This window comes from Amaranthus tricolor, chromosome 4, assembly GCF_026212465.1.
Source record: "Amaranthus tricolor cultivar Red isolate AtriRed21 chromosome 4, ASM2621246v1, whole genome shotgun sequence".
NCBI classification, from domain to species: domain Eukaryota; kingdom Viridiplantae; phylum Streptophyta; class Magnoliopsida; order Caryophyllales; family Amaranthaceae; genus Amaranthus; species Amaranthus tricolor.
In genome coordinates, this window is record NC_080050.1 from 29502830 (window position 1) to 29647008 (window position 144179).

A 144179-nucleotide genomic window follows, 5' to 3' on the forward strand; every position below is an offset into this window, starting at 1 on the left:
GTCTTATAAGTCATAAGTAGTGTTACAAAGAAAGATATTATTACTCAATTACATAAACAAAAGACATACAACACCAAGTGTACAAAAAGTTAACAAATATTACTTGCTACTACACTAGCATAACAACACGATTCACTTCACGATAAGCGGAAATTATTCATTCACTACTTAATCTAAGTTCGTAACAAACCCAAAAAGACGACAAGAGTAGATATCAATTTCTTAAAATTGAGCCGAACTTCCTGGTTGATTACCTTGTTCATCAACGATAGACCACAAGTCGACCTTGTTGGTGTTCCTAGCAGAACAATTTGCACGAATCTCACCTTGGTTACTCGTCAAGACACCAAGTTGTCCCATTTTCAACATCGCAACAACAAACTTGTCGAAAAACAAGGATTGATTAACAGCAAAACTCTTAACAATCTCCTTAGTTTTTGAATTAGTGTACAAATCTTGATCCGAGGTAAACAAGCCTTGTCGATTCATAAGATCGACGTAGTATTTGTTGTCGAAAACATTAGGAGAACGGATGTCTAAAACTGTAGTGTTGTCTGTGTCTTTTTTAGGGCATGTTACTTTGAGATTCTTAGCGAAGGTTTGATCCATGGTCGAGTCTTGTGTAGGGTAAAGCCTATCACCAAAGGACGCACAATGGCTGATCCCAATGGTGTGGCCCCCAGAAAGGGCTACTACATCTGTAGGATCAAGTTTCTTCTTGGAAAGTGAGTCTAGAATGGTATCAGCATTGCTTTTTGGAGATGGTAGATTAGCTAAGGTTTCATTTTGTGTTGCAAAATTTAGACTGTCCCTTCTTCCTAATGGGATGTAGTAGTTTGGCCCACCTGACTGCAATACCAAATCACCAAAATCATTGTGAGATAATAGTAATTAGTGAGAGACTAATAATATTTTATTACCCCAATGTTATTAAGTGGCTTACGCCACATATAGAGTGCCGTTTAGGATGTTGGATGTAGGCATCCTTTTATAGAGATTGTTTCTGATTATCCTTTATTAGCAAATATTATCTAAAACTTCACGTAAAGACACATATATCAAAAATAATCAAGTTGGGAGGCATGCATGTATCAAAAAGTATGATATATGATAGAAGGAAAATACAACATATCATGAGGGTAAAACCATCAACTACTTAAACTCGAATTTTATGTATAAGGAGATGTATGTTAGATTCATACCTCTAATTTAAAAGGCTTTTGTGTTAAGAGGCGTGATAAAGCATATAACATGACAAGAACATGACGATGTTTGACAATTGGTTTTGGTTTGTTTAATAAGTTTGTTTGACCAATTAGTAGTATTGATTGTTAAGCTAATTTTTAAGTCGATTGCTGATAAAGATGTCTGGTAAAGATAGTTATTATTAAATTGGCTTTTATTAAAGAAAATGTGGGTTAATAAGCAAAAAGCTAATAATTTTTAATTGAAAAGCCAAATTTTCAACCTCAAGCTACAACGCTTTTTACTAAACACATTTATATTGTTTTACTAACCAACAAACCAATCATCAGCCAATAAACCAACCAAAATGACAATATATAACTAATCAAGATCATATTATATCATGAGATTCTAACTATCAGTTTAAATGTTTGCGCTTTTTTACTCTAGTATGTACTTTAAACTTTTTATTGAGTTAAATATCAACAATAAATTATAAGCAATTGTATTGTTTGAAAAAGATGAATGAAAAAATTACCAAAACAACGGAATCACGAGCAGCAAGAGCAGTGATATCAGCACAAGAAACTACTCGGCCGCAAGCATTGTGCACAAGAGCGCGGAGATCATTTATAATTTTGAATGCTTGTTTTCTCAGACTCAAATTTGGTGGCGCATTTTGCTCACTTGGTCCACTTGCTGACCCATCCAACAGTACTGATGCATCACATCCCTAATTGATAATTTTATGGAAAAAAAAAATCAATAAGAAAAAATGAATAAGATAAAAATTCAATGATATTATTTAAGTATTATAAATTGATTTAAAATGAAACTTATCAAATTTGTATGTATATATATGTAGCACATGGACTTGTATATGCAGCTCAATGACGTATATTTATCATTGAATCTTTTGCTATTGATAAATTTTTAACTTGTTTATATGATTTGTTTCTTTGAATTTGTTATACAAAAATAGTGTAACAAATTAAAAATAATAAATATGAAAGAAGTTAAGAAATTAATTCCCTACAAATGTCTTTTTGTACCATATAATTGACATATACTTATTTCCTTGTCTTAGATAGGTACTCACGTTATTGTCATTATCTTAACAAGTAATATTAACTTGATTAATGATTTTATTATTTGATTTTAATTTAACACATAATTACACTATAAAATAAGAAAAAGGTTTGCTCTCTTAATATTTTCAGAACCATGTAAGAAAAATTTATATATATAATTTAACATCGGTTTTAAATCGGTTATAATGCGGTTTTAAATCGGGTCTTAAAGTCCACATTGATTTTACATAATTTTAAATACATTTTAAAGTCTGGTCAAGTTGGATTTGTGTTAAATATCGGATTATCCGATCTTTATAAAACAATAGTTATTCCAATTTTTTTAAGTTGCTACAGTTCCAGTAGCAACTAATGTTCGTCAACTGATCTTATTTGGTATATATTTTTCCATGTATAATGTGAAACATAGTCAAGTGAGATTATGTTTGATTTGTATTAATACATATTTTCATAATATTAACATTTTAGAATATTTATCATATAAATTAAAAATATTAAAAATTAAAATCGTACATTGGATAGCGGAAAAACAGGTAGCTATTAAAATAAGAGGAAATAGTAGTTCATATTTCTATTTGTAGTGAATAGTGATTCTCTATCCTACTGAATAAAAAAAAAAAAAAAAGGACATAGAAATAAATACCAAAACGAAGCAATCGTGAAAATGAAGACGCAGCAAACCAGCAGCTTGAGTGATATCTGTTTGAAAGACTTGTATAAGATGATTTCTAACAATGAATTCCAAATTTGGGCAACTTGAAGCATAAAAATTGTAAGACAGGCCAGGAGCAACTGGTACACTTATCTTACTATCTCCTTTACTAAATCCTGATAATAATGAACACCATATTACAATTAACAATAACACTAATTTTGAACCCATTTTTTGATATTAATTATCTTTCTTTTATGTTTTACTTGTGTTATTGCACTCTTCAGACTTCTGTGCCCGGGGAGGGCTTTTATAACCACCAAAAGGCATTCTCTTTTTTGTTGTATTCACACTAACAATTTTAAAAAATTAAAAAATTTTACGTCCTTTTTTTAAATTTTACATGGTAATCTTAAATTTTTAACTTTTCTGATAGAAAAAATGTTAAGTTTTTAGTTAAATTAATGATTAATTTTAGACTGAATTTCGAATTATGTGGTCAATTAGGGTAATTACGATTTTTTTTTTTCGAAAAAAAAATGTTATTAAGTAGCGTAAAAATAGCATAAAGTAAAAAAAAAAATATTCTTTTTGTTTATCATATTGAAAAATTATAAGGTTAAGATCGTCATGTGGATTAAAAAAAAATTATCTACTATATAAAAAAGTCAAAAATTCAAAGTTTTCATACAAAATTTTTAAAAAAATAATGAAATGAAATGAAATTGTGGAGCATATGAATTCAAAGTGTGGTAATTTTTTAAGAATAAAGGGAGAATTACCTTATTGTTATTTTATTTGTCTTAAATTTAAATCCGACATCAAATGTCTTATTTATTTTTTAGGTCAGTTTCCAGTTGTTATATTTTAAGTAATGATTTTTGGTCTCCTTAATTTATACATTTAGTCACTTTTTTTTATGGTTCTCTTCTTAATTTGTACATGTGAAATTTTTTTCAATATGCTCACCTCTTAATATATAGATGAAGATACCTTCATCTTAATATTTGTGGAAATTTCAAAAAAAATATTTACTCTGAATTAAAAAATGTATTTTTTATCGTCTCAAATTAATTACTGCGTTTCTTTATCATAAATTTTACAGACTAACTGAACTTAAAAGAAAGTTGGTATATTTAATCAATATCGAAACCTAACTCCAAAAAATAATAAATTATCATTTAAAATAGAGATGGACGTGATACTTCTATATTATTACTATTACTTTTCAATATAAACGAATATTACTTTACTTTTTTTAGAGACTATTTATTTCCTATCCTATGTAATACAAGTTCCCTCTGTCTTTTTATTTAATATTATTTTTTATTTTGAATTGTTATTTTATTTTTCAATATTTATTTTTAAATAATAACTTATTTTTTATTATCTTATTTATATATTTTTTAATTTTTTATTTTATTTACATACTTTATTCTCTTTCCATATATTATCAAATATTCAAAATTGTTATAAAAAAAAACGCTACTTTTTTATTTGCTATTATCCTAAAGAAAAGAGTAGTGTTTTAGTTGCAAATTGCCATGGTCTGTCAAGGATTAGGTGAGAATTCTAGATGTATTATTTTATAAACATTGAATTCTTAATAGCCGGCTTCTACTTTTTTTTTGAATTTTTAGATTTCCAACACATCAAGATATTAATGGGTTGTTTAATAATTCATATGAGTATTAAATAGTTAAAATAATAATCATAACAACAAATTTGTGTATGAGACAGTCTCACCGTGAGATGTGCCCTAACACTTATACTTTGATTAAATAGCCTAATATTAGAAATTTTTAGCATAATGAAACTTTTGTTTGAACTCATCTTACGGTGAAACAATCTCATACAAGAGGAGAAATTAGGTGTAATTTTGATGAGAAAATCTTTTAACAAGTTCAATGGTCAAGTTTGTACTACTTGAATAATTTTATTGTTTTACAAAATTTATTTCACCACATTATCATTAAAAAATGAAGATTAGACATTTAAGTGGTTATGACATATTGTGAAAAAAAAATTGTATGATCAAAGTTTTATTACTGCATGAAAATAATATTGTACATTTGTAAAAAATTTACAATATAAATTATTCTAATTACCACTGTTTTGTACCAAAAATCAAAGAGGTCATTTATATTATATCTTTGTTTGTCTCTTTGAATTTGTATCCTACTATAACTCAAATATATGAGAGATTGTCGAGTCATATGATTGTTGCTTGAATAAACAACTAAAATTTTTAATTGAATTGATTTCTTAATATGTAATAGAGTATTATCATATTCTATCAGAAAATACATATATGCATGACAGCATGATAATTTATTTTTTTGAAAAATATTATTAATTTCTATGTTTATGTTCAACAGAATAATGTTAGGCCAATTTAGAATTTATGAAGTTAAGGACAAATTTTAAACTTTAGAGTATAGATTCTTAACAAAATTAAGGTCGGTATTTTAAAAAATGTTTGTTTTTTTATTATTCGAAATTGAACATTGAACACATTGTTTTTGAAATAAAATTCTAAAATTTTTTGGATAAGATAAAATTGTAATTTTTTAAGCTTGACAATACATTTTCTATAATAGATTAATTATAAAATTGTCAGGATATTTTAGTTTAGATAAAGTTGTAATTTTTTCTGTTATATACTTTATTATGTCAAGGAACCAACTTACTAAAAGCTTATGTTGATTGTCAAAATCTTAGGATATGTTATATATTTTATTATACCTCCTCATACGAGAGCTAGCTCTTATGGCTAAAAGTGTGGATATAATATTGGCCCTGCTTATACCTAATGTTAAATATTACACTTGAAATGAGGGGTATATGTGTGTTAATGGACCAATTTAACCAAATGTACTAACGCTTCTTATTCATCTAGAAAATTTACCGTGAATAATACAATCTTTTAACTTTTTTCTTACAATAATAGCAACTTTTGATTAATCATGAATAAAACAAACTTTGATAGGTGTTTTTTTTCAAGCATCCAAACAGATAATTTTCACACTATTTTTGTTTTAAATTACCTACAATTGTAAGTTATTTTACATGTTTGAATGCTCTAGAAAACCAATCATTTAAAGTTAATATGATTTCATAAATCATAATAGTTTCTCATATTATATTTTCACCTATATTTATGTAGTATATAACGGTTGTAATAATTGGGGTAAGGGGATAAATTATAAATACACAAGGGTCTTCCATATTAAAAAGTCAATTATTAAGATCTCTTATTAATATACATACTAAATTGAAAGGGGAAAAAAGTGGTGGCGGCTTGACCATGAACAAATAAACAAATAGGCAAATAGCAAAAAAAATATATTCATTTTCAAAAAATATTTTAATAAATAACGCTGATTTATGAAGTTAATAAATCATCTTAATATGATAGAATTTAATAAGATAAAAGTTTTAAAATTTTAGACGAAATTTTTACATTTACAAAACTTACGAGTAAATTAATGAGCTGATTTTTAGCGTGTGGTGGGCACAACTTTCAGCCTTTCAGGAATGTCCTTTTCTCTTTTCTCATGTGTCTATTTTGATCTACTTTTGTGATGCATCCCCTGTATCCATGTGCTTACTCTCCTAATCTCGTTCCTACTCTATCTCTTTGATTTAAAATCAAATAAAATAATACCTTTGAAAAAATATAGATATTTGATATAATAAATTACAAAGATAGATTAACCGGTGTGGATGAAATTAGGAATGTTTATGGGTTGGGTCCAATCAGACTCGGATTCGGATTCAAATCTATTATTTTTTGGCGGATGCCCATATTCAGATCCATACTTAGACCTGCCGAATCTAATGGTCATCCTAAATAGGTCTTTATTTCAATTATTTATACAATTTTTTTTGTATTTTAAAGATCTCATTAGTATTAAAATGCGTTTATGAGTTGTACATAGAAATAGGTTTAGAACAAAATTATTAATTTGGGTTGTATAAGGTGGGGTCTGGAGCAGTTTTGTAAAGGATTTAGCAGATCTAGGTTTTAAATGGGTCCAAAGAAATGGACACGATCGGGTTTGGGTCTAAAAATCCTAAACCCAGACCCATTCATATTTTTTAGACGAAATCAAACTCAAATTCACTAGGTCTCAAAAAATTAGACCCAGACCTTAAAAATAGGGGTAAGTCCAATAGAATCTTAGACCCATAACTATACTAAATGAGATAAAAAGAGAGTGATGGCTTCATTTAATTAAAAAAAATGATAAAAATTGAAAAAGACATCCCTTAATAAAAAATGATAGTTGAATGAAAATACTAGATGAAATATACATTTACTAGTAAAGTAATAAGAGTAGCTACGTGGTGACTGGTGACCAACAAGACTTACATCACTCAATTAAATTCGACAGATTTTAGGGTTCGTCTTTAAGTATTATAGACATGGAGAAGAATTCATGTAATTTAGTAATTTTATTAGTAATCTACAATTACGTATAATGTGACGTTATATGATGAAGACCAGTTCCTCTTAACAATTTTTAAAGTCATTGGGAGAACGAATATTAAGGAGATCTATGGACTATGATTACTCCCTCCCGTCACAAAAAATTATTATAGATATATATTACATAAAGATTAAAAAATAAAAAAATTATTTAAATTATGTGGATGATGTTAAAGTAATTTTAATATATGTGGATGAGAATAAAATAAAATGGAGGAAACATCTACGCGAAAGGAAATTATAGCAAAGTTAAGGATAACGAACTATAAAAAAAGTGTGACAATCTCTTAGAGACAAATTAAGTATTTAATAACAAATTTTAATTAAAATTAATTAATTTTCAATTGCATACTAGAATTAAGTTAAACATAAAATGGTTTCTAACTAATACCTTTTAAGCTTTTTTAAAATTATCTCACACATTTAATTATCTTTTCTAAAATAATTAAATGATATCCCTAAATATGAGATGCTCGTTTAAGATTTAAGGTTCTTAAACCAAGATACAAAATAAAAGCAAGTATGCTCTAGGAGACGAGTGCTCAAGCATAAGGCCACTCGTTCGAGCACTTCTTGGTGCTTGCACTTGAGGTTTTTGTGAGACAAACTTTTGGAGCTCGGTTCAATTGGGGTAGGGCGCTGGTTTGAACACAATGCAAGGTCGCTCGTTTGAGTGCTCCTTGGTACTCATTCAAGCGGTTGAGGTTTTTGCAAGTCTTAAAATTTTGGACGGAGTTTGTTCAGGTTGTGCGCTCGTTCGAACTCTTAAATGTGCGCGTTTGTTCATGAAGATTTATCTTTAACAGTAATTGTACATCTAATGGGAATGAAAGGATGGAATGAAAACACGTGATTTATCTATATTATACATATGTAATGTGCATTAACGACGCTGAAATTTACTTTAATTTCTAATATCTCATATACATTTATAACCATAGAAAACTTGCAGTTTCTTGTTTTGTTTTCCGATTTCTCAATTCATATAAATACAAGAACATTTAAGGGGTGTTGGCAAATGATTGATTGTTGATAACTAATAGGTGGTAACTGATTTGAACAACTGATTTGATCAACTGATTTGATCAACTGACTTGACCATCTGATTTTTTAATTCACTGATATAAGCTGGTTATTCAAAAACAATTTACATATACCATAAGTTTTTTCTATCAGTTAATTTATCAAACCCTAACATTAGATGGTTTAACCCTTTGACTCTCTACTTGAGTCAAAATAAATTAAAATTGTTCAATAAACTATTTTGCTAAACACCCCATTATAATTGTATCTCTTTATATATTTCATTATTTTTATTCCCTAATACAATAGCGGGAAAAATAACACAAAATAAAAATTCTAAAAGCATTCAATAGTGGCTACAATTATATATTTTTTTTTTTCAATTGTAGCATTATTAATTTGTATTAGATACACCATTGACTCACTAATGACCCATTTTAATATTATCCAATAAGAATCCACCCATAATTTAACCAAGTCCAACAAGGTGCTCCACTACTTCTAGTTAAAGGTTTTTCCTTTCAATCACCTACAAGCTGATCAATTTCTCCACCCCTTTTCCCTCTCACTTTTGTGTACGCATCGTCCTTAACGCATAATTAAAAAAATAACAACTATTACTATACTAATTTGTTTGTTATGGTCGTGCATTAGCAAGGGTAGGAGTGGAGTAGATTTCGTCTAGAGTCATAAATTTTTTAGGGCCTAAAAATTATTTTCATGTAAAAGAATGATATTAAATTGAACTAAAAATTTAGATTTAATTTACAGTTTAATTCTTTTTATAATATGAGTTATTAGTGTTATTTTATAAAGTAATTAACAAAAAAAATATATATTTGTTACTTGGCCCGTTGTGACCCCTTATGTATATAAATATAAAATAGTTCGAATGGAAAGTATTATAGGTTTAATAAATATACATTGAAAAGTAATCTAATGTCGTTTTATGATTATATATTACCACTCTCCAAATTCAATGTGATTCAACCAAATTTGTCTCAAATAACAACCACAATATATAATTAATAATTAATATCTAAAACTCAAAATCATACTATGAAGAAATGAGCCAAGTTATACAAATACATGGCTCCAATACAATTCTTATTATGATGGACATGACTAAAATCAAAATTCCATCTTAAATGCAATTCACATCACACTTTATTCCGAACATAACCATATAAGTTTCTCCTTCAAACACGAGAATATAATATATATATATATATATATATATATATATATATATATATATATATATATATATATATATATATATAAAAATCATCCTATATATATTCGAATAATTTTATAGTAATTGGCTTAGATTAGTATTGGGATAACTTTCCATGCTCTTGATGATCGCCCACAAAAGGCCTAATGTTTATGTTATTACCATTCCTAGCCAAACAATTTGTACGAATCTCACCTTGTGACCCCGTCAATACGTTAAGTTGTCCCATTTTTATCATCGCATCAACAAACTTCTCAAAGAAAAGGGTTTGATTTATGGCGAAATCTTTGTTGGGCATGTGAGCTTAAGGTTTTTAGCAAAGATTTGATCCATAGTCGAGTCTTGTGTCGGGTAGAGTCGGCCAACGAAGGCAGCACAATGTGCGCGTCCAATGTTGTGGCCACCCGAGAGGGCGACGAGATCAACGGTGCTTAAGTTTTTTTTGCCAAAGGCATTGAGAAGACTTGTTGTGTTGAAAAATGGTGGGGGTAGATTTGCTAGTGTATCATTTGTTGTGGCAAAGTTTAAAATGTCCCTTCTTCCTAAGGGAATTGAGTAGTATGGTCCATTTGGCTGCAAAATCACATAAAATATTATTAAAGATTGGCACACGAACAGGTCTTATAGACATGAGCAAAGTGAACAGTTTTTTTAAAACACTGAATTTTAAGTAGAGTTATCAACTAATTAGTTAAACTTTCCTATCAAATGTGCCCTTGCTAAAACATAATATTAATAATAAAAGTAATTTTTCTATCAAATTTCACTTTGTTTGTCAAAGTATATATATGGTTGTGGATTTATTTTATAACTAAACAAAGGTATTTATATGATTGTGATTTTGTTTTATAAGATGGTAAAGTTATTTTTATGGGTCTGTATACAACCTATAAATATACAAGATGATTATAAGTTTTAGACGGTTTTAAAAGCATCTTGAAAAAAATTTTGACACAAAAAAGCATCTAAATGCTCTGTCCAATTTTGTCTAAAAACCATGTTTTTACAACTGGTCCACAAGCGTTATGTACAAGTGCACAAAGATCATCAGTAATTGTAAATGCTTCCGCTCGCAAGGTCAAGTTCGGAAGTACTTCCTGCTCACCTGGATCGCTAGCGGATCCGTCCAGAAGTAGGGATGTGATCACATCCCTACCAATAACAAACATGCATGTATAAGGTTAGTAGGATGCTTCATGCGTATCCTACATATCATTTTTTACTTTTTATGAGCTTCAAATTGAATAGCAGATAAATAGCCTTCACAAATTCTTATGAGAAACAGTTTTTTTGAGAGATCATCTCTAATTGAATTGGTCCATAAAGAAAAATGTTAAGTAAGAGTCACTAGTGGAAAAAACCTCATTTGCTACCGTTTTTTACGGTTTTTTGGTCATTATATGCTGCAGTTTTGGCCCCAAGTATTAGTGATAGCAGCAGATGGCCTATTATCAATGATGCGGTTTAAAACCGCAGCAGAAAGACGTCTAACAGAAAGAAAGAGTAGCGAATGGAGATGTTTAAAACAAATATGATAATCTAATGTTTGCCTGATTTTATAATTCACCTCGATTTAACTCGACTTGAAAAATAGATTAATAATTATGAAGAAAACCAACATAGATATAAGAACTGATTTTGAATCGATATAAATTTAAGTTGTTCAAAACTTACTCGACGACTTTGTAACCAAACTCGACTTGACCCGATTTCAAAATGCATTTCAAATTATGTAAAATCAATGTGGACACAAGACCCGATTTTAAACCGATTTAAAACATGTGACCCAAAATTGACCCGATGATCCGAATAAACACCTTTATAATTATCGACTGAAAATATTTAATCCAAAATTGATTTGATAACCTGAATGAATACTTATAGGCATATACCAACGAGAATCCAACTTAAATTTTTCCGAGGAAAATTGTATGATGTGACCAAGGTTTTTAAATTATTAATTTTAATAATCTTGCTCTAGTCAGCTCTCATCTAAAAGTCCAAAGGAGTTGTTATTAGATCCCTTCTCCATCGTAATATTGTCTTCCTATTAGTGTGATTAACTGCTACATCTAGTTGGCACATTTTTAAATTGATAAATAGTGAGAAATTGTTATTATAGTCTTAAAGGATAATAATGTATAAGTAGACTCGGATTCAAAATTCTTAAAAAATTTAAAAAAATAGAATTACAGGTTTACTTATTGATTAATTAATTAATGACTTTTATTACCTTCGTATTATAAAGGTTTGATTCTCATCATCTATTGATGGATTTGTTCATCTTTTCTATTTTACATGTAGTGTTATGAAAAATCCTAATTTCAACTATGAAGGGTCCTTAAAATTGCTTATTATAACTAAATGAAATAAAATTAAAAAAAATAAATTAAGGGCTTATTACAATTTTTCTTAAAATACTCAACATTTTTACAATTAATTTTCAAAAATTTAATACTATTTACATTTTATAATGAGATATGTCCTTGATCCTTATAGGCGTTCTCAACCTCCTACACAAGTACGCTACTCAATTTATAGTATTTAAATTTTAATGTTTAATAATAACTTCCTCCACTCAAAAATAAATAAATAAATAAATAAATAAATAACACCTTCCTAATATTTACGAGAGGAACTAATGAAAATCATTATTATCATGATGAAAACCTTAAAAATCAATTTTCATAGTTAAAGTTTAGAAGGCATGTGTAAGAGGGTACGAGTGAGTCATGTTTTTAGTAAAAAAATTTTAAATTATCTATAAAATCTTGCGTTATTAATAATATGTACCTCTAAATACTTAATATGTATTTCCATTAAATTGACACTAAAATGTATATATAACTCAAAAGTCAAAATACGTCTTTTTAGTTTTCACTAGTATAGTTTTCACATAATTGATCCTTTTTATCTTTTTAATTTTAGTATATATTATAATATTATTTTAACTCTATTATAATAATATTTTATTGGAGATGACTTGTTTAATAGTATGAAATGTTTTTTAAGGATAGTGATATTAATATATACATTATACAAGGAGATGTATTATTCTAGACTTTTAGTCATGAAATTAATAATTAATCGGTTTAAATATTGTTTGGTCAGCAAAATTTGCGCGTATGGCTGACACAACCGTACCATTAGAAATTTCCTTGTCGTATTAATATTCTTATCCATCAATTAATGGTGAGGAGACTAACATAGTTATAGAATATTTTGTACGATATTATCTTATCGATTCTGTTGAATATCTTACATGATAATTAATTAATACTATTATATGTCCCGTATAATATACATATAATTAATTTATGATTTATATAAATTCAATTGAAAAGTTGGCAATTATACTAATCTTTGATGTATCACATTATAAATTACATAAAAAATAAAAATTACAATATAGTCATTTACGAATATGTTGTATTATCAAATCAATATATCTAAGCAATATATAATAATGTCAAAATCCTTTCTTTTTAAATGCTTATATTAGAAAATTTTAACAATATGAGTTTATATATCTAATTCATGTTTCATGCACAATGCCTTAGTTTTCAATCATTAATTTTTATTTAAGTACACATGTAATATACAAATAAGTTAGTTTTATCAAAGTAAAAATATTAAATAATAAATAATTATAAATAGTTATTAACTAAACATATAATAAAGTATGCATTTGAACTTTTCACATAATTCATTTTGATAAAAATTAATTCAATTAAATATTCATTTATTTAAAAGTGCGTATCAAATAATTTATGTTATAGTTACCTAATTTGGTTTCAAATAGTATGTGTAAGATTTTTTTAATTGATAATGTTAATAAGATACTTATTTCTTTCGCCGTAATTATATCAAACAAAAATCCAAAATAATAATGCTTTGAGATAAATAGCACAAAGATAGTATATATAATTGGCATCAAAATATTAATCTCATTTTAAAATAAAATTACATATAAAATTAGGTGTTATATGTTCAATTGTTAATACTTTAGATTTTTTTTTATTATATTATATATCAATCATTGATTTTATTTTATATTTCTTGATAAAAGTCTCAATATAAAAATCATACTAATCTTATTTTTTAAATTTCTTAAATTAAATTTTTTGATTGCTAATATTTATTTTTAATATGCTAACATTTGTCATAATTAGACTAAAAATTTAAATATCAAAATCATAATTTTAATTATCTACTTATTGATATTAATTTAATCAATATCATAAGAATTGTTCATTGTTTCGATTTTCAATTATTAATTAACTTTTAAAAATAAAATACCTATCTCAACTTCGTTTATTATTATATCAAATCGATTATAAATTCAAACAAAAATGGATGATTGATTTTCTTATTTAATTCAGATTTTCATTTAGATTAATTTGTATTATATAATATTCAAATAATATGAACTTATGATAATCTTTATATTATGTTCTCTCAAAAGTAGTTAGAGTCAATTAAATTAAAATATTTGTGTACATAATCTTCTGATCTTATTTCCCATCTTAATAAAAAAAGATTAAGTCAAAATATTTACTATATTTATTTCTTAATTATCGTTATATGTTTTAATTTTAGTCATTTACCATTTTTAATCATACTATTACCAATAAAAATTACTCTAATCAATATGTCATTTAGTTAATTCTAATCCAATGAAAATTTTCCATTTGTCATGCCTCCTTAGAGGATGACATTTGAAATTTTTCAACATTTTTATAGTATTGTATGATAATTATGAGATGATTTATTTCATATTTTATACTCTTTCCGTTTCTTTTTGTTTGTCTATTTTACTTTTTCACGTATTTCAACGCAAATTTTGAGCCTCGATATCTCATAGTACGCATAATAAAAATTTGCAAAAATTATGTGTTGAAATTCTTTGCATCAAGACGAATCTAACAAGATCTCACATAAATATGTTTTATCTTGAATATATGCTTCAAAAATCAAATTTAAATTTCTCTGTCATAAAATGAAAAAACTTAAAGTGGACAAATAAAAAGGAACGAAGGGATTATTGAAATTAGAAATTAAAATAAATTAACTTTGGTATGAAGTTTATTGATTTCTGTTTTTGATATTTGGGTAAGCAATAATTAAGGTAATTTTGAAATTCTTGTTATTTTCATTAAATTGATTGACCAATGAAATTGTTTAATTTGTTTTTTTAATCAAATGGAAAAAATTTTTAAAAATACTCTAAAAGATTTAAATGTAACAAAAAAAAAACACTCAAAACAAAATACATAATCAATGTTGTAAATAGTGTCAAATTAAAAATAAAATAAAATATAAATTAAAAATAATTGGTAAATACTAAAGAGTATCAAAACTAAATATATCTTATTAAAATAGTACGGAGCAGTATTGATAACCCATCTAGAGTTTGGTGGAGTTTATATGTATTGAAGTTATTGATTTTATTTTCAAAGAGTACTTCAGGTCCTCCATTTTTGTGGTGTTTAATATTCCCTCTATTTTACCTATTTATTATATTTTGACTTTTTATATTTTCATGTATGATTTGAGATTTATCAATATATATATATATATATATATATATATATATATATATATATATATATATATATATTATAATATATATATATTATAAGAAACTATCTAATCTATATACTTTTTTTAAAAACTACCTTATCTAAATTTTTTTGTAAAAAACTACCTAATATAATACAAATATTTGCAAATAACTATCTGTTAACGATTATCATTTGTTGACTGTTACCTTAACCCTTTGACCAGCACGTGGGGTGTCACGTGACACTCCACGTGTTGGTCAAAGTGTAAAGTTAACGGTCAATATACGATAACCGTTAACTAGTAGTCATTTGCTAACTTTTGTGTTATATTAAGTAGTTTTTTGCAAAAAAATTTAGATAAGGTAGGTTTTTAAAAAAAGGCATATAGATTAGGTAGTTTCTTATAATTTTGCATATATATATATATATATATATATATATATATATATATATATATATATATATATATATGAAAGAAATTAAATCAAATAAAGATTTGACGAGATTCATCCAATTAGAGTTATGTCCTCGTTGATGATTTTTTCATTAGTTATTGATGAAGAAACTTAGAGTTCTTAAAATTTAGAATTATAAGAAAATTAAGCTTACTGATGTGTAACAAAAACGATCTAATTTAATTAGAAATTTCTTGTATAGGATTTTTTTTAAAAAAAATATTTAAGAAAACTTGTCATAAGCTACCTAATATATGATACATTATCTGAAAAAAAAAACTACCTATTAATGTTATTTTTTTCAAAAATTGTTAATCTAGTTCAAACCAACTCCATCACCCAATGACTTTGTCATCTATGCTTGGGAATGATATTGGGCTTGGATCACTTGAATCATTAGGGAAATAAATGTTCATTCGGGTTATTGGGTTGATTTCAGGTTAAATATTTCTGGTCCGTTTAAAATAGAATTTTTATGCCTATTGTTTTTTGCATAATTGTAAATCATTTTTAAAATCGGATCAAATAGAATACGGTTACAAAATTGGATAAATTTCGGGTCATCGAGTCTATTTGTACACCTCTAGTCATATACTTGCTTTGATACTGTATCAAAGCATCAAATTAAATGTAATTTGATGGTTGAAATTTTAAAGTCTAATCAGCTTTATACGCATTATAATCTTACATAAAAAAAAAAAAAAAAAAAAAAGAAAATACACTCAGATTTGTTTAATTGTCGAAATTAAATTATAAATCATCCTATTACCCCTATTTAGTATCTAACAATAACCAAATGTACCATTAAGGCATTAATGTTTATGATTTTCTTGCTCTTAGATGTACTTGGTTAGAAATTGAGTGCTTGTTGTCTAATGCTACCCATTGTATTGCTTAAATTTCGCATTTTTTTTGAAAAAATGGGGTAATTAGGTGAACATCACATGATATCTAGTGAAAGTCTGAAAATAAGGATTTGATTACGAAAAAGTAAAACTTGTATTGTAAGTTTGTAACACCATTTTTTATCATCATAAATTGATGGTTTAGGTAAGGATTTCATTTTCACTATTGAAATAAGTTATCAAAACCACTTTATGAAGGAGGTTTTTTAGATTAATTATTGACTACTCATATATATTATTTTATTGCCTTGTATTAAGTCCTATTTAATTCTGCTTAAATAACCAATTGTAATCGGTAAAAATTAATTTCAATCAGCAAAAATCAGTTACAATTAGTAAAAATCAGTTTTAATAATTTTTTTAAAACGATTTTAATTAGTACAATGCAATTATAATTTAAAACAAAAATTACAATCAGTAAAAATATATTTTGATCAATAAAAATCAATTTCAATTTGTAAAAATCAATCTCAATAAAAAAAATAATTTTATTCGATAAAAATAAATTTCAATCATTAAAAAATCAATTGAATAAATTAAAATTTACTAAGAATGTGGAGAAAAGGATGGGAGAATGGAGGAGTAACCTAAATTTTATTAATACTAAATAATAACAATTGGAGGAGTAACCTAAATAATAACAATTCATATCGAGCAATAATCAGCTTTACTGAAAATTGAATCTTGTATTAATTGGAGCAAGTATTATTTTTCCCAAATAAAACCCTAAATTTGATTTTTTTCCTCAGCTTACACTAAAATCAAAAAAAAATAATTTTTTCAGGTTAGATATCAAGCTCGATTTCCAGATCAACTTCCCCTAGCCCTCCCTTACTCAAAATATAAATTCATATGGTAGTGTATAAATTGGTATTACTTCTAACAATACCAAAGGGTTTTGACGGTTATTTTCTTTATAATTGGAAATATGATGCAAATACAAATAAAACAAATCGATTTGTATTTTCCTTGTGTGGATGACAATGGAACTCCTTGCTTTGTAAATCACCAAATGGACACCATGAAGATAAGGTTGCGACAATCAGAAAAGTCGCTCAGAAACTTGATATGAGTAGAAGGCGTTAATGCACTTTCCTATTGTGATATTTCTCCCACAAATATGCTTGGGATGATAAATGAAATTCACGATGAGATACAATCTACACAACAAAATCCTAACACAAGAAAATTACAATAGTAAATACAAGTGTTGTAGTGATTTATAAACTTTGATGATATTAAGAGTTAATTACTCTCTCAATTCTCTAAATCATTGGCCCAAAAAATAACGTCCAATGTTATAGAAAGCACGTAGAAGCAATAGAAAATCAAAACTTTACCCTCATGCATGACACACTCTCGTTGTAAATACACTTTTCCCCGTTGGTAGCACGGGCGGATGGCTATCCAATAGGACGATTGTAGACTTGTTAGAGGCTTAGAGCCAAGCAGTGACGGATCTAGTATCGGTTAGTGGCGGACTTAGTATTGTTGTAAGGGAGTGCATCGCACCCACAATCCAAAAGAAATGTGATGCTAACAGATTTTTTTATTAATGTAAAATAAGTAAATAAAAATAATTGGACACAAAAATGCTAGCGAATAACTAATAAAATACACAAAAACCAACTTAAATCAAGATTTCTTATAGGATATATCAACCTAGACAATGTAAAAGACATAAATTCCTGGGCAATGAAGATTTTTCATTGTAGTACACTCCACAAATGGTAGTAATACAGGCTCCAGTCCAAAACTGCAATCTATATCAAGACATACTTGACAAAAAAAACGTACCCATGAAAGCTCAAAATCTCTCAGCAAGCCGTGCAGTAACTGCTCGAAGTTTTGAATAAACTTTGCCAGCAGGTGAACCTAATATTAAGCTACATAGTGAATCCCTTGCTATCTTATTGTTTGTGAAAGACCCCAAAATGTGAATCTTAGAGTCTGCAATCACAATACGCGTCCTTGTAGCGTTTTCAATGGCAAACTTTGTTTTCCCTCCTTTACCAGAAAGTCTGCCAATAGCACGCGACAAATGGTCACCTCGAAGGGTCTTAACATCCTTGATCTCAAATGATTCAACAAAAAGCTCATCCACCCTTAAAAGGGCAATTGCATCAGTGATATCGAACCCAAGCATAAAGGCATGGACAAAATCAGCACATTTCTGAAGGTTGCTTACATCAGGGGTATCTGCCCTTGTTTTCAGCTCAACCTTGCGTGATTTAAGATTCATCCTTACGTCAATTTTCATCTGCTCATATATTGGGTTGTAGATTTCAAGCCATGCTTTTTTCAAAGGTGTGTACCGGTGCGGTGGCACGGCCACCTTTCTAAATTGAACCTGACCATCAGACATCTCATGAGCCTTCAATGCCTGAAACTTGGGCTTTGTTGGAAAAGAAGATGTTGGCTTTGACACTTCAACTTCCATGGTAGTCATTTTCTCTTAGCACCTTACGAGTCAGAAACTAAACACAGGACAGAAGGAAAATTGTCAATTTAAAAGAGGCAAATTGATGCCTAAAGACTACTGATATCATCATTGAAATAGTGCGAGATATGGAAAAATAATTTAGCATCCATGATCCAACATCATAGTCCTTTTAGAAGTTTTATAGTGAACTTAAAGCTTTCTTGTTTGTTTTAAATAACCTAAGCTGAGTGAACAATCAAAGGTACACTGCAGGGATTATACTAGTTCTTAAATCAGGACATGATATGCCAGAAAATTCAAATCACAAACACTGTTAAGCCTTAGCTATAGCTTCTACTGTGACAACAAGGCTGTCTTAGCTATATCTTCTAATCCACTCTACCATAAGAATGAAGCACATAGACATCGACTATCACTCTACTGTGAGGGCAATCAGGCATCACCACACTCAACTGTGACAACAAGGCGGCCTTAGATGTGGCTTCTAATCCAGTATAACATGAAAGAATGAAGCACATAGACATCCACTATCACTTCATCAGAGAACAAGTGAATGCTAAAACTGTCCAACCTACCTATATTCCCTCAACTTCTCAAGTTGCATATGTCTTCACTAAGATACTCACTACTACTCAACATGCTCATCTTTAACACAAGCTTGGAATTAGTTCTTCCTCCTCTTACCTTGAGAGGGGAGTGTTAAGCCCAAGATTATTTTTCTTAAGCCCAAGGTCTGTGCATCCTCTCTATTGCACAGATAAACCCTTTTAATTTTCTGCAAACATAAGAAATATCCAGCTATAGAAAAGCTGTAGCTGTATATTCCTGATTGCTTGACCGATGTACGTTCTCCTTTTTAGTTAGCATATGAATTAGTGATTAACGGCTCTTTTGCAAGCCTTTATGCTAGGTCATATTTCCCTATATATATATAGGAATGTAATCACTGTTGCAAAACAGGAATGAAAATACACAAAAAGTTCTCTTTCTTATTCATGAATATTTTGCTGTCTTTCTATGCATGAGGCTGTTTGGACATTAATCTTCAAACACAAAACAGAGCTACTCTTTCATGATAAGTAAGTTGCGGCATATGTCGTTTCAACATAAATTAGTTTTTAACATTTTGATAGATAGAAATTTTTTCCAATCAAACCTCAAAACATAGATTAATATAATTAGGAGAATAACCTAATATAATTAATCTAATCCTACCTTAATGTATATAGAACATGCAGTAAATTCAAATACTCCTATTTAAGTGCATCTGAAACTCCTACTCCTAACTTTCTTCTCCCAGCCCTAGAATCTTAAAAATAAATAAATAAACAGAAAAATAAAAAAAAACACTATACTGCAAGAATCTTGAGAGGATGGAAGTAAACGTTTAAAGTGCAGATCTTGCAAATAAAAGATGAACATGTTTTTGCAATGAAATTCAGAAATTAAAAAATCAATGAAAAATAAGAAAAAATACCTCAAGATTGGATCGAAATCTTTAATGTTGATTAGGTTCGTCGAAAATGTTTTGGAATCTTTTTGGAAGGAGAAGAGAATTAATGAAAGTTTTAGGGAGCGAAAATTGAGTTTGAGTTCTTCAGAGAAAGAAGAGAACAGAAGATACGGCTGAAGAAAACGAAGTAAGGTGTGTGTATGATTTTAGGGTTTTACGGATTTTCTCATTCCTTACTTTTCGGTTTTTTCTTCTATATCGTGCGCTGCATATAATGGGCCGCGAACCGCCCACTTGCTTTTTCTTTCAGCTCATCTTGTACGAGACTGACCTATGTAAATGATCAGACTATAGTCTCATCTTGTACCGAGTATAATGTAATTAATATATAGGTCCTAACTCCTAAAGTGTTTAAAACTAAATTCAAAACTAGTATTGTATGAAGGCCAATGAGTCACAACCAAATCTAGGTATATGGATGACTCATATGAAGAATCGGAACGAATAGCAAGCTGGGGCAAACGACGTAGGTGCCTGGGGTTTTACTTTTTTTTTTGCATTTTATATGTATCATTTTATCTCATGTTTTATCAACGTAATGCAAAAACTAAAATTTAATTTTATTGTGTTATAAAATACGCATTTTAAAATATTGCACAACTCTACTCCTAAAATTATGGGTTTGTCCATAATGGCAAGAGATGACTCATATTGTCTAGTAATATAAGTAGCATATTTATCGTCTTTAAAAATGGATAAGCAAAAAAATTATTAGGGATAAAATATCTTGTACATATACAATGTCGAAAATGCCCTTGGTCAAATACCAAGGTCAAAAGTTAGGGATAAAGTGAAGGCTCCCACTTTACCTCAATGTCTTTCTAAGCCCATTCTATTAAGCGCTAACCTATCCACTGTCATTACTAATTGACAGTCTGTCACTTTTTAAAATAACTGCTCACTACTCCCACTTTCATTAGCATAGTTATTATGAATTATCATTAATCAAGTAACTACCTTTACGGTCCTATGCTATAATTGATTGTTATGATACTCCCTCCATCCACAAAAACAGGTTATGCAATTTCTCTCTATATAAAAACTCTGCTCCAATATTCAGTTTATAGTTATTGCTTCCAATCATCGTTCCCGGTCCGACTTAAGCATCGGAGAGACTTTTCGAAAAACCAGCCTCAGGATTAGTCTTTCTTTGTGGTTGCAGGTACTTCGTTTGCATCTGTCAAATCATCTCACTCCCTCAAAAATGAAGATATTTCATACTTTAAGTTCACTTTTACATTTGACAATTTTTTTATCAGAAACAAGAATCAATATGTTAAATCATTTTGACAAAGAGATTTAAAACAAATATTGTTTATTTGTACTAGTCATAAATATATAGCTTAATTTAAGTTTATACGGTCAAAATAGTTCATTGATGGATTAATTAAGACATTCATTTAGTTTTCTTCTTATTATTATGACAAATTAGTATCGAATAAAGATGATTATAAATATATAAGTATATAAATTAATAGGGAAAATAGGAGAATAAAATGACTTGGACATTGGAACTCAAGTACAAATAAGAAATAACATCAAGAATTTGTTTTGGGTTATTTGGTAAATGGTCGTTGGTTGTTGATTGTTAACGTTTTAAGTTATATTTGTTTTACTAGCCGAATATGTTGCTATTTTTGTGTTAGGAAAATATTTGGTATAATTTGATGTCTTTTACATGAAATATGAGCCAACAAGCCCAAAGTGAAAAAGTCAACCAAATTATTTTTTTAATTATGGTTACAAAATTGGCTTAGTCACTCATTTACCGCTCATTTACTTTTTCACAAATTCTTGTATGAAACGGTCTCACCTTGAAATGTCACATACTTAGGTTAAATAGGCTAATAATAAAAACTTTTAACTTATAGATTCTTTTTTTAAGTTGTTTCATCATGAAACGATTTCATACAAAACGCATTATTTTTTTTTCTTTTTGCTTTTTAAACATATAAGTCAAAAAAATCAACTAAAAAAATTAACTAAAATCATTTATCAAACAACCCTATAAATAGGTTTCAAACTTCAAAACCTTAAATAAACTACCTAGAAAGTAGAAACACACTTCAAGGGTTCAAACTTTAAACCCTTAATCAAACCACTCCTAGTATTTTGCTTCCCGTACTATTGAACAGAATCTCCGGCTGGTCTTCTAAGCGCCGGCGCTGCAGTCGTCCCTTCGTGATAAAACTTCTACAAACCCTACTTCGACAAATTGGCGATATTTAGAAACATTTGATTTTACTGAGAATAATCAACTACAATTATTCAGCACGAATCCAAATATGCTGCAAAGCAAGTCCTTCTTCAAGAAGACCAAGGGAGGCAAAGTTCTCAAGGTTCCTTCAATTAAACCCTAATTTTCTATACATATTTTTTCGTTTTTCTTAATTATTATCTCAATCCATTATTCATGCTTAATTTAGGTAGTTCGAGAACATTATTTAAGAGATGATATTTATTGTGGAGCTTCTATTTGTAAAACTTGTGATTCTTCAGTTGCTCGGTTAAGTTCCGATGCTTCGACTATCCTTATTGTTGATACCAATGTTGTTCTAAATCAGGTATTGTGTTTTCTGATTTTGAGTTTTAATTTGGTTTATAAATGATGAATTTATCATTGATTGATTTTTTTATTTTTTAATATTTTTTTTTTGGAAGATTGATTTGCTTGAAAATCCTGCAATTAATGAAGTGGTGGTTTTGTCGGTGGTGCTGGATGAGGTTAAGAATAAGAATCTTTCTGTTTACAATAGGCTTAGAACTCTTTGCAGCAATTCTCAAAGAAAGTTCTTTGTTTTCTCTAATGAGCATCACAAGTAAGTTTCCTCCTCCTGTTTTTCTGCATTTTTTGATAATGGTAGAGGAAAAGTAAAACAACTACTTAAAAACTCAATGAAATTGAAGGCCAAATTCAGTTCTTACCGAACTAGTAGTATAGAATGTTTGTTTATGCTCGCCATTTATCTATGAATATTATTTTTTAAATTTATTGTTGTTGGGCCCACACGCCATGAATGATACGCATTCATGTGATATTGTCGGCTTTGGGCAGATCCCATACGAATTTATTTTTGTGTCACAAGTGGCCTTGAGCACCATGTCAAGATGACACTCGATAAAAGCCACCAAGACCAAATCTCCCCTCGCGAGGTCAACATTGCCGCCCACATATTTGTTCTATCAATTCCACATGCTACTTAAGGTGTTGCTCCATTGTATACGTATTTTTCCGGTGGAACTTTTGTCTCCAATACCAATAGTTGACCCACTAACCATGAATGATCGTTGCTCCATTGTGTACGTATTATCCCGGTGGAACTTTTGGGTCCAACCAATTGTTGACCCTCCGGCCATGAATGATCCACAATGGTATGATAATGTACGCTTTGAGCCAAACCCACACGAATTTGTTTTTGGGCACCTTTCCAAAAGACCTCATTCTAAATTGGAGTTGGATCATTTACATGCTTGTCAATACTTTCTTATTTTTCCGATATGTAACTTGGGATGTACACTCAACAATTGTAATCCAATAGTTCTATTTTTATATTATGAAGACTAACTATTCAATATCCAGAGTGTGTTCAATGAACTTTGCCTGTCACACATTCCTTCGGATTGTTTGGTAGTTTGGGTCTTTTAAGGGGAATTATGTTATCTACTGACCTATGAACGCCTTGTTTAGTTGTTCCATGGTTTCAAGCTTACTATAGGTATTTGCTTATTGCAGCTGTAAGTTTTAAATTTAAAAATGTACATGTGTTCTAGAACTTAACAATGAAATAGTTTTTTCTTTCTTCTATGTCTAATGCTAGACATATTTCTCGTTTTCTTGATATTTTTAAGATTTCAATACATATATCAATATATAGCAGTGGTTTTTGTTTGAGAAAGATTGTAAGGGTTTGAGAAATTGCCTTTAGATTGGATTATTTGATGTTTGTCTGATTAGGTTTTACGGTAGTGGAATCATAATTATGGCCCTAGTCATTGAAAGACATATCTTTTTGAATAATGGAAATTGTGCCACACATATGTTGATTTAGGTTTTTTTGCAATATCTTGTTGGGATTATTTTAAAAGGAAAAAGTGGAAAGAAACATATATGTTAGTTACAGTGTAATTAGGCTACCCATCTTTTTTTTGGTATTAATTTCTTGATCCCCTCTATGTTTTTCCTTCTTCAGGGAGACCTACGTCACAACTATGGTTGGTGAAAGTCCAAATGATCGAAATGATAGAGGTTTGTTACATTTTGTTCCTTGAATATCAACATTTTGATGCTTTTTCTTTCTTTTTTTTTTTTTCCATTATAGATATAGATGTTCAATACAATATAGACAATTGCTATAAATGGTTCAACGAGCGAATGTTTTTATTGGATTAATGAGTAGGTATTTCTTTGTATAACCATTCTTAAGTTCTATGTTCTAACGATGGAAGATATCTATGTGATTTGCTTTCGGTTAAATTTGTAGGTGTGGGGTAGAATGCCTTAAATATTAAGTTTTATTTGTATGCTAAGAGGAGGGAAAATGCATGTTTGGAGGCATCATTTCTTTACAAGTTACATTAAAGTAGTTTTGGCATTTTTCTCACTTATATTTTCTCAACGCTTATAAAATTTTTTGTCACTTATCTATCTTCATCATCGGTTATTTTCTAATAGTTGATATGTTGAAGCTATTGTTTGGATTTATCTTTGGTTTAGTTAAACTTTTAGTTGGTTTAGGACTTTGGGTTGACTTTGTGGTAGGTTATTTTAGGTTTGTGTTGACTTCAGGCTTGTTATATTATGATCGGGTTAAATTTGAGTTGGAAAAGATTGGGTTTTGGTTATTTTGGGTTCAAGTTGTTGTGCCCCCACGTCAAATAAATTTCGGCTCATGACATAAGATGCGACAATGTCAGTTTGTTGCTAAGCTACTACCCAAACCTTCTTTACTTAGGCTTGAGGCAAGAGTACAAACACATGTATAGGATATATTTAGGCACAATTACCTCGTTCAAGGCTCAATAAGCTACATAAAAGCACCTAAGACCCATCTTTCTCTTTAGCCAGCACGACATTACTGGTGAATGTGTTTGTGTATGATGCAATGATAGAAAAATGTGAGCTTACTATTCTTTCTCAATCATGTAGTTTGTAGTAATCATTGCAAATGCTCTTTTTTTTTTTGCTTTGAGTGATAATTGAGTGTAGGATTCATGTTAATGGATCACACACTGTAACATTTTATTTAGGATAATAGTAATCTTGTTGTGCTTATGCTTGCTATTTTAGTTGTATATTTAAATTGAATGTGGTTGCAATTTGAAATTGTTTTCTTTAAGGAGTTGTCTTTTAAATATGCTCTTTTTATCTCCTAATTGACGTTTTTAGAATATTACTGGTTGTGATTTTTTCACTTGTAATAATTGGGTCCGCAGCAATTCGTGTGGCAACTCAATGGTATCAAAGACATCTTGGCTCTGCTGTACGAGTCTTACTAATTACTAATGATAGGGAAAACAAAAGGAAGGCAAAGGAGGAAGGAATTTTGGCAGAAACAGGTTTTCTTGAAAGCATTTTTGGAATTTGTCTATTGATTTGGCACATTGAGTCGCATGAAATTTTTTGTTTTGTCTACTTTTGTTAAATCTAACTGTTATTCATGCTATACTTTAGTTGAGTCATATGTCAAATCATTGGATCAACCAGCATTGCTTGATCTGGTTGTTCAGCCTGCATCTGAGGATGTGGTGATGAATGATGTTGAAGACTTGAGACCTTCCAAGAGGAAAGTAATCTACAACGAGGTAATGTGCATCATGGTTTAGCTTGTACTAATGCTATTAACTACATTTGAGGGATTTAATTTGTGGATTGCCATTTGCTAATGATGTTCACTCCATTTTTAATTTCTCTTCTGTACAGCACAAACCTATGTCTGAGATCACTGCTGGTTTACATCATGGAATTTACCACCAAGGAAAACTCCGTGTTAATCGTTATAATCCATTTGAAGCTTATGTTGGAAGTGAGAGCATTGGAGATGAAATAGTGATACATGGGCGGACGAACATGAATAGGGCTTTTGATGGCGATATAGTGGTTGTGGAACTTTTGCCTCAAGATCAGTGGCATGCTGAGAAGTCTAGAATTGTGGATGAAGGTACATGGTCATGGAAGAAATAATTCTTGCTCTATCCTCGTGTTTGAGTTTGTTAGAGGCATTGGACTTATGTAGTATGCTGATATGGATGATTCCTTTTAACTCTGACTCTTTAAATTTTTGGTTTCCCTTAGGATAATAAATCCATTTCTCCTATCACGTAGATTTATTTTGCATTTAGGAAAGTGTTAATCAAAGGTTTAATCTTATGACTCACATGCTTTTGTTGAGAAGCTCACACCAATATCCTTCGCTCAAGTTCTAACGGAAATGTAACAGTACTTATGTTCAACTTTTAAGTGAATAAACCTATTTTGTAAATTTGAAAAGAAAGCTAAAATAATTTGTAACTTCCTATTCACTAATTTTTATCTTCTTCGTGGTGAATGGTTAAGCAGGATAGAAAATAGAAACTTAGAGGATTTAAGAAGAGTGCGAACAAGATTGAAGATGACGTGTAGGGCATGGAAACGGATATTAAGGATTTATGTATTCTCCTGCCTTCCTCCGAGCCCTCCCTTCTCCACCTTTTCCTCTTTACATTGCTCATTGTGTACTCGTGTGATGATTCAAATCTCTGAGGATAGTGTTATAAGTTCAAAAAGGCTTTGCTTCCAGTTGGTCCTAAAATTTCAAATATGTTGATGCTTAGGATTTGTGCTCATACTACAAAAATGTGGTTTCTGCTGCAATTGCGTTCATGGTCATAGTCATGTTCACGGTAATGTAGTTAGGTGTTCTTCTTACCTCCAAATATCAATTTAGAGTCTAGACTATGAGAGCCGTCTTGAAACACGGCTTTTTACACTTTTACGATGCGAGTAGTTTTTTGATTTAGTAGATTTAAAAACCTTTACTAATCGACCCATACAATACTATTCATCCTTGTTTTTGCACTATGCTTGTACTCCATACAAGCTCACAGTGAATCTATAAATCTGTGGACATCATCCACATACTAAGATTTTTTTTATTTGAATTATATACAATTTTTTTTTGATATAGGCCATAAGGTCAATATAAGGCTTTCATTATTATGCCGTTAATGTTTTTTGCACAGTTTGATTCTTCTTAAAAGCAACACAAGCATTTTCAGCAGCTTTTTTCACTATCTTCATTTTCTTCCTCCAATAATCGGTAAACTCATCATCCTCGTATATTTTAATTTGAATAGCTCCAAAGCAGCAGCGTTAGTAGGGAATTACATGTCATTATAAAATCCTCAACCTCATCTGCTCTTACTGTTGATCCCTTTTCTGGTTTGAAATATTGAATTTTTTTAGGCAAATCTGTTTTATTTTTTGGTTCTTTCGTGGGCATTGGATGGCAAAGTTTAGGCAAACTACACTAATTTAGGTGGAGCACAAACCCAAGAGAAAATAGGAAGGAGATGTGGGCTGAGTTTGGTATTGAGAGAAAAAAGGAGTTGGTTTAAGATATGAAATTCCTTGGATAAGTCTAGTTGCTTAGTGTTCATGTCACTGTTAAAGTGGGTTTGCAATAGGATTGAGGACCATAAGGCAGTGGGGAGGTACATTGAATAGAATTAAAACCCTGAAAATTTGTCGTAAAAGGTATAACTGGCAATCTTTGGCAGATTGGGAGAAGCAGTGGTTGGTGGTTACTATGGATAGGAAGATGGGGATTGGGTTAGGGATAGGAAGAACTTTTGGAATGGATCAGATTATATCACTAGAGGAGTCAATACAGGAGACTGGAGGGGCAAAAGAGGGAGGGTGGAGAGATGGGGTTATAAAATTTGTATGATTTTGCGGCTCTTTAAAATTTATAGTTTCTTCTGTTTTGCAAAAATTATGAGATATCCCTGGTTGGTGTTATCAAAGAAAAGGATGACAAGTTTACGGAGTTGTAAGCAGGTATTTAATTAAAAAAAATAAGGCAGACTGGGAAAAGAGGGAGCTCATTACATATCAGTATCAGCTCATCCACTTTTGAATAATAACACTTCATCTGTGCTTATATTTTCTGGAATACATGTTCCTTTTACTATTTAAACTTTAAATTGTCCTGGAAACTACAAGTACTTAAAGGTTCTTTCTGGATACATAAAGTTTTTTTGATATCATGTTCTCTCTTTTTTGCCTGACTTAATATGACATTGATTATTTCTCTCTTGCAGATGAGGAGGAGGATGACAAGGTACACCTTGTTCCAAGTAGTGCTGATGATGCTCCTAAAAGTACAAAATTTCACAACTCCACTGCAGATGCAACATCATCTAGCCGCCCATCTGGATGTGTTGTGGGTATTATAAAACGGAACTGGCACTCGTAAGTTCAATATTGTTTTGTATCTAACTGGATAGCTGATACTTAACATTTTGACCAAATTGTCCGCCTTTATATCAGAATTTTATGTTTCCTTTGTCTGTCAATGTTTGTATGTTATTCCTTTTGGGGTTGTCTGAAAAGTATGTATGCTTTTTGCACTCAGATTTAACAGAGTAAAACATGTACCCTGCTTTATGCACTTTTTGTTTGATAAAAGTAAAAAAGATTCTTCTCTGAAATAAATTATGTTATAATTTATAAAAACTCATCAAAGGTAGGGGAAAAAGTGTGCAATTTTTTTCAAATATTCTTATTATGCATGCTTTTCCAAGTATTCAATTAAGGATTACTATTAGATGTAAAAAGTTACGTCTCAAAGTAGTGAATGCTGATATTCCATCATGTTGATCCTTGTGGATAGGTAGTGAAATCTTGTGTTATCAATCAACAATGGTTGAAGAACTTTTTCATGGAAAATGTGTTGCCCTGTTGCACTTCTAAATTTTTGTGAAATTGCGTATTATGTTTGCTACCTAGGGTAAATCAGAAACGCATTTGTTATTACTTACAAGGTACGATAGTAACTTTCGATCTCCTGAACCTTGCATAAGTGAGAGCCATTAAATGGAATTGGGGTAATATATTGTATGCATGTGATGTTGCACAAACTTCCATCTTGTTATGATAGCTCCAACAAATACCCTGTGGTTTAATATGTCAAATTTGGGATAGAAACTAGATATCTTCCGAGGTACGTCAGAAATATATACTTGGTCTTTGAGAAACTTTTTCTTAGCTTGCGTTGTCGATGTAGTTTCTGATAAGGCTTTAAGTGTCTTTATAATCTGTGGTGTGTATTGAATGTGTAACATAGGTACTCAAGTGGACTGAATATAGTTGTAGGAATATTTGTTTGAACCTGATAAAGGTTATGTTGCGGGTTGATTCCTTCTTAGGATTTCTTCGTCAATAATAAGCTTCAGTTAATGAGCCACAAATGGGTCCTGGAGTACCTCTTGAACATGTAATATGATGCAATGTGCTGTTTGAAGTGAATCATGATAGTTATGCATTTACATATTTTTCTGCTTTTGTAGTTATTGTGGATCTCTAGAGCCAATGCCATTGCCTGCTGGTAGTGGTGGCATTGCCCATGCATTATTTGTTTCAAAAGATCGCAGAATACCAAAAATTCGCATCCAAACTCGGCAACTAGGAAACCTTATGGATAAGAGAATTATTGTGGCTGTTGACTCTTGGGATCGTTTATCTCGCTATCCCTCTGGCCACTATGTTCGAACCATTGGAGAAATTGGCGATAGGGATACTGAAAGTGAGGTATTGATTATCAGCTTACCCTCATACCTTATTTCCTCTAGCAATAATTGAAAATTTTTCTGATATTTTTTTTCGTTTATTATGTATGCAGGTCGTATTAATAGAGAATGATATAAACTCTCGACCATTTTCTTCACAAGTATTGGCTTGCTTGCCACCATTACCATGGTCTGTGTCTCCTGAGCATTTATCCGATCCCAATAGAGAGGACCTAAGACATTTGCGAATTTTTAGTGTTGATCCCCCAGGTACTCTGATTATCTGGGATTTATGTTTCTATTGAACCATTAAATTATTTCTTATTCTATTCTGGCACTTCTTTTGTAGGTTGTCGAGATATTGATGATGCACTTCATTGCACACCTCTTCCAAATGGAAACTATGAACTTGGAGTCCGTATCTTTTGGTCTTTTTTTTGTCACCAAAATATTTGGAGGCAATTGTCATATTTAGATTTGCGTTCAATAATAAACATTATAATAAGCTAAATTTAAGAAAGCCTTTATATATCTGTTTTTTGTTACTAAAATAATGATAACCGTAAGAATAAATTATTATCATAATCATAATCTAAAATAATCAATAAACTACTAAATTATTATGGCTCAAAAATATGTTCTCTTAGTTTTAGAGCCATTGTCCCATTTTTATTTTGAGCAATTCACTACAGCGCCTCGTTTCCTATTTATTAAGCTTTTTGTAATTCATACGTGTTTGAGCCTCACAAGATTTCCTAACTTTAGATTTTATCCATCAACTTATATATTTAAAAATTTATGCAAAAGTGAGGCACTTACTCAGAAACGAAAGGAGTAGTACTTTAACTAGTGTATGACACATTGACATGAGTATCTTTAAATTTTTTTTTCATTTTAATTTTAATGGTTTAAAGATTATTTCATTTCCAATCATGTAACAAAAGTTGTGCTTAATTTATTATTATATTTATCTTTGGTCGTTTGCTACCTCTAAAATATTTATTTATTGTCTTAAATAACTATGTGTGAGTAATATTATTAAGTTGAAACTCAATATTTATTTTTATAATAACACTCTTAATAATTTTGAAATTAATTTTTTTTGATGTGGTATGCTAGGTAGATGACAATGTATGTGGATGCTCATTGCAATTGGTTTTCCTAGTTTTAGATTATTACTTGTTAGGGGTGAGTAGAGTAGAGTATAATGATGTACATGATGTTGATTTGTTTTAGTTCATGTAGTCGACTCGATATTCTTGTGATTAAGGTGTTGGCATTGTTTTCTGGTCTCCCATTTGGCACAATTGTATGCTATTGGAATAAGCCTCCTTCACTACAAGTATTATTTGGGAGATCGATTACATGACAGTGTTCAGTTTGATAATCGAACAATGTACTTGGTGTTTTAATTGAATAGTATATTTATTGAGGTTTATGTGTTTCTTGATATTTGTCAATAATGAATTATAGTTTTGTGATTGCATCTGCAAACACCACTCATACTTGTTGGTCTTCCATAGTTGGCTTTAGCACTAAATTTGATCTGAGGATGCACTATTCTTCAAGTCTGTGTTTCTGAATGTTTGCCTTAAAGTAAAGCATCTGGTAAATGCATAAACTAGCTTTTTATGTTTCTTCTGGATCCACTTTTCTTGTTAACAGTTATGTTGAACTGGTTGTGTTGTATTTTGGTTACTGAACAATGAATCATTACTATTACTGTAATCTGGATATCCTTGACCTTAAAATTTTCAGATATAGCTGATGTGACTAATTTTGTCCACCCTGGAACTCCTCTTGATGACGAGGCTTCACAGAGAGGGACGTCAGTTTATCTTGTGGAGCGGCGTATTGACATGCTCCCAAAGCCTTTAACGGAAGGTTTAAATCTTTCAGCTTTTGTTACGACTATTATTTAAAATAAATTTTTTGATAGAAGTTCTAGAACTGAGAAGATGACATATTTTTTAGATATTTGCTCTCTCAGATCGGATGTTGAGAGGCTGGCATTCTCTGTTATTTGGGTAAGGCTTTCCTTTTTAACATAAGAATCTGATTGGTATCATCTCTGTTGATTGTTTCACTGAAATTCCATACTGTTCTTTTTTAATTTGCAAATATAAACCACACTGCTTGTATTTTCTAAATGTTTATATCATTTAAATTCCAGGAAATGACGCCGCAAGCAGACATTATATCTTCTAGGTTTACAAAAAGTGTCATCAAATCATGTGCAGCATTGTCTTATGTCGAGGCTCAAGCGAGGATGGATGATAGGTTCTTTCATTTTTGACATGATTTTTAAGTGCGAACGTTTTTTAATTGGATTCTGGAAAGATTCTTGGTCATCGCATGTTTGCGTGCTGTTTGAGGGTGTATCATTTATCGACTTATCTTTTACTTTATGACGGTGGATGCTCTCTTGTGATGCTAGAGAAATAAGTAAAATCTGAAGATATGCCCCTCCGCCCTTGAGCGGTATGCGAATGCTGCATAATAGTTCAATAGTTCATGTTACAATGATCTTTAATTGATAGTCAGAGTTGTTTTGCAAGTACTCTTTAGTTTGTTCAATTTAAGTCATCAATTATGAAATGTTTATTGAAGGATTTTTAGAAAAAAATATGAAGTTGCTAAAAAAGTAATGGTAAGGTGGTTGAGATTGGGGCAATTACTTTGCACTAGTGTAGAGTAAGATGTGCCTAAGGAACACTAACATCTCTTTAGTGGAGCTAAGTGAGGCTCATTCATAGTGGAAAAACAAGGTTGCGTCGTATAAGTTTTTGAATCTACTGAAACAATTTTTTATGGCCGCCTCATGAGATAAACTACAAGGAATTGGTGGTTTGTCTTCTAAATCTATAGAGAATTAGTTCGTCTAAAAAAATGTCGTGTAAGGTATCCTTAGAAGAAGGGATGTCTTGCACGTGTTGTGATGGAAAAAGTTTATGCTAGGAGCCTAGGAGTAATGTATCCTGCAGAACCTCCATGTGAGATATCTGTTCTCATCTGGTGGAAAGTTAAGCTTTTATATGTAAAGGGGCAGCTGTGAAAATCAATTTGTTGTTTTTTGAAAGGGAATTTGTGCTTATAAGACAATCATATATTTGTTTCTATTAGAGTGTAGATTGACTGTATAAATACTTTCTGGGAGAATGCACATACAGCCTGACTAATTCTACATTTCTACTTGCAGTCGACTTGTTGATCCATTAACAACCGATTTAAGAAATATGAATGCCTTAGCCAAGGTTTACTTACTCATCTTTTTCTTTAGAACATATTGCTTTTATGAGATTAGTTACTTCGCGATATTTGAGGATCTGATTACTGATATTCCTTCTGATACGTTTTTACAGATAATGCGACAAAGGCGTATTGATAGAGGAGCTTTAACTCTTGCTTCTGCTGAGGTCAAGTTCCAGATTGATACTGAAACCCATGATCCTCTTGATATTGGTATTTCTCTCTCGCTTAATGCTTTGAGTTCTAAACTTGAGAAAAAAGTATGGTTAAATCAAGTGGGAAGGATGGGGAGGGGGTCTTGAGGTCTTTTGTTGGATGTAATTTGAATATGTAATGCGTTAGGTGATGTTAGTGAGTTATATTGTATTCTTGATTGCAGTAGTCTAGTAATGGTGGTCAGCTTTGCGCTTTATATATTCATATTGTAGATCGATATTCTAAGCATAATTTTAATTTTAAAAATGTAGTTATTCTGTGCATGTTTTGGTATTCCTCTGCTGGGTACGTGAGTGTTTTTCAAAGGAAATGTTTGTATTTGAGAAAACAAAGGTATGCAAGCATATTGAAAAGTACATAAGCATAACATATGTGCTTTTAAACATAACGTATGTCCTTTTGAATTCAGGTTGTGTGCTTTTCTTTTTGTTACATATATGAGCATAATACCTACATTTACCTTTTGAAAAGCACTCTGATACCTTAACGCACTAAATAAATTTTACCCTTGTGGAGATGCGGATTGTCCTCCGTTTAATAGAATTTGTTTGAGGCTACAGTATAAACATTAGGCCAATGTCTTTTGAGAGGCCCTTGCTTGGAGCCTTTGGTGGCATGGAGGGATATTATGTCAGCATCATTAGCTTATGCTGTCTTAGAGGCAGTTTCAATTGCCCTTGATTGATTTGCAATGGCCTTTTTTCAAAGTGAAGAAAGTAAAAAGAAATGATGAAGTTGAGTTGTAGACTGATTATCTCTGAAGGTATCTATAGTAGTTAGCTTCAAAAATAAAAAACCTTAGCTGTATCAAAAATAAATATCTACAAAACCTGCTAAGTATGTGAGATAGCTGGAATTTGTAAAAGGCTTGTTTTGGGTGGGACGAAAATGTTCAGTTATAGATTCTGTGGATATGAATTGAGGAGTTAATAAAGGAACGGAGGGAAAAAAAGCTTTCCCCCATTTGGAATGGCAATCCTATATTGTGTCATCTTGTCTACCCAATTTTGGAGCGATTTATTATTTCTAACTGAATATGCAGAAAAATATGTCTCCATTCCCCATGGTTTCTCATCTCCCTTTTTCTAAGTTACCAAAGTAAAAAATATCCCTCCTTTTATCTCAATCTTATTTCCTCCAAACAAGCTGTTAATCATGGTTAGCACAAACAATTGTTTTGCTTCGTGCTGAGTGGTGTCTTAAGCTGGAAATTATCTAAGATGTTGGACTTAAGAAAACGTATTTCAACAAAAATGGAGTAGAAGTGTTCTTTCATGTGTCCAGCCGGGTATGATGTTTTGGGTCAGGTAGTTTCATGGGTTTTGGATGTGCTTAATTACTTGTCAGGTGTGGCGGATTCATTTTTGCTTATGATTGACAATATATTTCAGAATTATATTTCAATAAGTCCGATAATTTTATGTCTTAGTTCATTTTGAATGGCTGTCATTAGGAGGTTGATGAAATTTAAGAAAATAATCTGATGATTGGCAATAATAAATTGTCAGCAATAATGTCTCATTGAATTCATGTAAAATGAACAAAGTTGATTGAATATTTTGGCTTATAGACTGCTTGTTAATTATAAGCATACATTGTCTTGAGTTTGTGTTGTTTGTTTGGTGTCCTGAATTCAGAATTATATTCAAGTGAATTGACCACAAATTCTCATACTTCAATTCAGTTATTGTGAGTGCCGAAGGACCTGTTATCTATCCCTAACCTATATTGAGTGAAGTTTAGGATAAGTTCAGTTTTATTCAGGTTTTCGCGCTGATTATTCTCTCACTTCCATCGGTTACAAAATTTAGTTCAATTCCAATGAGTTGGGCAGAAGAGGTCCAGATGCAAGTTATTTCTTTTGAATGTTTGTATATCACATTTCTAGTATGCTAAGTAGATCAAATTGTAAGCTTTGGAAGTATTTTTACAGGAATGTATCAAATTCGAGAAGCTAACCAAATGGTTGAAGAGTTTATGCTTGCTGCAAATATTTCTGTTGCTGAAAAGATATTGAAACATTATCCCTTCTTTTCGTTATTAAGGTAGAACTATATGCCTTATTCGTACTTACATTTTCTTTAAATTACCTAAAAATTTTTTTTTGCTGTATGTTTCATTTCCCTGGGTCATATTATTGCAAACATACATAAATACATGAATAACAAGGACTGTCAAATGTCGAGTGCTTTAATAATGATTTGCCTGCTGGTTTGAAAAAAAAAATTAGCGTGGTTATTTTCTATTGTCTATTTTAGTTGTTTTTTATTGACTAAGATATCTTTGGACTTGCTAGCTACGATGCTCAGTAAGAAGCTGATGTTTGGTGGATGTAATTGATACTTATTAAACATTTTCTTTGAGGTTTTATTTGATTGATACTTATCATTGTTTTGGCTAAAATCCTTTTTTTTTAATGGATTAATGCTCATAGACGTCATCCTACTCCAACAAGAGAGATGCTTGAGCCTTTGCTACGCACTGCTGCAGCAATCGGGCTGGATTTGGATGTCTCATCGTCAAAGGCTCTTGCTGATTCACTTGATCGGGCAGTGGTAAGTATTTTACTTTATTTCTCTTCTTCCTTCATTCACCTCACCCTGGACCTAAAAGGAACTAACAAATAGAGAAGGGCACTAGTCAGGTGGTTCGAAACTTTTAAGCAATAATTCTTTAGTTACTCCAAACAATATGTGTCTGTCCAATATTTTTACTAATTAAATATTTGGCTACCAGGGGAGTGATCCTTATTTCAACAAATTGATCCGAATTTTGGCAACAAGATGTATGACACAGGTGAGATTTCTTGATAGATCGCGTAGCAAAGTTTTGTCTGGAAGTTGTAATTTAATTTGCTATCTTTTCACTTCTATTTGCTACTCTAGGCCGTGTATTTCTGTAGTGGAGATCTCAGCCCTCCAGAGTATGTTCATTATGGTCTTGCTGCACCTTTGTACACCCATTTTACTTCTCCTATTAGGAGATATGCAGGTTGGTAAATATTTTGAATTTCTTAAAATTTGTTATGAGCAGCTGAAGGTTGTTCTATTTGTATTATTGACGAAATCCTTTTTTCACAATTTCATTTTAGATGTGATAGTACACAGGTTACTAGCTGCTTCACTGGGAATATCCAAACTTCCAGCAGTATTCCAGGATAGGCCTCAACTTACTAGTATTGCTGACAGTAAGTTATACCTTGACCTTTGTCCCCTTGATCATGAAATTCTTTGGTGGAAACTAAATGTCTAGGGCATTAAGTAGTTGAGTGAAAGATTCACATAAGACTTAAAAGGAACAACTTGGAGGAAACTTGCAATCATAAGACTTGGAAAGGAAACCTTTGGTCCTTAGTTTATAAAAGCTCACTCAAGCATGAGGTCAAGCGTGTCCATGACAGAAGTTGGGGTGGGCAAGGCGCAATTGGAGGTCTGCTATGAACCGGTAAATTGAACTAAAACAGTAAATTGAGAATAAAATGAATAAAATGACAAAAGAGAAATATACTATTGATTGGATGATAAAAGAAAGATTACAACTCTAAAAGAATAACAAGAAACGATAGATCAAGCTATTCGAGACGTTTGAGATCTCCTAATGAGTACAAAACCCACCCACAATGTGTTTACTGATTTCTTGATGCCAATGAGCCTCTAATTCCCCTTATTTATAAGAAAACTATCACTTAAAACTAACTTATTTCTCAAGTTACTCCTAATATGACAATTATTATTTTGCCCTTTCGTGAATCCAAATGTCGATCATAGCAATACCGGCCGCCTAAAGTTCCACCTTGCCCTCAAGGTGGGTAAAAATTTAAGAAAATAATGGGGGGTAAAATTGAGAAATAAAGGGGTCAGAGTTTGAAAAAAAGAGTGAAAGTATTTAAAGTGGCTGAAATTCTTCCATTTTTCAAAAGCATTTCGGCTTGAATTGATTTGGTCTATTTTTAACATGAATTCCAAAAATTGCAACCGGGTTTCACTGCATATCAGAATTTACAATCATCAGTAACATTAAACCCTAAAATCCCTTCTTTCTTATTTTCCCACTCTTTCACTTTCAATCAAAAAACCCTTGACAATCTTTTTTTCCAGATCTGAATTCTTTTCATGCCTTCTCCAGCAGCTCCACCGTTTGCCATGCTTCTTACGCCAGCAGCCCCTACGATTAACTCTGCCTTGCTTCTCCAATTTCCGAAGACAGCGCCGCCCTTTTCTCTCTCTTTATTTCTTCTTTTCTCATGAACCCTAGAATTTTTACCTCCATGTCTGAATTCCTCCTTAAGCCGCCGTTGACAACTCCACACCCATTTCCGATGACCATGTCCACTGTCCAGCCGCCGCCTCCTTGCTTATCCTTTCTCTTCGATTTTTCTTTTCTCACAAGCTCTAACTCTTCCTCTCCCTTGCCACTTGTTTGTCAACTCTGTTTTCACCACACGCGGTCATCTTCCATGAACATCTGCATACGGCTTCGCCTGCTGTCCTATTTCCGATGATCTCATGAATGTTCTTTTCTTCTTTTCTTTTTTTTTTCTCGAAAATTCAGCTGATGTTCTCTTCCTCCTAGACCGCCGAAAACCTGGACCTCCTCCACTTCCCTCACCACAAACGTCCGCCGCCAACCATTTCTCTTGGCTCGCCGGAATCCGGCCAACCACCACGTGCTTCTCTTCTTTTCCTTTTCTTTCTTAAGTTTTTCTTGCTGCTGTTTTTCTCTAATGTTCCTCTTTTCTTCTTTATTGCCTTTTTTCTCCAATTTCTTCTACCTTTCTTTTTCTTTCTGTTTGTTTCTTCATCCTGCCTTATCTTAGACTTTTCTATTATGCTCTTTCTTTTCTTTTTCTTCCCCACAACTCTTGGGTGCTCTTCTTTGTTTTCAAATTCTACTGATGCTTCTTTTTCATTGAGATGTGTGTCCTCAAAATTAAGATTCTGCAAACCTGAATGATGAACCTCTTTTTCATTTTCTGCTTCAGTTGCTTCATGGTAAATAATTACCATTAGTTCATCCACCAAACCTTCATGAAGGTAGAGCACTGAAAATGCCTTGTGGCTACAATCATGTCCTGCAAGTTCGGATTTCTCTAATTGTTCATCACAAAACTCACAGATTCCTTATCCCCATTTATCATAAATCTCATTCATCGAGGTCGGTTTGAATGAGTGAATGACATTTTCTTGGACAGCCTTCTTGCAGATCTCTAAGGGTGAAAATTCAGCCCAAAGCGCCCAAAATATTCATCAAGATTAGTTATCTTTGTATTTCTGGACTTGTGACATCTCCGGCGGGTTTTCGATCACCGAAATTGTACCGCTCTGATACCATGTTTGCCATGAACCGGTAAATTGAAGTAAACAGTAAATTGAGAATAAAATAAATAAAATGACAAAAGAGAAATATACTATCGATTGGATGATAACAACTATAAAAAAAATAACAAGAAACGATAGATCAAGCTATTCTAGATGCTTGAGATCTCTTAATGGGTATAAAACCCACCCACAATGTGTTTACTGATTTCTTGATGCCAATGAGTCTCTAATTCCCCTTATTTATAAGAAAACTATCACTTAAAATTAACTTATTCCTCAAGTTACTCCTAATATTACAATTACTATTTTGCCCTCTGTGAATTCAAATGCCGATCATAGCAAGGTCCTCAAGGCAGTTGGGTGGGAGGCATGTCTAAGGAGAACTTATTTTGAAGAAAACACAAATTAATTTTTTTCCTTTGTGCCTTTTCCACGGAATGGCCCCAGCACCTAGTGCATCTTTAGTCAAGTTGGTGATTTGTCTTTGGGTTGCCTTATTAACTGATGTAGGGACTAATATTAACTGAGTTTCAACTTTCAGAAGGTTGCAAAATATTTTTCTTGGGTTGGTATTGTTGACTCTGCCTTCTCCATGAAGGATATTCTCAGTACCTTGGTGCATAAGCTTTCCAATGTCTTTGGTATTGACATTTTTGCCATTTGATATAGGGATCACTAGAGTCATTTGAATTCTCTTATGTAGTGTTTGGATCTCATTTCAAATTATGGATTTCAATTATGAAATCATAAATGAAGAATTTGAGAATGACAAGGTTTGGATAGTCATTCTCAAATTCTCAACTTTAACTACTTAAAAAATAATGGGGAAATTTGATCCAAATGCAAATTTGAAAAATTTTAATTTGCTAAACAATAAATTTTAGCTAATTTTAAATTTTCAAATTAAATTAGCGTTCCCAAACATGACATTATTGAAATGTACCATGCTTGAACTAAATGTTTTTAGTCACCTTTTCGTATGTGATCTGGACTCTTAGCAACTTATGTACACTGTCGGATACCTATCGATTATTTTGAGCCAAAAACATGGAATTTTTTATGACATAGCCATATCGAACTCTTGTATGTGTTAGTGTTTGGACCTCTACGCCGTGTATTTTATAAACTTGTATGAATACTTGAGTCCTGAGTCTATGTAACATCTAATCATGAATTGGTATGGTCAGTGGAGTAAGGTTTTATGTTGCCATCATAAATTGGGCTCTTAATATTTCTTACTATCTTCATGCTATTCTCATTAGTCACATTACTAATTGCCTTCCTACGGTGATTGCTTTCAGATCTTAATTATCGACATAGAAATGCTCAAATGGCTGGTCGGGCCTCAGTGGAACTCCATACACTTATTTACTTCAGGAAACGGTACACTGCTGCCTCATCTCTTCTCTCTTTATAAGCTGTGGCATGTGTAACTAATGTTTATTGAGATGTTAATATATTTTACCGCTCATTTTGCAGGCCCACTGATACAGAGGCTAGAATAGTGAAGATAAGATCCAACGGATTTATTGTCTTTGTGCCCAAGTATGCGTCATGTCTATTCATTTCCGATCTTTATTCTTGTCTTTAATGGTTGATTGAAGATCTACGTGAGAATTAATCTCCCTTGTAGATCTATATTCTCTTAATGATACTACCAATCAAGAACGAACTTAGAAAATGACTTGTCAAGTACATCATCTTCTTCTCTCAAATGTTTTTGTTTGGTTTTACAGATATGGTATTGAAGGCCCTGTTTATTTAACACAAAGAGGCGACAACGATAGCGGAGAATGGATAGTAGATGAGCAACATCAACAGGTTAAGAAGGCCGATGGTAGCAATTGTTACAGTGTTTTGCAGACAGTTAAGATTCATTTAGAGGTTGTTGAACCACAGCCAAACAGGCCTAAACTTCAACTCACTCTCACTGAATAATTGTCATTTGTCAATCCAGTTTTTTTTGTTAGTCAAAACTTGATGCATATAGATGTGTCTTTTTTTTTGGCCGAGAGTTTTTGTCCTGTAATGGCTCAATGTGACTTCAACCAATAGTTAGATTATTTTTTTTTCCTTTTTTCCTCTAGATATTCTATAAATGTAATTTATGTGTATTGTTGAGTTGAGTTTTGTCCAATTGATTACTATTATATCGCTTGGTCATTTTTGTGTTCTGAACAGTTCTTTCGTCTTCTATTTGCCGCAAAAACTAGGAGAATATTGTTAGAACTACTCACTCTGTCCCTCCGAACAATAAAACTTAAGATCATTTTCACAAGTTTCTTTCAATAAACTTTTGGTAGGTTCATTGTTTTACTTTTGTAATAGTCTCGACTTGAATACTAGTGAAAAAAAATCAATAACACAATTTTTTGTTTAAGACGCTCTTTAAACATATGCTAAATAGTGCTAACACAAGTATGGAAAAGTTACCGTAAAATTTAAACTTTCATTGATTGATTTTTACAGCATTGTTAACTTTTGATTAACCATGTAGCGTTTACCTAAAATAATACTAACTTTTGTTTAGAGAATATTTGATAAAAAAACAAAGGTAAATTCATAGTTAAACAAAATTTTGTACTTCTATTATTTTAGGCTAGCACCCTTCTAAGTTGATATTATTTATGTTTAATTAAAAATTGATATTATTGTTGGGAAATCATTGAAACTTTGTATTATTCATGATAATTTTTCTTACAATTATTAGCTCATAGACTTTTTTTGTCATTTCATCGAGAGACGGTCTCTCACAAGAGTACTCTTTTTAATAAACCCAAAAGTAGCTTTTTCATCGAGTGACGGCAAAGTGCGCTGAAAGGATTTGTGTTGGTTTATGGGGTCAATTTATAGTCTTCATGGATAGACACCGGCGGTCCAATTAGCCGAGATGTTATAGATACTGCAAAATGAGACATAAGTGTAGAATTTTGTCGCAAATAGTCTTACAAATGGTATTACATACCATTGTTTGTGATATATTCCTCCGTCTTTCAGTAGTAAATCTAGTGAGAGAAAAAGAGTCAGAGGTATGCAACCTTGAGATCTTAGCATTGGAGAATGCCATACAATTATTAAGCGTGGTTCCTGATGCCATTTTAGGATCATTTTCTCAATGCCATTTAGAGAATTCAGTATGAGTAATTTAAATAGCCATACATTTTTTGGTCAAAGAAATAAAGGGTTAATATGATAAATTAAGAAAAATAAGTAAAGGCATTGGTTTATAGAGAAATGAGATAAATACGCAAATGTAATGAAAATAAATGTTAAAAGTGTAGTTGAGATGAGGATTAATGGATTAACGTTGATGATGGCCAAAAATAAGAACTAGGCAAATTCAATAAAATTCAATAACATTGACTAAAAACAGGATAAATTCTTTATAATCGAGGAGTGTAAAATAAGCGACATTTTGCTTTTACATATACTTAATAGAGCTAACTTTTAAGAATATAAATAAATAGCCAACTTATAAGGTATATATATATATTTACCGAACGTATTCTATAATCATATATATATTTATAAAAATGTTGAAAAATGACAAATGTCATTTTTAAAAAGCCTTGACAATTTTAGTGGATAATATTTGATTAATGACAATATTTGTCTAATTTAGATTTTGATTTTTGTAAATACATGTTAATAAAAATATTGGAAAATGACAAATATCATTCTTGAGAAGCCTCCACAATTTTAGTGGATAATAAGAGTAGTTGATTAATGACAATATTAGTCTAATTTAGAATTTGATTTTTGTAAATTGAAGCTAAATTAGGAAAAATATTTATATAATTTTTTTATGGCAATTTTATATGCCTAACCTAGAATTTGATAGTTTTGAATGAAAAAATTATGTATTCTATAAATAATTTTTTAAACAATCAGTATTTAATTTTTGATTTAAAAATAATGTATTCGATAAACTTAATCACGATAATATGTTCTTGAATTATTCTTTGAAGTTACTTTCATATATAATATTTCATATAAATAAATTCGTCTATTGCACAAATTTCTATATTAGTTCAAAATAAAAGATAAAAAACAAAGGCATAAAAATAAAACAAAAATGAGAAACAAAAAGAATCCATAAATATGTCACTTCTTACGGCATCAGAGCCGTACAAGAAATATCACATCCAATCAAAGCGGCGCGCGGGAGGTTAAAATTGTCCATTCATACCCGCCTCCATTCCTTTTTTCTCATTTCTGGAGGCAGCGATTTCTTCCTTCCTGGAAAACCAAAAACCTAATTAGGGTTTTCTCTGTTTTCAGCTCCTCCACTACAGTTTTGCTGAAATGGGAGTTCCGGCGTTTTACCGCTGGTTAGCGGAGAAGTATCCTATGATTATTGTTGATGTTATTGAGGAAGAAGAAGTTGAGATTGATGGAGTTAAGATTCCTATTGATACCAGTAAACCTAATCCTAATAATATCGAGTATGATAATCTTTATCTTGATATGAATGGGATTATTCATCCTTGCTTTCATCCTGAAGACCGGGTATTCTATTTGTTATCTTTTCTAAAATTTGTTTGAAGTTTTTCCTTTTTCATTTGTTGTTGGTATTTTTCTTTTTGAGCGGATTGGATTGCTTTGCTTTTCGTTATTGATGATTTATTTTGCGTGTGCTAAATTTTCTGAACCAATTTTTAAGCCTAGCCGCCAAGGAGTATACTTGTTTATTTATAAGGATTTTTCGATTGTTTGTCAACAGTATTTTACAGGATTTGAACTTTGATTCACGCAGCCGATCCTCTCTGTTTGAGATAACTTTTTTGATACTGTTGTTATATGGGATTAAGTTTTTGATACTGTTGTTGCACTATATATGGCATCAGTAGCTTTTTTAGGAAGCTTTCTATTTTAAAATTACCGAGATCGAGGGTGTGGTAAGGAGATTAACTTGTTTTATTTGACTAGTTAAGGTTAGTGTGTGCCCGCTTCGAATGAGCTTCTTCAGAAGCTATGACCAAGAGGTGCTATGAGGTTGCTAGAAGACTCTTTGAGTAACCCATTTTTGAGGAATTGCTTCTCATAGCCCTATGAAGGCACCTAGTATGTTTCCCACTTTTTCATACTAAGAGACTAAACATTAGATGTTTGTGAGAGGCTAGGAGACTTGCTTAATCTTGGGTGAGATACAAACAACTTGGAATAGGATGGAGGGCTGTGGTAGGTTTTAACCCGTGAATGATAATTTAGGTAGGGATGAGATGCTCACCTAGGATGTTTGGGTATCTCTTCTAGCAAGCTTAGTCCATATTGATGAATGATGATTGTTCAGCTCAATTGGGATTTCGGTATTTCTTCTCAACTTGTATAGTCAGGCTGCTGTTATAAAGGCTTTTGTAGACGTGTATATTTTTTGGTTACTGTATTAAAAGAAGATCATAATCATGGACAGTTGGACATGATATGAAGGCGTACAAATAATAATGTTGACCGTCATATTCTTGGTCCGTTTTTGAAAAAATGTTTAGCCGTGATGAAAATTCTATTGGATTTATGAAAGCTCAAAGATTTTTCGTGATGATGTCTTAAAACTTTATGCAGCTCTTTTTTGTATGTCACCTGTTTTTTCTGTTTTCAATGTTTACATTCTTGTCCATTTTTTAAAGTGGGTATTTTTAATTGGGAAATCAGAAATAGATGATTTCACGCTTCTGACTTTCAATATAAATTTTGTAGAACTTACCTCTTGTTCTGTTGTGGTCTTGTAAATTTTAGTTGTGTATTGCCTCTGTTGGCACTACTCATTTTTTTACTTTATGCTAAATCCTTCATGTCATTTATGCAGCCTTCTCCAGCAACATTTGATGAGGTGTTTCAGAATGTGTTTGATTACATTGACAGGCTTTTTAATATGGTTCGTCCTAGAAAGCTTCTATACATGGCAATTGGTGGGTTTATTGGTTTTTCAAAAATAGTATTATTATTATTCCCATTATGCATCAGACTCACACTAAACACAAGAACTGGTTTCAGATGGTGTTGCTCCAAGAGCCAAGATGAATCAGCAGCGTTCTAGGCGTTTCAGGGCAGCCAAAGATGCAGAAGATGCTGTATGTAATTTGATATATGTGGTTTTTCAGGATTTTCACGTAAAATCCATCGTCTTCTCATTTTTTGGGTTTTATTTAGGCTGCTGAAGAAGAACGGTTACGTCAAGAATTCGAACTGGAGGGAAAAAAGCTTCCTCCAAAAGAGGTGTCACAAACTTTTGACTCCAATATTATTACTCCTGGAACAGAGTTCATGGCAGTATTGTCTATCGCGTTACAGTATTATGTACACATGAGAATTAATAATGACCCTGGGTGGAAATCTGTTAAGGTAATCTTCTAATTGGCAATGTTTTTTTCGTTTGATCATTGTGTATTTTTTTGGTAATTGGATTTTTATTCTTTTTATTGCTGATGATATAAAGGTTATATTATCTGATGCAAACGTACCTGGGGAAGGGGAACACAAGATTATGTCATATATACGTCTTCAAAGGAATCTTCCTGGTTATGATCCAAATACACGCCATTGTCTTTATGGACTGGTATTATCTCTTGCAGCGCATACTGTTGTCAGAAATCTGTTTCTAATATCCTTAATTACAATTGCTTTGTTAATCTTAATGTGGTGTGACAGGATGCAGATTTAATTATGTTGGCTCTTGCTACCCATGAAGTTCATTTCTCAATCCTCAGAGAGGTTTGTTTTGCATTCATACATTTAGTATTTGTTTCCCTCGTTTTTATTTATTTTGTGGTGATTGCTCTAAAAAAGATTATTTTATGATCAATGCAGGTTGTATTTGTCGCTGGACAGCAAGATAAGTGCTTTCTGTGTGGTCAAGTTGGCCATTTAGCAGCTGCTTGTGAAGGCAAGGCCAAGAGGAAAGCTGGTGAGTTTGATGAGAAAGGTGGTGACGATGCTGCTGTGCTCAAAAAGCCTTTTCAGGTTTGTCATCATCTATTGTATTATGATAAACTACTCTGCACTTCTAGTTTTTCCTTCCCACAAATTGGATGTGCGTGCTTACTTGCAAAGAGTGAGGCAAATATAGGGAAAGACGAATTAGTGTTTACTACAAGTAAGCAGTCAGCTCATTTTTGGTTTTTGATTTCTTGTTCTTCATAACTTGGAGCTTTTTTGTAGTTCCTGAATGTGTGGACGTTGAGGGAATATTTGGAACACGAGATGAGGATTCCTAACCCTCCTTGTAAGATTGATTTTGAGCGCATTGTTGATGACTTTATCTTCATTTGCTTTTTTGTGGGCAATGACTTCTTACCGCACATGCCCACATTGGAAATTCGCGAGGTGAGTATACAATCTTTCTCTTATTGTGCAATAGCATAGTCTGAATCCTGCAGATTTTCTGAGAGCAATCATAGTCATTATTTTGGTTGCGGTTTAAATATTTTATGATCTTCTGTTTAAATGTTGATCAAACAAGTTGGACCTTTAGTAAATTTTGATAGGAAGTAGGATCTAATTAACTTGATTTTTATTGCATAGAATTATGAGATCTTGTTTTTAAACCATATGAGTCTTCCAATCCTACAAGAAAGCTACCTTTTGCCGACAAATTTCTTTTCAAAGTAAAGGTTACTTTACACATACATACACATAAATTTTAAATTATTAATGAATACTTCTTTGATAACCTGGTATTCAAATTATCTTCTTTTTTGTTTATTCTAAGATAGAAAACATTTCTTGTCTGTGGGTGAAGTGTTCAAAATCTTTTGTTTCAAACTTTGCGATGTGATACAACTTTCTAACATTTTTTTTCGTCAAAGTACAAATTATATTTACTCCTTTGGAGTTCTTGTCATATTCTAGTGGCTATATGGTTTGACAAAAACCATTCTTCATAAACAGTTTTCCATGAATATAGGTTCTGATGGAAAATGCAATGAAAAATAGTTCTTTTTTTTGGGGTTTGGTTTGATCAAAAACTATCATGCTAAGAAGGGGACAATGGGGATAACAGAGGGAATGGAATAAAATTGGTTACCTCCCAAATCCCAATCCTATGTGTATTGACCAATCCAAATTAGGATCTTATACTTGATAATTGTGAACAAATAGTTTGTAAAATGTATGAGTTGACATAATTTTTATTTGTGGTTTATGGATTGATATGAGCGATGATGTTGGTTTAATACTAGAACATAATTGTGTATCTTATTTTGGGTCTCTAATTTTCAATTTATTTCTTCTGTAATTTAGGGTGCAATAAACTTGCTGATTGCTGTGTATAAGAAGGAGTTTCATGCATTAGGCGGGTATCTAACTGATGGGAGCAAGGTATCTTGTTGATTGAGTGCTTTTATTTGGGCCTGTCCGAAAATAAAATCGTGCATTGGTAGAATGTTTAATAAATTTTGTTCTCTATGTATGTGCAGCCTAACTTAAGCAAAGTTGAGTATTTCATTCAAGCTGTCGGATCATATGAAGACCAAATTTTTCAGAAAAGAGCTCGTTTACACCAAGTTAGTTTTCCCCTCTCTATAAACATATTTGTGGCTGATTGTTGATGCCGAATTGTTAGATTAAATCATTCTTTTATTTGTTCTTTCTGATGACTTACTCTGATTTTTGAAGGGAAGTGAAAAACATACATTATAGGGCATTTCTTCCATTTTCAATTTCCTGGAAAATGAGTCGTTTTTGTAAGCTAGCAATGCATTTTGATACGTTTCCTTTCAATTTTCATCGTTCCTTCTTACTAAACAATTTGTTCCTTTTGGATTAATCAAACAAGAGCCGTGGTTGTTATAAATTGAGTGTTGCTATAATTGCCAAAGCACTGTGATCTTGGTTGTTATGGGCAACTTGGTTATGATAATTGCACATGGTTGCTGATTGGAGGATCTATTATGATATTTCCAAAATTTTAGAATATGAGAGAAATACTTTTGGATTTTGATACAAGGATATGCCATATTAAACAATATCATTGAGGTGAGGTTTTCAAATAGACAGATGTTCCAAGATAAACTGTTTTGGTCCCAAGTTCAATTACTAAACTGAAGTCCTAAACGGCTACAAAAGCAACAACTTTTCATTATCCTTGTTAGTGATAATATTGACAAAAGTTGTTTCCGATTGATCTTTGATAGAAAATATCATTCAACTTCACATAAAAAAAGTGCACATGATATAATGATTGCCATTCTAATCTGAAATCAAAGAACTATAAATCTTTAGGCCTGACGAAATTAATTCGAAACTCTAGAAGGCTGCAATAGAAGGGATAAAACTAAAATAAATTGATTGAGTGGTGAAAAAGAAAAGAAGCAAAATTAAGGTAGGATGTGAGGGAGGGGACAATAGAAGAATTAGGAAAACAGATGTCAACACATATGTGAAAAACAGAGAAGATAGAAAAAAACGTAGAGAGGAGAGAAAGTACAAATAATTTCTCTGTCCTCCCTTCATTCTCCCTTCTTGACTGGCCGCTTGCATTTCTAATAATGTTCAGTGCATTTCATTCATGTTGAGTGCATTTCATTCATGTTGTCGTGTCATATGAGAAAGTTTTAGGTGGGATTGGGAAGCGTGTATTTAAGAGTTAATATGTTCTTATGTGTTTTTTGTTTATTTAAGCGACAAGCAGATAGGATAAAAAGAGAAAAGTCACAGGCCAAAAGAGGAGATGACGCGCAGCCTCTAGTTGAGCCTGAGTCCTTGGTTCCTGTTTCACGATTTCATGGTTCTCGCCTGGCTTCAGCCCCTTCACCTTCACCCTTTCAGAAGGGGCCTGGTGGGAGTTCAGAAAAAGCAACGTCAAAGCCTCATAAAGTCGCACGTGTGTCTACTGCAGCAAGTATCGGTGCTGCTATTGTTCAGGCTGAGAACGGTCTTGAAGATGACGTATGTTGATCTATATGGGATAAATGTTTACACTTTTTTTCAAGGGCATTCTTTTCTTGTACTCTTCACATTAAGAGCTGCACAGTTTGATTTAAACTATCTCTAGAATTGTTGAAATAAAAGCATTTTCCTTTTGTTTCTTCAGGAATATGAAAACAAAGAAGAGTTGAAAGCAAAGCTTAAGGAGTCCATTCGTGAAAAGTCAGACGCTTTTAACTCAGATAATAGGGAAGAGGATAAGGTTTCTACTGATTTTTTATCTACTTTTTTTCTTCCTAAAGGCTTCTTCCTATTAGTTTGTATCATGTATGATCTCAAATGGTGCACTCTCTATTCTCTCTTTGTATTTCTAAGCATAAAGCAAACTGTTCTCTATAGTATCTTTCATTGCCAATTTGAATCTTCTTTGTATTACATAATAATCCTTCAACCTTAATTGCTAATAAAACTCTCTTTTGTGCTTATACTAAATCTGTATATGTAATTTAATCCTCCTTTGTTGTTAGTCTTGATGTGACATGCCATGCTTAGTTACATGTATGCCCCTGATAATAATCCCTATTTATTATAATAATATTCCCCCTGATGATAATCCTTCAACCTCCAAGCAGGCCTATTTTGTAAGATAAGCTCTATAGACTAAATATGGTCAATGATCGTGCCTATCAAGCTATCGTTCACTTACAAATAGCAAAGTTTATTTGTTTCCATCGATGGAGAGAAAGATCATAGGGGGGAGTTTACTTGGTGATGTGAGTATTGTTTTGGCCGGAAACACGATTACACAAAAAACTCTACGGTTTCCTTGTGTGTTTCCAATATTTTCATTTCTGGAATGTCTCTTACCTTTTCGATGCATTTCAATGTGGTTGAAAACACTTGTCTTTCGCTTCTTAATGGTAAATGCTTTTAGTCGGAAAAACAGGCCTGAAAAGTTTTAGTTCAGTAGAAGAGTTAGGATAGTCATTCTAGATTAATTCTGTTTATATGAGGAAACTGTTTGGTAATGCCTTGTAGACACTGTCTGAAGCTGTTCTTTTTCTCAAACTATTAAAAGTATCTCATTGTTTCCATTTTGGTTCACTAGATTTTTCACTGTCACATAGAGTTCCTCTGAAATCTTTCTATTTTAGGGATATTGAATCTGTAATATCCAAGATAAATTGTCGTCAATTCAGACTACTGTATTTTGCCATGCTAGATAACAAAAAGTGATCAAAAGAGATTAGCCTATTGCTGATCCATTGTCCAGTTTGAGGACTTAAATGTTTCCATAATGAAGTGAATGTTCTATATTGCATTATCAGATTAAATTGGGGGAGCCTGGGTGGAAGGAGAGGTATTATGAAGAGAAGTTTTCTGTAAAATCTCTGGAGGAGATGGAAAGCATTCGCAAAGATGTTGTAAGTTGCTTATTTTGAAACATTTCTAGTATTTGAGATTTCTTGTTCGCTTACAGATATCATATAGCAATGCTTTCTTAATTATGTTCGGGGCTTATTTATTGTATGGTGTCATCTTTAGTATAATGATTCTTGGTAGAATTATTCTGCTTCTGGTTATTTTCTTGATCGAATTTCATTCTTTTCTTGTTCACTAATTCTCTATTGAGACCATCTCACCATGAGATGACTTTAATTGAATTAGCCTAAATTATTATAAAAAACGACTTCCTTTACTAGTGAGAATTCAGTTCTCATTGTTTTTTCCTTTTTTTCTATGTTTTTTACTAATGTGCCTTTTGTATGGACCCGTCTCACGGTGAGACGGTCTCATACAAGATGGTTTGTTTCTTTTTTTATTAGGGATGGTGGTTAGAGTTGTAGGAAAATTTAATTGTGCATTTAAGAATAGATCACTTTCTTTATCCAATGTTTTTTTGTTAATATAAATGTTTTTTTAGCCACGTGTTACCTTTGTGTTTACAGCCTGCTGAGGCAAATTGGTAGATGTATGTTTACTGCTTTTTGAATATCCAGTGCATGTTTTCAAGTAATGGAATTTAAGCTATAATACATAGATTGATTTTCTTGGAAACAGTAGGGTGCTGATTATTGTAAGTACCACGATTCGTAAAAGTTGCTCTTCAACAATCAGAATAATGCATATGTATTTTTCACAATAGAATGCCCTGAAATCTGAATCTTACTCATGCTTGTGGTACACAAAACAATTGTTACCACAAACACAATACGGTTCGGGACGTTGGGTAGCAATGGGTACACATAACACTACTTTAATTTACTCCGGAACGATGAGTACAATTAAATTTTAGTATTATATTTAAGTTTTGATTAAAATTATTGAGATTTGAAAGAAGGCAGAAGTGGAAAAAATCAAGAGAAAATAAGAGGAAGAAAAAAGTAGAGGAAAAAGAAAACAAAAGAAGAGGAATAAGAAAGGACAGCATGTAAATTTTGGTGGCAAAGTAGTAAAAGTAGGTTCACATCTCAGGCTTACAAAGTAAACATTTAACCTAAATAGTACCTACTCTGCACATACTCCAGAAAACCAGACAGTAAAGGTTAGGTTTTTTGCATGTTCAAAACAAATTAAAAAGTAAAAATGAGAAAGGACATGTTCTTCCCTCTTTTCATTTTCTCTTCTACCATGGAACAGACCTTTGAGCGTTTTAGTCGCCTTTGACCCCTGATCCAGGACGAGCAATCTGGCTCGTTGATTGTGTCTTTGTCCACAATCCGGGTAACTATGCTCCCGACTAATTTAAGTTAAGGTTGTGATCTTTACAGCTTGCATACTTATCTCACTTAAACGTTTGAGCTGATCTTATCTGTATTATCATTACTTAATAGAGTTCATTTGGAACTAATTGCCCCTTATCAACTCTTATTTGAATTTTCTTTTTCCTTTGATTTAAGTTCAAGATAGCCATTGGAGCATGAACAATGGGAATGTCCTACTGGATCTCCCAAAGGCTATATAAGGAGAGATAATTTGGAGATATATTTCTTGCCCAACAATGGTTCTTGAATCTTTTGTGTATTTCTGAGAGCTCTCTGTGGACTGTGGAGAGCCAAGAGCTGGCTCTCCAAAATAAGGAAACTGAATATGTGATATGGCCTAATGTTGCTCCTCCATATGTCTTAATATTGGTTTGTGCCTCTTCGTACATATCCTAGACTATGCTGATATACTTTTCTTTCTCATAATCCACCTAAGTACTTTTTTTTTAATACTTTGTCTTCAGTACTTTGTCATACACTTTCTACAAATCGATGCGAATCATGCATTTATCTTTTTTCTCTATATCAAGTTGGATATATAGATTCGCTTATGAAAGCTGGAGGGTGTAACTATTGTTGCATATGAAATTGTCCTTGCCCGTGAATCATTCAAATGCCTATTCCTTATTGTCTCTAAGTAGAAATCTAGGAAAGAACTTGGAAAAGTCAAGTATTCGACTTTGTATGAAAAGTGTAAAATTGTACCTTCTTACTTGGTAATTAAGAACAATGATTGTAAAAGAACATAAAGTTTTTTCGCAAGAGAGGAACAACTAGTATCTGCCTTCATCAAGAAATAGGCTTATCTATTGCTTATCCATTTTTGTTCCCGCTATAAATGGTTGTTGGTTGAGCCGATCCAATATTTTAGGACTAAAGCTTTGACATTGTTGTGGAGGTAAGCAATCGGTGAGAATGAATGATCCTGTCCTCAGACCATGGATCTCAGGTACACTTCAATTTCTGTTAGTTTCTCAATCTTCTGTTCTGCCTCCATCTAGCCATTTGAACTTTCTATAGCTCTTCATTTTTTTTGGAAGGTGTATATTTCTAATTGTTATCATCTAATGGAAACTTTTGGGAACTACAATTTTACCGAAGTTGGTTTTTTCAACTGATGCCATAGAATGATACAATCTGCTGATGGAATTGCCAAGACTAGTGGATATTTATGCATAGCTGGAGAGAAATGTCTAAGAGAAAGTGAGAGAGAAGATTAAGAGACCGGAGAGAGATTTCTTTAAGAGAGAGAGGGGTGAGGGAAGGGGTTAGAGAGAGAGAGAGTTGACACTTAGCTGGACTTTCTGGTAATTTTCAATTAAGGTACTGTATAGACAGTTAACTAGGGGGCAAGCTTATATGGGTAGGTAGTATGGGAAAGGAGAGGGAGTGGAGATGTGGATGCGCTGTGAATGGGTGAGTTAGAGACCAAGAGATACTTATTTTTCTGTGTTACAAGTGCGATGCTGTTGTTTTAATATGTTACTTTTACGTAATGAGTTAAGGATGCAGCTGTGTCCACAATGTCCAGAGCATAGACATTTACCAATCATCGGAGACCAGAATATTTATATACATTTAAGAATCCATTCTTACATGGATTAGACATAATTATTTTTTCATGGGATGTTTTATGGAAGTAATTCCTCTTTCTGTGTTGCTTAGTTCTTTTGAGTTTCTGAACTTCAAGATTGATGATGTTTCATTTCCAGGTCCTGAAGTACACCGAAGGCTTGTGCTGGGTTATGCATTATTATTATGAAGGTGTCTGCTCATGGCAGTGGTGAGTTTGTATGTTCCAAAGTTGTTTGGATTCTTGTCTAATTCAGCTCAGTGCTGTTAAACTTTAGTACAGCGATCCACTTCACTAGAAACCTGTCCTTAGTGTATTACTTAGTCTTATTTTGGCGTGTGAAAGTTTTTATTGGGATGTTCACCTCCTAGAAGTTTAGTGTTCAAGTTGTTTTTTAAAATATTGAAATTAATTTGTTTCATCCCATTCAACTTCTGTCTTGGCAAGTCCTGCTTGTATGAATACAGACAGAAATATCTTGTGTCAAGTCAATTTGATAATTAAGTAATGATTGAGGCTTCTATGGCACAGAGATCATGTTGATTTTTATCTGTGACTGCTTATTTCTCTATTTCTTTGATTATGCAATCGCATTTTTCTTGTCCTTATTATTGAGGTGGGTGTTCGCCTTATATTGAAATCTTAAGTTTTTTAAATAGTATAATTTTGCTTTGTTTTGATTGCAGATGTTTTCTTTAGTTTTCTTTTCTAACCCTTATTATATTTTTCCAGGTTTTATCCTTATCATTATGCTCCTTTTGCTTCTGATATCAAGGACATTGCAAGCTTAGATATCAATTTTGAGCTAGGTTCACCCTTCAAGCCATTTGATCAACTTATGGGTGTTTTTCCAGCTGCAAGGTTGTGCTTGCTACTATATGTTTCTTTTAATTACTAAATATAGGGCACTGAATGTCTAAAAATGATTACTTGCAGTTCCCATGCACTTCCAGAACATTACAGGAAGTTGATGTATGATCCTACTTCTCCAATTATTGATTTTTACCCCACAGGTATGCATATTTTGAAGGATGAGGATCCAATATTTGAGACATGAAAAAGTGTTTTTATTTGAAACTAGAAAAGGTTGGAGATTTAATTTCTGTGTTTGTAGACTTGTAGTATTCTAATACCTTTTGTTAATTATTAAATACAAATCTTGCTAATTTGTAAGTTTTCATGAGTGCAGTAAAAATTTCCTTTACTTGACAGCATAATATTTTGAATTTTAGTTGCATCATTCTAGCTTCCACATTCCCTTTGTGGTGTGGGTTGATCAGGCCTTTGTGGGCACCAAACAAATGAAGAGAATTAAGTGTATGCTCTGGGTATGGGGTGGCCTATGTAAACTGGAACTAAAGCATTGCGAGTCTTTTTGGAGACATGATCGTACGTAAGATAGGTCATAGGGATGTGTACTTTAACCCTCTCTTTGTCCAGTTAATGAAAAATGTGACGGGTATATTTTCTTTTACTGGCCTGAGATAAAAAAATCTGCTGTTTTTTTGAGAAAGTATTTACTAGGGTTTGATGCTATTGATGGGTGGTAAATGACACAAGTTAAGAAAGAAATCAATTTAGACTGTTTTTAGTCAGCTTTGTAATAGCAAACAAAATTAGGCTGTTGACGATCAGTTTTGTGTTCTTTCAGACTTTGAAGTTGACATGAATGGGAAGCGTTACTCTTGGCAGGTTTTCCTTTTTGAGTTGGAACCCTTTTTATTTGCACTACATGTATATATGCTTTTACTGTATTAACTTTGCATGGCACGTTACAGGGTATTGCAAAGTTGCCTTTTATTGATGAAACCCGCCTGCTTGCTGAGATTGCAAAAGTGGAACATACTTTAACGGTATCTGCTAAAAGTGACTTTGATGACCTGGTGGGGTTTTACAGTCTTGTCAATATTGACTAACAACAATCTGTTATGTTCTTTTAGGCAGAAGAAAAGGGAAGGAATAGTATCATGTCTGACATGCTGTTTATAGCAGTATCTCATCCACTGTCCCCTTACATTTTTTCTCTTGATGATCGTTGTAAACAAATGAATGAGGCAGAACGGTTACAAGTCAAAGAAAAACTTGATCCCAAGGCCAGGTTTGTGAGGATTATTTGAGACAGAATTCCAGAAAGGTGTTTGTGTATTTTGTGCTAGATTATAAATTCTTTGGCCCTTCTAAATACTGAATGTCAAACTCAGTAATTTGGAAGCACTAGTCATATTGATTATGCATGCCATTCGTATTTGATTTTATAAATCATGTTGTCTTCTCATGGAAGAAAAATCTTCTGTTATGTTACGTAGTTCCCGTTATGCAACTTATTTGAGATTTGTCGTGACATTAAAGCCCATTGTATAACGGTGCATGAATTTTAACAGTCAAAACGCTGCGTTGACTGTGTAATGTCCGGTCTTCCACTCGTTAAAATTTTATTAATTATCTTTGATTATTAAGATCACTTAAATTATAGTTATTCACAATTTTATTTAGAACAAAATAATTAACTAAAAAGTTAATCTTCCACTATTATTACCTCATATAGTGCAATTATAATAGCTATGAAGTGACTATGAACATATTATTGCATTATAATAGTAGACAACTAAAATGCAATTATAAGTTAAAAACTCCCTATGTGTTTTATTTTCAAAAATTTACACTGCATCGGTTGCTATGCGTGTCATTACTCCATTATAGCCGTTTTCCGCAAAATCACGACCAATTCTGCAAACGCATCTGCGACCGCGGTTTTTTCCATGGTCTTTCCTGGTGGCTGTTGCTGAGCATGTATGTTGCAGATGATCATCACTTCTATAGTTATTGTACTTGGAGATCTTGACTAAGAACTTTATGTGCCTATGAATTTTCGCTTGCAACTAAATTGTTGATTGGTGAAGTGCATAGTAGTTGATGTTAACCATGTGTTCGAGGCTAATGTGAAGTGTTCTGTACCTCTGTAATATCCATCGTATAATGTAGACCTGTAGAAGCTAGATGTATCTGGTTGGGCATTATGTCTGTCTTTAATTCTATGGCAAAAAGTGCAAATTAGAGTAATTGTGCTTTTTGTGGGCCTTTGCTCCTGGTGTATCATCCTCTTTTTCTTTGAGCATCAGTAAGGTATAATTTATCAGGTTATTATTGCTTGGGTTTGGCTTCAGTGTCTAGGTCTACATCGGGCTGTTCAGCTTGAGACATTTCTTTCTTGTGCCTTGTATCATGCTTCAAACTTCCATTAAATCTTGCTTTTATCTGTGCTTAATAAGTTTTGAGATAAATTTGCACATTTTCTGATATGATTTAGGTCTACTTGCAGTGGGGGAATGAATGGTTACATTTGCCTTTGTGCTGGAGACCCTTGCCCTCCTATTTTCAAGTCTCCGATTGGTGGAATGGAAGATATTGTTGACAATCAAGTCATGTGAGATAAATCGTCCAATTCTGTAGTGAGAAGTCTGGTGATGTGACCATACTGTTTTAATGTTCATGTTTGTGGTTTCCATGCAGATGCGCAATATACAAACTCCCAGATTATCACAAACATATTTCACGACCACCTCCTGGGGTGAAATTTCCAGCGAAGGTAACATTTGCAATTTCCCCTTGCATTTTGGTTAGTCTTTGTTGCTGCTTCCATGTTTTGCTTCAGTTTTTATGCTTGGAATATGTATTCTTGCTGCATAAACTACTGTAATATCAAAAGCTGTTGGAGTAATGTTGTAGTGTGTTTTATCTTATTTTGTTGAGAAGAGTAAAATCAAATACTCTATGTCTCCGTCCATCTCATAATCATTTTTATACAAATGATCGAACTTAGCCACCATAATTGCCATCCTTCGTGAGAAGAAGCAGCCGGGATTTCCGTTTCCTTGTTCACATGACTTGTACATGTTAGGATGATCCCAGAATAAAACATTCCTGTCCCGTAGTCATCTTTTATATTCTCACAAATCTTCTTCTATGATAACAAAGGAGGCAAAAGAGATTTTTTCATCTGTACTAAACATAAGTGTTATGTGGTGGAAGGAATTTTGTGATTTTATTATCAAATTTGATTAATTGAAAGAGGTCGCCAAAGATTTCCTTGTATATAGATAACTTGGTGCTAGAATTTTGAACAATGCTTTCCATTAGGCGAAAAATTGGGGAATGCAACACAATGTTGGTGAAAACTAAAAGAACTCGGATGATACTTGTTCTGTTCAAATCACAAAACCTAAAATCTCTTGTTCGATGCAGAAAAACAGCTTTTTCCTTGGTTTGCATTGGATGAATTTCTTTTACATAAATGGCTTGTGAATTTTGTTGCAGATTGTCTCGATGGGAGATTTGAAAGAGCCAGTCCTATGGCATGAGGATAATCGAGGAAGATATAATGATAATGGAAGGCGACATAATGGCAATGGTAGACGGCATGATGATAATGGAAGACGACATAATGATGATGGAAAACAACATAATTATAATGGAAGACGTATGGATAATGGAAGGTATACTTCACAATTTTTTGTAGGAGTTTGATCTTTGATATGAAAAATTGGACTTGTGGTGTTAGCAATGAAGCTTTCATATTCTTATTTCTGTGTGATTTATCCAGGCCACCCCCCCCTGGAACCATATCTGGTCGTCAGCTCGGAGAGGCAGCCCATCGGCTGGTTATTAATAGCTTACAAATGAGACCAGATCAGAAGGGATACGGGCAATATGGCAGATCTTCATCTTATGATCCGGATCACTATGGTCAAGATTATGGAAGGATGACGCCGCCTACTGGGTCTTATCCGGTTGGTGGATATCAGCGTCCTCCAGCTGTGGAACAAATCCATCCGAGTCGGCCATACACGGCACCTGTTTCCCACCAACCGTATGGAAGGCCCAACTATCAAAATCAAAGAAGTCATATGTCAGCACCTCCTCAAGGATACTATCAGCACAATGGGCCTCCGCGCCACCCACCCGCTGGACCGGCAGCTCCTGTTGCACCTCAAGCATACCATCAACCAAGTGGTTATAGTGGGCATCAGGGTGGTCAAAGTTACGGAGTAGGTGGTTATAATCAGTGGGGTGGACGTCCACAATCCCAAAATGCTGGTAGAGGATATGGTAATAATTCCCAACAAGGAGGCAACCGTTTCTCCACATTCAATAGAGGACAAAATCATAGGCCACCGTCAAATAACCGTGGCCGATAGTAAAATCGCTTGATCCTGAGAAGGTGACTCAGGTAATGATCTGTAAATTATGCAGTTTCAGATGGTAGAGCTCTAGCATTCTTTCAGCTGCTTATTTATGTAATGTTTTTATATAGGCCCATTTTTCCTATAGAAGTTGTATTGTAATATGCTTGTAGTTGTGCCACTCCTGGCAATAGAAATAGTAACTTTTTACCATTCATCCAGTTTTTCCCAAATTTCCAACAATTATTGCAATTGAACTATCTTTCTTCGAAGATCTGTTCCAAAATCATTATGTGCATGATGGTCGGGCTACGACAAAGACAGGGCTGGCCCGTATAATAGTTTTTTGAGTGGTTATCCGAATACTTTGATTGTAGGCATTCATAGGACATTGTACTTAGTGAGTGCGAACTGGTAAATATCAGGCCATCATATTATGGCTTCAACTCAACTTGAATCCTACGAAAATTTGAAACAAATAGCAAAAAAATATAAAAAAGTCGAATAATAAACAATTTTTGAAAATATTTTCCAGAGTAAGTACTCTTTTTCTATAGCACAGGTTTGGGGTTATTTGCTATTACTAATAGCGAACAAAAAAAACTTGGTCAAAAAAGTCAAGGTATTTGTCCGCTATTAGTAACAGCGAATAAAGATTTTAACCAAGTTTCTTTGTTTGCTATTATTAACGGTAAACAATTATAATTCTAATTTCACTTGCTATTTTTTTGGGTCATGTTAATTTTACAAAGCTAATTTATAGACTTTTAATTATTAACTTTCCTATTTTATGGTTATCAACTTTCTATAATTGAATAAAATCACCTTTAATCCCATTATTATCAAATTTTTCAATATTTTAGGAAATAAAATAGGGAAATTAATTTTAGGTTTTAATTAAAAAATACGTAGCAATTAAAAATTTAAAATTTTTATGCTTTTAATTATTAAAAAGCTATGGTTATCAACTTTCTATAATTGAATAAAATCACCCTTAATCCACTATTATCAACTTTCACAATTTTTTAGGAAATAAAATAGGGAAATTAATTTTAGGTTTTAATTAATATAACTGGGCACTTTAAATCACCCCAAATTTTTAGGAAATAAAATAGAGAAGTTAGTAATTAAAAGTCTACAAATTAGCTTTGACCCAAAAAAAATAGCAATTAAAATTTTATTGTTGTAATTATTCGTTGTAACAGCGATTAAAGAAGCTTGGTCAAAATGTAACGGCGAACAAAGACCTTAACTTTTTTGACCAAGCTTCTTTGTTCGCCTGAACCTGTGTTATGGAAAAAAAGTACTTATTTTAAAATATATTTTCAAAAGTTGCCTATTATGTGACTTTTTATATATTTTTTTACTTATTTGTTTTAATTTTTCGAATCCTACTGTATAAAGGAGAATTACAAGTTCAATTTAATGGGGAAAGATGAGTGATGGTGATGCAGTGCAGTATAAACGAAGTGAAGAGTTCAATTATGATTAGTTTCTTAAAACATAAATTCTTGTGAGAGACGGATATTTTTAAAGATCATTTCTAATTGGCCGGCCTATTATATATTTTTTAAAATATCGTAAGTAGGCATTAAGAATGATGTAAGTATACATTTAAGATATTGAAAGTAGGCATTAAAAAAATGATAAGTAAGCATTAAGAATAATATAAATCGACATGAAGAATACGGTAAGAAAGCATTAATCTTTAATTGGCTGGACTTGAGATACGTCTCTCAAAGATACGGTCTCTCAAAAGACTAAGTGCTCTTAAAAATATAACTTTTATCATGCTTCATTCCATTAGTTTAATAGGAATATATTCTTCAAGAAAATGGTTCAAGTTTTTCAATTTTATTTTAAAGTCAATACTAAATTAATCAGTAATATTATATTTATACTTTTCACTCAACTCAAGAAATACAATCGTTCATTCAGTAAAATTTAATGCCTACTTACATTATTTTTAATGCCTTCTTACCGTATTCTTAATACCTATTTATAATATCTTAAATGCCTATTTATATTATTTTTAATGCATACTTACAATATTTCAAAAAATATATATTGGGCCGAATAGTCTTTCACAAGAATGTGTGATATTTGAATTAATTTTAACTTTCAAATCCATCCATTATAAAAAGTTTTACCAATATATGTGCTTAACTATAACCCAAATTTTCCATAATTTGAATTTTGAATTTAATAAAGTAATGAAAAAAAACCACTTCCAAACATGGATGTTGTTAGGCCTTTATTAAAAACATCAATTCTCTATTGGTGAAGGAGGGCAAAAGTGTGGAATTTCCATATAGGATGAAAATAAGAAAATTCTGTATTTGATGAATTTTCACTGAGAAGAAAAGAATTTCCAATTTCCAATTTCTAATTTTTTAGTTTCAATTTGCAATTTGCAGAAGCAGTAATCTCTACCCACAAACCCAAACCCTTTACTTTGATTTTCCCTTTTTCAAACTGCCATTTTCAGATCATACCCACATCTGTTCTTCCTCCTTTTTCTCTCCGATCGTTTTTCTCCCGAGTATTTTTCAAAGATTGGTGAAATGGAGAGGAGATTATGGGATGTTTAAAATGTGTGATTTCAACTTCCAAGTTTTTGATTCTATACCTGCATAGCAGAGAATTTGTTCACAATTTCTTAATTTCTCATGGAAAAGGAAAAGCGTGTTTATCAAGTTTGGAAGGGTAGTAATGTGAGAATTTCTTACTTTTCGTTGGTTTTTAGCGCTTTTATTTTGTGTTTACACTGCTCTTTCATTAGCGTTTTCTGTTGGTATATTGAATTTAAGGCGTTTTATGGCATGCTATAGTGAAAACTTACTGATTCTTATGTTCTTTTGTTACTACTGAGGTGGGTTTTTCCTTATTCCTCTCTGCATATTTTTCATGAATATTTGGGTAACGCTACGGTTTTGATTTGGAACTAGGATTCTAGGGTTTCTAAATTTGGACTAGTAGTGTTACTAGATCTTTCTATTTTTGCATGAAATTGTGAGAACAACTATTGTTTAGGTGAAGGATTCCATTATATGGGGCAATTAAGGGTATTTAATGGGAGAATTTTGCGGAAATTTTAGGATTTTGGGATGATTTGGTAATGTTGGTTAGGAATAGCCTGAAGATTGAACTTGCAAAAGTGTTAGAATCAAGGGTGTTGGTCAGACGGTTAGTTAGAATTTTGATATGGTGTTGCAGTGAAGATTTAAATCCATGATTTTAACTAATGAAGGGAAAATGCATTATGGCCAAGTTATTGATGGCGCTAAGCTGCCGAGGCTACAAGTTAACATGTTCTACTTTTTGTTTCTGTTTCATCATTATCCTTTTCCACAGCTTAATGGTGTGACTAATAAGTTTATTTCCCCCAATAGTTAGACCAATCTTGAGCATGACTTTGGTTTTGTAGATGTATATCATAGTGTTTGTGTTCGAGTCTTTTGGCATCTTATTTGTTCTCTATGTTTTGTTGAAGTAGTTAGCCAAATAGTCCTACCAAACATTTTCAAGTCACTTCCACTTCTACTTTTTTCTTCTAGAAAATTCCCTGTTTTCTTCAACTAGTTCCATCAAGATGTCTCATGTTGTGCCCCCTTGACATCCGTTGAATGCCTTGTCAAAGTTTCTCTTGAGCTTGGAAAAGAATGTTTAATTGTTTCATATTAATATTTAGTACTCCACCCTACTAAGATCTCCTTTAATTTCCTTTTGGAATATGACCATCTTTTAAAGATCTTTCTATCAAGTCCAACTTATTGTATACCTAATCATACACTTATAACTTTGTCTTAAAAATCACTCTTGGTTTTGGTTTTGGATTCCTTGTGTTTTGCAGTGTTCTCCTCACCATAACATTTTCGCAAAGCTGAATATCATCCTTCCATTCTCTTTGTTGTGATGCTTACTTCTTCATTACATCCCTTCGTGTCTTTTTTCACTACTACATTGCCCTTTGCTATTCCTAGAATGCCTTAAGCCAAATAAGCAATAATCTTTGTCCAAGTTGAATGCGGGTCATCCATACTTGTCCAATCAACCTAGAACCATCCTTGTCTTGGGATTCTATTTTTGAATGAAATTGATTGCATACAAACATTGAGGACTAAGAGTTTGTATTGGGTGACTACACAATCACGTAGTGTGACTTATAGTTTAGGCAACTTTCTATATAATTTCTTTTAGTCCAGAAATAATCAATTTAGGTTGTATTTATTCCTCTACATAAGTTACCAAATGGTTTTCACGCTTTGTATACTTGTGTTAAGTAGTACATGGTAATGCTCGTAGAAAATTCAAATTAAACTTTATTTCTCTCATAACTCGTTTTCAACACACCTCTACAACATCATTGGTATCCATTCATCTATCATAATGACAATTCTATTTCTCTTCTTATCTGCCTAAACTACCAAATTTACATATCTTACTCCCTTTTAAATTCCTTAACCTCATTACTTATGCACTTTGACTAAGGATGTTAATCTTACATTCATAACATCTATCAACTCCAAGTAATTTAAGATGCCAACTTTAGCTTAAATCTATTATTTTCCTTGGCCTTTGATCCCTTAAACCTTAAAAAGCTTTGCTCCTTTGACACCACTTACAATAGATGTGAAGCGCTGGGAGCAGTCGATGAGCTAGCGATGAGCTAGCAACGCTTGCATCTACTCGAGGGTGGGAGGAGAAGAGGAAAGTCCCATCTCATTTGACTTCGTATTTGGGCAATGTGTCGCATTACTTTTAGCAACAACCTAGAAACTCTTACATACTTATCACTATGAGGCTTTAGAAGTGTACTTATCACTACGTCATAATACCTAGTGGTCAAATAATTGTTATGGTGTCTATCTATGTTTTTCAAACTTTATAAAGCTGAAGTGGAAAATGCTACTCATCACTGCTCCTTAATCACAACCTTCATTCTCTAAAATGAAAGTTACTTCTTGTTGTCTTAGGTTTCTTTTTTTAGCTTTATGGCGGTGGAATTGAAATAATTATTGAAAAATAAAATATTTATAATATAGACAAGGCATTTCAAGGTTGAGAATTTGAAGTTGACGTCATCATTCAAGCAGTCTGGAAGGGACTAAGGGTACAATGAATATGCATTTGTTGTGTCATGTGTGTCCTTTGTACTTGATAAGAGACAATATAACTGTCAATAAAATTTTGTATGGGTATGCTTTAGAATTAACATGATCAGGATTTGGGCTTGGAATTGTTTTGTATCATGTTTGGCTACACACTTTCTGCCAAAGAAATTTGGAATTTTGTTGAATGATGATATTTTCATATTCTTCCTTCCCCTCTAATCTTAGGACCTTTTTCACTGTCCCTTTCCCACCCAAAAAACAAAGGGAAAACAAAATTAATTGCTGATTTAATTTTTTATATACTTTGTGATTCTTGGTTCTAAATTATGTTTACAACAGTTACACTGACATGTTATTACTGTATTAGTTTCATAATGACTCCTGTTGACACTTGCAGAAATTTCTTTTGGGTGGTCGCATAATATTGGGTCCCGATGCTAAGTCAGTACTTGCCACCATACTGTTGATCACTGTTCCAGTTGTTATCTTCTGTATATTTGTAGCTTGGCATCTTCGTCATGCTCATCAATTTGTTTCATATAATGCTGGATATGCAATCTTGGTGGTGGCCATTGTTTTTACCATTTATGTAAGACGGATCCAATGAATGTTTTTCTTGTCTAATGTGTTCAATTTTGTAAATTTTTAACTTCGACATGTTGCCTTGGTCCTTGAATCCTTGGTTGAAATCTTATTTGCCATTCAATATATGATTGCTAACATCTTGTCTAAGATGGGCGAGAGTCTTCACTTTTGAAATTTACTAACCAAATTCTCGTGGAATTCTTTTTTATGCTTGAATTTTGCTTTTTATTCATGAGGTTGCCTTAGGGTACTGTACTCTCTCATTTACCCTAAGGGGGCGTTTGGTTCAGTTATTACTTTTAAATGGTGGTAATGGAAATGAATTTTAGTTTAAATTTTCATAAATTGAGTTACATCATTCCCTTGGCAGTAGAGATCTCACTCTCAATTTTTCGTAATTTCAATGACCACCTAATGCTACATTTTTCAAATTGTAATGGATGGATTTGGGTTTTGTGAAGAAAATAATGATTAGAGTAGGACAAGCATGATCATATACCTTGTCAAATAGTTTTTTTAAGCAAAACTATATTATAATTTCATTACTATTTCCACCATTTAGAAATTTAGTACTAATGTACTATGGATCTTGAATGTGTTACGTATAGTCTATTCTATTGTTTACTGCATCAGATTGGACTTTGTTCCATACTAGGTGATCCTAACTCTTTTCATCTTTATTTCCTTTTGAAAGGTATTGGCCCTTTTATTGCGCACGTCAACAAGAGATCCGGGAATTGTACCACGTAATTCACATCCACCAGAGGAAGAGTTTCGTTACGACTCTTCAGTAGTTGAGACTGGTGGAAGACAAACACCAGGTCTTCAGTTTCCTCGGACAAAAGAAGTTATGGTTAATGGAATTCCAGTGAGGGTAAAATATTGTGATACATGTATGCTATATCGCCCACCCCGCTGCTCTCATTGCTCAATATGCAACAACTGTGTGGAGCGCTTTGACCACCATTGCCCTTGGGTTGGTCAGTGTATTGGAGTGGTAATATAATTTGTTGTAGTATGTTACTTGTTATGCTCTGATTTGTAGTCACCATATTCATATTTTAACTCTATTTTGTTTATCATGCAGCGCAACTACCGCTATTTTTTTCTTTTTGTGTCTTCAGCCACTCTACTGTGCATTTATGTGTTTGCCATTTCTGCCTTCTATATGAAGGTTCTGATGAATGACAACCATTATACAGTTTGGAGGGCCATGAAAGATTCACCAGCATCAGTAATACTCATGGCTTATTGTTTCATATCTTTGTGGTTCGTTGGTGGACTCACTGGATTTCATATGTACCTTATCGGCACAAATCAGGTTCGTATTGTATTTTTTAATTTTTATTATGTCTTCATAGTTTCCTTGATGTTGTCCTTTTTTTTTTTTCTAATTGACCAATACCTTCTTCATGTTGCCAACCATGCCCTGTCTCAATAGTTGTATGAACTATTGGAGTTTGCTATGGAAGCTATCTGCAATATCCACAAAGAACATATGAAAAGAATTTGATATACCTATGCTGACTGTAATTCTTTATTAAACAAAAATCTAAATACAGTCGAAGAATAAGGGTGTCAGTGGTGACCCTTTTGCTCTACAAAACATTTGGTTGGGTTTAGGATATATATTGTCGAAGGATAAAAAAATGAATATTTCTTGGAAGTTTTAATCCGATGCTTCCTATTCATTTAGATAATGTCGGTTTTCGTAGTAGCACGAAAAACTGAATGGACCTGCTGTTTGTGAGATAAGAAGGTAACGAGTTTGATTCTGGTATATAACTAATTCATGCCTTCCCCATCCTGACCCCCTTTTTCTATAACTCTCATCAGGCGTCATTGCACAGTAAATTTGTCTTCTCCACCTGGGATCAAGTGCACAAAGTATCCAAATAACCCTTTATTTTATTATTTTATCCGTTCATGATTTCTTCTCCATCATTTCTATAAAAGCTTATGTAAAAAACCTCATCATTGCAAGGGTAAGGTTGCGTACATTTGATCTTTAAAATCCTGTCTTGTTGGAAGTGTACGTGGGACCGGGAGTTCTTAATGGCATTGGGATAATAGAACATTTTGTTTAGTGCGCTGTGTGTAGTGAACAAAGCATTCATTTTTCTCTTACCAATTTTAAATCGATTTAATTGATTTGTTTTAGAATATCCCTACTGAATGAGGATTTGCAGTTATCTTATGGGAACAAATTGGTTCATTGTGAATTTACATAGGCTGTTTTATTACATTTATCCTCTTGGCGAGTAGCTCTCCTTATCTTGATTCCTGATAACCTGTCAGTGAAGGCTCGAATGAGAAAGCTGTTGTTGCACTATTTGTAGTGTATTTTCGTTGTTGCGTTGCAGTCATTAACTAATATAACTCAGTCCAAATAAGCGTATAATGTCTGATTTATTTCCCCAATGGGTCTGTTTCTTTTTGGCTGATGTATTTTTATTTTTTCCATCAGACAACATATGAGAACTTCCGGTACAGAACTGACAGCAGGCTCAACGTCTACAACCGAGGCTGTGCTAACAATTATGGTGAAGTGTTCTGCACTAGTATTAAACCATCAAGAAACAATTTTCGGGCTTATGCTCAGGAAGAGGTACAACAAACACCACCCCTGCGTACCACCCCCGAAAATGAAATTGAAATCATGGATGATTCGGGTGACCAGCGTACCAAGGTACATAATGATTTAGACCTTGGGGGAGATCTGCTTAAGATTTCACAATGCCATAACATCGAAGACATCGAGGACGATATACGGAGTAGAGGAAGCAACTTGCTTCATAACAGTTCAGAAACCGACTCTTACGTGGGCTCGGACTATCACACTCAGACAATCCGTGCAGATATCCGACATTCTAGCCGGGGCAGAAGCAGGAACTTTGAAATCCGATCCGATATCTCAACAAAAGATGCCCATGTCCATGAGGGATGAAAATACTACTTCAAATGGAATTATTTTGTACATTTGATCTCTGGAAGTTGAAATTCGTTTTGGCGTCGTTGGTAACACATTCTTCTCACTTGAGGATTTCATCTTATTGATTGGCTTTTTTGACATCATCTGAAATAGTATTGAATAGGTCGAGCTCGAGCTCGAAAAAGAAATAGTTTAGACGCGGTCTTTGGCGTTTATTTGGATTTTGTATCAGCCTTGCTGGTTATGCCTTCTGTAAATACAAACTTGTAGGATGATTTATTTTGTAACTGGTATGCACTTTGCCATCTCCACGCATTCTTCTCTCTTTTGCTGTTTGTGATTGAATCGGTTTTTTCTAAAATTTTGCTATCTTTTTCAATTCGTAATGATTTTTAGGCTCGCTCAAAATTAGTAGGCCCTCGGTGAAATATTAATTATTTGAATTCAATTTGGAAGTCATTTTTGGTTAAAGAAGTCATGTAATTTTGAATGTATTTATCAATATATAGAATATATTATAGCTTGTGGACACTTAATATCTTACCCATTTATTGTATAATTATTATTATTATAAATTGTTGTATGAGATGGTATTGCTGTGTAAGATGCGCTTTACATATAGATTAACCAACTAATTTACTAACTACAAATTATGAGAATATTTAAGGTCATCTCATTGAGAAATGGTCTTTTACAAAAGTATGCTTATGACAATCACGAAGCATTTGGACCATTATTACCCATTAAGCTTTTATCTTTATATTATGACAATATGTACGTATGCTAATCTTTTATGATAGAAATTTGGGAAATTAACTAATAAGCTAGCCAAAAAACAAATTATAAACTAAGTTTAAGTTGGGCTTGAAAACCAAAAGACATGTCATTGATTAAGGGTCATAATTGAACATGATACAAATTATGATTGTCATATTTGGCATGTTCATTTAATCTTCATATTAGGGTCATTTTCATATGGTCTATCTACATTAGAAGAATGGCTTTTACCTTAAAAAAATTCAAAATAGGCTCTAAAAACTACACATAAATAATACATGAAATCATGCATGGGGAGAAGAACCATTGCCAACTCAAGGGTAGGTAAATTTAGCTATATTCATCTCCTACAAACTTTTAGGAAAATAGGGTTTGGTTTAGGTCATTTTATATAGAAGTAATTATTCTTCGGTATCTGAATTTGTCAATATTTTTAATTTAATTTATATTTTATACTTTGTAATATTTTTATTTTTAATAATATTCCTATCAATTTTTTTGATTCTTATTTATATATATTTTTTTATTTTCTATCACTTTTAATCATGTTCACAAAATTTAATTGTCTTTGCCTATTCCTATTTTTTGTGCCAAAATCCATTATTGGATAATCATAGGTACTAAGGGAGTAAGTATTAGAGAAGAGAAGATTAACCTTCTTTTTAAATGTTCCCTCAATTAATTATTGTTAGGCGCATGTCTTTATTTTTTTACTTCAATTTAAGAATCATTCAACTCCACTTGTCCTATTTTTTTAGTCCCTAATAATTAAAGTATATAGTGATTATTAGGTAAATAGCTAATCCTCATCTCCTAACTTTTGTGATTATTATGTACGTGTAATTCGTTTCGCTATATCAACAAGGTTTTTGATTTTCATAAATACATAATTTGTAAAAATGATAAACAATCTAAAAATATTAAGTCATTTCTATATATATATATATATATATATATATATATATATATATATATATATATATATATATATATATGGTCGAGTTCAAGTGTAAATCATCATTATCATATCCAGTATATCCCGCCCATAATATCGAATTCAAGCATAAAATATGTTTAAATGTAAACCGTGCGAACCCGTTATTTTATGGCAAAAAAGTGTTACTATTGTTTTTTTTTGGAATTTTTATGGTTAAAAAGTAATAATTTTAATGTAAAAGTAACACTTATGAAAAATGTTACTTTTTAGCAAAAAGGTGACTTTTTAACCATAAAAAATCCAAGAAAAAAAATATAGTAACACTTTTTATTCATAGGTAATCAATATTTTGTGTGTGACTAGATAGTATGATTCGTCGTACCATTTACTTATCATCATCCACACAATTTCATTGGTCTTCTTATTTTTAATATTTTTGCAATATACTCCCTCCGTTCACAAATGTTCTTCCCATTTGGATATTTCACCTTAAAGAGAGAGAAATTTAATTAATGTTTTTGACATATATTAGAATATGAAATATATCCATGTGAAATCTCATTAGATTCGTCTTAATGTATATTTTTTTTATTATGTATCTTTTATAATTTTTTATTATGTGTATTTAGAGATGTTAAGATTTGACAGTGTAAAAAGTAAATAGGAAGAACAAAAAGAAAAGATGAGAGTAGTACTGTAATAATTTCTTAAGGATCGAGAAAGTAAATGACTTTTGTTAGAAGCATAAAAAATATTTGTCCATTCTCAAAGTTGTGGCAAATTATAATATCATGAAAAGATGAATGGTTATCAATATGCAACAATCAACATCAATCCTATCTTAACTCTTCATCATGGAATTATCTCATAATCTCATCTATGATTGCAAAAAGCAAGCCAATACAATTCAATTGGAAAAAGTTCAACCAATATTTTGAAAATTAAGTTTTATCTTAATTCCAGCGTATATTATTTTTTCTATTTAAAATTATTTTAAGTTCAATTTTTATTTAGCACTTTTCTCTTTCCAACCTGTATAATAAATAAAAGATATAAACCCGGAAAAGTGAAACAACACATATGAAGTCTCTTAATGTATACTAATAATATATCAATATCAACCCACATTTGACTTAATGAAGCAAATACTTTTTTTGGTTCTCATAAATAAGTTTTCATACATTTATAAAAAACACTAATCAAAAATATATATAATAAACTCGTAAATGTAAAAAGTAGATAAATAATAAATATTTATATCATATATTTTTTCTATCTCTTTAAGTTTTAATATATGACTCAAATATATATAAAAGTTTACAAATTTTTATGAGAGACTATCTCTAATTGGGTCAGCATATTATACATTTTTTAATATATTGTAAGTAGACATTGAGAATAATATAAATAGACATTTAAGATATTGAAAGTAGGCATTAAAGATATGGTAAGTAAGCATTAATGATAATATAAGTAGACATTAAAAAATACGGTAAGTAGGCATTAATCTTTAATGAGTTGAACTTGAGATACGTCTCTCAAAAAGATAGTCTCTCAAAATACTAGCTTCCTCATTTGAACTTACACCATATCTTTCAAAATGTTCTTTACTTTTTTTTTTTTGTTGTTTTTTTTTTCCAAACTCTAAACTAACTTATTCATTTACAAATTACTTCTTTCCATTGAAATTGTCATACTTATCGTTTTAATTCGTCATTTTTAATTTATTATATTTTTTATAGAAATTTATATCTCTATTACATTCTAATTTAATTTTCATACATATATTTTTGCCTTTTTTTTAATATTCTCCTTAAAGTTAAAAACAAGAAGGGAGTATAAGATTATGTTCAAATTAGGTGGTTTGGAACCAAGCTATGTGATTAAGGAATAATAAATCATAAAGATATATTTGTTCTAACTTTGACCATGAAAAGGAAGTGAACACATAAACTGAGGAGATCTTCATAAAACAAGTAGACAACTTAGAATTTGCTTGGTCTACTTCTACTTTGGTAAAGAATCTATGCTTATGATTTACAAGTTACTCAAAAGTGTTAGCCTTTTCAACTGTATTTTTCCCTTTTTTATGAAAAAAGTTTTTTTTTTTTTTTTTTTTTGTTATGTACTTGATTTATACTATTTTGATATGTATTAGTTTTAAAAATATTAAAATAGTAAATATTTTTTTTTATCAGAAGTATATTTTGGTATATTTATCAAAAAATACTTATTATAAAATTAATTCGTATAAACTAAAATAATGTGAACTAAAGCAGAGGCAAATAAAAAAGTTAATTGGTATATAATACCAACTATGCCAAGATCATATGCTATCAAGTGACAGCATTGCCATGGTCTACATCCGCCCCTGGACCAAAGACTTTACTACATCTTTATATTCTTTTAAGTAAGAAAATCATATTGAAATTCCAACATCAATTCTATTTGGGGCAATATTAAAAACTGTTTTCTTTAATTTTCATCCACATATTTTCTTTTATTTTCTATTACCTTCACTCTCTATTTGCATAATTTAACTAAATTCTCACTATTTTCTTAGTCATTGTGTAAAAACTGTTGCAAACTCTTAAGAATTGAAAAAGTAAGAAGTACTTTCTCGTTCTGTTTACTTGCTACATATCTTCTTTTGGTTCATTTCATATTACTTGCTACATTATTATTATGATTAGCAAATTTTTACCTCTTTTTTTCTTATCCTATACTCCATCAACTTTCACACATTCCATCATTTAAGATTTTATTCTCATCTTTTTGAGGATTATTATAATTGGGTTTTTATCAATATCAAATCTTTAATCTTCTGCAAAATCCTTAACAAGAAAATCAAAATTAAGAAAGTACTTTTTCTTTTGAATTAGAATTGAGAAAGTACTTGTATATACAAAGCACATAACATGTTATATATCAAGTCATTTATTTCATAGGTAATTAAACAAGCACAATCATAAACAGCATTAATTAAGAACACATAGCAAATATATATTAAAAACTTTGGTTTTAGTGAAATATTATTAAAATATTTTTATTATTTTATATTATAATAAATATTTAATAATCTTGTGACATTATTAGTGCAATTTACACATCATATAACCTTGTGCACCATCAAACAAAAGAAACATGTTGCGATAAATATATATTTTGATCGTGAAAATGTGGCTCTCGATCATAATATTCGAGTTTTGTATTTTCCTTCCTCTTTTTAGTATACTGATATTTTTACTAAGGATCTTCACTGCTTTTAGATTCAATTTTAACACTCGTTTTAATCATCCGCTTTAATTGTAGAGTATATGAGTGAAATATTGTTAAATATTTTATATAGTAATAATTAACAAACTTCTATAATCATGAGAAACCTTATTTAAACTTATATCATGTATATCGTTAATAATGAATAAATGAAAGTCTTCAAGGGGAATTCGTATTTCTATACTTGACAAGATGATATCATTTGATTCTTTAGGAATATGCATGTGTTATAGGAATCAAATTAAATATAGAACCCAAGAAATCATTAAATTAAATCATCGTTAATTTGATTAAACATCATTTTTATATAGAACTGTATTTTAATTTGTATAGTTTCCTCTAAATTTATTTTAAATTGTCTTATATTATTTAAGTAAAAATGTCTTATATTATTAAATATTTCAGGCATTATTCAAAATCAAAACAAGAAAAAAACGTGCAATAAAATTAATTAATTTATTCTAAGAATCTAACAAATGTGACCCTTCATCTAAAGACAATGAAGAGAGTTGGTTATTCAACAAAATGAATAGTCAAAAAGCCATAAATGAGTTGGCCAATATTATTATGATAACAATGACAAATTGAAGAGCACATGCTACTCAACAATTACCATATTCAATACAACTTGTACTTGTATATTTGAACACATGTACACACCTAGTAGTATAGTATAGTTAAGCTAGAACAATTATAATATGAGATAAAGGTAGAATCAGTTAAATTACGTGGATGATATAAAAAGAGAATAAAAATATGTACATTTGAATTAAAAAAATATAAAGGATAATTTTGAAAACAAAATTCCAACAAAATAAAATAAACTGATTACATAGAAAAATGTAATAATTTTAAAAGGCGGAGAAAGTAATTATCTTCAACATATCAGAAACTTTTTTATGGATGAAAGAAATTGAATTATATAAGTAAAATTCACACTTAGAAAAAAATATATGAATTAGCTTTAAGAGAGATGAAATATATATATATATATATATATATATATATATATATATATATATATATTCTTTATCACATTTCTAAATAATTCACTATATAAATTCATTATATTTAATTTTTTAATATTCATATTTAATACTGATAAAAAGCAAGGCAAGGAGAAAAACATCAAAATCCTCCTTTATTCGATCATTATCATAAACTATATATATGGTCAATGGACGTTGAAATTGGTTTAGATACAACGTTACTATCACGATATATTGATAACTTCACATTTAATTTGTCCTTATTCCTTGTAAATTCAGTCAACAATCATCTACTCATCTAAACATATAATTTTAGTTCTAGTTACATCCCTTTTTCATTTTATGTGATTATTGGTTTGACTCCAATTAATCACCACTTGTCACATTAATTTTTAATAATCATATTAACAAATCAACTTAAAGTAATTTAAATTAATAGTTTTGAAAAATCCTACGTGGTAACCCTAAGTTTTTGGTTTTTTCACAAATGTTTTTTTTTTTAAATACGTATGATGACCTTGAGTTTCCAACTTTTCCATATAATAAAATGTTAAGTTTTTTGTTAAATTAAGTATTATTTCGATTTAATTTCGAAATATGTGGTTAATTAGAGTGATCACGATGTTTGTTTTTTGAAAAAGTTGTCATTATGTTGGATAATAATAACATAAAGTTAATAAAAAAAATTCTCTTTTATCTACCACATGGATTAAAAAAATTATATATTTACCCCATTACCATACAAATCATCTACTTTTCTTTTAAATATATTTTATTTTATATTATGTGAATAAGATAGGCAATAGCCAGTAATTCTTTTTTTTGATTTATTTGAAACAATCTAACTACGTACATTTACCATGAATCCATATGATACAATGCAAGGAGGGAGCTAAGGTCCATCAATATTCTCAACTTATAACATTTAACTTATGTATAAAATTATATTTCTATAAATACTAATATATATTAATTATGATGGTAGGAATTTTTCTACGTGACAACATTAGCTCGATCTCATCAAACACATTTTAAAACAATATTATCAACATCAATGGATTTAATAACTTCATAGAAGTATAATGTTGAAAAGTACATGATATAATTATACCAATTCTTCTATGCTTTATCTTATCTTGTATTTCTACTAAAATAAAATTGGTACAATGTGTAATGTAATACTAATACATACCTGTATCTATTTTTATACATACAACCTTCAAACTTATATATAACTTAATTTCCAACCTTAGATCCACCTACATCATCTACCATCAAGTTACACTTCTACTTCCATGATTCTATCATTTCTATCATTATATAAAGTGATGCCTTTGGAAAATTGGAATGAAAACATATAACAATTATTGTATTTTTTTTTAAAAAAAGAAAATTAGAAGAACATTTAATTCCTTCCTAGAAATTAAACAGGATTTGATGAAAATCAAAGAATTAAAGATCTAGCTGGAGGAAGATGGAGGGTTATAAGGATCATTTTGAGACCAATTATTATTATTATTATTATTATTATTATTATTATTATTATGATTTCCTGGAGGTCTAAAAATGGAGGTTTGATCACCAGAGAAAATATGTGGATACTGCAAGTTTGACATTCCTGATGATGATGAAGAAAAGGAGAGTGAAGGTGGGCCCATCAATGGCTGACATGTTGATGGGTATAGAATTTGTTGTAACCCTGGAAAGTTGAAATCCCCTGAACTTTGTAAAAGTTGGGAGTATTCCCAGTAATCTCTAACTTGATTATTTGTGTTGATCTGTTGTTGTAATTGTGGTTGAAAATGGATTGTTCGGGCCGGTCGGTTGGGCTGAAAAAGAGTCCGCGCCGGTAGGATTCCGGTGCCGGTTGGTGGGGATGGGCAGGCGGTGGGTGGAGGGACAGATTGGACGAACTCAGGAAAGTTGAGTTTGGCTCGGTTACCACGAAAGCGGAGTGCCGCCTCGTCGTAGGCGCGAGCGGCGGCCTCGGCTGTGTCGAATGTGCCGAGCCAAACTCGGGCAGCTTTGTGCGGGTCGCGTATTTCAGCAGCCCATTTGCCCCAAGGTCGTTGGCGGACTCCCCTGTATCGACGCTTACGCTCTCCTCCTTGGGGCTCTTCTTGGGCTGAGGGTACGGTGGGAGCTATGGTGGTTGGCGGCGGTTGGTCGATTGAAGTGAGAGTTGTGGTGGTGCTGACTACTGAGCTCGAATGGGAATGTGATGGTATTTGAACGGAACTTGGACTTTGTAATTCTTCCTTAACTGTAGATAACAAGTAAAGACAACATCTTAATTTCACATTATTATAAATGACGAGTAGAAAAGATTAACTTAGTAAAATACAAAAAAATAAATTTGCATCATGAGTTTTAAACTTAAATGTACAAATTAAGATGATAAATACATGGTTAAATAAATGGAGAAGAAGAATTAAAAACTACAAGAACCGCTTTATTAATTTATATAATTATAGTAATCTTATTTTCTTAAAGATCAAGGATATGACATTGACATATTTTGACATATTTTATTTGTTATACATAGTTTGCAGTAAACAACAGATTTAGTTTATAATCAGTCAAAATTTTTAATTGGTTAAAGGGATAAAAAAATTAAGTATTCTATCAAAGGAGTATCTTTTTGGTGCAAAGAGGACTACTAAAGAGGAAAGTAGGCTCACACAAATGGATGAGTGTGTTAATAAAGAATAATATCATGCACGAGTGTTCATTCCATATTAATAAAGTTCACTTCAATTATTCTTTTTCTCATTGGGATAAGACTAAGAGAATTTTAATACAGATAAGAAAAGTGAAACTTTTTTTAAATAAATAATTAAAAATTAAATCTTTATAATAAGGATAAAAGAATAATTTCAATCAAATTCTTGCAGTTGAATTATTCTTGTTCAACTAGAATGCATAATATAAGCCCATTTCTTAAGTTTGCTACTTCTGGTTCATCTCACACAAATGCTTTTGTCTCCTAAGAGAATTTTGGGATAAATATTACTCCCTCGTATTTTTCTAATTACTTCCATTTAATTTTTTCACTAATTTTTAGGTGGGTCAAAAAATCACTTCGAAAGGAGAAAGAAAAGGTAATAACTATAAGTAAGTTGTTGAATGTTTTTCATTAGATTAATTGTAATAAGGTAAAATGAGTAAAGGTAATAAGGTAAAAAAATACATACTATAAATAAAAATAGAAGTAATATATACATAATTATAATTAGTAACTTATTATTTGGATAAAATAATTGAGTTAATTAATTACTTTAAATAGAATAACTCTCATGACTAATGATCAGCTTTGTCACGTCAGCTTAATTAGAGAATAATAATTGATTCCAATTGTCTTTAAACTGAATACTTATTATAATTAGTTATTGATAATTGTGCTACTTTAGCTTACCTGTTTTAGGAATCTAGCAGTACATTACTTGTATAATACTCCATAATACTTTCACTATGATATTTTCTCTCTTTTTTTAATTAAGACTTTATAACTTTTGCTTTTGATTCTTCATGAAAACGAATGTTCTCCTAAATATTGTACGTAGCAAAATATAGAATACTAAAAAGTATTTTTTTTAGAATTGGATATTGCTTCGGCAAGTATCATATTCCGAGATCTAAATTCAATCTTATTGATTCTTTTTAAAGTATTGTTAATTTATTTATGAGTATGAGATACTGTTTTTTTCTCTCCCCGATCCTAATTATAGATTTTTTATAAACGAGATACACCCGGTATGATCGATAATACTACTCGAAAAGGTATTATAACCTATGAAATAAGAAAAATTTAAAAACATCTAAAAGGGCAAAAAATAAATAATTTATTAGGATTTTCAACAAAAAATACACTGTTCATTAAATAGAATAAACATGCTTTTGGAATTCAATATTTTAGTCGCGAATCAAGGGCGCCGCCGCTAGGAAAATGAGGCAAAGGAGGGACCAAGAACATAGAATGTCCGAGTTTTACAACCTTAAAACTTAAAAGGCACACCTTTATTGTTATTCTTGTTGCTCATTTAAAACATTGTTTTATCAAAAAAAAAAATAAAAAAAAATCAATTTTATATTACTATTATCAAAGATGAAAGATGGAGAAAATATATTATGCAAAGAAAATGAAGAACACTTAACTATCTTAAAAAAATTAAAAAAAATCTTCAACAAAATAATTCATCAAAAATGAAACATAAATTTCCACTTATTCCACAAAATATATAGATACGTTTAACTATTTTTTGCGACTTTTTCAACAAAATGTATGGATATGTGCAACAATTTAACTAAGAATTATCACATAGTTATATCATCGAAGATATTTGTGAGAGACTATATCTAATTAGATCGACCCATATTAGAAAATATAGAATAAGAGTATGCATTAAGCTTTGTTGTGCTAGGCTAAGAAACCGTCTCTTTATAAGCTTTGTGGTGCTAGGCTGAGAGACCCTCTCAAAAGAGAGGGTTTCTCAGTAGAGGGACTGTATATATATTATAATAATTATAATCAGAGTTTGATGAATGCTGAAAGATGATAGACTATTTTCTTATGGAGATGAAAATCAAAAAGGTCGCATCTATAATTTAAGATTACAACCATTATAATAACTTTTGGTTAACATAGTATTAAAGTTACGAATTCAAATATAATTAACACACCTCTCAATTTAAGCATAATATTTAACATTACATGGTGTGAAATATTAGAAAGATGTGTTAAATTGCATCCATGCTTTTAATCTAAATGACTTTCGTGTAAAGCTGTCAATACGCTATAATATCTAATTTAATATCTTGGAGTATTATAATTATTAGTTTGAACTTTTAGGCGATATTAACTACTCAACATGCATATCTAACTAACTATTTTATTGTTTTGATCACGAAAACCACATTCTTCCCCTTTAATGAAATCTCGTATTCAATTCTTATATTCTTATGTGCTTAGCCCTTTTTCATTCTCTCAACCTATTGAAGACCAAAATAATAATAATAACAATAATAATAATAATAATAATAATAATAATAATAATAATAATAATTTACATACCTCCACTTGCACTTGACGATGATTCCCCTTCACCACCACCACCAGCACCGCCGCTAAAACCACCATACAAAAACGGAAAGTCCGCAAAATCACCACCACGCGTTTCTTCCCTTCCTCTTTTCTGCCCAACCCACACACCCGGCGACATAGTCGGGTACCCACCAAAAGAAAACGGGTCGGACCACCCACCAATATCAACAGCAACAGTACCAAAGTCGCACCCGCCTCGACCCGAAATAACATCAGTTAAAGCCATAACCATAGCCGAAGTTTCCCAATTAGTTCTCAAAACAGGTTCTTGTTGAGCTTCCATGGTGGTTACAGGACTTTCTCTCTCTTCATCTCCACCGTTGGTTGTTCTTCTTGCACCGCTTGATGATGCTGATGAAAACCCTTGATCACCCCTTTGGTTCGCCACCTTTGATAATACACACATGTATAACAAACACGTAACTCTTTTTTTTATGTTAATTAATTAAATTAATTAATTAATTAAATTAATTAATTCTTTTAAATTCTAAATATTATGTTTTTTATAAATATTTTTGATTTAAGAGATTAAGATTGTTTGATGAAAGAAATGGATTATATATATATATGGAGACACACGCACGAATGTAGCCGAAATAAATACAGAGTAGATACTCTGAATCTAGTCCTGTTTATTTTTATTGTGTTTTTTATTTTTATATAAGAATAGAAAAAGAAATTCTATTTATTAAATAAGAGTATATAAATAAAAATAATTTGGGGTTTATTTATAATTGAGCATGTGTTGAAAATAAAAATGAGAAAAAGATTTATACAAAAACAGTTGCCGACTAAAAGATGTTCACATTAGGAAATAGGAAGAGAGGGAAGGGGGGGGGGGGGGGGGGGGGGGGGGTGACCCCTGAAATGGATCATGGGTTATGTCGGTCATAAAACCATAAAAGAGAAGATCATCGTTTCAAATTTGAGTTCCTTTGTGTTTTTAATGATGAATATATTCCTATTTGATTTGATTTTTACTTACCGGCTAAAGTCTTATTTACTTCACCTTCAAAATAAGTAATCAGTATAAATTAGTTTTAATCTATAAATATTAATTATAATAAAAAATTAGTTATAATAGTGAACATCAGTTTAATCAGTTATAATTTATAACTAAAAATCAGTTACAATAAATAAAAATTAGTAAAAATCAATTTCAATTAGTAAAAATCAGTTGAATCACAAAAATTAGGTAAACTAAACAACGATTAAATAGTTTGCAAAAGTTTTTTACTCGTTAGTCATTCCTAAAGTTTTGGTTTGGCGCAAGGTAGGTGTCAACTATCTAAGTAGTTATAGATGTAAATAGTTATAGCCGTAGAATTGTAGTTATTAAATGTTAAATGGTCTAATTAATTATGTAAATTAATGTTGTTTAGTGAAAGTAACGATTATGATATTGATTGGAATATTATTTGTTGTGAAAAATTGTAAAGAAAATCTAAACAATTATTCTTGATTTTGTACAACTAAATATTAGTTAAATTGTTACATTATCAAATGCTGACATTATTTATATAGTACTTCGTATTTTAGTCTTATTGGATTATTAACAACTATTTAAATTGCTACGTTAAACACACCTAAAATATATATTTTTAATAACTAATAAAAATTTTTAAAAAATAGACTAAATTAACTATTTTGAAGTGCATTATTCGATTTTTGTATTTTACTAACTTTCATTTCAAATGTCAAAGATTTAATTTTATAGTTTGCTTCATTAGACGCATTCCAAAAAAAAAAAACTCTTAGCATATCGATGCCTTAAATTAAACTGAACTAAATTATGCATGATTATGATTAATTAATGTAATGAATTACGTAAGTAAAAAAATAGACTAGAAAAATTGCTTTAAGCATAGTAACTTAGGGTGTTTATTCGGGTCATCGAGTTGATTTCTAGTTAATTGTTTCGGGTCGGTAAGAAATTGGAATTTGAGTTTATCTTGTTTTTACATAATTGTAAGTGGGGTCAAATTGGGTTCAATTACAAAATCAGTTAAATTTTGGGTTATCGAATTTGTTTTGAATACCTATTTGTAAATTTTTATTTTATTTGAAGCAAACATTACTTATTCAAGGTAGGTAATGAATTTGATTCTCACCTAATCTTTTCTCAACTACACCGTAAAATATACTCCCTTAATCCTTATGAATATATATATATGTTATTGAAAGCTAATTGAGTTTATAGGATATAGTTCTCAACCATATGCTTAAATTTTTTTTGAAATTCTAATATATGTATACTTTGATATTATATTGTTAGGGGAAATAACACTTTTAATATAAGCCAAAGATAATTGGGTCATATCTTAGTTAATACAATTACCACTTTTTTTAGGTAAGGTTCTGAGATCAAACTCATCCAGCCACTCCCTCTTCCTTTAACCTGTTGTTAGAGTATATAAGATATTTTGGGGTCTTAACCATTAGCTTAAGCTTTTGGTTGAGTTGGTTCATTAACATGGTATCGACGGAAAGTTACAGGTTCAAATCTCATCCATCTCTTATTTCGAAGTAGAATATTTCGTGCCACGTAAAATATATAACATATTTTAAGGCCTCAATCATCGATTTAAGTTTTTAATATATATGCTTAAAATAATAAGGACGATGAAGTGGGCGAACAGAAAATGAGGTTTATAGTGGTTAAGACATAACATTGGCCCCTTCTAACATCATTCATTCAGGTCATTGCAGTCTGCAGATGGATAAGTTTCAAGTCTCCAAGACTCTAACCAACGACGAGAGGTTACATAACATAGTTTGTATATCTTTTGAGTTTTAAGTTTGTTAATATTTTTATTTTACAATTTTTTTATAATATTTTTATTTTGAATAATATTTTTTATTTTTTAGCTATATATTTTATCTCATTTTCTTTTAGATTTATTCTTATCAATAATATTTATTATACTAATTAATTTCTTAGTACTTACATAATTATGTGTTGTTACATTATCTAGAAAACATTGTCACGTTTAAACCGAATGCTTTTAGTTTAGGCTTTACCATCTTTTCAGGCTTTATTTTCCAAGACGGATCCTCATCCTCTACCATTTATTACTCAAATATATGTCATTTTAAATTTGTTATATTATTTGTTATATTATTACACAATCAAAATAAGAGTTTTTAAATGTAGTGTAAAATTTTAATAAAGATAGTGTATATACTTTATATATGTCAATGGATTTTGGAGTTTTTTTTCCATTGTCATATAATTTGGGAATGATATTTCACTCGCTTATAAAGTGTGTGCATCGTATTTCTCTGATTATATAATGTCATTCACATAAATACAACTCAATTTAACATGGTATCAGAGCAAAATGTTTAATTTAAAAACTAAATAATAGGTCCGAAAAGAATGACACTTTCACCCTAGTTGATTACTCTCACATAAGAACTTAAAAAGGTGTGGGAGGATTAGTCCAATATTAATGAATTAAAGATCATATGCATATTTTATAATTCACTAGAAGTCTTCTCTCATTGTCATAAATTTTAAGATGATATTTTCTTGACTTATGAAATGCATGTACTTGTGTTTTTCCAATTATACATTAACATTCATAATAATTCCAATTCAATTTAACGGTAAATTTAATATTAACCCCAACTTTCAGTCTACAATCACTTTGTTCATTCTCATAAATACGATTCACATAAGCTTGAACTCAAACTTTGAATTTAGGAAGCTTAGAAACACCAACAGTTTAAGCTATTTAGTCAGTGGCTTGAAAACCAAATCGAATCTCGCTAAATAAGTAAATGGTTCATTCTGTTATTTTTTGTTCTTCTCGTATATTTTTTGCACAGTTTTTTAAGTAAATTTTGAGCTTTAAAATCTCTAAATACATATCATAAAAAATTATAATAAAATATTTAATAAAAAAGTATACGTTAAAACGAATTTAGAGAGATCTCACATGCATATATTTTATTATCTATATATATCTTAAAAATCTTAATTAAATTTTTCTCTCCAAAATAAAATATTTTAAATGGAAAGACCATTAGAAAATAGAGGGAGTAGTATATACTACAAAAAGTAGTAAAATAGTTTTAGGATCTTTTCAGCACAAGAAAGCAGTGTCTGTGCTGATAACTGTTAGCAATCGAAATAGTTGTAATTGTGATTACTTATGGTTGTACATTTGTAATTCTTTGATGTTTAATTGTTTAATTAGTTATTTAAATTAATATTATCCGATAAAAGTATCAAATTATAATATATGTTGAAAAATAAATTATTGAGAAAAGTATAGAGAAGAACTTAAACAACTACATCTTATTTTGCAATTACAACTACTTGCACCACTAAATGCTAGTCAAACTGCTACTTTAATGTACAGCTACATTTTTTGTGAAGTAGTGTTTGAGCTAGAGGCAGAGCTAAGGGCCAGTGTTGGGGTTGGCTACGACCTTTCCCCAATTTTTGAATTTTTTCTTTTATTATAATAATTATAAAGAACTAATGAATTTTTTAGCTCCTCAAATAGTTAAGTTTAGCCTTTTACCCTATCATCACCTCAAGTTTTGACGTCACCAATGATTTTGAGCTAATCTTATTAAACACCATCATATCTACTTAAAATATTATATCGCCTAACACAGTTTAAAAAGCTAACAACTACCTCATAACTATTCAAGATCTTTAAATAAATTTATAAAAGCAATTTACAACTTTAAAGATAGTTTTGGACAAAAAACTCATTAATAATAAAAAAATTTAAAATAATTTTTAAACCTATCATCCAAAAAAGAAATTAAGCAATAAGTAGAAAAGCTAGTGTTTTCCAACTCTTGCCTCTTTCAATATTTTAAGCGTAAATGTGTAGTCAACAAAACAAGAATGCAACGTACAATAAAAGAGGAGAAAGAATGTTGAACATATATTTGTTGTCGTTCCATAGAAGTAGTGCATTTCACAAACATTCAACTTTTTTTTATTCATTCTTATGTTCATATGTTCCCTAAAAGTTTCATACTTCATCGGTTTCATGCGGTTAGTACCATGTATATTTTTTTCGAAAATCAAAAAAATTTAAAGGTACTATTTTTAAGGGAAAATTAGAAAAGAAAATAGTGGATAAAATGAAATAATAAATTAATTGTGTAGATGGAAATTAAAAAAGTGAAAGTCACAACTAAAAAATAAAAATAGAGTAAAAATAGTGCAAATTCTATAGGACAAAAGAAGTATACTCTCCCTATTTCATTAGAATTGAATCAAAGAGAAAGTGAGATTTTTTTAAGGAAAAAAGTAAATAATGATGATAAATGAAAAGAGGGAATGCATTGTACAGATTAAAATTAAAAAAAATTAAAATGTATAGATGAGATTAAAATAAAGTGATTAATCATTGTTTAAAAATAAAAATAATGTAAATTAACTGAGACAAACAAAAATAATAATGATATAAATTAAGTGGGATGAAGGGAGTATTTCAGTTATAGGATTAAAAAAATAACACGCACGGTCTCAATGTGCCAAATATAAGAGGTTGGTGCAATAGATTATAGACTAAACAATGAATTAGTACTTGGTTCTTTTCTATCAAAAAGTGCCACGTCAAAACAACCTCATAACTTACTTTAATCATTGAACTTTCTAAAATAATCTTATTATAATTTATATATCTCTATTCATTTTATAATTTTTTATCTGTTTATGAAATTTTGTCATTTTCCTGTTTACTTAGTTTAAAAATATATTTGGAGCTTTTGTAATATCTAGACCCTATCGGACCACAGTTCATTACTTATTGATGTTGTAGACTGGTATTACAGATCAACTTAAGTTTTTCCAGAGTATTTTAACCTCATTCTTATGCATTTAAGAAAACTTTCTAGGAAGTAATCTAATTTAAGATTGCTTCCTATTAAATACGCTTAACTGCAAAGATCTAAGCAAATGAGCTTCCTTAAGAACAATTAGCACCCTGTGTTTTATAAGAAATTATAAGTTAAATACTATAAATCAAGACAAATATTACAAACTATAAATTATCTTATGATAAATTGAATTTAATCTTAATACAAATGTGAGAGAAATTATAAAAAATTACTAGTTGATATACAACTTTGATCCTTGATATCTTAAGTCATATATAAATGAAACTTATGATAAATTAGTATTTGTGTGAGAGAATTTTTGCTATTGAAGTATTGGACTAATTAAACAAGATCAAGTTTGATCATAATATTTCATATATATTGATAAAATATAAAATTAGAATGAATGATGAATATTAAATACTTAGTAAAATGGTAAGTAAAAATATGTAAAATATGATAAGATAATTTTTTTAAAGAAAAAGAACAAAAAGTTATAAGAGTACAAATGTAGTTAATCTTCTCTGTACTTTAATTTATTTTAAGTTTGATCACCCCATCACGTTTGTTAGATAATTGAATGAATTAATTAAATTGATTCCGTTGTGGAAGAGCCAAAATATCTAAGTCTTGATTAAAATAATAGCTAAGAAAATGTCAATTGTTTCATTTGTAAATGATTCTCAGTCGAAATTGTTGACAGTAATTATTGGATAAATTAATCAGTTAAAAATTTTGATTGATTAAAAAGTTTTAGCTAATTTGAAAATTATCTATTAAATACTTTTTTAATTATTGATAGATTAAAAAGACAAAAATCAATTAAAAAATTAAAAAGAAAATTGAAATGCTAATTGCGAAAATAGTTGCAATTAACAAATGTAAGCTTAGTTTGACCAAAAAAATGTTTACCAAAAATTGTGATGTAATCTCGGTGTATTTTTGTCCTTATTCAAAACAATATATGAAATTTTAAATTGTGAAACTATGGTCTAAAAGTGACGAAAATTAAAGAACATTTGATTGACACGTGATGTGATATTAAGGAGACGTGCTTTTCTTTTCTTCTTTTCAAATATTTTCAAATGTCTCACTTTTTAATTTAGTTCAAAAAATTAATTTAAATAATTTTAATATTTTCAAGTTTGAAATTAATTGTCATACTTTTTATTTTCACCTATATAATACACTATTTTAATTTTTTTAATATAATTAATTATGCATTATTAAAAAAAATAAAATTATAGAAGTAATATTATAAATATTCACATGGAGACAAATTAAACAAAATCTAATAAATTATGTTTTTCTTATGCATAAAAAACAAGATCTACTATATATTCTTATATTTCTAATGTTATTTACCAGATGTTCAATTTTATTTAAATGAATATTTTACATATAAAAATTATTAAATATTTCATGCTTAGGAGAGGTAATACTTGGTTGAGCCCAAATTAAATGGGACAAAGGGATAGTAGTGAAGCATTGGGTTTTGAAAACTATAGTGACTCCTTCACATTCGTCTATTTCTAATACTTTCAATAATATATTTGCAAAAGAAATGATCTGGTATACAAATTTAAGCAATGCATACATGCGACAGAAAACAGTAGAGTCTAGACTTATAAGTAATGATCTTCGAGCAGCAAACCAGCAAATATACATTCAAGAACGAAAAGATGTGAGCGATATAAAAGAAATGGTGATAAACCTAAGTGCATTAAAAAGGATAAAAATACAGAGTTCCCACGAACACTCCACAGTCGACACCGTACCATGATGGTTTACAATTGTGAAAGTGAAACACAGGCTCGTCGATTGATCATATCAGTCTTTAGATTGCCTGTGACTGAGAGAATGAGATGCGAATGACCGAACCATCAAGGGTGGTAGCATTCTTGCAGACAAGGGCTTCAGTTGCTTGCTCCTCATTCTCGAACAAAACAAGGGCTTGCTTCTTGCCATTAGTCTCAAAAATTTTGTTGCTAACAATAGTACCGTGCTCCTCCAAGTGACTCACTATCTCTTCCTCGGTGATATCCTGGGGAATTGAGGACAAGTGAATCATTTTAGTAGGAGAACAGCAGTAGCGGTAATTCTTGGCTGCATTGCGGTTGAATCGGTTAAGGTTCGAGTTGAGATATTCATGGGTGTCGGCTCCTGATGTGATTTGAGGGTATCTGGAAAAGTTAACATCTAATCTTTTGCCGAAGAGTTGAATTCCCTAAAGTCCAATGCAAACAAACATTTCAGCTTAACTCGATGAATGGAATTAAAAGAAACAAGAAATGAAGAATACAAAAGCACTATATATCTATAGAAATATTGAAGGCTGCTCACAAAGAAAAATAAATGTTCTAGCAATAGATCCATCCTCCGTTGAACCAAAGTGAACTAAGTGAGTGAGTTGCAAGATGAAAAACCAATTTTTTTAAAAGGAAAAGTATATACAACATTTAAAAATAGAAGAAGGTGCTTCCTTAATCATCAAAAAGAGGAACTTTCTATTGACGAAAGAGCTTTCTATAGTCGATAAAAAAATTAACAAAATGAAATGAAAAGCCCTAGGAATACATTTTCATGGGGAAGTGTAGCTTTATCTAACCATATGAATCAAAATCTTAAGATTACCTAGTCACTAAAACATGCGCTTCCCGTACTGAATAAGGTTCAACTTCAACCTCATAAATGTGAACAGGTTATATCAAGACCCTCGTTATATATATAAGGCATGGCGAAAACAGTTATAATAAAAATAGCAGTTCAACTTTGAGCTAATAAGGTAAGCAACAAATTTTCTGGTGGCAGGGTCAAACTTTTCAATGTAAAGATTCTTTGCAGTGCTAGTTTGCCAATTACAAACTGACCAGATAGGCTTTTGCTTTATGTTTACACATTATAAATTTTTTGGAGCTAAAAGAAGAGAGCAGAAGTGGTTAAGGATGCAGTGAAAAACTATTATCACTCTTTTACTGATGTTATAACAGTCAAGTTATGGAGCCTATTATCGTGTTGAAGGGAGGAAATGATAGCCAGCCTTCACTGTTGCTTCTTTACATAAATCCTGTCGATCATCCTCATCAATCATGTAAAAAATAAAGAAAAAGCAGCTCTTAGAGGAGCCAGTATTGATGAGGTCTTTCTTGATAATCATTTAAAGAACAACCACAAGAAATGCATGAGGATCATTATATGGGTGAGTTGATGGAAGATCATGTTGCAAAGTGTTGTCCTAGGCATTTGACAAAGTCAAGAGCGGGGTCAGATACAACATGATCGGAAGGAACTATGTTAAAGATTTTCAAATGGTTAGAAATTAGGATGTCTTTTTTCCAAGAAATTTTAAACCCAACTCCCTTCAGTTGAAAACAGTCGACATTGCTTGGCTAATTGTACCTAGCAAGGAAAGAAGACTGTAAGCACCTAGAAATCTGAGCACACTTCCCCACCCCACCTCCCAAATGTTCGTCAAATAAATGTATAGGCGATCAAAGTAGGCATTCTTTAATCGAACAATCGAACAAAAAAAGAAAAAAAGTGAAGTACAAATGAGGAATCATAATCTTAGAATCAGATGGCTAAAACATGAAAGTATCCCAACATCTTCACTTCATAGTATGAAGTTCATACAATCATACTGACCAATACCCCACTCAACCAAATCCCACCTCTCCCACCCCCAGTGCAAAGCAAAAGGGAAACTTAAAAGCCAATTGTACCTTGTCAGAAATCAGAATAATAAGCCCGCCCTTGGCCATGTTATTTCCTAGTGCAATTGAACAGAAATTTTGGGTACTACAACAGGGTTATTATATCCCATCTCATCACATAATGCTAAGCCTGCCAAGTGCTAACACATGTACAAAGATGCAGATAGTCTGGTCATAGCTGAATGAAACAACAATTTCATTAACAAGCATGAAAATCCACAAAATCACAAATAATAATTTACTTCACTAACACATGTTCAAAGGTGCACATAGTCTGGTCAAATAGCCGAATGAAACAACAATATCATTAACATGAAAAATTCACAATATAAAATCTTGCACTTCACTCAAAAGGTACAGGCATCGCAAAAGGACCATTCTATTAAGGAATCAAAACTATAGCACTTGTCACAAAAAAAAAAATTGAAGATAATCCTCACATAGACATTGAAATAGAGACTAAGTTGAAGGAATTCACCACAATATCAACTTCAGAAGCAGCTACATGAGAAACTGCACTAACAAAAATAAACAGACAATAATCAGAGACATTCAAAAATCATACCTTCAGAAAATAAACAACCAATTCCGCTTGGAAGCCATCACACATTTGAACAAGGGCATGATCAGGCTTGTTACGAAGAAGTTTAATCCTCACTATGTTCCCATAAAGAGAGAATAAATTGAAAAGTTTATCCTCATCTATTCTCTGAAATAAGAGTAAACATGTAACTACAAGGATATCAAAACTAAGTCTGAACAAATTACATAGTAGGAAGGGGAGGAGAAGGAAGGAAAAATAAAAATGGACTTACATCAGGATTAAGATTAGAAACAAGGACTGTGCATCTGTCATTCGTTCCTGTAATTCCAGGGGGGAAAACACCACCAAACGCAGCCGCAATAGCTGCATGGTTTGCCATCTAAAATAAAGAGAAAAAATGACCATTAACTCAAACAAAATGTTAAATGGGAACATCCCGCATGAACGAGTAATAAACTGCATCTAAACAGATAAACTCTTAATTTTAAGTCCATCTCACCAAATCAAACTAAGTAGATCTTTTTTCTGTAATCAGGTTAGTCACAACATATAACTACCAAAAATCCAACTATCCCACCAATGCCAAGGCGCGGAAAATCAAACATAAGTAGATCTTTTTTCTGTAATCAGATTAGTCACAACTCACAACACATAACTACCAAAAATCCAACAATCCCACCAATGCCAAGGCGCTGAACACCACCCCAACCCCCACCCCCTAAAAAAAAGAAAAAAGATCTGAAATGCAAGCCATAACATAACGAACGTCGTGAATGTACAAGCAACAATATCATGGTTGCTTTATCGATTTATAGTAGATGTTAGAAGGCTAAGATAAAAAAGAGAGAGAGAACGGAAGAATATGTGGATGAGATGAAGAGGAAAAATAAATTCATGGGTAAAATTAAATGACCCAAAATAGGAAGTATAGCATAATCAAAAGGATAGATGGAGTAGTTTTTTAGTTTCTGATTATAACAGATTAAATTAAAATAGTTCGATAAGCAGTTTTTATTCATGTGAAATCGCATATGATGTCTATCAAAGGTAAAAGGAAAACATCTCGCGTACATTTGAACCTCAAACCCCTACTAGGTGGGAGCTAGTATTGGCAGTAGGTGAGGTAGTAATGGAGGCTATGTGAACAAAGTAAGCGCTATTGATAGTAGCTTATGATTGGTGACCAATGTAGAACCACGTAACATATGATGCACATTATATCACCAAGTAGACAGATAGTTGAAGCAACATGGAGATGATCGAGGAACATGCATTTGGTGAATAATAACAGGTTTCCAGAAGAGTTCACATCAATGTACTAAATACATAAAGTACAAAAGTAAATTAAGAATGCTAAGGAGGGAACTGGGAAATCATAGAGATGGAAGACTCAACATCATATTGAAAAAGAACCTTTACCACTTTAATTAGAAAAGTTTAAGTACCTGTGGAAATGCAACTGAAACCCACCAAACAAAAGAAAAAAGAAAAGGAAAGTTAGACACTTGAAATAGAATGTAAATGCAACAAAACTAGAAGCAAAATACAAAGCAACTCACCAGGTGCACCACCTGCCGGAAAAGAATACAAACCACCACCATCTGCATAGCCAGGCTGGAACAAAACTCCATGTTAAAAAATGCTGAAGAAAGTCAACATTTTGCTGATTGGAATTTTGGCATACCTGAGGAGATCTGCCTTTTGGTTCTGAAGGCAAGGATGGATTTGTGAAATCCCTGCAGATAAAATTAAAAAATCCGGTATTGTATCATCACTAATGCTGCTAATAACATTTCTTCTGCATCTATGGAAGTGTAACAAATTAATGAATTACCACATAGGACCTACCTTGTTCGCTCATTGTTATAATTCACTTGCAACTCTTCAAGACTGCACAAGACAATAACACAATTTAATAAAAGTTTTATAAATGTAGTTTGTGTCAGAAGGCAGCAATATTTGTAATCTCCATAATAAATGCATACACATACGCGCTAAATGGCACATGCACCATAAAATAAGATGTATATATAAATATTTCAGAGTTCAAACATACTTTGAAAATTGGATATCCAGTTGGCAACAACCGTCATAGATATTGCGTCCCTGAAAAAAATTGGCAAGGGTTATTCCATTCCATAGCAATTCCGAAACAGAAAATAGAATTGTTCGTTAATTGGACTCAAACCTGAAGCAAATTTCGAGCGGTAACCGCGCTTTGACGTGATTCATATTGGATAAGGGCTTGGAAACCTACAGAAAAAGCATATGCAGAAGAAACTGTTCTATTGAAGTTAAAAAAAAAAAAGAAAAAAACAAAAACACAATATCTTGATTAATCATATCATAGTATAAATGGCAAGCTACAAGCCTACAAAATATTTATTGGATAGATCATTAGGTGAATTGTAATTTTAGCATATATGAAAATAAAACCGTATAGACAAAGAGTAATTATTCGCCAAAGGAGTAATTTCAATCATAAATATGCCAAGTAAACCTACATATGTTGATATGTAACAATAAGAATTGACAATAAGAAACAGTTCTAGGCAGATAGTAAGAACGAGGAGAAAAGAAAGAAAAGCAGAAAAGAGAGAAGAACTTGAAGAAGCTGACCAGCTGACTTCTGAAATGTGACAATCTTCTCCACAGATCCATGAGGAGAAAAAACTTGATGTAGCACGTCCACAGTTATTGGATAGATCATTTGATGAATTGTAACTAAAAGAATTCGATTGGGCTGAGTTCCACAGATCACCCACAGCAGACCGGCAAAGAGACAGAAAAAGGGGGAGAGAGAAGAGAATAAATAGAGAAGAACATATAGAGAGATAGAGAGAGAACTAACAGAAATAAAACATGTAATAAATGATTTCAAGCAAGATAACAAAACTATCTCTAAGTACAGCAAGGAGAAAGAAAGCATGAAGTATAATAAAAACGCCCACATAGGCAAAACAACAACTTGGGGTGATGGAATTACTCATTAAATAATGTGCACTTATTATTTATGTGTAGTTTGCTACTAAGGGTCATTTGGGAACAACCTCTTTGTCAGCACTAACAAAGGTAGATTTACACATATCTGACCCCAAACCCCGCCCCAGGAAGGAGCCACTTAATCCTCTTTGTCAGCACTAACAAAGGTAGATTTACACACATCTGACCCCAAACCCCACCCCATGAAGGAGCCACTTAATGGCATTGGGGTAACGGAATGTTGTTGATACACAAAACAACTTCTTCTATCTCTTTCTATTACTTCTATTTTTCAAATCATTGATCCCACATATTTCCCTTCTGCTTCCTCTCTTTACTATTATGAATCAGCCACAAGACGGCTAGACAACATAACATGGACATGTATCCGTTGGGATCAAAGTACAACACGCATACAATTGTCAGACAAAGCAAAATGCTTGAATTTATTGAACATGGGAACGCTATCCAAGATTTGAACACAGGTACAGATCCGACATTTAGTTCACTTAAAACAGAAAATAAACGAAGTGTATTCCTTCAACATCTCTCTTCTCACGTCTCTGCTGTCTATGACTCTCTCCTCTCTAATGCCATCTGCCATTACTAGGAGTCTGAAAGCCCAGTTCTCACATCTCCAAGCACTGCGCCACGTTCCATAAAGAATTTGTGTCAAATGTCTTGGTCTACGTCTTAATGACATGGGTATGATGAGGGTTCTGCCATGTCGAGACTCCAGATAAACAGTGAATTACATAATCTTTTCAACATTAACCTCGATAATTGTAGCAACTATAACAACAAAAAGGACTTCATTGCCTTCTCACCAGCTGATTTAGAGGCAACTGTAACAAACAAAATGAAATGAAGGTAGTACAGACAACCTCTAAAGCTAAGATTAGTATAGCCTGTTCACCAGCCGATTTACTGCATGAAAGTTGTAAGAATTTAACTGAAATATGCATTGTGCCTTTTTGTTTCAAACTATAAAATACATTGGTGATAATTTGATTAATAGGATTAGATTCTGCAGAGAGCAAGACTTATTAGAACGTTTTCCACTTTGCCAGACTTTGTGTGACAGCTGCAAGACTACTCAAAGTTCCTACTCAATTTGGGCTACAAACTCCGAAACTAACCACCCTCCATCACACACACACATACACACACACACAAACACACCCCACCTTCACCCCTCCCAGGAAAAAGACAACACATCATGCTTTCAAGGGAAACTTTACAAGTGCACAGGGAATAAGCTTAAAGAACCCTATAGGTAATATGATGAACTTGGACTGCATCTTGAAAGTCAGTACTCAGACCAATGTTAACTTGATCGAGGATCAATCCAGGTCATGGAACGGAATCGGGAACGAAATTTATCAAGATTCAAAATACGAGGTCGGGTCGATAAGATTTTGGGTGGAGTTTTTTTAGGCTGCAGAATGCTTCAATCTGGATTGAAGCACAATTTCAGGTCAATTACTATTACGATTTACGAGTATGTACATATAAATAATGATACTAGATTCTAGGATAAAAAGGATTAAAAAAGAAAAAAGAAATAAAACAGTAGAAAAGTTTATACAAAAGAATAGCATACTACATTCGTAAGGGTAAGTATGCGAAAGGAAAATAAGTCTAGAGAATGGTAATTGTAAGTATGTAAAAGAACCAAAAAAAAGAAGAAAAAAAGAGAGAAGAAGGGGTAAGGATGTCAACATGCTGCAGAAAAAGGTAGGAAAACAAGAAGAAAAGAAACATCTAGAAGAAAAAGAAGGAAAACAGATGGTTCCTTCTTTCCCCTCCACAACAAGTAAGTTTCCATCTACTCTGTTCTCAATCTCTTCTTCATTCTCTTCTTTTCTTCTCTTCTGATGATGTTATATATCCATTTCTCTTTGATTCTTCTCGTCTTGTCCTATATCTTCAATTGGGTAGAAAAAAATTGGTCGATTTAGGTGGTAGAACACGTATTTATGATTCTACGATCTAACGATCCGATCCTATAAGGATAGTTTCAATGGTAAAAAACATTCATATTAATCCAAATTTCACTTGAGTATAAAATTATATATCTAAAATAATTATATCAATAAGACTAATATTCAAGTTTTTCTTAATTTGCAGTTTGAAAATGATTACTAAAAGTTTTAAACATAATAGCCAAAGTTAAATAAGTTTTTATTAACAACTTAAAACTTAAGAAAAATATAACTCATAATCAGTTATCTAAAGCATGTTAATGCAATTTGCAGGATCATACAATCCTACGATCCACTTTAAGTAATTTCGATCCTACCCTCTTAGCGATCCTAGTTAGTCCTAGTTAGCATCTCGATTCTAACAACCTCAGCACATGCATGTGAAATTTCAGAATCTTGCCAATAGCCATGCACGAGAATCTGACTAATAAGCTCCAGACTCAGAATAGAAGCATAAAAAGAAGATTATTAATGCTCTCACAATCATAACCTGAACCAAGTTGCACGCAAAATAGAAAAAAGTGTCAAGCCATAAGCAAAGACAATAATCATATTATAAGGTAATATATGCACTTCATAAGGATGCTTCCACTTCGTGTTAGCCATCCAATAGTATGAATCATGAAGAGATAATAGACCACTACTTGAACAGCTATAAAAGACTTATACCAACCTCATCCCCTCGCCCCTGTGCATTTTGATCCATTGTCGTTAATTCTTGATGTGATGAGAATTGAATATAAACATTCCTTCCCCTAAAAAATACATAGTACATAAATGAGTAAATAGATCAATGCTAAAGTCCACAACAACAACATATAAGGTAAACAAAGGTGTTCTATTTGATTTACAAGCATAAAACTACAAATAGTACATACAGCTATACTATCATTACAAATAAATCATATTGTTTTTGAAATATAAAATAGCGATAAGTTCAACCTAATTGACAAGCAATGACAACCTAAACAAGCCATCTCCAACAAATATTTCAAAGAAAAGTCAGGAGAACACTTTCTCAATGTGATCCCAGTCCTGCATAGCTGAGGGACCCCTAAAACATACTGAGCAAGTACAAGAAAACAATTAAAACACAGTACATTTATGAATTGATTCATTTTGTAAATTATCAGATCAGTTCATAGGATATATGAATAATAAAACATATGTAGACAAGCTGCCTGACACAGCAGGACCTAAAATGAGCGTGAAGCACTAGTACAATCATGAGAAGAGAGTGATGACCGCAACAAGATGTTTGTGATAGAGGTGCTGGTATTGGTAGAGTAAGAAGTATTAAATGGTCGAATTGAAGGGGATTGGGTGATTGAATTTGGTGAAAGAAGGAGAAATAATTGTGGAAAATTTTGGTTGTAGTTATTAAAAGACTAGTTAAATGTCGAGTCGCATTAGTTGACACAAATAAACTTATTAAGCTTAAATGCAAAAAGGTAAAGTTATAAAGGATTTAGTTGACAACCTGAAATTTATTTTGACAAAGAAATTATGGTATGCTCACCATAACGACTTCACATTGAACCTACCTAGTTAAAGGGAGGGGGAGGACTTAGACACGGTTCCAATAAATCTTCAAATTGGAAAGTTTGTATATGAGTAAGCTCATTGTTCAGCTAAATTCATCCTGGTGAGGTTGCAATACCATTACATTGCCCAATGCCACTAAACAGTGTGATACTTTTCTTCTTTCACAAAAACCTATGAACTTAGTTAATGTTTTCTTAAAGTGAAATTCATGTGTGTCTCTAAGTGAATAAACACATCCACTTTAGCCCAACTCCGTAACAGCCAAATGTAAGATCGAGATCCTACTTGGAAGATTGACTCAATAGAATCAAATCGAAGAATTGTACGATCCTACAGATAGATTAAGCGTGCTAAATTATTTAGTCTCTAGCCAAAATTATTCATTTCAACGGTTTGAATTTTTGATATTTCTTAACTTAATTTTAAGGAATAAAATGAAAAAAAATCAACAATTAGTTGATGAAGGAATTCATTTTTTAATTGTAATTATGGAATCTTATAAACATATGTGTGTATGTATTTAAATTAGTGAAAGATAATGATTAAGAAAAAATAATAGTAAATGAGACCGTTAAGCTAGATCCGACAATAGGAAATTAATTATTCTTGGAGGCATGCTACATCGGTAAAATCGAAACCATGTTAATCACATATAGTTTGTGCCTTCGAATCATTCAATCAAATATTTTAAATTAAATCATTGCAATCCTGGTTTCTTTCCACCCAAGTAGACTTCATAGTATGGTCCTTTTCTCATAGTTTAACCTTTCATTAAGTCCTAAGCAACTTACCAAAGTAAGTTCCAGAAGCGTTTCGCTTCGACATATCACATGTAACAAACCCGTCCTTATAAAACATGAAAGGTTAACAAAAATAAAATTTATGACAATTGTCACTTAAGCTTAAATAAAATAGATTGTAATATAAGTCTTAACAACCTCAAAATCATTAAACATAAAGTATTGTCTCATCAAACCAAATATTAAAGTAGCGTACACCTTAACAAAGAGTGGGCCTTCGGACCACGACCATTTATGTCATCTTGACTATGGTGGGTGCGAATGAGAACGGAGTTCGAACTACTTGCAAGTTTATAATATTTCGATGATAGTGGTATTCCTATTTTTGACTTCATGATATTTGGGTTTTTCAGGGTTGTTTTGCCCTAAGTGATATAATAAGTTTTTACGGAGATGGACTTTGTTACAAAAGAAAAGCGCTTTTCTATCTTATTTGATTTGATGGGACCTTACTTTGAGCTTAATAAGTTTGAGGTTTATAAGACTCATATTTCAATCTATTTTGCTTTAGTTTAAGAATCGTCTTAAAGATTATTTTTCGCGAAATTTTCTTATTTTATAAGGACCAATTGTTATAGTTGATATCAAAGTCGAATAGTTATACAACTTAATTTAGCATGTTACTTAGGCTCAAGTAAGGTTAGACTATAGCCAAAGGTTCCTAGTGTGAGGCTACTTAGGTAGGAAGAAACTGAAATTGGCGATGACTTGATTTAGAATTTTTTATTGAATGGTTCAAAAGCATAAACTTTATGTGATAACATAGTTTGAATTTTTCTTATGTAGCATGCCTCCAAGAATAATTTCCATGAACACAAATGACCTTATGATATATATGATGAAAATATAATTAAATTCCATGTACTATTTCTCTATATTTATTTTCAGAGATGAAAAATCTTTGTGAATAAATATATTAAATTGGACTTTGGAAAAAGATATAGAATGCTTGAAGTTATAGACTCATAGCTATGGTTTGAAAAGGATGGGATCTCGAGTTAGTGAAACTAAATCTATAATGGACTAGATATATGAAAATTTTAGACTAGATTTGGACTCAAATTTTGTATCTAAAATCTTCAAATTAGATTTGGACTTGGAAAAATATAACCTAATTTACCTCATTCTGTATGTGTAACATTTCCTTAGCACCCTTCTAAGATCTCTTCATAACTTCTATATAGAAATCATTAACCTCTCTCACAGTTTTTTAAGAATACTAGAAAATCCATATAGAGAACACACATTTCATATCTACCTCCAAAAAACATGAACCATATCAAATGATAATCGCTAAGCGCATTGAAAAGTTATTTTATAAACATCAAGAAACCAAAGGCCTCCAATATTAGCATAAACTTGGTCCAAAAAAGATTCCACAAATTCAAGAAACTTTAATGAAACGGAAAATAGGAGATATTAACAACACAAACATAAACCCAACATATTCATACAAAAAAATCAAGCACATGTCACCAATATTAACTCTTACAACAGAAGCATGATCTTCAAAAACACACCTAATAGCGGGTTGAGTATTGGTGTAGCATTGTAGCACATTGACGGCTGACGGAACATCTTGCATTTGAACAAGAGCCTATAAAAATTTTTGGGAAGATATCCAATGAAAATGATAAACACATCCCAGTGAAATAGTCCCTAACAAAAATACAAACAATGGACAAACCTGATTTTTTGCACGCAACATCACAAGTTTTGTGACAACCCCAAATGGTTGAAAGAGCTGAAGCAAATCATTCTAAGAGAAGAAGATAAATTAAACACAAGAATATACAAATACAAGTACTCAAGATGTGTCATGGAAATCACAGTGCATATGGGGAGAAATCAGTTCTCTCAATACTCCATTGAACTCTATTGTTATTAATCAATCAATAAAAGAATAACGAGTAGGATCCTAAGAGAAAGTAGCCAAAATTGGGCATCCTCCGTAGAACGTTTGTGTATGATTTTATTGCTCTAATATTGTTGCATTCTCTTTCTCAATCTTTGATCTCCACATTTCAAATTTTCACAAAAAACGCTACCATAGAACTTGAATTGAATTCTTGATTGAGTAAAAGTTGATCTTAATAGAGCAAACGTCTTGGGGACATGTACAACATGCAACGTTCAACATGTTTAACATCACATGAGAAAGAGAAGGTTGTCTATTACACATTCTTTATATTGAGCTCAACAAAACTAAGATATATTAGCTTTTTAATCTATTCAATGCACATATTCAACCATTAATATATAATCCAAAAATATAAAAATATATACTCCCTCCAATTCTTTTTACTTGTCCCATTTCTTTATTAGGTAAGTTCACCTTACTTGTCCCATTTCTATTTTAAGATCTATACTTATAGGTGGTCTCCTTATTTTCTTAATATTAAAAATACCCGATATTACACATGTGTCAACTATTTTAGGTGGTCCCCTCATTTTCTTAATATTTGTGCCCAAACCAAATGGGACAACTGAATTGAATTGGAAGGAGTATTAAATTTATATTTGGTAAGAATATGCCACTTGACTATGTTTAACCTATAGATTAAAAATAAAATATGATTTAACACTGATCAATAAATAATGCCAAAAAGCAAATGATAACTTAGTGGTGAAATAGAGGGATAGTTTATACTTCAATTAGATACTGTAAGGGTGAAATTGATACCTCAGAAATTTCATGTCCAACATTACGTACATGAATAACCTTAGATGGTTCAGCCATTATTCAACCTGAAAAACACTCAAATGATCATAAATCATGGAAGTTATCTCACTAATTACGCCAAATATCCATCAAGCTCACTACAAAACATCGAATTCTAATTAATCATCAAAATCGGTTTCATTTTAAGAATAAAATCAGCGCTAAATCAATTCAATCCAATCACATTAAATCAAATTCACATGTATGGAGAAAAAAACTTTGAACAGAAACTAGTGAGTTCAGCAATTCAAAAGAAAAACCTTGGATGAAATCAACTGATAATGAAAAGGAAAGTGAAATTAATGCTTACCGAAAGATTTTCAGATAGCGAAAAGGAGAGAAGTCGAGAAGAAGGGGAGTGAAAGAGGAGAGAAGAATGGATTTGAGTGCCCTAGACTTCAAACTTCATACTTAGGTTGGACAGTGGACGGGCCTTAGAGCCGCTGCTTTGTTCCTTGAAACTTGTATAAGTTTGTATGTAAGGCCTTATCCTAATTCCTTACTTTCATGGTATTTGATTTGATATGGAGTACTTTGTTCAAAGTACAAATCTTGTGCGAATTAAAAACAGGTCGAGTTTGAAATTATAAGTCGAGTCATGTAAATATATGTGCATGGAAAGGTGTAGGAGTGATATTAGTTGTTGAGTTGATGAAAACGAATAAATTAAAGTATTATCGTGACTTTATTGATTATTTAAAATAATTGGAAAATACAATAATACTTAATTTAGATCGTTTATTTTGATAGTTAAAAAAGGTTATATTAATTTTCTTGTGATTTAATAGATTGAAGATATTTATTGCCATATGGGACTATACAGAGCTAAGTTATGCTTGAATGGTCATGGAATATGGAGATTTAACATGGAGTATAACTTTTTTTGACATTATAAAAAAAGCAAATGTAGAGAAATGCGGTGGATGTTGCGGGTTCAGTGAAGATCGGAGATTGACCGGTGGTGACGGAAGGGGGAGAGGTGGAAGAAAGACTAACAAAAGCGATGAAGAGAGAGAAAAGGTGGGAGTATTTGAGAGTTTTTTCGATAAGTGATAAAGTTAGAATTATTTCAGGAATACGTAAGTAAGAATTATATTGAAAATTGAATAACTTGTCGAATATTTGTCGTCTTTTCTTTTCCAATTGGGATCAGAAAGATTATATTTTTGACCTATCCCAAGGATGATGACCAAGAGTTCCTTTGACAAAGTTACAAAACTGCTAAAAGAGAATGATTTGCTTCAATTACATCTAAGTATCCAACCATTGTACAAAAAGATGAGATTCATAAGTTCATGATCACAATTCACACATCAAGAAACAATGAATAGGATAGCTTACAAAATGAAATTTCAGTTTCACAAAGATTAAAAAATGCGATTGAAACTCGCAGTCTTGGAAAATCTAAATAACGTTCAATAGTGGCAAGAACTCAGCAGCGGAACACGCTGAAAAGAGCACAACCAATAAATGCAGCATCATCGCAACAGCATAGTCTCACACTAGGGATAGCTCCCCGGCACCAATGTTACGCTTGACAAGTTTAGCCCACGACTCATTAGTCTCGGTGATGACCTTGAGGGCATAATCCTGCATATTAAGCAATACGTCAAAATTTGATATTCAATTATCATGCTTCGTTTCGATGAACAAATACTAAAGCTCATGGTTCATGGTTGCTTTGACTTGAGCATCAAATTTTGTTCCTATGTGAAAATATACCACACCAAAACTAAGACTTCTATATATCCGTATAAGCACGGCACCACATGAGAAAACCTTTACGATATTTCGGTGATTAATATCATGCTATTAATAACATGATATTAATCACCCATAAGACATCCTTAATAGCATGATTAATAGCATGATATTAATCATCAAAAGAAAACCTTTACGTGGTTGAAACCATAAGATATCGTTTAGTTTGAGAATCTTTACAACACGGTCGATGCAATGCAACCTTGTTTTTACACTATACTCAGGAGATTTATGTACATTTTGACACTATTAGTCAACATCCCCGGAAGTTTTTCACGAAAAGTCAAACTTGGACTTGTAACAAGTATTCAAATAAAGTGAAATAGCTCACAGATACCCCACATTTTTAAAATTTAATTTCGAAGGAATTTTGTAATACACCCTTAAACAAGAGGTGTGGATAGGAGGAGTTGTAAAGAATATGAAAGATTTTGGTCTAGAAGTTCATATGATGAGATAAATATGAAAAGAACATGGAAAGTTATGTCGACAATCACTGGTTACGGATATATTCAGATCAATAGCTTAATGTAAAGGCATAAAGCTTATATTCCTGCATACACGAAAAGGGGAAAAAGTACCTTGTTTGCTGCCTTGTTGCCAAGACCAAACTTGTTAGCTGGTTTTCCATCAGGGATCTTGTAATCTCTAAACCAGTCCCTGATTGCTGTTAAAGTTCCCTGTTGAACAATTTTGCGTCAGAATCGTGAAATCTGGCTGATCACTACACCACTCATAACTTAAGCAAACGACTAAAACACATATCAGAAGCCATAGCTTTCCATACTCAGTAAAACCAAGAAGAAAACATGACTTCTGAAACTTCGAGACCACTTTCAATAGGTTTTGGAAATATTCGTATGTTTAAACAGAAATTAAGCAACAAGATGTCCAATAAGCTAAATTCATAGGGGACCAATGAATGATTTTAAAAGAAATGAGAATAGATAGAAAGTTTGCAACACTCAGTCATTTTGTACAATCAAAAGTTCATTACGTTGAAAAGCACCACAAACCATACCATAAAAAGTGGTCATTTTAATCAAAAGAAGCAAAACATCTTACAACCTTTGAGTCCATTGAAAACCTAGGATCATGTGCACCAATGGATATAATTAATGTAATTAGTTTATATAAAGGAACTTGCCTAGTATATAAATACTGTAGAATTTAGTCATATCTATCAAAAGAAGTGATTGGCATCCAACAACCTGTTACTTGGTAAAGAATGTAGGACCATGTGCACCCTTACATTTTAGAAATGCTTACAACAAAGTCTTTAGATCCTTCCTTTGCTGCCCATTCATTCATGCTTCAAACGCCAACATAGATTTTTCGGGTCAAAATTTTGACTTGTGATTAACTTTCAATCTATCACTTTTCATATAATCCTAATACTTTACAAGAAAATGAGATTTCCATGGAGTTAATTTTTTGCCTCTAGTTTTGGTTCTGAGAGCTATGATGATCTATTCACTACTTGGTAGATAGAAGTGGCATTCTTAAGATTGTTAGGATGCTCGACACTGCAAAAAGAAGAACCTAACACATACACCCTTCTATTCTAATCAAATGTCTCATTTCCTCTTTTGGCATACTCACATCAAATGTCTCATTTTCTTATTTGCTAACCTTTTTCCCTTATTTATACCCTCATGGGATCAACTATTTTCACAATTGCCATTGAATTATCATTTTTCCCTTTCTCACTCATCACATGTGGTCACATGTGGTCCCCTTTTCCTTTTTAAATGAGATATTTGATTAGAATACGAGGGAGTAATACGCTGAAGTATAGCAATTAGCATCATTTGATTAGTGTATAATGCAGAGCCCGTCAGCCCGTCACACAGTATGAAACTTGTTCACTTATAGTAGACCAAAATAGTAAATCCCAAATGGAAAGGAAACATATGAGTGACCTTCCTGAATCAAGTTGAATAGAAGTATTTACACACTTCAGTTTACATCATCTTTGGCAATGCATCCAATAGGGTTGTAAAACGGATACTTCTAAGAAAGGGGGAAAAGAGACGAATAATACAGCACATTTCACAGGAAGACTCAAGGAACTGAGAAGGAAACAACATACAGGGAAATGCTTCTCCACATCCTCAACGTCATTCACAAGAGAAGCTTTTGGATCATCCAATGAAATTGCAATTATTTTCCAGTCCAGTTCACCCTCATCAATCATGGCCAAAGCACCAAGAGGCTTGACTTTCAGAATCTCTCCGATCTTCCGCTGCTTTTCACCGATTTCAACTACGTCGACTGAAAGTACAGAAATGAAATTGAGGACGAGCTAAAATTTTCTTATCACCGTGAAAGGTACAAGAACTATATATGTTTAGCTAAAAAACTTGAAATGAAAAACATGAATCAATTGTAACTTACCAGGATCATTGTCTCCGAATGCACCTTCTACGTCAGAGTTGGCATGTGATGGGTCTTCCCATGTTTGCGGCAATAGGCCATAATTCCAATTAATATTGTACCTGTGAAAGAAAAATTCAAAGGGATAACGTTAGTAATGTTCACATAAAGACGATCACAAAGCATCGGTAAGCTGTAAACTGAAGCAGAGTTGAGAAGATAAAGTGAACACTTGTAATTTTGAACACCCAAATCAAGAGCTGATTGTTAAGAGTGTGGTAACACCGTTGCAGTCTTACACATAGAGAGCTAATGACCAAACAGCCTCTCCAATAGAATTGATTGCTTGGAGTTTTTTTTGCAAATGTCTCCAGTAACCCATCTGAAATTGTTTTCTAGTATTGAGAAAAAAAATTTATTTACTATTTAACAATCCAGGTACTTAACTTTAGGTGTATGATCACCAAATTCAACCGAAGTTCGTTGATATACTACTCATTTTCATGTGGTGACTGGTGCCTAGAGCATGATGAACAAAAAAAAAAAAAGTGTCTATCACTGGTATAGGCATAGCCCATTATAATACTCAAACTGTCAAAGTACAAAATTTTATCTAATGCCTAAAACTACATTTCAATACTTTATCCCTTTAACTGTTGGATACTTTAATAGTTTTGCTGCAGATAAAAATGCAAACAGCAGCTGATAAATTTTAGGACAAATTGGGGAGGTAAGATGCAATTTCATACAGCAACGTACAGTAAGTCATTGCCATTACAGAGAGAGACAAAGGCCACTCTCAGACCTTGAGGTTAGTGTTTGGAGCATAACCCAGCACGAGATTTCAAAATCGAAGTTTGAGCAAAACAAAATGATGATTTTGAACTCATAAGTCTAGCAGAAAATGAGAAAATCGAGTACAAATACAAATTAATAGAGAATTTGAAATGGGGTATGGGATTCCATCTTTTGATTCCTTGATTCCTTGCTTTCTGAACTATAAACTCCATGATTGTATAGTAAGAGATAGAAAGAAAAGATAAAGAAAGCAAGAATGTAAAAAGATTAAAAGAGAACAACTAAGAAAAGAATGACACAATCATGGATAAATATGATACTGTAACGCATATCTTACGGATAATATCGAAGTTTTCCCTTCTTTGTATCTTGTTTTATGGGAGTGTAAAGTTCATCAGTAGCAACCTCCATCTTGGCACTTGACTCTTTCGGTATTTCAACCACAAAATTAAAAACACCATCTCCCAATTGCAAAGGGATATCATGCCATGGGGAAACCTATAAGTGAAAACATGCAACAATAAAAAGTGTGGCCCACAAAAAAAGTTGTAAGTCACAATAAACAGCAAACACAGATGAACTTCTTCACAAATAAAGCAAAATAAGTTTCTATAGAAATAGCCAATAATTATAGAAGTGAAAGAGATAAAATAACCGCGAGATTTTTGGTTTTGGAAAAAATAATAACATCAACAGTCAAGAACCAAGGTGCATATAAAACGTATAATGTCCAACAGAACTTATTCTCATCACGAAATCATGAGAGTTTGTTATAAACATTTAAACATATTTCAACCTCATCTTCAGTTTCTTAAAATTGTGCTTCTCAGCTACTACCTTGGAAAACTAACTACAGTGACACCACAACAAAACTCGAATCCAACAACACTAAGTGTACAATACATTAACTCAAAGAAATGCAACTCAGAAAGGTATGGAGTTATCAAGTATTCCCAAATGCAAATGCAAATACAAGGCTACTGAATTGAAAGAAACATTTTTTATCAACGCAGCAAAGCATTCAAAAACGAAACAATTAATATGATCGTCAATGCAGAAGCAGCGCTTTCGTAGCTATTCCAAAACCAACAAATGTAGGGAGTAGACCACAGCTTTCTATTACGCAGAATCTTGCTAAGAAAAATTGAGTCTACTAGTGAGGTATGAAAAAATTAATGAAGATGCACCAAACTAAGTAAAGAAGAATAATCCCGTAAGTAAGAGCTAGATAGCCAATCTAAAGTACAAATATTTCAATATTAAGCAACTAAAAACAGACAGTAACTATAATAATAACACTAAAAAGCCGATCAACCCGCCCTTATACACATTTGACAAACTTTTTCAACATCAACCTGATCTTTAAGAAATAACAAAAAGACCTTTTCTTTTTAGGTATAAGTTAAGTTAAAGCTGCAACGATAATCTCATTTCTAGTACGAGTGAGCCAAAAATAAAAAGAAGAAAATAAAGATTCAAGAAGAATGTTAGACATAACAAATGAAACAAGCCGAATTTTAGCTCCCATTTCCGAAATAAATCTTCAATGCTTCTTCTTAACTTATAATGTAAGAATCTTTGAGCTCACATACATGGCTTTTGCATCAAAAGAAACTTTACAATGGTTATATCTCAAGCAATTGCCTTTAATGACATCTTTCAATTGAAAAATCACTTCCTTCAACAATATCACTGATAACTCCAACCAATGATAGAATAATTTCCAACTTCTTAAGTACAAAAAGCTTTCACAAACAATTGATATTGTTGGAAAATAAACCACATTGATTCCACATCGAGAAATTGGATAGAGATCGACTAACAAAAAAAGCTTGATAGGCGGCTCCTCCAATAACCAATTGGTTTTAGGATGGAATTCTCCTCTTTTGTAGGCCTTTTGTGGGTCTTATCATATACAAGTCTAATAGCAAATTTATCGGCACAACAATCCATAACCCCAATGTGGCTCCCACCTAAGCCGGGCGGTACGCAACTTTACCTTTATCGGTTATAAAAAAATATTGTTTTCCCATTAACCCCATACTCCATAGATTTACAAACACTTGATATTCAATGAAAATTGACAGACAAACAAAAACCCATATACATAGACTTGAGAATCATTTGATTAATACGTTCAATGACAATCAACAAGAACAACTGTACTCAATCACCCAATTAAATCAAAACAATTACAAATTTAAGAACAACCCAACATAATCCAAACCATTAAAAAAAGAAAATGTTAACATTTCAGCAATCATCAAAAAAACAACAAAAATCCAGTAACAGGGAGAGAGAAATATACTTTTTTGCCAGAATTATCTTCAAAAAAGACACGATAATCAAGGGTTTCAGGCTGACCATGCTCTTTAGAAACAACATCTTCAGGTCTATGAATAGCGCGACAAGTAAAGAGCTTTCTAGAGAGAGTTGGAGTGAAAGAAAGAGATCGTTTAACAGAGTGAAAAGAAGGAGGACGTTTCAAGATTAAAGTACAGCTTGTGCTTGTGGCTGCGGCCATTACTCTTGTAGTCGCCATTGTTGCTCAAACTCAAGCTTTACTCCACTGAATCTGGTCGCAGTTACAGCCACAAATGCAGAGAGTAGAATATAATTGGGTATTTGTTTGTCGCAGAATGTGAATCTGTGTGGTGCTTAAAGGGGACTTATCGGGTCAACCATTGTTCCATTTTTGGCATAAATGGGTATTTGAATACCCGTATTTAGTAAAAACGGGTTTTCGAAACCAAAAAAATCGGGTTTTCATTTGTGTTTGTGGATTTAGGAAATTTGAAAAAAAATAAGATTTTTTAACAATTTTATTTAAAAAATAAGCTTTAGTCAAACTTTATTCTCAAAATAAACGTCTTTGGCTCCAAAGCTAGGTTTGATGTATTCTCGCTTTTACTAACAGCGAATTAAAAGAAATGGTCAAAATTTTAGTCAAGTCTGAAGTCGCTGTTACTAACAGCGACTTAAAGGTTGACTGGTCAAACCTTAATGTCGCTGTTACTAACAACGACTTCAAGCTTGACTAAAATTTTGACTTTTATTGACTTTTTTGTATGATTTAAACTAGCCGTTATAAAATTGAAAAATAGCTATTATGAAGTTGAAAATAGCCGTTGTTATTCCATCATTCTTGTTCTAGTTAATTGATTTTGAAGGTAATATAAAGTATTATGTTAGTATTATTCTCAATTTATAAATGTTAATATTATTTTTGAATGTTTACTTATATTACTCTAACATATGTGTTCCGTAGATGTCACAGGAGCATTTTATTAAAGAGCTTTGTGATTGTGGTTATGAAGTTGAGATTAATACAGATTGGAGCGACGTCGATCTTGGCCGTAATTTTGTAGATTGTCCTTTCTACTTGGATGAAGGATTCGGATACACGTACTTTAGGTGGGTTGCTCCGAATCGTACCAAATGTCTTGAAAAAGAAAAACAAGAGCTTAAAGATGAGGTATTTAATCTCAAGAGACAAATAGATGATATTGAACATAGGAAAGAAGAGACTGAAAGGATTATGAGAAGTTGAAGAAGCAATCTTAGTTAGCGGCGGTGGTTTAACTTAACGAATGAACTATGTAATTTGATATGGATTTGTTGAACATGAATGAAATTGTGTTGAATTTTCGAGAGCATTTTCCCTATTTGAATATGATTGTCTGTTTGATTTTGATTAAATTCATACTTGATTCTTGGCGGAATGATTCATCACCAAAAACTCTGAGTAATTAACATCATTTCATTCATAATAAACATGTGATAATACGATAAAAATATACACATCTACATCTATATTACAAATTAAACACAATATGTACAAATGTTCAATATATACAAAATGTTACTAATGTTCAATATATACAAACAGTATACTAATGCTAATCCTCCTCCTGTACCCTGTTTAACTGTGACGGTTTACGACACCTCCTACGATAGTAAGAGGCTGTCGCATGACGCTCGGGTAGGGGAGGTGATTGATACTGGGATGATCCAGCACCCTGTGAGGACCTGGCACGATAGTCGGGGCACGTTAAGTGTACCTCCTCAAGATGAACGTCGGCATGATGAGGAGATGACCCCTACTCGTCCATAGTGGTGCCAGGCACAGCGACTTCTGGAATGAAGTGCTGAAATTGTGTCCCTAGGAGTATGCCTTGGGCAATCTCTCGTACAGGCTCCTCCTGAATGGAGCTGATAATAGCTGCAATGCCCTGTGCCTACATTAAGCCTGAAGTATTAATGAAATGTATAACATGTAAGTTCTATGGATAAGAATCAATGTTGAAGAATACTTACAAATTGTGTCATCGTCGGTGCTGCGGGAGCGTACTGGGTGGCCGCGATAATACCACGTGGTGTCATACATCGACGAGTGATGGAGAGAAACCACGGCATGTAATCCGCCAAAGTGGGTGCGCCTATAGCCTCGATCGGCGCACCTTGGGCTAACAGCTCTAGCCTGTGATCCCAAACGATCTATATGGCGCCAGTTGATCTCCAACCAGTTCTTGGGCTCCCGACCCTTTCATGAGCTGTGATGGAGATCTGCCACTGTGTCACAAGGTGGCGAGATGCCCTGTTCCATCCCAAATTGGCGCAGTACGCGCTCAGGGAGATGCACTTCGACTATGTCGAAACATATCAAAGGTACAAAGGCTCTCCACGCCCCTGACAATATCCCTGAGTGCTGAGGCAATGCAGCGTATGCCTCAGCGGGGTAAGGGTCCCATCGAAACTACACGTGAAAATGTAATTAATAAATTACGCAATATCCCTTGTACGTCTATCAAAGGACCACCGCGATCCATACGGCATATGTGAGGGTGGAAGAATTGGTGGTGCAAATGCACCACGTCCCACAGTCCTCATCGGTTGCCCAATGAGAATGTGCTCTCATGCCCAAAGCTATGAATTACAGATATGAGTAAGTAAACGAAATATAAGAAAAAATTAAGAAACAAAGCGCTAACATGTAAAGTTAGTATTACCTGGAGAATAATCAGGGGCCCAGCGATCTCCTTCACGTTCTTCCGTGAAGCGTCACACAGTCTCCTGTACAGATAAGCTAGGGCTGCAGAACCCCAGCTGTAACCGAAGATGACCTCCCATGCTGCATCAAGCAACGTCAAGTACAAAAGTTGTACCCTGTTGCTAATCTTGTCGGAGAACAAGACAGCACTAATTGGATATAATGGTAGCCTCATCAGCACCTTCAGGGAGGTGCGAGAAGTTCTGCGCAAGCCATGTTACGCGCAACCCACTCCCTTTGGCTACCTCTGGGAGAGATCGGACTCCTGATACCCTATGCACTATATCTTGCCAACTTTCGAGTTAACGTCCAACGGTACAGACTGTATGTCCCTCGATGGCAAGCCGTGTAAGCACAGCTACGTCAAGTAAAGTGACAGTAGCTTCACCTAGAGGTAGGTGGAAGGTATGTGTCTCTTGGCGCCACCGCTCGACTAAAGCCGTGACTAGCGCCCGATCGACTCTCCCATAAGCGATGAGATGGAAGTCGTACAACATCGCTCGCTGAATGTACGGGATGATCCGTGCGTCAATCTCCCACGGAGCAGAGTTGGGATGCCTGGTGTATATGGTCTCTATGTCGGACACCTAAACGCAAAGATTATATTAGCATAAAGTTAAAGTATTAAGGCATATACATTCAAAATACTAAGTTGACTAACCTGGACATCCCATAGTACACTGCTCCTGTGCTCCGCCTGTATCGTCAGCACACTAGGGTCGCGAGGGCCTGGAGCTGTTGGATCCATCTCTACTGTAAGTCAACAATAACTTAGTTGTAGTTATGATTATACGTAAAAAGACTTAAGAAATACTCAAATTGTTTACTTATGTTATTTATTTGTTTCCATAGTCTTTATGTTTCTATACTCAAACACAGATATTGTTTCACCTTGACGTGCAAGTTCTAGTGTTGTGACCTTCACTACCACAGCCTCGACAAGCGTTGCGTCGCCTTGATCCTTCGTCCAGCTCGTTGGTGATCCTCCTTGACTTAGGTCTCCCTAGTCCACGAATGTGATCGGGATCGTGTATCACCTCAACACCGGTGTATTGAGGCCATGACCTCTTATCATTCAACGACATGAATATGGATTCATATGTATTAACATAGCTCTGGGTAGTGTAGCAGGAGTCCACAAAACGCTCATACGATAAGTGTTTTTTAATACAAACGGCAAGAACATGAGAACATGGTAAGTGATATATGGATGGTTTGTTACAAGTGCATTTCATCTCTCGCAAATCCACACTTTGTATTTTACCACCCTTGGCGGATCCTTTATTACCACGTCCAGTCTTAACTTGAAAAAGGCCTCGTCTGTAGTCAAATGCGACGATCTCATGGAAGTTTGCCTTCTCAGTGTTACAGGTGATAATTCTTATGGCGTTTGAAGTGTACTTACTTCCCCCAATTAGCCATGCATTTGCATTCTCGCATCTTTTAACAAAATAATCATTAACACGGTAGAAGGTGAACTCCACTAGAGTAGTTATAGGCAAGAAAGGTACACCCTTCATTACGTTATTGAATACTTTGGCTAAGTTGGTATTAGTAACACCATACCTATACCCTCCATCATGACATATTGACCATTTACACATATCACCAACTTGATCAATCCAAAAAAGAGCTTCTCGTTTAGCAACACCAATAGCCTTCAATCCCTCGACGACCTTATGTGGTTGTCTTTGCTCTGCAGTCCTTCCATACATCTTCTTCAGCTTCACATTACCCATTTGACAGTTGAAGTTACTTAACAAATGCCGTAAGCAAAACCTATGATGGGCATTTGGAGGTTGTCATTCTGGCGCCTCCATTGTTGCTAGAATGCTCGCATATCTATCAGAAATAATACATAAACCTGGACTACGCATCACATGCTTACGAATACACGCCATAAACCAAGACCACGCAGCTATGCATTCCTTCTCTACCAAAGCAAAGGCAAACGGAAAGATTCCCTTGTTGCCATCTTGAGCAATCGCAGTCAATAATGTATGGCGATATTTACCGTACAAGTGTGTTCCGTCAATGGCAATAAGGGGTTTGCAATACTTGAACCCCTCAATACTTGGTTTAAAAGCCTAGAACACACGTTGGAAAGTTCTAATACTAGGACGGACGTACACACCAACATCATTATCTTCCTTAAAGAACCACTCAACTACAGTCCCGGGGTTAAAAACTTGCATTGCTTTCAAGAAGCGTGGAAGGAGAGGATAAAAGTCTTCCCATGTCCCATAGATGGAGAGAAGGGCTTGCTGTTTAGCACACCAAGCCCGCTTATAGGTCACTTCGACACCAAATTGGTCTTTCACCATTTTGTCGCACCACAAAGACCTTAATTGATGGGTCTTCAGCAACACAATTTCTAATAACATTGTTAATCACGGAAGATGTCAAATGATGTGTCCAGCTAACACATTTTCAGTACTTAATACACAACCCTCATGCTTCCCTTTATATGTAACAATCACGGAAGATGTCAACGTTCCTACGAATATGATACAATCTAACAACGTCCAACAAGGCATCCTTTTTATCAAACATCATACCCTTTTGAAACTCTCCTTCATCGGTGTAGGTTGTATCACATGCCCAAGACCTCCAAGAGTTGTCCTCAACGTGTTCATCTAGAGGGGGAATTAGTGCATAAGGTGTAGGAGCAACGATCGTTGGAATGTTGCCTAAGGTCATGTCATTAGCTAGAGCCTTCTCATCCACACCCACTTTGTCCTCAGAAAGAGTTTCAACGAATTCATTACTCTCACTATTAACATCATCCCAAGGCTCATTTGTATCTTCTAAGTTAAAAGTATCATCATTAGAAAGAGAAGAGGAAGATGGCATAATGGGATTTTGGGTTTCTTGATTAGGGAAGGGCGTAGGAGAAGGAGCAGAAGAAGTTACATTCAGGAATGCATTTGTTTCTACAACATTGACATCTTGATTCCCTAGGGGTACCTCTTCTACATATAACTCTAAAGAAGGAATAGAGGTAGACTTTGAATACTCCCACATTTCATCTATAGCCTCCTCATCCTCAACCGAAAGAGCTAACAATTCTCCACTCATATTGTATTTAAAACTTACATTAACAGTACTTCTTGTAGTGTCAATGCCAATCTTAGAGCATATAAGATGTTTAAATTCATTCAAATCCATATTTGAGTTGCATGCAAACAGTTTACGTCTTCCCCCAACATACTTAACATTGCTACTACTTGATCGAATTGAACCATTCCAAAAACATACAACAGTCACACGAAATGAAGCCATCTCTACAACAATACGTACAAAATGAACATCACCATCAAATTCATAAATATATACATATATAACAACATTGATTAAATTTAGGATTTTCATTCAAACATTCTCTACATTAAACTCAAACATTTTCTACATTAAATTCATGAACAAACAACCTCATTATGAAGATCATGGCAAATAATAAGTACATTTGACATATTCATAGAGTTTAAGTGTAAATGACCACTATAAATGACATACTTTTTAAAAACAAACACTAGTGGAAAAAACCTTATTTGCTGCGGTTTTTGGGCCATAATATACTGCGGTTTTGGCCCGCAGCAATAGTGATAGCAGCAAATAACTTATTTTAAATGCTGCGGTTTTGAACCGCAGCAAAAAAACTAACTATTTGCTGCGGGCTTCTTAAAAAACCGCAGCAAATAAGCATTATTTGCTGCGGTTTTAAGAAGCCCGCAGCAAATAAGTGTGCATTAAACGAAAAAAAATTTTTTTTTTTTTTTTTTGCTTTTTTCGTTTAATAGTATTAAATAATTCAATAATGTACAATGTAATAAACAATAATTAATCCAATGATAATCACCAATAATCACTTTGAAAACTCTCGATCGTATATATAATATAATATAATAATATCTACATATACAAATTAAAGTTCTAATAAATCGAAAGTGAATAGTGGATTCGAGTTGAGAATTTTTGTCCTTCAAATAAACATCGACATGGCAAACTATCAATCTGCAAATCCAGCGAAACACAAATAAGCATTAAACCATTCCAAAAACATAATTAATTAACATCCTAGAAGTACATTAGAATACCAACTTAATCCTAAAAATAGAAAATGAATAATACATTATAAAGAAACTGTAAAATATTTTCTGGAATTGAATATTGCAGCAAAAGCACACCAACAACATAGATAGTGTGACAAGATAAACAGGTGAAATTCTAAATAATCTAAGTATAACTCCTTTTTCCTCGTAAAAGTACACTGTCAACACACCAGTAATATCTGCATTTATGAAGCAAGCAAAAAGCTTAAAATTTGAATCTTGAATTCATACACTGAATGAACAAGAAAAGTACATTTATGAAGCAACAATTTTCGTTGGAGGTATTTGCATATACACAAGCACGATAAGAAAGGCTGAACGCGAAAAACAAAATCGAAGTAATTTTTCGGATATCATTTGGCAAATTCAACCATTATAAGTAATGTATATAATTCTCATTTCATTTTGAGGTTCTTTAAATCTTTACAGTTTCTTAGCCGATTGTCGATAAGCAAAAGCCACTATCCTACTTCCAAATTTCTACTTCACACACATAATAAAGCAAAGCAGGTTTAATACCAGCAAAAATTATCATCACCAAATAAAGATTGATATGTAATTAAATTACATGATTATAATCTTACATGATGTCATTTACAAGAACAACTACCCATTGAACCATTGATACCACATACATAAGTAATTATTCACATATACAACTACATATATACATAAGTAAAATATTCACATTCAATCTACCCTAAAAATCCTAATTAATTAAAATTATTCACATTCAAATATAAAATACATACCTTGATAATGAGATATGATAATTTTGTTTCCAGATAAGATTATGTAACCTACAATGAAAAAAACAAATCAAAATTATTATAAAAAAAGACTAAATCCTTATTAAAACACAATGACTTGAAAAAGAACAAGACTAGCCACAATTTCGTGGCTTTTGAAGGAAAAGCAACAATGGTGGGTTTTAGAATTTAAACAAAGATGGAGAAAGAAATTCGTGCAATGGGCGGCTATTGAAGCAACAAATTTCAACAACACAGGAATTTGAAGAACTTAAACAAAGTCGTGGGGTTTGGAAGATGATGAACGAAATGAAGAGAAAACACAGTGGAGTCGTATGATTTGAAAAACTTGAAGAACTTGAAGAGATTTTTCTTGGATTTTTGAAGAAATTTTCTGAAATTCATAAGCTTGAAGAAGAAGACAGTCGTCGTCGTAGGATTTTGAAGAAAGTTATTTTAGGATTTTTGTAACACCCCGAGTTTTTCTGACGTCATTAATTAATATTTTAGTAACTTTTGGGGATTTTATAATTATATTAAATTATTTCTGAATTAATAAATTTCTTTCATATACGAATTTAAATGTGAACTTATATACATATATTAAAAATATAATTACGATTTCTCAAACAAAGAGGTTCGAATTAAAATGATTATTTTATTAAAATGTGTGAGTCCACGAAGGTGAGTCTCTTAGTTGGGTCTCGTAAGAAAACAAATCGAGATGAAAAAATAAATAAATAAATAAATAAATATAATAATAATAATAATAATAATAATCATAATAATAGAAATAACGAGTATAAAAACGTTGAAACCCTAAACACTCAAGAGGGAGCCGTCACTTCTTTCCTTCTTCTCCTCCTTCTTTCTCTTCTTCTTCCTTCCTCCCTCACTCCCGCATTTTTCCCCCTTCCCGCACAGCAGCCCGGCAGCCACAAGGACACCAGCAGCCCCTTTTCTCCCCTGCGCCACCAGTGAACGACCAGCAGCAGCCGCGCCTTCTCCTTCATGCAAGCAGCAGCAGCAAGGCTGCGTTCTCCTCTGACCAGCAGCTGCGTTTTTCTTCTCGCCACCGCAGCACACTCCCTCCTCCCTCGCTGTGACTGGCCGGCAGCAGACCCACGAACAGCCGCAGTTGCTGTTCGATTTAAGGCCCTCTCTAGCCATTCTTGGCTTTCGTGCACCACCACCACGACCTTCATCCTCCTCTTCACCATTCTTACTAGTTTTAATCTTTGTAAGCATCTCACTTTCCAATTGATTAATTTACTAATTTTAATTAGAATCTACCATGTTCATGAGTTGTGTGTTGATTGTGTATTGTATTAGTCTCATTGAATTCTAGTATGGGTAGTAGTTAAAAGAATTGTCATTGAAATGAAATGATTAGGGTTTTATTTAGAGATGTGATTACTAGTAGTGTGTGTGTGTGTGTGTTTGTATGCTACTTTGGTGATGTGATGATTTATTGAATAATCTTATAAGTAGTTGAGACTTTGTTGATTATCGTGGTGGCAATTAGTAATGTTTTGATTACAATTGACTATAGAAATGGTTTTGGTTGTTAATTGGAAGTAGGAGTTGCTAATTGTTATTGATTTAATTGTAGAGAATTACTACTACCTTATTAGGTTGTTATTGATGTTGTAAATACGTAATTTCAATAAGTCATGAGCATAGTGTCTAACGTATTGTTGAGAGTTGCTAAAGTTACTCGTTGTGATGTTTGATTGTAGCTTTCCTAGCTTCAAAGAATGTAATAAATGGTATTACGATCTGGTAGCTTTAAGATTTGTCATTGTCATCATATTAGCACTATATTAACATCGTAAGATTTAAGTGTGATTTTTATTTTATTTTATTTGGTAACATGAACCAATATAACTCAAATTGGTCAATATAAAGGAACGATTTACATAATCCTTTTATTCTTAAATTGATGGAAAAACTTGTGTTATTGTTGAATTGACGATTATGCTTGGTGATTGAATGAAATGCGTACCTTGTCATGAACGGATGATAGTGGTTACTTTGGGTTCTAGCTGGTATGACAAAGTAGTTAAGAGAACTTATAAGTTTTATTCCTAACTTGTATAGGTTCCTAGTTTATAAGAGGAAAGTAGACCCTTAGTTGGGTGATTTATTGTAACTTGTGGTCGTGCAGTGACGCTCGCAGGTACGTACACGCAGTACTAACCCTTATGTGCAATTTGCTTTAAGACATTATTGTTTATTGTGATAATATACATTGCATTGAAACTATGAGATACTATTGAGTACACTTTACATGAAGAGCTATCGACTATGAAATCCTTGTGCTTAGAATAGTTTAGAGAATGAGAGTTAATAGAGGGCGAGAACTACCCCTTATTTATTTAAGAATTATATTATGCCTAATTGGAGTTAGAATGACTCCTTTATTGGTGAATTTCATATTCTATTGAGTGGCTCAGTGGGTTTTGGCGCGCTGCTATCCCAGGGCGCTCCTTAATAGTTGAGAGTGGAAGTTATTCCCATCTGACAAGGTACTATATTATGATTAGCTGGCGTGACTTAACTGGATTATGTCTGGTTGTTTTATTAGTCCCCTAGGTGAGGTTCGACGGGACCACCGTAAGGGGGGTATGAGCATGCTTGGGTCATTGGGCGCCGGGAGGCCGATAACGCCCCTTGACCGAGGTGTTACCATGCGGGCCTTGCAAACCCCAATATGGTGGCCTCTTCACTGGTTTAGTACCCCAGTGTGTTAGGTTTTTCCCGAAGGTAGGACCCGAGAGGGTCAGCTGGAGGGGGCATGAGCTCATACTTTGCCAATGGGCGCCGAGAGGCCGATAACGCCCTTGGCGGTGTCACTATGCCAGGAAGTAGAGAAAAGATCCACTGATAGAAAACTATTCAGTGATAGAAAGTTTATTCATTGATTGAAAGATATGTAATGATAGAAGGTTCATTCTTTGGTAGAAAGCTTACGCGTTGATAGAACGTTTACTCTTTGGTAGAATATTTACTCTTGATAGAACATCTACTTATTGATAGAATAGTTTATGCTACTGAGAAGTGTGCCTAAGTTAAGTTACCTCAAGGGGTATTACAGACTATGGTCACACTCACCCTAAGATAGATAAGCTTTATAAGGTCGTGCGTTAGGTATTCTGTTAATGCCTTGGTCGAGTTGAACTATGTGTGTTTTGCAAGAGTTTATGTTTGAAAGAAGGAGCGCGAAGACCTGCATTCTACCTAAGAGCACATGGTTCGGGTTGGAAAGCACGTAATGAAATTAAGAAGTATAAGTGGCCGATAAACGGTTACTATCTGTGCTTGCGTTTTATGAAATCACCTTATTCTGTTTTATGATATAATGCTATCTAGTAGTAGGCCTTATTATATTTGATGCTAGTTACTGACGTGTACGTGTTTGTGTTTATGTTTGATTGTTGATGACTTTCTATGATTGTCCTGCTATGACGCATTGGCCTTTGGTCTAATGTCGAGCAGCAGGAGGATCATAGACAGGCATAGCAGGTACTGGAGCTTCCTATGTGTTGCATTGCATTTGGGAAAAGTGATGAGGGCGAAGCATAACCTGTGTCCTTACCGCTATCTTTCGATTTTGTATCTCTTGTTATCTTTTGTAAATTTTGATTGTATATGTTTTGTTATGAGGCCTTGTGTCCTCCCACGTGTATTTGTATTTCCGCTGCGTAGTCTATAACACTGGAGGATTTTAAGGAGTTAAGTCTTTTTAAAACGCAAACGTCGACACTGGAACCACGATCTATGCTTGGCATGTTGATTTGAGAAGCCGGCGACGAATTATTCCGCCGTGACATAGCTTCGATAGGTCGATGGTGCCTTTACCTTATTAACTTCTTAATTAACTTTTGTTTTCTACAAAGGCGCACAGTTTTAAGGCAGATGCTGCCAAATTTTCCACTCACCTTTTTAAAATTAATATTTAACGTTTACATAAATTCTTTTCCCTTTTCTTTTATGTAACACCCGAATTTCCTCTCGTCCCTTACGGTTTTGGTTTCGTTAAAGGGTCGGAAATTCAGGGGTGTTACAATTTTAAGCAATTGAACGTCAAAACGCGTTTTTATATTTTTTGAACTGGCTATTTGCTGCGAGCTTCTTAAAAAACCGCAGCAAATAAGCATTATTTGCTGCGGTTCTAAGAAGCCTGCAGCAAATAACTATTTAAAAAAAAAAAAAAATTTATAACTTATTTGCTGCGGTTTAACTAAAACCGCAGCAAATAATGCTTATTTTTTTTTTATTTTTTTTATTATTTCGTTTGATAAGCACTTATTTGCTGCGGGCTTAATAAAACCACAGCAAATAATGCTTATTTGCTGCGGTCATAATGAAAATCGCAGCATTTGTATTATATATTGTTTTTTCTTTTTTTTTTTTGCTATTTAATGCTGCGTATAAAGAAAACCGCAGCAAATGACACGCAGCAAATGATGTTTTTTCCACTAGTGAAACCAAACTAAAAAATTTATAATAAAAAGATACCTTAATAAGTTGTAGATCAACAAGAAGTAGTAAATTGCAAGTTTATGAACCTGCATTTTATGTGAAAGTTGATGAAGAATTTGTGAACCCTAATTTTTCGAAAAAAGGAAAAAAAAATACAAAAAATAGTACCTTAAGTGAATGTCGGAAGATGACAGAACTAATTAGTAGTAGAAACTTGGAATTTGATGAGATTAATTGAAGGATTGAAGTTGATTTTAATGGTGGAAAGAAGAGGGAGATTTCATGGGTTAGGTCGCTGATACGAAATCGGGTGAAATGAGGAAGGAGGAAGAAGGCTGTTGTATTTAGGCAGGCCTGAAGTCGTTAGTAACAGCGAAATAAGGGTTTGACCAGTCAACCTTTATTTCGCTGTTAGTAATAGCGACTTGAGGTTTGACTAAAATTTTGACCATTTCTTTTAACTCACTGTTAGTAAGTGCGAGTATACACCAAACCTAACTTTGGATCCAAGGACGATTATTTTGGAAATAAAATTTGAACGAAGCTTGTTTTTTGAATAAATTCATTAAAATATCTTATTTTTTTCAAATTTTCTGTGGATTTAGGACGCTTAAAATATTGGCCCATGATTTGAACTCTAACCCAACTATAGGCCCATCCTGAATCCATCTCATGGCTATGTTGTTTGATAACAGCAACTCTTGCATATGGCCGTCTCACGCTAACATACGTCCGTATAAGTAGCTAAGATTTGAAAAAAAAAAAATAAGTGACTTTATATTCAAAATGTTAATTTCATCATTCAACATAGGGTGAAAAAATACTAAACAATTAAAATTTAATATTTTAGCTCGTCTTATATGAGATTGTCTCAACTCTCAACATAAGATGAATTCATACAATGAGCTTGTTTTCTAATTAATCACTCTAAATTGTAAGTGATTATTTTAACACACTAAGAGGTTGTTTGGTTTGATATTTTAGGGGGCAAGTAACGGATTCAATTACTTGATACCGTTTATTTAGTGTTTGTTTAAGAAGATGGGTAACAATTACCGTTACTCAGAGGTAACACATACCCCTAATTTGTTACCTCTCAAAATGTTGGAGAAACACTTTACGTTTCCGGATCTTTCTCCCTCAATCCTCATGTATTCTTTCATCTCACTTGTATTTCTCAATTTTTCTCTCTTTCCTCTTAAAATCCGAATCTCATTCTTGGCTACTGATTATGCTCCACACAAACCAGGCCTCCACATCGAAAGCTAATCATCCAACCCGTTAGTAATTTTTATTGTTTGAGAAATTTAAAAAATTTCATTGTGAAAACTTAAGTGGAATGTTTTCCCATAATATTGCCAAAAAAAAAATATATTCCGACTTTGCTTGAAATGGAAAACTATTTCCCACATTACCATCCACGTAGGATAGATGTGAGAAATTTTTTTTTTCCTTTTTTTTAATAGAACCGCTACCTGAAATGGCGGTTATGTTTAGGAAACTGAGTAAATCGCTAGATGAAATGGCGGTTTTATGTATATTATTTTTTATTTTTTTTTTTAAAAGTAAGAAAACCGCCACTTGAAGTGGCGGTTTTGTAGCAGTACAAAACATCAGGTCATATTATTTTTTATTTTTTTTTAAAAAAAAAATAGTAAGCAAACCGCCACTTCAAGTGGCGATTTTGTAGCAGTACAAAACAACAGGTCATATTAATTTTTTTTTAAATAAAAAATAAAAAAATAGTAAGCAAATCGCCACTTCAAGTGGCGGTTTTGTAGCAGTACAAAACAGCAGGTCATATTAATTTTATTATTTTTTTTTAAAATAGTAAACAAACCGCTACTTCATGTGGCGGTTTAGTGCTTAAGGCAAACCGCTAACCGCCATCTCAAGTGGCGGTTTTGTCTGAAAAATTATTAAAAAAAAAAAATTTCCACGTGAACGGTATTGTGGGAAATATTTTCCCACATAATGCAAAAAGTGGGAATTATTTTTTTTTTGGAGCAATATTATGAGAAAAGATTCAACTTATGTGACAAACCAAACGATAAGTGAGGGAAATGTAGACAAGTGTTTCCCTTACATTGTTATACCAAACAACATATAACCATAACCCTTACCTTTACCCTTACCCATCTTTATTAATTCCCTTTCCCTTACATTTTCTCTTTCCATACCAAACACCCCCTAAATGTACATGTTTCAGCCTAATAGAGATGCTCTCACAATGAGATTGTCTCATTTAAAAGTTTGTGTTAATATTTAAGTACAAATATAGAGCTTTAATTAATTTAATTGGATTATTTAACCCAAGTTAAAATGGCCTAAAATATAGAGCATCTTAAATGAGAATTCATGTTAACTATCTCATGGCTATTATGTTCTAGTTTTGTTCAAAGCTGAAACCTTTATAAATAACATAATTCCAGAATAATTGGCTTTGATCATTGCCAATTGAATCATCATTCACAGTCTATTTACATTAGTGGGTTTAATATTCATGTCATTCAATATGTTTAAATCTTATTTTTCTATGAATTCCAAGAACAATCCATACTCCTATATATGTTTTAATAATATTTTCTAGTTAATACCCTTGATTTGTTATTTTCTATTATTCTTTTTAAGAGTCAGTTTATATCCCTTCAAAACTTATAATCTTATTCACCCTCCATATCATTCTACAATCTCCACATAATCAAATTATTGTTCATTATGTATTTATTAGGTTTATAAATAACCATAACTTTTTTTTTTTAAATGCCATATATATATATATATATATATATATATATATATATATATATATATATATATATATATATATATATACTTAAAATAGAGCAAATGCACATTTCAACTCATTACCACTAGTATTTTAAAACAAACTAAAAAATTGCATCAAAAGGAAAAAAAGTATAAAGAATGAATATTCACATATTCACATGCATTGGTCCCTATAGAAAGTGATTAAATTTACAATTCTAACCCTAAATCAACATTTTTTGTTCACCCAAGTTGCTTATAACATCCTACTACTTTAAACAAAAACATACATAAACATACAAATCTATAATCAACATACATTCCTCTCCCCTTCTCAAAAATGTCATCTAAATCTCCATCATCATCATCATCATCATCAATCAAATCATCCACATTCCTTCCATCATCATCATCATCATCATCATCATCATCAACATCTTTATCCATAGATCATCATACTTGTTCATCAAAAAACAATACTAAAGATGATCAAGAAGAAGAACAAATTAACTCTATACTAACAGTATCAAAATCAAAATCAGATAGACTTTTGGGGAAATTCTTTGATGCATTAGAGTATGATTTTGATTATGATAGAAGTAGCATATGGTCTCCTCCTATTCGTAGAAGTGTATTCTTGACTTCTCCTGGAATTATTGTTTCTTCTGATGATTATAATTATATGATTCATAAACTTGATCATACTTCTCCTAAGAAAAACAACAACAAATACAAGAAGTGCTTTACTTTTAGCTCTTGCAGAAGGTTTTTCTTGTCTTGCTTCAATGTATGACTTCTTCATCCCTCTTTTTACTAATTTTTTATGTTTTCAGTCCTTTCGAATTTGTTACTACGTAAAATATTAATTTTTGTGTGAAACGGTCTTATCGTGAGATACTTTTTATACATAGGCTGAATAGCCTAATTAATACAATTCATTATCAGTATATGAGCTCCTTATTTTGAGGCTGTCTCTCGGAAAAACGGTTTTTTCGCAATTTTTTGTATGAAATGACCTTATCATGTGATGTGTTTTATATGGGTTAAATTGTTCACCTAATATAAATTATAAACATATAGAGTTTTTGTTTTGACGTCGTCTCACCGAAAAAGGATATTAATATTAATTACTTGCACATATTCCTATTTAAGTTTGTCTCTCATTAAATCTAGCTTATTTTTGCAACGTAATTTATTTATTTTATCACTTCATTTAATTTTTTTTCTTTAAATTGTATTTTGTTTTATTCTACAACTACAAATTAATATTACAACTCTAAAAAAATATTTTATTTTTACGGAGATAGAGTAAGTAATTTGTATAGCAAAAAATTTATATTATTACATAAAATAAAATTAAGTTGAGAAGTTATTAGATCATGCATTGATGAGACTAGTTAATTTTTTCAATTTTATCATCATCAACACAATTCGTAGTGTTATAAATATACCATTTCTCTTTATTTAAGTATAATGTAAATAAATGAGGATTGGTTCTTGTCTACGTAATGTAAATAAATGAGAATAGCGTCTTGTTTATGTTAGAGCAAATATCGTATTATTTGGACAAGGTATTAGGATTTAATATCATCTTGTCCTAAAGCCCTCTTTTTCACTTAGTCTATCTTATAATTAAAAAAATATTTTTAAATAAATATTTTAAACCTTTATTATAATGAGATTTATGATTTAGCTTAGTGTTTAAAGGCTTTTCCTTTACTTGTGATGATGTTTATCTCAATTTCTGACTGTCTAAAAAAATTATTTCTATCTCGCAAGAAATTCTTTATTTTATATATATATATATATATATATATATATATATATATATATATATATATATATATATATATATATATATATATATATATTCTCGTTATTTTAATAAAAAGTATTTTTGAACTCAATTAACGAAATATTTAATTTATATTTTAATTTGATTCAAAATAAACTATTGATTAAATTACTATACATTGATGTACTTCTCTTTGTGTTATTATAATTCTTGAATTTAACTTTTATAAAGCTCGTATGATTTGTGAAATATTTGATTCTTAATGTTATACATATTGTCTCTTAAAGTTCGTTTATTACTCCAAAGTTATTGTCTCAATTCACTTGATTTTTATCAAATTAAAGATGATTAACAAATATTGCATTACAAGTATGTCGTCTATTTATTAAATTTTAATGCTTTAATTTGCCTTTTTACTATATAATTTTTTCCCCTTTACAATTTCAGTCGATTAAAGTATAATCATTATGAATGTCTTTTGTAAAATGTATTTTGATTGAAAAAACTTTTTAAGATTATACATCAAGTTTTGAAGTAGCTAAAAGTATATGGAATTAAAATATTACTGTATCTATCCTATCATTATTTGTCCATTTATTTATTTAAAATATAAATATCACTATATTAGTCACTATCTCCGATCATTTGGGTTTGCTAGCTCCATATGACGACTCAAAAAAAATTCTCATATATTTGAGTCATATACTGTAAACTCAAAAGAAGAAGAGTACATTATTGTACATAGTAAATGACGATGTATTCTTATGTATCAATTAATTTTTAAAGCCGTATATACAACTCTTCAATAAAAATCAAATTTATACGGAAATATTTTCAAGATTTTTTATAAGTACGTAAAAATGTACTATAATTTTTACCGCCATCTGAATTACGACTTTGTGAAATTACTACACAATACTATCTCTTTTTTTTGTCCATATTTAACAATTTATTTAATTTTAAAATTTCTTCTCCTATCAATATGATATATTTTTTCTAAAAAAAGGAATAAAAAATCAAATTGCTAATTATAAAAAGTAACTAAACATAAGTTCCTTTAGTTATTTCCAAGGAATAATAATATTCCCAATATATTCTTTACTTTTGATATTAATTCCAATTAATTTGTTGTGGTAACTTTATAATAAAAGTATGAAAAAGAAAAATGGTTTAATTTATGGGTTTGTTTGTTTGTAACAGGTCTTTTGGTGCTATTAAGGAATATATTGGTTTGGTCCACTTCAACACTCTTTTGCTTACTGGGGTCTAAAGTAGTTGTATTTTGAATTTGAGTTGTATTTGTTTTATATTGTAACTTGCATTGTCTTTAATTTGTAGCAATTTAATGTATACCATCTTGTTTAATTTTTTTCTTTAAATCAGAGTGATAGTGAAATATCACTGAAGTAGTGCAATTTCAAAATTTTCTTCTATGTATTTTTGGAAGATATTAACAATGACAATTCATAGTAATGGTAATATACAAATTCTTAAATGAGACGGTTTAACAGTAAGATCATTTATATTGGGTTGATTTAATATATACACTTACAGTCTTAAGGTGATCACTTATAACCTTAAGTGCATCATCATCATTATCAACCCAACATCCTCCACAAGTCGGGGTTGGGGTCGGGATCGGGGGAGAAAGATAGCGGACAGACCATACTCGTAGCCTTCCAAAGAAAAGACAAAGAGGATTACGCGCACTAAAATAATCCCCCAAAATGATCACTTAGTCACTTACTATTTTAAAGTTGTCAATTATAACATTTATAAGTAATAAAAGATCACTTACAATCTTAAAGTTTTAGCTTTATAAATTGATGACGTTACTTGAGCACGAAATGCATTCTATTTATTTGAAGCGAAATAATGAGGTTGCAAAATGCAAACATTTATAAATGTAGTTTGTGGTTTGTGGTTACGAATCCTTACAACAATGATAAGTCTTAAATAGGCTTAATTTACTTAAGTCACTTGATTTAACTGTTTAATCGAAAGGTTCACACGGATTAATTTATATTTGAGATTTTATTCTTAATTTACCAGTTATGATATAAACAAGTGGAATCTTGTTTGTTCCATATTCATGTAAATTTTACTAATATTAACTTATTATAATTTTTAATTGCACGGAAATAGCGATATTTAGAATTTAATATGTGAATTTGTAACCTTTTAAAAACTAAATGAGATAATAACAATAAATAAGAAGGAAATTAATTTAAAATACCTTATGGATGTCATTATTATAATTATATACAAAAACTTGTAAAGTGAAACTCATTAATCATTATTCACAACCATAGGCAGCGTACTCATCAATACATTCATTCATTCAAGTGCAAGCACTTGTAATTAACTGGCCATTAAAAGTGTAATTATGTGTCTAAATAATGATTTAGGTCTTAATCTAAAGAACTCTTCAAAGCCACCATTTAATCTTGGAAAAATTAATATTAATAATTCAATTTTTCATTCATTTGCTGTGAATAATTTCACATTTGAATTATTTTTTAATAATTAACCTTTGTCCTTAGTTTACTATCAGCACACCATTTTATTTTATAATAATCCAATATTTACTCTTAGTTTGCTATCAGCATACCCTATTAATATGCTGACAACAAAGTAAGGCAAAGGTTGAATTATTAAAAAATAATTCAAAATTAAAATTATTCATAGCGAATTAATGAAAGGTTGTATTATTCATTTCAAATTTTCCTTTAATCTTTACTTAATAGGGAGATATTTGGCACTTAATAATATTAACCAGTCCTTTTGAATTAGAATCAAAGAGAAAATATTGTGGATAGTTAGTAATGAATGAAGAGAGAAAATTAATTGTGCAGATGAAATCAAAAGAAAGTTAAAATACCAAGATAAGACTAGAAGAAAGTGCTGAATTTATTTCTAAATACAAAAATGATGTAAAATAGGCGAAAAAAACCCAAAATAGCAAATAATACACGTTACATTAAGATTAAAGTCAAGTGCCCAAAAATACATTACTATATATCCTCGTCCATCACAAATCTCAATCTAGACTCAAACTAAGCTAAGCTATGCTTGATCACTCGGACCTTTAATTAATTTCTTTGACCAAAGTTCAACACGTCTCATGTAATTAACAAAGTAAAAGTCTTGTATAGATTTAGTCCACACTATATTAGTGTGCATCAATTTAATAGTAACAAATGTTTTCCAATAATTATAATTATCAAGTAAAAATGTTTATTATTTTAACATATTTAAAATTAACACGTACTAAAATAGCGTAGATCAGATCCGCACACAACTTTCTCATGGACAAATGGATCCCTAGGGACTGGCCGCAGATCAGGAATCAGGACCACGCAAAAGCACATCGCGCGGCAGAATGGCAGATGCTATGAACTGTATTTGTCTATTTGGTGGAAATGAGATGAGATGAGATCCCTTTGGTTTGGATTTTGGAATATTCAAATTCTGAATTCAAGTTAATGCAATGTAATTATCCCCCCAATAAAAAGTATTGAAATCTTCTTAGAAATAATAGCCACCTACTACTCTAAGAGTGGCTATCCATCATTTTCTTAAAGGTAATATGTAGGAATATTCAAATTTGGTTCATTTTATTTTTCCTACCTTTTTAGATACTTCTATATACCTGTCTTTTTACCTAAAGCAATATTCTCTATACTTTTATTATTATTATTATTATTATTATTATTATTATTATAGATACAAATAAGTGTAAGTAGTTAGGGTTGAACAAAACTATGTGATTGACAGTTAAAGTGTTAAATGAATCTAGTTTTCACTCTCTATGGTAGTTTATTTGAGGCTCTTTAATACTTAACATTTATTAGACCTGACATTTTATATATTGTCCATCATGTTTGTTTATTTTTATATGATCTAAAAGTTGAACATATGACATGTCTTACATCGATATTTGATATATTCATGAAACTATTGATTTTGGTCAACATCTATAAAAACCATCTCTTACTTCTCTATTACCTTATTCTGTTTGTGAATTGCCACACACTCATCAGTCGTCACTCTATTTTGGGGTACCGTGTATTTTTTGTCGGTGAAAACGATGCTATATTAGAGTTCGAACAATGTGTTTCAAACTCCAATATTGCCAAGATCGAATGTATAAGGTTTAGTGAGAAACAAATTACGCTATCAATGATATCGATGTTTGTAGGAGAAAGTAAGGCAATAAAACGACACAAAGATTTAACGAGGTTCACCCAACTAAGGCTACGTCCTCCGGTGTGTAGTATCTCTTATATTATCAAAGGAGTTCAAAGAACTCTCAAATATGGAGAATTACAATAGAGAAGAGATATAGGCTAGTGTTTGGCTTGGGGTGTATTTTGTGGATATGGATGTTTACAATGTGAATGAGAGCTCTCTATTTATAGGAGAGATCTCACTAAGTAACATTAAGTACATTAAAACTATGAATAAATGATAATGAAATATCTCCAAGAACTTGAAGAGTCAAAAACAGCATCTTAGGAGCATCAGAGACATCGCTCGACCAAAGCAGAGGCTCGCTCGATCGAGCAACCTGGTCGAGCGGACTACAGGAAGTTTCTGGTTGCATTCTGTCTGCTCGCTCGACCCATTCTGAAGCTCGCTTGGTCGAGCGAGCTGGTTGAGCGGCACTTCAGATGGCTTCTGACAGTATTGCTCAACTTGCATAGTAGAGCATCTTGAATTAAACCTTTGAACTTCTTCATTTAGGTCCTATAACTCCCATGATTAACTCATTAATTCATACTTTAATCATCATCATAAACCACAATCATCAAGACTCATCTTAATACACCCATTCATGACATACTTATGGGATTCCATCCTAAGAGTCACCACATGAATGCACCCATCAAATGTGCACTCAAGTCACACCATTCATAACAGCCGATAATCTTATGTGTTGGTCTTCCAAAAGACAACTCTCTTTATCTAAGTGCAGTGCTGAGACTAAATACAAAGTTGTAGCTAATGTTGTCACTTAATCATGTTGAATCCACAACTTGTTGCTCGAATTAGGTTGCTCTATCACTAAAGTAACCATTTCCTATTGTGATAATGTTATTGCCATATACGTGTATGATCTAATAAAAAAACAATATGACCCCAATCATAACTCATGAATGCATTTATGTGATTCAACACATAGTACTCTTTTATTCCACCCAATTTGTCCCCTTTTTTTTCAATTCTAATGAACTTTTATTTTAGTATGTCTTTTTAATTTGCTTTATTTCTATTTTTGAATATGACACACTACTTATATTCTATTCTATCTTATTTTCAAATATCGCACTTATATATCCCATGATACTTAATTTTTTAATCTCTATATAATTTAACAATAGGATTAAATGACTGAACAGAGTAGTATACATCATCATTATACCCATTGTATCCCGCCCATAGAAAATTTCAGTATAATTAAAACAACATTTCCTTTAAAATATGGACAATAACAAAAAAATCAAATACAACTAATCTCATTGGTAATACTACTTTGTTCTTATGAGATTGACAGTTTTAACGATAGTTTCCCTCATAATATGTTATTATCGTTAACAAGCAATATGTTACTATCAGTAGTAATGTCAAAGGGAGTACAACCAGGGTATCAAAAAATACGCCGAGTTGACTCGAATTTTCAAGCAATTATTCCGAAATCTCGTGAATCATAACGGTGTACGGGATTTTGACGCATCACCACGCTTAATACCCGTTTTGGCTGTGTTAAAGGAAATTTATAGCTTGTTAAAGACGAGTCCAAACAAGTTATGACGAGTTCCGGCGACTCTAAGTGAGTCTTGGGGAGTATTATCATTACTGGTCAAATCTTACTCACAAATCTTAAAAAATTAAAATTTGAAGACCAAAAACTTGTCGATAGTCTTGAAGTTGAAGACTACCGTTGAAGAAGATGAAACTAAAATAAAAAATGAGTTAAAGAGTATTAGACTATTGAGTAGGTCTTTGACTGTTAAAATGAAAAGACAATTATTATTATTAAAAAAAGTACAATTTTTTTTGAAACTGAAAAAAAGAAAACTAATTATCATAATTTAAACTAAAATTAGGATAAAACAAACATCGCGACTCGTTACCCGTTAATTAAATTTTTTGTCCCCATGACACGCAATCGTAACCATATTTCGCAATTTTACACCATGATTACAAGTTTACAACTTATGTATGCATAAGGTTGGACAAAAGAGTATACCTGTTCACTTGTTTCCCGCCCTCACCGTTAACCAACGTACGGCTACAATGGAGAAATTCAGAAGAGTCTCTCCATTTCGACTAGCAGCTCTAATTCGAGCACAAAAAGATCCAAAACTTGCCTTCCAGTTCTTCCTTAATCCCAACTCCAATGTAAATCCTTCTTCTAAATCTAATCAAAGACCCTACTCATACTCTCTCCTATCTTACGACCTTATTATCACCAAGCTTGGCAAAGCTAAAATGTTTGATGAATTGGAATTGATCTTATCCAAACTCAAGCAGGAAACTCGTTTTAAGCCTACAGAAATTATTTTCTGCAATATAATAACTTATTATTCTCGAGCTCATTTACCCGAAAGAGCAATTCACATGTTTGATGAAATCCCATCTTTTCATTGTCAAAGAACAGTTAAATCCGTTAATACTTTGTTAAATGGGCTTTTAATTTGCCGGGAATTTGATAAAATGTGGAAGATTTTATTGGGTTTTGATTGGTTTGCTTGCCCGGATGTTTGTACTTACAATATAATGATTAATGCTTGTAGGATGCAAAATGATATGCAGGGTGCATGGAAGGTGTTCGATGAAATGCGTAAAAAAGGGATTCTTCCTAATGCCATCACGTTTTCGACGTTAATTACAGGGCTTTGTGCTTGTTTGAAGGTGAAGGATGCACTTGAGTTGAAGAAAGATATGATCAGGGTTTATAACATTAAACCTACTAAGTATGTTTACGCCTCGCTGATCAAGGGCCTTTGTGAGTGTAATGAGTTAAATTTGTCTTTTAAACTCAAAGATGAGATGTTTGAAAACGATGTTGAGGTCGATTCGAGTATTTATACTACTTTGATTAGTGGGATTTTTAAGGTTGGGCGAACGGATGAGGTTAATGTTGTATTAGAGGAGATGAAGAGAAATGGGTGTATCCCTGACACGGCAACTTATAATGCTCTTATAGCTGGATATTGTGCGGCGAAGCGCCTTGATTTAGCTTTGGAGTTCCTCAATGAACTTGAGGAGAAGGCATTCAAACCTGATGTTATTAGTTATAATGTGTTGATTAGAGCATATTTTAATGAGGGAAAGTTAAGAGAAGCCATGGACTTATTTGAAGATATGCCTAGGAGAGGTTGCAAACCCGATGTTTTGTCTTATCGGATAGCTATGCAGGGTCTTCTTTCTGAGATGAAATTGAAGGAAGTGGTGTTTCTTTTGGATGAAATGATGTTCAAGGGCTATGCCCCTCATCTTTTAACAGTAAACAAACTAATGAGCCTACTTCATGAAGAAGGGGATTATGAGTTAATGTTAGAAGTGGTAAATAGCCTTGCCAAAGGAAATTATATTGATGATAATTGTTGGAGATTGGCGGTTTCAACCATTTTCGCAAAACATGAGGCCGTAAATTTTCATTCTGTTTTTGATGCACTCACTAATTCCATTAGTGAAGCTCATTAACCCTCATTGTGTGATGTTTGGTTGTTTGACTACTATTGTTATTAATGTTAAACTTTGAATATTTAACATATTGTTACACAGCACTTAGAATTATAATGAGCAAGGAACTGGATATGGCAATTCCATGATTTAGAAGAGCTATCTCTTCTGATAGTGAATTCTTTGATGAGCCAGTGTTTACATCAAATTGAATTAAACATTCAAGGGTGTCTTTCTTACTTTTTTCATTGCAAGTTGCAAACTTGTAAACGCAAAAGTAGACCGAAGTTTTATTGGCTAAAAAAGTTTAGGCATATGGTTCTCATGGAATAAATGACGCATTATGAAAAATGCACTATCGCCCTATCTTATTTATGACTTATGAGGTATCTCTATCTGACTTTTTACTTGATCAAAAGTCCAAAATGTTGCTGATTTATGTACTTTCTTGATGTTTGTACTTTTGGATTGTCGACTTTGGTTCAGGGTCCAGGGATGAACTGGCTTGATGAAGTTCAAACCATTGAGATGCATGAGAGACTGCAACATCCCAGTTTTGCAGAAAAACCATAGCTGATCAAAGGTTGTATTTTTTTTCTCTTTCATTTGATATATTAATGTATTACAGTTTCATTAACCCCTCCTAAGCTTTCCGTGATTCCCTTTTCATTATCCTCTTAAAGTTTACACAAACACTGCTTTGGAACTTTGCATTCCCAAATTTATGATGTCAATTATTGAAATGAACCCAATGTTTGTATCTTGGACCTTCCATCTAGATTTTAGAGGGATAAAGGGTTTTATGAAGCTTGAATTGAGCTTGAAGTGGAATATATGATTAGTAATTGAATGAAGCCTTTTTTTAAAGTAACTTGGTGAAACTACTTCTATGACGAGTGATTTATCTACTATGTTACTTGTACTTTACTAGGATTAAGGTTGTGCTTATTTTCTGTTGTTTTAGGAATACTCTGATTTCTGAATTATGACAGTGATCTTTGTTTGAATAGGATTGATTAAACTTAGCTGCTTGATGTTAGGTGATGTGGGTGTGTTCTGGGAAAATACAATCGCTTGCAAGTTTATCCGTAGTCTGTGTAAGTGTTTTTAACCCTCCAAACTGAGACTATGTTATCCAAATGTAAAACTTATACTATGTTTTCCATTTCGCCGAAAAATGCATCTGCATGGAGGTGATTCAATACGAAGCTAAAATCTACTCACCATTGATGACGAAAGAAGATGTGAAGCATGAAAAAAAAAATAAAAAGATCAAGGCTCTTGATACATGATAAATTTGTTATTGGACTTGTACACAACAAAACTCACATAAGAGGAGCGTTGACTGCACATAAACCATATAGAGGGTTTATGAGAATTGATTAAGGATGTAAAATGATTGTTAATTAATTGAATAGAAATCACATCCTATTTATAAATACTAAATTATTCTAGAAGATTCACGAGAATAATAATATAACAGATACAACAAATTATTGAAGCGGACAATAATAAAGATTACATGACATAATATCTATGAAAAATTATTAGATAATATCCTAATATTCACAAGACAATCAATACATCAACCACGACTTATCTTGATTGATTTGTTGTTCTTATTCATCTCTATTATAATTATGTCAAATTTTGTTGCTATTAGCTCTTTTTTTGTTCATTTAGCACAAATCCTTTCATGTTATTCAGATGTTGCTGGTATGATGTTATGAGTGCGATTGGGCTCTGTTTAAGAGAGGAAGAACTTTCAACTCAATCAATGGAGATGAATTCTAGGACTGCCTTTAAAGTTAGGAATAAAGAAAGCTTCCAAGTTTTAAGACACTCAATTGGGATAAATCATTTAGATTTCTCAAATTTTGCATCATATGATGGTTCTATTTGAACATGTGCACTTGGTGCTATGGACATCTCCTGAGGTATACTGGTGAAATTGGAGCTGTTACCAGCCATGAACTGTCTCATATAGTAATTTACCGCAATTCTTCAGTATCAGGAAGTTCATCTACCGACTACAGCAGACATTATGAGTTAATGACAGATGCTCGTAAGTGTTGTTTCTCAAAAATTAAAGTGATCAAACTCGTGCCACTTCTATGGATTCTATTGTTGGCAGCTCACTGAAAGTGGATCAGGCAGTCATTTTTGCACTAGATTGCATCGACAGACGACAATCTGTTACTCATCAGAAAGGTGTATTTTTGAGTTTCTGCTACTCGTGGTGAATCCTAACGATGTGTTGTTGTGTTACGATTTACCTAGTTGCTGCTAAACCGAGACCAGAGAAACCAGGAATGTGGAACATACCATTGTTTACCGTTCTAGGAAGTTCGTTCCAGTATGTGGGTACGAAACGTGTAGCTAAGGGGGTGAACACTGTTTCAGAAGAACAGAGGCAGAAATGTAGATTCAGTTAAAGGGGTATCAACCATGATTATGAAACTGAATGTTTGATAATTACTAATTGTAAGTAATGCTAAAATGTAAGATTCTAACATGATCCTTTGATATGTTTCTGTTATAGAACTATCTTGACAGTCCTTACTCCTTACGTGTGCCTTGCTGTAATTAGTAAGTTAGCTTGTCAAAAAATTAAATAACCCACATTTGTCCCTCCATTTGATGGGAACCAAAAATTAATAGTTTATTAGTTTCGAATTATAATGGGTAATGGTATATCAAATCATATTTTTTTTTTATTTATGTGAAGTTGTAGATGTGTTGGCCATAAGGGATCTATTTAAAATAACTTTTTTTGTTATCATTAACAACAGGTAATATTGCATGTACATTTGATCTTCCCAATCCTACCATAGGTGGTAGCATTTTAATAACATTAGGGTAACCAAACGTTATAACTCTTGAAGTCTTGATAAACAATGATGGATTTATTTTCAATAATTATATCCAATAGGCGTGTTTATTTAAAATAAACAATAAAAGAGTTTATTTTCAGCAATTATACCCAATAGACGTGTTTATTACTTTCCCTATAATCATAACAACTTTTGACTAACTATAAATAATACCAACTTAAGGGTGTTTCCCTAGAATATACGTAATATGTTAGAAATCAAATTATAGGAGATTATCTAACACAAAAAGTTGGTAAATCTGCTATTAAACTAAAGGTGGTATTATTCAAAAAAAAATAAACTCTAAATTGATATTATTCATGATTAATCAAACGTTGATATTATTGTTGAAAAATAAAATAAAAAAATTATATTATTCATGATTGTTTTTTAAAAAAATAAACTTAAGTTATATATTCACTATCACATCAAAAAAATCTTTAAAATTTGGGAAATGGCACGCTTAAATTTTTGCACTTTATCAATAGTACCTTTAAGTGTTTTCGATTATCAATGATACCCTCGTATTATTGAGCGTCTTACAATCGTAACCTTTTCTAATTTTGTCCGTGAAAATCTTATAATTTTCTTTTATTTTTTAATGTTTTAAATTGAAAAATAAAAGAAAAAGAAAAAAGTTAACAGTTGAGGACGATTTTGGACGGAAAAAATTAGAAAAGAATACAGTTGTAAAACACACAATAACATGAGGGTACCATTAATAATTAAAAAACTTAGAGGTACTATTAATAAAGTGTAAAAACTTAGGGTATCATTGATAATTCCCTAAAGATTTTTGATACGGCGTTAAAATTAGGGCAAACCAAGGAGGATTTTAAAGCCCTAGTTCCCTACTTATATATACATGACTCGGTGTATCAGCCGTATATGCTACCTTCATTTGTGGTGTTGAGTAATCCATGCTAATGCTCTGGTAATCCTTTTGTTTTTCTTTCTCTGATCATGGTTTACTCTTTTCTGTTAATGTATTGTTTTTTTGCGATTTCGTCTTTTATAGCTTAGTTTCTTCCATTACAATCTGATTCAATCATTAAAATTTCTTCTCATGTTCTGTATTTCGAAATCACATTTCAAAAGTATGATGAATCTCATAACTCATACAAACGCAGCATTCTACTTGTTTGGATTGCGATGAGCGTGGTAATTTCCACACGAGATTTCTGACTTCTCTTTAATTTCACTTTTTTCAAATTTTGCGATCAAGTTTTCGGTCTATAGAAAGAGAAATAGCACAATCATTAATCTTGGAGATGTATATTTTGTAGATGTTTCCTAAAGATTTCGCATGTGAGAGATGTACTGTATCCTTTCCAACTCGGAATATCTTTTAATTATAGTGCAAATATCATCTGGAGATGTGCTCTCGTGTTGCAGGATCACATTCCTTTGTTTTTGCGTAATTTTTCCAAAATTAATGTTTTTTTAATAAAATTTCTATATACTGCAATCGAAATATCGAATCTTGTTCATCAGTGGCTTTGAATTCGTCACAGTAAACAAGTTTATGATAGCAATTGTATCAGGAATTTTTTATAAAATCGCAAAGTATGCGAGTCTGTGACTTATTCAATTCCAATTTATTATCAATAGATGCCCTAGATGCCCTCACTTTGAATCGAATTTAGCAGGGAAAGGTCAAGTATTTCGAATGAGATAGAGATTAGGTTAGAACATGTTTTCTAGACCTTTTGTCAGCAAACATGCAATGTTTTTTTTTTTTCCGACTTTACATAATCTAGTGATATCACTCCATTAGAAAGAAGGTCTTGACTGCGTTGTGCCTTAGACCAAATATGTCTTTTCATTATGGGCATGGCAATGGGGTTGGCTTCCCCTTCTACCTCACACTAGTCATGACTCGTGTTTAAAGTTTGGTTATGCACGCGATACTGAAGATCCTTTATGTATAAGGATTTGAGTATGAAAATTATAATGCTCCAAGATAAAGAAATTGTTGGGTGCCAAGAGCCTTTGTAAAAATGTGACACATTGATCTCTTGTTGGAACATATGAAGCACAAATAAGACCATCTTGAATTTTGAACATAGTGACATTAGGAACAAAAAAACAATCTAACATGTGAGAAATCAGTCATTGAGTAATTCTCTTAAACTCAGCTTTTTGTGAAGAATAATTTAGCTCGTGAGAGATCAATGAGTTAAGGGACAATTGGCCCAATTTGAGTCACATCATCGAAAATATGCCTTGTCCTAGAATATGTTTGAGACAATGAACAACTCTAAGAGCTACCCCCTAATGTTTTATGCTAGGTAAATGCATAAATAAATTGTGATAAAATGTGAACTGCATACGAGGCTCGAGTTAGATTGTGATTTTGCTCTATGGGTGTGGTAGTTTGATGCGCATCAAAAATGCCATTTTCATTTGAAATATCAAGAATGTATATACATTGAAATAAAAATATATCGTCAGGTCTTTGAGAAACTTCAAACACAGAAAAATATTTGAATACACCTAAGTTTTTTTATATGAAACAATTGCTCAAATAAGTTTTAAATGTTGCAATTATAGCTTCAAATAATGAGATCATTCAAAGTAATTGAAGTTCCTTTACATAAGTTGATGTGCAAATTTTAATTAACCGCAAGCGCACGGTGTACGTGTTGCTATATGGGTCGAACTCAGGGAAGCGAGTTAATAGATTTGTTCAGTTTATCATCACAAGATACAAACACACAAAATAGTTAGGTTGAAGATCTAATACTACTATGAGCATTAATGTAAAATGATGCAACTAAAGCTAATGAATAAAGCAGAGACAGTAATTGGTATGAAGATAATGATAGTAAAACAAATTTAGGATGTTGGAAATCGCCTAATTCTGACATGGAAGTCAATTACTCTCATAATTGTATGAAATTGAGTCTTTGGCATAATTAAACGTGATCTAATTAATCTCAAGCTTCCGCACTATTGATCAATATCGATTTAATACCTTACTAGTATTAGTTCTCAAACTTTCGTTTTATTGGTTAAACTAATAGAATATTTAAATATACCTCAATCCTAAATTAATCCTAATCTCAAACTTCTGTTTTATTGAAAAGGTTTGTAAAGATATTTAAACTAAGGTTCATTAATCATAGGTTTAATCATAGATCCAAATTAAACACAATAAATCAATCAAATATTATTCCATGCTTTAAATTAGGGAAATCTCTTAATCCTAGAAGAAAAATCTACTCACTAGTATAGTTATGAACATGAAATTAACAATGAATGAAAACCTAATTAAGATGCTAAGCATGATGATAATGAACAATTATAGATAAAAAGATGAATAATTAAAGAACAAAATAAGAATACTTTCTAATGGACACATGCATAAAGTGTAAATTGCAATATTGAAAACACAACAATGGAGTTTTACATGTAAAGAAACTCTAAAAACAAAGAAGGAATTCTGAAATTAAAGCTAAAGGAGATAACAATAATAATAAAAATAACTTCCTCACTATTTATACTAAAAACCTAAAACAATTCTCAGCCAAGCGACGACTGGTGACATATGAGGGGCGAGTCGTCGCTTTCTCACTGCCTAGAACTAATGATTTTAGGAGGTTGGCAACGAATCGTGACAAATATGCAGCAACTCGTCGCTTTCTCTCTGATCTGTATTCAGCACTTCAGTGTATATGCAACGAGTCGTGGCTTCTGGGGCCGACTCGTCGCTTTGCCTCTGGACACCATTTTGCTCAGCGACGGGTCGTGGCTCTTGATATAGCTTAGTTATGACTCGTTCCTTTCCCTTGGGGGCCTCTTTAGCTTGATCTCTTCACTTCTTTAGGGGTCTTAGGTCATATCTCCAAGCCTTCACCCTTTTATTACTTTTGAAATCTAATAAAACTCCAATTTTCGCCTTAAATTACATAAAAATACAATATTAATCACATGAGGCAAAAACATGAAAACCAATTATCAAAACCAACTAAAAACTTATTAAACTATCACAAAAGGAGTATAAAATTGGTATGATAAATTTATCATAAGTAGATAAAGAACAATCAGAATCATATTGAACGAACCAATATTTCAATAGAGAAGAAGCAAGTTTGACAAATCTACATCGTGGAGTTTGACACAAACCATATAATGACTTATGTAATTGGCACGCCATTCCTAGCTTACAAACATAAAAGGCCGGAGGAAAATTTATGTATACTTCTTCATAAATATTATCATATAAAAATGCATTTTGAATATCAGATAGATTTATCCTGCGTTAACTAATGTTTTAGATACAAAATAAATTTGATGAATATATGACTTTTTTGAGAAGAACGAAACAATCTTCTGTGTTACTTGTGATTTGATTTTTGATAAGTATGAAATGTTGCAATTTGTTAGGGTTTTGAATTTAGGTATACCTGCAACTATCATTGAAAAGATTTTTTAGTGTTTACGTTTCTTTTTGTAATGTAAATTTTGATGAAGAATACTAAATTCACCTTACCAATATCAATACCAACTTAGTAATACAAATTTGGTACTTAGTAATGTAAAACTTGCGTGACTTGCTTGTCTAACATTACAAGTTTGTAGGACATTTCTAGTGTAATAATACAAGGCAAAATGAATTGTATTAGTAATGAGGAAAGAAGAGCACTAGAGGAGAAAGTAGTGAAAATCAACTTTATTCTCCATAGTGATGCTTACTCTTTTATGAATAAATTTTTGGGCATATTTTTCAATTTTATTCTAATTAATTCTCACCTAATGGAACAAGTAAAAATAAGGTGACATGAATTATCTTGTTCACATTTGTTCATGTACTTACCCTCTCATTTTGAGATTGCTATTAATAGTGACATATTTTGAAGAAAAGTATTACTCTCAGTAGTAATCTTAAAAGAACAGAGGAGTCATTATGTTTGTTTTTGCTATGTTCATTGTTTTGTTGGTATTGATTTCAAAGTTGTTAGGGTTTTAAGTGGTTGTTATAAGGCTCGCTTCTATTGATTTTTGTCATGGGCTACGATAGGAGAGTAAAGATAAATTAAATATCGTTTCTCATTATTTTTTTGTAACACCTGAATTCCCTCCTATCCTTAATGGTTTTGGTTTTGTTAACGGGTCGGAAATTCAAGGGACCAAAACCGTAAAGGACAGGAGGGAATTCGGGTGTTACATTTTTCTATTAAATATATTTTATATCTACATTAACCATCATTATTGCTTCATCAAATTTAAGTGTTGATTAGAAGAGGGCTTGCAAAGCACGTTGTTTTTGTTTAGCTTATGGTACTCTTAACATATTAACCCAAAAGCTTTTCTAACACTTAGGTGAAATTGTGAGAAGAGTTTTCAAAAGGAGTCTTCAATGCTATAGATAGGTTAACAAAGGATATAAAATCATATAATTATTCCTATAGATACATATGTTAATAATGTACCTTATTTCTGCTAAGAAATTTAAGTTTGAATTTATTTGGAAGGGAAAGGTTCGACTGATGGTGTTTAGCTTTAAGGACCCGAATGAGACAATTAGGTTCAAGTATAGACCTGCAAGACGAGCACACGAAGTTACCTGTCTGGGAGTTGCTTTAAAAAAATCCATTCGATGCTCAAGTCCGTAACCAAAAGATGAAACGATTAATAAATGAAAGAATTGTTGGAAAATGAATCATAAGAACTTACCTCATTTGGTCATTAATAAGGGTATCCATAGGGCATAAATAAATTGAGTTGGATTGTTGAAGGGCTTTTTTGATAATTCAACTTGAGATGTGGACCTGGAGAGACCTTGTGCGAAAATATGAAATGGTTAAAGAGAATTTATCAACAAAATGAAAAATAATATAAGTTTCAACTTTATTTCAAAATTAAGCGTGAAAATCTCAAACCTGTGATTTGAGGTTATTCGCAGTTAGTAACTGCGAATAGGTAAAAAAAAAAACAAAATAGTTACTGCGAACAACACTTTGACTTTTTTTGACTTGTTCGCAGTTAGTAACTGCGAACAGTATGCTCCACAAATACGCATATCAGTTTCCTTCGTTCCCGTTTTACCCAATTCTCAGAACCTTATCTTATTACTCGACTTTCTCCCTACAAAACCAATATTAGACTAGATTCAATCCATCAATTCTTGCATTCATCTTTTAATTTGGCACTCCAAAATTAGTCTGGGATACTCTAGCTTGAACAAAGGTAAACTTTTATGCGTTTTTTTTTAGTATATATATATATATATATATATATATATATATATATATATATATATATATATATATATATATATATATATATATATATATATATATATATATATATATATATATATCGTTTTTTAGGGTTTTGATGAAGTTTGGTTATTTTCTCAAATGTAGGTTACTAGCTCTTAAATCAACACTTTTCTTAATCATCCATAACTATTCAAGGTAATGTTTAATTGTTTTCATAGCTTTATGTTGTTTTTGAAGTATTGTTGTTGATGAGCATATTGAATTAGTTGAATTTGATGTACATTATATATTATTAGAAATGTTGATATTGGTATTAGAAATATCATTTATGAACTTATTAATTGATTTATTATTTGAATTTTATGTGCATTATATATGTATGAACTTAGTACATTATGGACTTTATTAATTTGTAGACCAAAAAGATTATAATCTAATGAATATAATGTAATTGTATGGGCATGAAGTTGATGATGATATTGATTTTGTTTGTATTCATGTAGAAATGGCATCATTTCGCGTCACTATAGTATGTTTTCGTATGGTTGTATTCGAGAAAGTAGTGGTAAAGTTCATTATGTTGGGGGAAAACGTAGGTTGTTTGCATGCAACTCGAACATGGATTTGAATCAGTTTAAACGTTTTATATGTTCTAAGATTGGATTGGACCCCACTAGAAGTACCGTAAATATTAAGCTTTAAATATGACATGAGTGGAGAATTAATAGCCTTTCCTATTGAGGATGATGAGGTTATAGATGTTATGTGGGAGCATTCAAAGTCCACCCAAATTCCCTCTTTGGAGTTATACGTAGAAGAAGTACCCTTAGGAAATGTAGTTGCTTTTAATCCTACACCTACCCCTATGCTTATATCAACTCAGGAAACTGAAATCCCTTCGTTCCTTCCGCATCTTGTATTTTTTCTCAACCCCCTACGAATCAAGTTCCAATTGATTCAATGGTTAACTTAGGAGAAAGTGATGAAATGGGACCTTGAGATAATGGAAATGAGAGTAATGAGCTCATTGACGATCCTTTTGAGGATGATGTGGATGTCGATGAGGATGCGCTAGCAAATGACATGACCCTAGGCAACATTCCTACAACCATTCCTCCTACACCTTATGCCCTATGTCCACCTCTAGACGAATATGAGGAGAACAACTCTTGGAGGACTTGGGCTTGTGATACCACTTACACCGAAGAAGGGGAGTTGGAGAAGGGTATGATGCTTGATAGTAAGGAAGCGTTGTTGGAAGCCATCGAGAGACGTGCCGTATGTACCATCGAACGCCAGCTATCAAGCTGGCGTGACATGGTGCACCACATATTAGGAGAGCGCCCTCCGCCGAGTATAGCTGGGGCTCCGCAGCCTTAGGATACTTGTACAGGAGTAGGGATGGTCATGGGTCCAGGACCCTGTAGGACCCGCCCCTTTTATAAGGGTCTGGGTCTTAGTTTTTGAGACCCGTCGGATCCGGGTCCGGGTCTGGATCCAAAAAAATTTTGGTGGGTCCGGGTCTGGGTCCTAAGGTGAAGACCCGGACCCGGACCCTAAACTTTTAAATATTATATATTTATATTTTAAAATTCTGAATTCTGATATTATGAATGGCTTGGGCTGCGTGGCTGGCGCATTCTACATCTCAATATCTCATTCTCAAATCTCAGTAAATTAGGCAAGGAAGCAGCCTTGAAAAGTGAAAACCCTATTTTCTTTCGAGTTTCTCTTCTCCTCTAAAGTCTAAGCTGCGGCTCTGCCTCTGCAACATCACCATCGCCATCGCCATCTCCATCGCCATCGCCATCGCCATCACCAGCCGTGTACTCCACTTCAGTGGAGACTCCAGGTACTCCATTTCTTTGGTTTTGTTTAATTTTTCTTTAGTTTGGGCACTGGGTAGCCATCGCCATTGACGACCTGACGACCTCTAGACTCTAGTCCTTGACTCCTTGCCATTCCAGTTTAATTTGGTGTATTGACTCCAGTGTTTGTATTGACTGCCATTGACTCCAGATACCAGTGATTCCAGATTTCCAGTGTATTGATCGCCCTTTCTGTATTGATTGTCTCTGTATCACTGTATGCCTTGCCCTCTTAATCTCTTATTCTTCTCTTTTTTTCTCTGATGTAAATTTAATTTGGTGTAGTATTGTTTTCTTCATTTGATTTGATTGGAAAACAAATTTAGATTTGTTGTTATGATTTTGATATGAAATCTATTGATTGAATAGGTGTTTAAATTTAGATCTATTGTCGTATAGTCGTATTCGTATAGATAATGGATGAAAATCAATCACAATGTACGTCCAAATCAGTGGCACAACCACAAAATGATTTTGGTATGGAGTCAAAAAATACATTGAATGTGGATGAAGAAGGGTTCATTAATGATATTGTTGATGGTATTCCAAGTTCTTGCACAAAAGATAAGGGAAGGAAAACAACCTCTGAGGCATGGAATTATTTTGTAAGAGAGGAAGTAAATGGTGTGACTAGAGCTGTTTGTAAGCATTGTAGTGTTAGTCTAGTAACTGGTGGTAGTAGTGGAACTTCTCATCTCTTGAAACACGCAAAGAAAGTTTGTTCAGGAAGACATTTGAATCTTGCACATGGTCAAACAACTTTAAGAGTTAAGAAGGAATGTGATGGGTCATGTTCTTTGGAATATAGTGGTAAAAGCAACCTTAAAGAGTTCGACCAAGAATTTTCGAGAAGGGAATTAGTTTCCATGGTTATTATGCACGAGTATCCATTGTCTATGGTGGATCATATTGGGTTTAGGAGGTTTGTTGAAAGCCTAATTCCAATTTTAAGATGATTTCTAGGTCCACATTAAAGCGAGATATCATGAAGATGTTTAAAGAAGAAAAACTTTCTCTACATAAATTGCTCGATCATAATGAAAGTAGAATTGCAATCACTACTGATATGTGGACTGCAACCAACCAGAAGAAGGGTTACATGGTCATAACTTCGCATTTTATTGATAAACAATGGGTCTTACGAAATCGCACCTTAAGGTAAAATCTTACTTATTTACTCATGTAATCATGTTACTTTTAATTTTATCATTTATCCTTTTAATTTTAATTCTATATAGTTTTTGATATGTGCCTTGTCCTCACACCGGAGGTGTTATTGCAAAGGTAATGATGGATTGTTTGTCTCAATATTGTTTAGAAAATAAAATATCTGCTGTTGTTGTTGATAATGCCACTACTAATGATGCAATGATGAAGATTTTAATGAATAAGTTTGAGAAAAGGTCTTTGATGCTTGAGGGTGATCTTTTGCATTTACGTTGTAGTGCTCACATATTGAACCTAATAGTTCAAGATGGATTAGGGGTTATTAGTTCTGCGATTGAAAAAGTTCGTGATTGTGTGTCTTTTTGGATGTCAACTCCTAAAAGAATTGAAAATTTTGAGGAGGCTTGTCGTTTTTTGGACTTAGTTAACATTAAAAAACCTAGTCTTGATTGTAAAACAAGATGGAATTCAACCTACTTGATGCTTAAAAGTGTTTTGCCGTTTAAAGATGTGTTTTCAAGGTTAAGGCGAGTGAATAAAAAGATGAATTTTGTTGTTCCTAGTGATAAGGATTGGGAATTAGCTGAGCTTGTTTGTGATAAGTTAGAAATTTTTTACAATACAACTAATGTTTTTTCTGGAAGAAAGTTTATCACTATCAATCTTTTTTTCCGAAGGGTTTGTGAGATTAAGCTTGCTATGGGTAGGTGGTTACAAAGTGATGTTGAAATTATTAGATTGATGACAGAAAATATGCTTGAAAAATTTGACAAGTATTGGGAAAATATGTGTGAACTTTTGGCTATTGCTACTATCTTAGACCCGAGAAATAAAATGGATTGTGTGGAGTTTTATTTTAGGAAGTTTTTTGATGTTAATGAGGTTGATATGCAATTAGCAAGAGTTCGTAGGTGTCTTGATAATTTGGTTGTGGAATATCAAAGGAAAAGTGATATTGTGAAAAATGTGAATGATGTTGGGCAAAGTAGGAAACGACCTGCACCAAGTTCTATAGACAGTGCACAAGATGAATTTGCTCAATCTAAGAGAACTAAGGTTAGAAAGGTGAATAGGTGTGAATTGAATTTTTATTTAGAAGAAGAACCATTATCGGATGATGAGGATTTGGATATTCTTTATTGGTGGAAAGTAAATACGAAGTATCCGACTTTGCAAAAGATTGCGAAAGATATTCTTGCCATTCCTGTTTCTTCCGTTGCTTCAGAAAGTGCTTTTAGTACCGGAGGAAGAGTTATTAGCCCTCATCGTTCAAGACTTCATTCACAAACTGTGGAAGCATTAATGTGTTTACAAAATTGGATGATGGAAGACATAAAAGGTAAAAGTCTAACTTTTACTGATTTAGTATTGGTTTTGTTTTTGGTTGGTTATCTTATTTTGTTTTTGTTTTTAAAATTCTTTTTCTAAGGTTCTTCGAAAGATGCTTATGCTTGCTCCACAGTAATTGATGATTCGGATGTTGATGAAGAACAACAAATAGATGCGATTCAACTAGTACGCTTTAACTTTAATGGATTTGTTTTTATTTACTTTTTCTTTATTGAAAAACTAACTTATACTTGTTTGATATTTCCTTTAGGATCTTGATGAAGTTGAAGAAGATTGATCAAAATTTATTGTAATTTTAATGTTATGAAATATACACTATGTTTCTCATTTAGTCTTTCATATTTGATTTTTAATCATGTATTTAGACAAGTGTTTTTACGTTTTAGTATTTATTTTGTATTTGAATTTCATGGACTCGAACAAGTATTTGTAATACGATAATAAGTTGCTTACAAAAATACAAAAAAACTCGAAAAAGGTTCAATTTTGACAAATCAAAGATGCTTTGTATAAGACCCATTAAGGACCCTAGACCCTATCAGACCCGTAGGGTCCGGGTCCGGGTCCGGATCTGAAAATTTTGGACCCTTAGGGTCCGGATCCGGGTCTGGATCCCAAAAAAAATAGGGTCCGGGTCCGGGTCTGGCCAGACCCGCTCTAGACCCGCCCCATGACCATCCCTATAGAGGAGGCTATGTGGTGCAGCCCATAAGAACCCGAGCTGCACCTGATTTTGTGCAAGAGTCAGGGTACGAAAAACTGGAT

The 144179-nt window shown here is 32.2% G+C and overlaps 10 protein-coding genes and 1 pseudogene across 14 annotated transcripts in view; 5 read left to right on the forward strand and 6 right to left on the reverse strand.

Annotated features, from left to right (window-relative positions):
• Positions 1–3221, reverse strand: part of LOC130810107 (peroxidase 12-like) — a 3247-nt gene extending 26 nt beyond the window's left edge. Inside the window, exons 1-3 of the mRNA XM_057676056.1 lie at positions 2920–3221; positions 1724–1918; positions 1–849 (exon numbers count right to left, since the gene is read on the reverse strand). The exon at positions 1–849 is cut by the window's left edge and continues 26 nt beyond it. Coding sequence (XP_057532039.1) covers positions 223–849; positions 1724–1918; positions 2920–3159 — 1062 coding nt within the window. The 5' untranslated portion in view covers positions 3160–3221 and the 3' untranslated portion in view covers positions 1–222. The remainder of the gene's footprint in view (positions 850–1723; positions 1919–2919) is intronic.
• Positions 3222–9774: 6553 nt separating this feature from the next.
• On the reverse strand, positions 9775–11046 carry LOC130810936 (peroxidase 12-like; annotated as a pseudogene).
• A 6878-nt stretch (positions 11047–17924) lies between these two features.
• On the reverse strand, positions 17925–20827 carry LOC130810108 (uncharacterized). Its single transcript, XM_057676057.1, has 2 exons — positions 20525–20827; positions 17925–19081 (listed from the first exon to the last, which is right to left on the reverse strand). The coding sequence occupies exon 2, from the start codon at positions 19051–19053 to the stop codon at positions 18412–18414; it is 642 nt and encodes a 213-aa protein (XP_057532040.1). The 5' UTR covers positions 19054–19081; positions 20525–20827; the 3' UTR covers positions 17925–18411.
• Positions 20828–22599: 1772 nt separating this feature from the next.
• On the forward strand, positions 22600–41282 carry LOC130810109 (exosome complex exonuclease RRP44 homolog A). The gene is made up of 24 exons (XM_057676058.1): positions 22600–22899; positions 22987–23124; positions 23222–23379; positions 24751–24806; positions 25994–26116; positions 26232–26362; positions 26481–26718; positions 28859–29009; positions 30107–30347; positions 30439–30595; positions 30675–30743; positions 32084–32209; positions 32300–32352; positions 32499–32605; positions 33525–33579; positions 33688–33787; positions 35724–35835; positions 36225–36345; positions 36527–36586; positions 36676–36781; positions 36882–36977; positions 40410–40491; positions 40588–40653; positions 40845–41282. The coding sequence occupies exons 1-24, from the start codon at positions 22846–22848 to the stop codon at positions 41044–41046; spliced, it is 2802 nt and encodes a 933-aa protein (XP_057532041.1). The 5' UTR covers positions 22600–22845; the 3' UTR covers positions 41047–41282.
• Positions 41283–43251: 1969 nt separating this feature from the next.
• On the forward strand, positions 43252–58762 carry LOC130810110 (5'-3' exoribonuclease 3). Of its 2 annotated transcripts, none has more exons than XM_057676059.1 (23): positions 43252–43617; positions 44915–45017; positions 45103–45179; positions 45259–45450; positions 45545–45664; positions 45757–45819; positions 45916–46068; positions 46267–46431; positions 47347–47424; positions 47523–47609; positions 48727–48993; positions 49139–49234; positions 50301–50396; positions 53450–53520; positions 54043–54171; positions 54247–54323; positions 54962–55002; positions 55089–55163; positions 55251–55408; positions 56618–56734; positions 56821–56896; positions 57625–57803; positions 57911–58762. In XM_057676059.1, exons 1-23 carry the CDS (start codon positions 43414–43416, stop codon positions 58503–58505), a joined length of 3219 nt encoding a protein of 1072 aa, XP_057532042.1. In that variant the 5' UTR covers positions 43252–43413; the 3' UTR covers positions 58506–58762. The 2 variants fall into 2 exon arrangements, with proteins under 2 accessions (XP_057532042.1, XP_057532043.1); XM_057676060.1 differs by having other exon boundaries at positions 56630–56734.
• A 1914-nt stretch (positions 58763–60676) lies between these two features.
• On the forward strand, positions 60677–67500 carry LOC130810111 (protein S-acyltransferase 8-like). Of its 2 annotated transcripts, XM_057676061.1 has the most exons (5): positions 60677–61204; positions 64002–64193; positions 64884–65186; positions 65277–65510; positions 66657–67500. In XM_057676061.1, the coding sequence occupies exons 1-5, from the start codon at positions 61160–61162 to the stop codon at positions 67134–67136; spliced, it is 1254 nt and encodes a 417-aa protein (XP_057532044.1). In that variant the 5' UTR covers positions 60677–61159; the 3' UTR covers positions 67137–67500. The 2 variants fall into 2 exon arrangements, with proteins under 2 accessions (XP_057532044.1, XP_057532045.1); XM_057676062.1 differs by lacking the exon at positions 64002–64193 and having other exon boundaries at positions 60717–61204.
• A 6626-nt stretch (positions 67501–74126) lies between these two features.
• On the reverse strand, positions 74127–78761 carry LOC130810112 (ethylene-responsive transcription factor ABR1-like). Its single transcript, XM_057676063.1, has 2 exons — positions 78172–78761; positions 74127–75363 (listed from the first exon to the last, which is right to left on the reverse strand). The coding sequence occupies exons 1-2, from the start codon at positions 78605–78607 to the stop codon at positions 74561–74563; spliced, it is 1239 nt and encodes a 412-aa protein (XP_057532046.1). The 5' UTR covers positions 78608–78761; the 3' UTR covers positions 74127–74560.
• Positions 78762–85578: 6817 nt separating this feature from the next.
• On the reverse strand, positions 85579–98905 carry LOC130810113 (polypyrimidine tract-binding protein homolog 3-like). 2 transcript variants are annotated; one of them, XM_057676064.1, is made up of 15 exons: positions 98653–98905; positions 98304–98368; positions 97308–97379; positions 97141–97217; positions 93949–94030; positions 90928–91051; positions 90497–90588; positions 90365–90414; positions 90157–90198; positions 89993–90044; positions 89868–89922; positions 89754–89767; positions 88580–88687; positions 88330–88473; positions 85579–86278 (listed from the first exon to the last, which is right to left on the reverse strand). In XM_057676064.1, exons 2-15 carry the CDS (start codon positions 98358–98360, stop codon positions 85889–85891), a joined length of 1359 nt encoding a protein of 452 aa, XP_057532047.1. In that variant the 5' UTR covers positions 98361–98368; positions 98653–98905; the 3' UTR covers positions 85579–85888. The 2 variants fall into 2 exon arrangements, with proteins under 2 accessions (XP_057532047.1, XP_057532048.1); XM_057676065.1 differs by having other exon boundaries at positions 90497–90561; positions 98653–98903.
• Positions 98906–99564: 659 nt separating this feature from the next.
• LOC130810114 (soluble inorganic pyrophosphatase 6, chloroplastic) lies at positions 99565–105947 on the reverse strand. Its single transcript, XM_057676066.1, has 6 exons — positions 105586–105947; positions 103615–103775; positions 102501–102601; positions 102196–102377; positions 100685–100783; positions 99565–99932 (listed from the first exon to the last, which is right to left on the reverse strand). The coding sequence occupies exons 1-6, from the start codon at positions 105817–105819 to the stop codon at positions 99840–99842; spliced, it is 870 nt and encodes a 289-aa protein (XP_057532049.1). The 5' UTR covers positions 105820–105947; the 3' UTR covers positions 99565–99839.
• A 14783-nt stretch (positions 105948–120730) lies between these two features.
• LOC130810116 (uncharacterized) lies at positions 120731–123843 on the forward strand. Its single transcript, XM_057676067.1, has 2 exons — positions 120731–121229; positions 123438–123843. Exons 1-2 carry the CDS (start codon positions 120783–120785, stop codon positions 123453–123455), a joined length of 465 nt encoding a protein of 154 aa, XP_057532050.1. The 5' UTR covers positions 120731–120782; the 3' UTR covers positions 123456–123843.
• A 4599-nt stretch (positions 123844–128442) lies between these two features.
• LOC130810117 (putative pentatricopeptide repeat-containing protein At1g53330) lies at positions 128443–132662 on the forward strand. 2 transcript variants are annotated; one of them, XM_057676068.1, is made up of 4 exons: positions 128443–130315; positions 130416–130512; positions 130940–131026; positions 131637–132662. In XM_057676068.1, the coding sequence occupies exon 1, from the start codon at positions 128463–128465 to the stop codon at positions 129948–129950; it is 1488 nt and encodes a 495-aa protein (XP_057532051.1). In that variant the 5' UTR covers positions 128443–128462; the 3' UTR covers positions 129951–130315; positions 130416–130512; positions 130940–131026; positions 131637–132662. The 2 variants fall into 2 exon arrangements, with proteins under 2 accessions (XP_057532051.1, XP_057532052.1); XM_057676069.1 differs by having other exon boundaries at positions 130970–131026.
• Positions 132663–144179: the final 11517 nt, after the last annotated feature.

Excerpts from the sequence above, each read along its gene's own strand:
- LOC130810108 (XM_057676057.1), bottom strand. The coding sequence starts at position 19,053 with ATGACTACCATGGAAGTTGAAGTGTCAAAGCCAACATCTTCTTTTCCA.
- LOC130810109 (XM_057676058.1), top strand. The coding sequence starts at position 22,846 with ATGCTGCAAAGCAAGTCCTTCTTCAAGAAGACCAAGGGAGGCAAAGTT. Across the intron at positions 32,210-32,299 it reads CCCAAAGCCTTTAACGGAAG|ATATTTGCTCTCTCAGATCG; the intron begins GTTTAAATCTTT and ends CATATTTTTTAG. Across the intron at positions 32,606-33,524 it reads CAAGCGAGGATGGATGATAG|TCGACTTGTTGATCCATTAA; the intron begins GTTCTTTCATTT and ends TTCTACTTGCAG.
- LOC130810110 (XM_057676059.1), top strand. The coding sequence starts at position 43,414 with ATGGGAGTTCCGGCGTTTTACCGCTGGTTAGCGGAGAAGTATCCTATG. Across the intron at positions 45,018-45,102 it reads GCTTCTATACATGGCAATTG|ATGGTGTTGCTCCAAGAGCC; the intron begins GTGGGTTTATTG and ends AACTGGTTTCAG. Across the intron at positions 55,003-55,088 it reads GGAAGCGTTACTCTTGGCAG|GGTATTGCAAAGTTGCCTTT; the intron begins GTTTTCCTTTTT and ends GGCACGTTACAG.
- LOC130810111 (XM_057676061.1), top strand. The coding sequence starts at position 61,160 with ATGGAAAAGGAAAAGCGTGTTTATCAAGTTTGGAAGGGTAGTAAT. Across the intron at positions 61,205-64,001 it reads AAGTTTGGAAGGGTAGTAAT|AAATTTCTTTTGGGTGGTCG; the intron begins GTGAGAATTTCT and ends TGACACTTGCAG. Across the intron at positions 64,194-64,883 it reads CCATTGTTTTTACCATTTAT|GTATTGGCCCTTTTATTGCG; the intron begins GTAAGACGGATC and ends TCCTTTTGAAAG.
- LOC130810112 (XM_057676063.1), bottom strand. The coding sequence starts at position 78,607 with ATGTGTGTATTATCAAAGGTGGCGAACCAAAGGGGTGATCAAGGGTTT. Across the intron at positions 75,364-78,171 it reads ATCGTCAAGTGCAAGTGGAG|TTAAGGAAGAATTACAAAGT; the intron begins GTATGTAAATTA and ends TGTTATCTACAG.
- LOC130810113 (XM_057676064.1), bottom strand. The coding sequence starts at position 98,360 with ATGGCTGAACCATCTAAGGTTATTCATGTACGTAATGTTGGACATGAA. Across the intron at positions 97,218-97,307 it reads TGTTGCGTGCAAAAAATCAG|GCTCTTGTTCAAATGCAAGA; the intron begins GTTTGTCCATTG and ends AAATTTTTATAG. Across the intron at positions 91,052-93,948 it reads CACAGGGGCGAGGGGATGAG|CCCAATCGAATTCTTTTAGT; the intron begins GTTGGTATAAGT and ends TGTGGAACTCAG.
- LOC130810114 (XM_057676066.1), bottom strand. The coding sequence starts at position 105,819 with ATGGCGACTACAAGAGTAATGGCCGCAGCCACAAGCACAAGCTGTACT. Across the intron at positions 103,776-105,585 it reads AAGATAATTCTGGCAAAAAA|GTTTCCCCATGGCATGATAT; the intron begins GTATATTTCTCT and ends TTTCACTTATAG. Across the intron at positions 102,602-103,614 it reads GGAAAACTTCGATATTATCC|GTACAATATTAATTGGAATT; the intron begins GTAAGATATGCG and ends TTTCTTTCACAG.
- LOC130810116 (XM_057676067.1), top strand. The coding sequence starts at position 120,783 with ATGTCATCTAAATCTCCATCATCATCATCATCATCATCAATCAAATCA.
- LOC130810117 (XM_057676068.1), top strand. The coding sequence starts at position 128,463 with ATGCATAAGGTTGGACAAAAGAGTATACCTGTTCACTTGTTTCCCGCC.